The sequence below is a fragment of the Schistocerca americana genome, chromosome 8 (genome assembly GCF_021461395.2).
Source record: "Schistocerca americana isolate TAMUIC-IGC-003095 chromosome 8, iqSchAmer2.1, whole genome shotgun sequence".
In the NCBI taxonomy this organism is placed as follows: domain Eukaryota; kingdom Metazoa; phylum Arthropoda; class Insecta; order Orthoptera; family Acrididae; genus Schistocerca; species Schistocerca americana.
In genome coordinates this window covers 145,714,265-145,858,443 of record NC_060126.1, presented here as the reverse complement: position 1 = coordinate 145,858,443, position 144,179 = coordinate 145,714,265, and the positions used below count along the sequence as shown (strand labels likewise).

General features: G+C 41.5%; 1 protein-coding gene across 2 annotated transcripts; it reads right to left on the bottom strand.

Annotated features, from left to right (window-relative positions):
* Positions 1-30,962: 30,962 nt before the first annotated feature.
* LOC124545138 (aldo-keto reductase family 1 member B1-like) lies at positions 30,963-138,073 on the bottom strand. Of its 2 annotated transcripts, XM_047123963.1 has the most exons (7): positions 137,983-138,073; positions 85,582-85,749; positions 73,567-73,683; positions 66,220-66,411; positions 58,375-58,578; positions 43,266-43,414; positions 30,963-31,210 (listed from the first exon to the last, which is right to left on the bottom strand). In XM_047123963.1, exons 1-7 carry the CDS (start codon positions 138,055-138,057, stop codon positions 31,168-31,170), a joined length of 948 nt encoding a protein of 315 aa, XP_046979919.1. In that variant the 5' UTR covers positions 138,058-138,073; the 3' UTR covers positions 30,963-31,167. The 2 variants fall into 2 exon arrangements, with proteins under 2 accessions (XP_046979919.1, XP_046979920.1); XM_047123964.1 differs by lacking the exon at positions 66,220-66,411.
* Between the last annotated feature and the right edge of the window lie 6,106 nt (positions 138,074-144,179).

The window sequence follows — 144,179 nt, the reverse complement described above, 5'->3', positions numbered from 1 at the left end:
GCGGACGTGCATTGTCCTGTTGGAACAGCAAGTTCCCTTGCCGGTCTAGGAATGGTAGAACGATGGGTTCGATGACGGTTTGGATGTACCGTGCACTATTCAGTGTCCCCTCGACGATCACCAGTGGTGTACGGCCAGTGTAGGAGATCGCTCCCCACACCATGATGCTGGGTGTTGGCCCTGTGTGCCTCGGTCGTATGCAGTCCTGATTGTGGCGCTCACCTGCACGGCGCCAAACGCGCATACGACCATCATTGGCACCAAGGCAGAAGCGACTCTCATCGCTGAAGACGACACGTCTCCATTCGTCCCTCCATTCACGCCTGTCGCGACACCACTGGAGGCGGGCTGCACGATGTTGGGGCGTGAGCGGAAGACGGCCTAACGGTGTGCGGGACCGTAGCCCAGCTTCATGGAGACGGTTGCGAATGGTCCTCGCCGATACCCCAGGAGCAACAGTGTCCCTAATTTGCTGGGAAGTGGCGGTGCGGTCCCCTACGGCACTGCGTAGGATCCTACGGTCTTGGCGTGCATCCGTGCGTCGCTGCGGGCCGGTCCCAGGTCGACGGGCACGTGCACCTTCCGCGGACCACTGGCGACAACATCGATGTACTGTGGAGACCTCACGCCCCACGTGTTGAGCAATTCGGCGGTACGTCCACCCGGCCTCCCGCATGCCCACTATACGCCCTCGCTCAAAGTCCGTCAACTGCACATACGGTTCACGTCCACGCTGTCGCGGCATGCTACCAGTGTTAAAGACTGCGATGGAGCTCCGTATGCCACGGCAAACTGGCTGACACTGACGGCGGCGGTGCACAAATGCTGCGCAGCTAGCGCCATTCGACGGCCAACACTGCGGTTCCTGGTGTGTCCGCTGTGCCGTGCGTGTGATCATTGCTTGTACAGCCCTCTCGCAGTGTCCGGAGCAAGTATGGTGGGTCTGACACACCGGTGTCAATGTGTTCTTTTTTCCATTTCCAGGAGTGTATGTAGATGCCCACAACTGTTTCGAAATACAGGGCTGTTTCTTGATTAGCCTCTTAACTTTCAATAACCAAATCTAAATTGTTAATTTGATTCATTCTATGCTCATCACTGCATGGCCGCTCCTGGCGGATGCTTGGCCATAGGCTTGGCGTAAACACTTTCTGACATATATTCCCTTCCATTCTACACTGAGGTGACAAACGCCATGTGATAACGATACACATATACAGGGTGGTCCACTGATCGTAACCGGGCCAAATATCTCACGAAATAAGCGTCAAACGAAATAACTATAAAGAACGAAACTTTTCTAGCTTGAAGGTGGAAACCAGATGGCGCTATGGTTGGCTCGCTAGATGGCGCTGCCATTGGTCAACTGCGTTTTTTTTAATAGGAACCCCCATTTTTATTACATATTCGTGTAATACGTAAAGAAATATGAATGTTTTAGTTGGACCACTTTTTTCGCTTTGTGATAGATGGCGCTGTAGTAGTCACAAAAGTATAATTACATGGTATCACGTAACATTCCGCCAATGCGGACAGTATTTGCTTCGTGATACATTACCCGTGTTAAAATGGACTGTTTACCAGTTGCGGATAAGGTCGATATCGTGTTGATGTATGGTTATTGTGATCAAAATGCCCAACGGGCGTGTGCTATGTATGCTTCTCGGTATCCTGGACGGCATCGTCCAAGTGTCCGGACCGTTCGCCGGATAGTTCCGTTATTTAAGGAAAAAGGAAGTGTTCAGCGACATGAGAAACGTCAACCACGACCTGCAACAAATGATAATGCCCAAGTAGGTGTTTTAGCTGCTGTCGCGGCTAATCCGCACGTCAGTAGCTGACAGTTTGCGCGAGAATCGGGATACTCAAAAACGTCGGTGTTGAGAATGCTACATCAATATCGATTGCACCCGTACCATATTTCTGTGAACTAGGAATTGCATGGTGACGACTTTGAATGTCGTGTACATTCTGCCACTGGGCACAAGAGAAATTACGGGACGATGACAGATTTTTGTACGCGTTCTATTTACCGACGAAGCGTCATTCACCAACAGTGGTAACGTAAACCGGCATAATATGCACTATTGGGCAACGGAAAATCCACGATGGCTGCGACAAGTGGAACATCAGCGACCTTGGCGGGTTAATGTATGGTGCGGCATTATGGGAGGAAGGATAATTGGCCCCCATTTTATCGATGGCAGTCTAAATGGTGCTGATTTCCTACGTAATGTTCTACCAATGTTACTAAAAGATGTTTCACTGCATGACAGAATGGCGATGTACTTCCAACATAATGGATGTCCGGCACATAGCTCGCGTGCGGTTGAAGCGGTATTGAATAGCCTATTTCATGACAGGTGGATTGGTCGTCGAAGCACCAAACCACGGCCCGCACGTTCACCGGATCTGACGTCCCCGGATTTCTTTCTGTGGGGAAAGTTGAAGGACATTTGCAATCGTGATCCACCGACAACGCCTGACAACATGCGTCAGCGCATTGTCAATGCATGTGCGAACATTACGGAAGTCGAACTACTCGCTGTTGAGAGCAATGTCGTAACACGTATTGCTATTTATGGCATTAATGTGGTATTTACAGGTAATCACGCTGTAACAGCATGCGTTCTCAGAAATGATAAGTTCACAAAGGTACATGTATCACATTGGAACAACCGAAATAAAACGTTCAAACGTACCTACGTTCTGTATTTTAATTTACAAAACTTACCTGTTACCAACTGTTCGCCATATGTTTGTGACTATTACAGCGCCATCTATCACAAAGCGAAAAAAGTGGCCCAACTAAAACATTCATATTTTTTTACGTACTTCACGAATATGTAATAAAAAATGGGGGTTCCTATTTAAAAAAAAACGCAGTTGATACCAGTTTGACCTATGGTAGCACCATCTAGCAAGCCAACCATAGCGCCATCTGGTTTCCCCCTTCAAGCTAGACGAGTTTCGTTCTTTGTGGTTTTTTCGTTTGGCGCTTATTTCGTGAGATATTTGGCCCGGTCACTATCAATGGACCACCCTGTACACAAACGACGACAGTATCGCGCACATGAGGCATAAACGGCCAGTGTACTGGCAGAGCTGTCATTTACACTTATGCAATTCATGTGAAAAGTTTCCCGACGTGATCACCGCCGCACGAGCGGAATTAACGGACTTTGAATAGTATTTGGAGCTAGACGTATTGGACATATGGGAGAAGTTAAGGAATTCAGTAATCCGAGATCCACAATGTCAAGAGTGTGCCGAGAACAGCAAATTTCGAGCATTATCTCTCACCATGGAAAGCGCAGTGGTCGACGGGCTTCGCTTAACGACCGAGAGGAGCTACGTTTGTGTAGGACTGTCAGTGCTAATAGACAAGCAACACCGCGTGAAATAACCACAGAAATCAAAGTGAGACGTACGATGAACATATCCGTTGGGACAGCATGGCGAAATTTGACTATGGCAGCAAACGACCAACGCGCCTCTCCTCAGCTTGTGATCAAAGCGGTTGGGTCCTAGACGACTGAAAAAGTGGGCTGCAAGCTGGCGGTAGCTCCATAATGATGTGGGCTGTGTTTACATGGAATGGACCAACTCCTCTGGTCCAACTGATCTGGCCATCGACGAGAAGTGGTTAATTTCAGCTACCTGGAGAGCATCTGCAGCCACCCATGGACTTCCTGTTCCCAAACAACGATGCAATTTTTATGGATGAAAGTGTGCCATGTCACCAGGCCACAATTGCTCTCAATTGGTTCGAAGAATATTCTGGACGATTTGAGCGAACGGTTTGGCCACCCAAGTCGTCCGATACGAATCCCATTGAACATTTATGGAACATAAGCGAGAGGTCACTTTGTGCACAAAATCGTACACCAGAAACCCTTCCGCAATTATGGACGGCTATAGGTGCTGCACTAAACCTGGCAGAAAGAGACCCCACACGATATTAGGAGGTATCCCATGACTTTTGTCACCTCATTGTATATATTCAGTTAACTGATGTTCGCATCCTATTGCAAACTGATCTTCGACCTGGATGAAGAATGTACAAGGTGTGTTTTTTAAGTAAGTACCGTTTTGAAATTTAAAAGAGACGTGCTAAGATATCTCAATAATTTTATTTTTACATGAAAGCCTGTACCTTAATCTACGCACTGACGCCATTACAGTCTGATTCTTCCTTGTTTACGTTGTGTACTGAGTGTTTGAGATGCCTCCGATAATCGTGACTCCCGCCGACTGTGAAGTACGGGCTGTTATAAGATTTCTTAGTGCTAAACGCCTAAAAGCGATCGATATTCATCGTGAGATCTGTGCAGTTTACGGAGAAAACATTATGAGTGATGGAATGGTAAGAACGTGTATGAGAGCATTTAAAGATGGCCGCACAAATGTGCATGACGAACAACGGAGTGGGCGTCCTTCGGTCGTTAATGAAAGTTTGGTGCAGGAAGTGGACAATAAGGTGAGAGAAAACAGAGGCTTTACGATTTCCTCCTTGCGGGATGACTTTCCTAATGTTTCTCGTAGTGTTTTTATGGCATTGTGACCGATCACTTGAATTACCGAAAATTGTGCGCATATTGGGTACCGAAAATGTTGACGGATGTGCACAAGACCAAACGTTTAGACAATGCATTGACTTTCCTTGAGCGGTACCACAACGACGGTGACGATTTCTTAACCCAAATTGTTACGGGCGATGAAACATGGGTGGCCTACGTCACACCAGAATCAAAGCAATAGTCCATGGAAGTTGAGCAGGGGCATCGTTTTGCTGCAAGACAATGCCCGTCCGCATGTGGCGAATCAGACCAAAGATCTCATCACACTTTTCGATGGGAAACGCTAGATCATCCTCCGTACAGCCCTGATTTGCGCCCAGTGACTACCATATGTTCCTGCGCTGGAAGAAACACCTGGGCGGTCAGCGTCTTCAAGACGATGACGAAGTCAAAACAGTGGTGATGCAGTGGTTAACAAGTCAGGCGACAGACTTCTATGAGGAGGGTGTTCAAAAACTGGAACAACGTTATGACAAGTGCCTCAGTATTGACGGAAATTATGTAGAAATGTAGATTAAGGTACACGCTTTCATGTAAAAGTAAAATTATTGAGATATCTTAGCACGTCTTTTTTTAATTTCAAAACGGTACTTACTTAAAAGACACGCCTCATAAATGATTCGCAGATCTTTACAGCACATGATTTCCAAAGTAACCTTTCATTATTTTAACATAACGAAAGATTTATCTTGGCTCAGTTTTACAAAATTTTCCACTTTTCATACCGTTTCGATGATTACTCATTTCTCCTATTTTATTTTTAATTCCAGAGCTCATTTACCGTCGGGGGCATTACCCACACCGTCCCAACTTAGTCATAGAGTCGCTGTGTAATTTCTTTCATTGAGTGTAAACGACATATGGTGACGTACACAAGTCTAAACAATACAGTGGTCTTTGCAACGGTCCGCGCCGTTGCTTAGCACCAGATCAATACGATCAGACTGGCGAGCAATATGAATGTATCCGTCCCCAGTCAGCAAACTCTTAAGAAAGCCGTGAAATACGGTCAGAGCACAGAACAACGAAAGCACTCAGAAGGTAAGTGAGGAACAGACATCGACTGCACATTTCTGTGAGCCATAACATAAGTTCTCAATGATATGTATATTAAGTGAATACGGAGATCTTTGACCTGTGGTTAAATGCAGCGTAATTTGATTTTCCAGCCTACTCATCCAGACTGTTCGTCGAATTTTGTTGTGGCAGTTTGTGACTGAGGATCATAAATTTTATAAATCTTGAAATTGCCGGAAAATCTGAGTACTACAAATTCTGCTCCGTCCTATGAAGTTTCCATACCAAGTGATCTCTGAAAAGTCTAGCGTGTCACAGTTGCGTCGTGAAACACCCGTTTTCCAAGCATGTGTCATAAGAAATAATACATTTTTATAAAAAATTCGACCGATAAAGACGAATTTCAAACATTAAGCTGTATTTTTGGCAGAAAACTCACTTCCCTTTTACATCATCATTATGTCAGAAACGGAATGAAACTCGATTTGAAATTGTTGTTTCTTCTTAAAGACTTCAATTCGTCTTTTGGTAGCGCCCAAATTTTCTTGTCTTCTGTTCTCCCGGCTATTGGATCAGCAGAGATCCCTGGAATTCGAGCTACTACTACTACGTTGATTCTTCTGACTACCAGCTTTGGAGATCATATGGTGCTGTGCCTAACAGGCCAGACGCTAGATTCGTCATTGTGTAATGCTGTATCTCACCGCGGTGATAAGTAATTTGTAGCAGTATCATTCATACATGATTTCTTACACCACTGTGTTCCACCACAGCTGGCACAAGAAGTGTGAATCGTTTGCTCTGAGAAGACCCTCCGTTGATGGAAGGTGCTGTTTCGGTAAAGCTAGTGTCGCTCGATACTTACTGTGAAGTGATGTCAGAATGACGTGTCTTCCACAAAACTCAGTTCGAACCTGAAACACAACAGCATTCTACAAATAAAGAACTTTGGAGACTCTATATTGGATTTCGTCGTATTTCTGTGTCTTGTGTTATAACTTGCATGTCATGACAGTATGCCATTTCAAGACAACGCCACATTGAATAGTTACAACAAACATGACTCTCTTACTACGATTTGTTATAATTGAATGTCAGTTAACGATAAGACGGCGGCGAAAACGTTCAGGAGACCATAACATGGAAAAATACTGTTGTTAAAAGTTGTATGTGTGTAATGGTCAGAGATGTGGAGCTACAGAGTCACTAGAAGTCTGTTCATCTCCTGTTATAGTCAAACATTATACATCTTTGCATTTGTAAAAGAATCTCGGGCTTTCTAATCAATGTAATAGAAGTATTTTCTACAATTTTCTATGTTATTTACACATAAGAGCATTCTCTCTCAGGAGTGAGTTTGTTCGACTTTGTGGCTTCGACATTTTTAATCTAGTTTATCATAAATATTTAGCTGTTTATTTCCGAATATGTCGCCCTATCCTGTGGATGTGGTTAAGCAGGAACCTAAGAGCGCAGCAATGCTATTTAGGAACCTAAACGCACAGCTTAAATTGCTGCAAGTAAATCAAACAGTAATGACAATTACATTCTTACTTGTCACAAATATCAAGCGCTTGTTTAAGAGTATGTTCCGATTTCAGAGGATCTACTCGCACGTCTCCCTTTCGTAAAATCCATGTGGCCACGATATTCGAAAGCAGTCAAATGTTCAAATGTGTGTGAATTCCTAAGGGACCAAACTGACATGGCGCCTCTAACCACGCGCCTCGAAAGCAGTCGAAATAATTGCTGGACAAGCACAAGTCGTTTTGAAGTTAGTTTCCAGTAAGCTTCGAGAGAAACTAGCTTCTCCTGTGTATGACTTTAGACCCATGTTCAATTGTTTCTGATAGCTACCAATCTTGCCGCCCAATATTTTGTGCAGAGAATACTTTCATTGAACGTATCAATAAATGTAAACCATTTCAAACTCAGTTACATATAACAATTCTGTGATCCATTCCAAATTCAATTACATGTAATAGTTCTGTGATCTTTAATACTGCGTGCTGTGTATGCTTTCATTGAAGAGTAATAGGCACACTGAATACATTGTCTGCTAGCTACAGGTAACTAAATGTTTCGCATATATTTACGTCAGAATGTTTTCGAAAACCAATTTTGATTCTTTAAAATATAGGGAAAGACTTCACTTTGCCTGTGTTTACTAACTTTTTCATTTTAATTTTTCCTTGTTTCTTTTTTCTCGTTTTTTTCTTTCGGGCAAGTCCTCAGTTGCCCCGCCCTAATTATGCGTCTGGAACACATATATCTTTGTTCCAGATACAAGCTACCAGAATAAAGTACAACAGGGATTCTGTAGGATATCTCATTACACAGCGCGCAGCAATGTTCCACTTGACAAAAAAATCTCTCTCTCTCTCTCTCTCTCTCTCTCCCTAACAAACACAACAGTGCTGTCACCCTAATCGAGTCCTCATTTCAACTTGCCTAACTGTTTCGATCAGCATACTTTTGTTCTAGACATTCGTGTGAAAATCCAGGTGCTGAGGCTATTAGAGCGCACAGTAAGATTGGTTACATACATGTAGAGTTAGCTTCCTCTCTATGTATTTGGCACCTGTGTGGCGTCACGAACTCAGCTGCATGACTTTTTGTATTATATCTGATCACATTTATTATTTTATACTTTACCATTTTGAGAGCTGTCGTTCTTGCTGCTTCTTCTAATCTTACTCATTTCCCCTCACTTTCTCTTCTGTTTCTTGCAATTACCAAATCATTCATAAAGGCTGTATGTTGTATTACTTGAGAAAAGGAAGGAAATAGGCAGTGTCTTTTCAAAGGAACCATCGTGGCAGTCACTTTATCCAACAGAGGAAATTAAGAAAAAACTGAATCAAAATTGCCAAACGTAGATATGGATACCACTCCCCCCAACTGCGATTACTTCATGCTAATCACTGCGTCATCTCGTTTGGTATAAAAAATGGTTCAAATGGCTCTGAGCACTATGGGACTTAACATCTCAGGTCATCAGTCCCCTAGAACTTAGAACTACTTAAACCTAACTAACCTAACGACATCACACACATCCATGCCCGAGGCAGGATTCGAACCTGCGACCGTAGCGGTCACGCGGTTCCAGACTGAAGCGCCTAGAACCGCTCAGCCACCAGCAGCCGGCTCGTTTGGTATATTCAAGGAGATTTGAATAAGGGAAGATCGCACTACCTATGCCGAGCACAGCCATTAACCGAAGCCAGGTCACCATGCTGCTGAGACCATGAAGTGAGTCTCGGTTAAAGTAGGCTTCTGTGAAACACTTAGCCTCATAGCTTTCATACGTCTAATAGGCAGTCATTTCTGTGCATTTATTTTGATTCTGTATGAAGTATCATTGCAGTGTAGTAAGAATACACACTTACAACCAAAAGTTATGAACACCAATATGGCGGCAGTGGCTTCACTTCCTCGACGTAAGGGCATATTCCCTTATTCTAACCTCCATTGGCACATTAAATTTGGAGAAGACAATAGAGTATACTTTATGGAGATGACACAGTGGTATGCAATGAGACTGCATCGTTCGAAAAGTAATGTGGTATGCTGGAAAACCGGCATATGATCAACACTAAACATAAAGATGGGCAACAGACCATCAAATTATTCAGATACCAGTACAGCTGGTAGTAAAAGGCTCTAAGACAGACCGGCCCAAAAAAAAAGTACGGTACTGAAATATATTTTTCAGTTATGTATTACACAATTTAAATTATCAGAAAGTATTACAAATATTATCCACACTGATTTAAATACCGATAGTTAATTTTTTTAGAACTGTTGTTATCAAGCAATGTTTTTGAAACAGCCGGACTTAAAACTGCCCCTTTAACGTCCGGTTTGGAGGCGTAAGGCTATGGAGCACAGCTAGTTGAGCCTGTAGTGTAGACATAGATAGAGATACTCCGGATGGAATGAAGCAGACTGTAAATATCAAATATTTACACTATGTATTGTGTAAATTCACAGTATTAATACAACAGGTTAAGTTAATGTTTTTAATATGTTTATGCTCCTCCAAGAACTGACAGAATATCCCATAAAATCTTTTTGTTCCTACCATTGGTAGTTCTATCTTCTGTACTGCAGACATGCTAAGTTTGTAAATTCCTCGCTGGACTGTAATAGAACGCCGTAAGATACGTATTGACATCTAGCATGAACTACACAGACATTAGATGAAACATCGAAGTGACAAATGTGTTGTTACATCCAGGCTTGCCAGCGGCACTACCTTGATAAAGTGTCAGTTGTAAGTTTTTTTTTTACCGTATTTGTATTCTGAAGGTTTTGTAATGTATGCATTCGACAGAACTGCTAAAAATACATATTTTGTGATATACAGCAACTGAGAGGGACAAAAGAGATCAACCACTGGATTCGTTCACAACTGTTAAATATTCAAGATTATCCACGAGGGACAGTTTAAAATGAAACAGCCCAGCATCACGGGATACATACACCGAACTGAAGTTCATTGAAAGAGAGATACGATGTCCACTTCGTCCACAAAGGGTATCGCCTGCAAAACTATTGTGCAACTCATTACTGAGCGTTGTTCAGGTTGCTTAACAACTTTCATTAACGGAAGAAATAGGGGAAATTTATGGGATAAATGCGGATTTCGTCACTAGTGTGCTTAGTCAGCGCCAGAGATTCGTGTAAATGGTGTACAGCTGTAAGACATTGTGCATTCGTTAAAGGCTTGCTATTACGAGAGGTACTCATAAAGTTTTAATTACCATCTCGAAAAAATAGAGCTATATCATTTATTTTTGTTTGTTTCAGGTAGGCAATATACCTTCATTTCTGGTGCATAATGAAATCCTTCCACCTCGGTATCATGGTGCGCTCCTACAGGAGCCAAAAATTTTCTTAGCCCATTAGACTAGATTAGACCACATTAGATTCAGTTTTAGTTCCATAGACTCAAAAATGAGGTGATTCTCGTGGGTGTGGAACATGTCAAAAGGTATAACATAAAACATTGGAATATAATACTTACTAACCTGTTCATTTGTCAGGAGAACATCAAAATAGGTGTGTGGAGCCTCTGTCGTGAAGCGCCATGTCTTTAAACTGATGTTCTTTGACTTTACTTTTAGTTCACTTTCTCTGTCTTGCTGCACACCTCGTTTGACAACTTCTCTTGTATTCGATTTGTTCAGTGTTAAAATAAATGTTCATTCGACTGCAAAAGTGTGTTATTGCGGTTCTGCACCACATAATACCCACAGTGGTGACCCCGATATTGTCATGGTGTGTTCGAGAATAATTTTGTGCTTCTTTTCATCATTAACGAACTTCTTGGGCCAGTCAACATTATCCTTGGAACAATGGTTCCACCATTGTCGTTTTGTGCCATGGTCTCGCACCCTATTAACTATGCTTGCATTTTTACTAGTGTTCCCGATGTACATTTGGTTAAAAGTGAACAATTTCCTGTCCCCGACCATGCCAGTGGCAACTTAATCATTACCAGCCCAACATGGCCACTGTCAAATGCTACTAGGCAGCAACGCCTACACTGCTCACACAGATCTTCGCCTCCCTGTACTGCATAAACAGGTGTTACGCAGCAGATTTTCTACGATGGCTGCGTTTCAAAAAGACAACCCTAAGACTTGGTTCGCATTGGTGGATCATTTACTGGATATTCTCAGGATTTCTGATGACGACACACGTTTTGTCTGCCTGGTGAGCCACCTCCATGCTCATCCAGTCCTCATTAGTGATCTGCTCCTCTCACCAACCACCTCGCCCAAATATCTAATGGCAAAAACATTACTCACTGAACGCCTTTCTTGCCCTCCAGCAGAGGCTATCCACCACATCATTCATGACGAACACCTCGATGACCATTCAACTACACAGCTTTGGCGGCGCCTTCATGCATTAATTGATGACCAAGCTCTACCAGATGCAGTGCTGTGGACCTTGCAGATGGTCAAGCTTCTGCCGAACCTACAACTTCACCTACTATCTCACGTAGCAGACCCTTTCAATGTTCGTCTACGCATGGCCGATGAGGCCCATCCAATCATTCGTCACTGACACCATCTGTCATGGACAACATCGCCTAACCTTTGGTTCCATGGCCTGCCATTAGGGGTCAGCACGCGCATCTCAGCAGCTCGGCGACCTGCCAGGAGCTGCCTCCTGGCGGCCTACAGGAGGTACTGCCTGCGAGCTCCTGACAGCAGTTGACCTCGCCTGAGCAGCAGCCTGAGCGGTCTCAGTCAATGATACAGTCAGCTACATCCCACGGCCTCTCTGCACCACCTCGCCTCCAAACTTACCCGCTATGCTGGTACGATGCAACATACGGGGACACCGCTCACAACTGTTGCATGCCCTATGCATACCCAAACGATTACGGAGGGTGCGTTTAGGCACCACGTCCTGCCATGATCATTGACGGCACCTACCTTCCGATGCCGCACTGCTTGCTCCAGTGGCGCGATGCCTCTACATCATGGACCCATCATCGGTCATGTGCTTTCTCGTCGATGCCAGCGCCAATGTCAGCATTATCCCAGCCAAGTGGTAAACATGCTTTCTCCTGCTAACCTCACTTTGATAGCCACAAATCACTCTCCTATCGCAGTCCTTGGCTCCATCAAGATGTCGCTTCACATGTCACCAGTTGCGACCTTTCCTTGGACCTTCCATGTCGTCAACCTTAGTGATCCTTTGATTGGGTTGGACTTTCTACACCACTACAAACTTTTGCCAGACCTGCAGGCCGCATCGCTCAGCCATGTGTTTCGTTCTACCGTTCTGTGCTCGAATGAGTTTGGCACAACTCCGCTCTCTGCCTCCTTTGCTACGCTTTCCACTTGTACATCTGAGCTTGAAGGTATTACTGCACGCCTCTTCGACTTGGCAGAAGTCCACATGCAGATCGATGGGCTCCACACACATAACAAGGAGTTGTGCACTTGCATTACTGCTGCCACGGCTGATTTGGTTCACATATGAAGTACTATTCACAGTCTGTCTGCAGAGCCAATTCTTTACGATTTGTTCATCCACTTCTACTGCATCTTCATTCTGCATCACTCCTAGGTCGAGCTCACCTTCCCCTGCTGCCTGTTCCACACTGCCGCAGTTGAATCTACAGGATGTGCATGTTCCCACTCTGTGGGATCCCTCACATTGCGTGGTTGCTGCATCATGCCCTCCATCGTGCTCTGCCTCCATCGCCCGGCCCACGTCACTCCAGCCCAGCATCGACGCACATGTTCTCACTTCGTGGGATCCCTCGCATCACGTGGCTGCTGCACCACACCCTCAGTCATCTTCCGCCACCAATGCACCGCCCACGCCATCCTGGCCTGGCAAGGTGAGTGAACTGCCATCATTCATGCCCCCCTCCTGACTCTTTCGCCCCGCCTGCCTCCCTTCACGGGTTTCAGCAATCAGCAATGGCACTCACCACAGAATCCACACCACAGATGGCCCACCTGTACATCATAATGCTCACTGTCTTAATGCTTGCAAATTGCTACGAGCGAAAGAAATTGTTAAGGTTTATTGGCTTTGCGTGTGCTCCAACCATCAGACAGCAACTGGTCCTCACCTATCCACCTTGTACCTAAGAAGGACGGCTCACTACACATGTGCAGGGACTACAGGTCCCTTAATGCTAGGACAATAATCAATAACTATCCCATCCCTCATACCCAGGATTTCACTCAGTTATTGCATGGCTTGTAGTTCTTCTCTGTCTTCAAAGGCATACCACCAAATTCCCATGCACCCAACTGATATTCCAAAGATGGCCATCATCACACCCTTCAGTCTATTTGATTACTCTTACACGCCTTATGGCTTGAAAAATGCTGTGCAGACCTGGCAACACTTCATTGATTCAATTTTCCTACCTCTGCCTTTCGCTTTTCCCTATTTGGACGATATACTTATTCCTTCCTCATCTGCCAAGGAACACACATTTCATCTTGACACAGTTTGTACGGCTCTCGTGATCAACAGTGTGATTATCAATGACGACAATTCCCAACTCTGCTTGGCATCAGTTACATTCCTTGGTCATACGGTCTCAGCCGACGGCCTCCGACCAAAGGATTCTCATGTCGAAACCATTTTCGCACTGCCTCTTCCTGAGGATTACACGCAACTCTGGCACTTTTTGGTTATGGTAAATTTTTATCGACGCCATATCCCCCGGGCTGCCTCTGTCCTGTAGCCCCTTACCAACGCCCTCTCCAGCAAAAATACCACGGAGAATCAAAAGTTGGACTTGTCTCAGCCCATGCTCGATGCTTTCGATAATCTGAAATCGGCCATCGTGAAAGTAGTCACTCTCGCTCATCTCGACCCCCAGGCCAGTATTTCTATCACTACCGATGCTAGAGAGTCAGCTGTGGGTGTTGTCATGCAACAGCACACTGTTGACTCCAAGCAGCCACACCGTTACCTTTCGAAAAAATAACCAGCAGTCAGTGTAAAAGGTCGGCCTTAAACCGCGAGCTTCTTGCGGTTTATGAGGCAGACAACCACTTCAGGAGCGACATGGAGGTGCATCCTTTCACTGTCTATTCGGACCATAAACCCCTCATTGATGCAAAAAGCAACCTGGCGAAGAATCTACCACCGCGCTTCTTCCGACACACGGACTTGCCAACATTCTTTGGACGCTTGTTACATCCACGGTGTGGGAAATGTTGTAGCTGACTATCTGTCTCGTATCTCGGTGATCTCTGCACCCTTGAACCTAGATGAACTGGCGCGACTTCAGACTGAGGACATGGACATCCAGCAACTCGTTTCAGACAACGAGTCTTCGCTCGCAATCAATCCTCTTAACCTGCATGGGTCGTCGACCTCTGTCTTCTGCGACGTCTCTACTGGCTCCCCCAACCCCTTGGTGCCATCTGCTCTTTGACAGGGGATCTTCGACGCTTTACACAATCGGACCCACCCCGGGACGTGGGCAATGACAAGACTAATGACTGAACGTTTCATCAGGCCAGGTGTGCGGCATGATTGCCGCTCCTGGGGACGCGTGTGTGTTCCTTGCAGATGTAGTAAAGTGGGTAGACATGTGCAACTTCCTTTACGACAGTTCAACATCCCCAAGGGCTGCCTGCAGCATAAGCGCATTGACGTGGTTGGTCCTCTTCCCCCTCCCAAGGGGTACAAATAGATTTTGTCTGTGATCGACTGCATTTGAAGTGGTTCCTCTGGTTGCCATTACTGCAGAGACTATAGCTCGCGCTTTCTTATCAGAGTGGGTGGCGAGATTTGGCCCCTTTCACTTACTACGGAACAGGGAAGACAGTTTGAGTCCTTGCTTTTCACTCGACTGTGCGACCTGTGCAGAGTAGCAAAATTTCACATGACGGCCTATGATCTGCAGGCAGCTTGGTTGAGCAATGGCACAGAACCCTTAAAGCTGCACTCGTGTGCCATGGTGGGCTTTGATCTGAAGCTCTTCCTTGGGTCTTACTTGGCATCCGCTCAGCCCACAAGGAAGACCTGAATGCTTTGCTGGCAGAGGTTTTATATGGAGAACCTCTCGTCCTGCCAGCTGCAGCTGATTTCATCGAGGACACCCCCAACTGACGCAACTGACCTTTTGGCCCTCATAGAATGAGTGCATGCACATGTCGCTCACCTTTACCCACCCCTGCCTCGCACTCATTCCACGCCACCAGCGTTTATACACAAAGACCTGGCATCATGTGAATTCATCATACTATGAGACGACTGTGTACAGGTGGCCCTGCAACCACCATACTCCGGTCCACACTGCATCTTACGTCACCATGTTAATACCTTCATGATATCACTCAATGGACGATGGACTATGGTTGCAGTGCACCAATTAAAACTTGTGTGGTCCATTTATGAGGCGCATTCCACCATCCCCGGCTCGCCTACCTTTGCCAGCACCTCGCCCACTGACGCGGCCGATGCTGCGTCCAATGACTCCACACCACCTGCGCAGCTGTCCAACGTAGCTTCTGAGGTGCCCACTTCAAGCACCAGACGCCACCTTCATCCTTCGCACTGGCTCGAGAATTTTGTGTTGACATGAGCTACCTTCGCCCCCATGTTCTGCACTCTGCTGCGGGACGGGGGGGGGGGGGGGGGGGGGGGGAGGCCATGATGCCTGTGGCGTGAATGGCCATGTCTTTGAACCAATGTTCTTTTACTTTACTTTTAGTTCACTTTGTCTCTGTCTTGCTGTGTGCCACGTTTCACAGCTTCTCTTGTATTCGCGTTGTTCAATGTTAAAATAAATGTTCATTCGACTACCAAAGTGTGTTATTAGAGTTCTATGCTATGTAATACCCACAGGTGAATACATTACAACTGCTAATATTTACAGAATTAGTACACTGTCAGAATGAAGCATAGTTATGCACTTTCAATAAATTTATCATACACAAAATATGTATTCTTGACCTTTGCGACCATTTGCTGTCAAAACTGAAATCTAACAGGCATTTTTACTTTAGCTGGTCTAACAGTCCCTGTAATGATATTCATTTATAGAGCAGAAGGATTGCCTATCAAAATGTCTTACAAACACTGTTTAAACTGTGCTTTACCTGAAACCAAGTTTTTAATAATTGCTGGCAATTTGTTAAAAATGTGTATTCCTGAAAATTGAACCCCTTTTTGGGACCAAGGTAACTGATTTTAGGTCTTTATGTAGACTGTTCTTATTCCTAGTATTGATACTATATATTGAGCTACTGACTGGAAACAGAGATATGTTACTTTCAACAAACTTCATTAAGGAATAATTATACTGAGAAGCAGTGGTTAGAATACAAAGTTACTTAAACAGGTTTCTCTATGATGATCTTGAATTTACACTATAAATAATTCTCAGTACATGCTTTTGCATGTTAAAATCTTTTGTTTGCATTGATGAGATACCCCAGAATATGATCCCGTATGACATAGTAGAATGAAAGTAAGCAATGTATGCAAGTTTTTTTATATTTATATCTCCTACATCTGACATCATTCTCACTACAAGTGCAGATTGTTTAGATGATTCAGCAATTCTGTGGTATGCCCTTAACAACTGAATTCATTATGGAGTTGTAATCGCAGAAATTTAACACTGTCATCCTCTTTGATCTGAATGTCTTCATAGGTTATACACATGCTGGAAGGAAATCTCTTACAGGTTCTGAACTGCATATAGTGTGTCTTTACAAGGTTTAATGATAGTGAATTAGCTTTAATCCATTAACTAGTGTCAGTGAAAATTTGATTAGCAGCCATTTCTAAATCTATACTCATTGCAGTGGAGTAACACATTTAACATTAACATATTAATAAAAGGAAAACCTTGGTGCACCCTAGGTGGGATTGATGGAGGACATCGAAAAAGTGCAAAGAAGGGCAGCTTGTTTCATGTTATCGCGCAATAGGGGTTAGAGTGTCACTGATGTGATATGCAAGTTGGGTTGGCAATTACTGAAACAAAGGTGGTTTTCTTTGTGGCGAGATCTATTTATGAAGTTTCAGTCACCAACTTTTTCTTCTGAATGCAAAATTATTTTGTTCGCACCCACCTATGTACGGAGAAATGATCATCACAATAAAATAAGAGAAGTCAGAGCTCAAACGGAAAGATTTAGGTGTTCCTTTTTCCCACATGTCATTTGAGACTTAAATGACAGAGAAGTAGTATGAAAATGCTTCGATGAACCCTCTGCCAGGCACTTAAGTGTGAATTGCAGAGTAACCATGTAGATGTAGATGGAGATGTGTAGAACTAGAGAATCTAAAGAATAAACTACTGCTGTTAAAAGGCCTAAGCAAAGTTAATAATTTTGATGAAAGTAAGATGCTGCAAAAAATTACCAAAAAACTGCACTAGAAAGAGTTATAGTTGGCTAAAGAAAGATCCAACACTAATTTCATAAAAACCAGTTAAAACCAATGCAGAGGAGGTTAGTCAGTAATTAATAATATTAAAGATGTAGTCAAAAATAGTGATAACACAGTTCCAATAACAGCAGATACACTCAACCAATACTTTGGAAGCTGTGCAGAGGAAATCAAAAAGTTAATAATAAAATCTAATGAAAGATGAATGGATTAACTTAAGAACACAAAACTAAATCATGATCAGGATGTGCTTTCATTAAGCAGTTTTAGGGAGATAAATTAAGTGGAAGTTGAAATTTTCAAAGATTTGGAAAATTCATATAGTACAGGTATTTTTTTATGTCAAGTAATGTACTGAAAGAAATAATGTATTACATTGTAGCTCTATTAACATACTTAACAAGCTTATGTCTTACAGAGGGTGTTTTCCTGATCCCCCCAAATTCCCAAGGTGACTCCAGTCTTTAAGGAAGGAACCTGTGAACTACAAGCCAGTTTCACTAATCCCAGTATTAGTTAAAGTCCTTGAATGCATCATTATAAACAAGTTCCTAGAACTGAACAAGATGAGATGTATGTCACAGTTTGGTTACAGGAAAGAAAGATCAAGTATGCAAGCTTTGGAACTATTACTTAGAGATATTTTATAAGCATTTGAGGACCATGCTCATACAAAGATAACCTTCTGTGATCTGAATAAGGTCTTTGGTTGTGTTGACCAGCATGTTTTGCTCTCCAAACTAGAATGCTACAGAACTTGTGGCAGAAGCCTATAACTAATGAAGTCATACCTCAATAAAAGAAAGCAGACAGTGGCTTCAGCAGGTCAGTTATCAAACAAACTTGAGGTTCAATGTGGAGTGCCACAGGAATCAAAATTATGACCTTTTCTATTCCTGGTACAAATAAATGATATACTGGATAATAAAAATGTAAAAACATATATGCATGCTGATGATATTACTTTTTTGTCTGTAAATTATGTATTCAAAGACCTTTCCAAGCAATTAATTTGGTGAAAGGAAATGCGGCATCCTGGTTCAGTGCAAATGGTTTACTATTAAATATAAATAAGACACAGAATGTGTGTTTCAGTCAATCAAGGACTGCAAAAATAAAAAATAAATGTAAAATTTTCGAGCAGTATACTTGACTACAAACTAACATGGAGCACCTGTGTAGAAGAAGTACCAGTAACAGGCTATCAAGACTAATATAATCGCTGAAAAGACTGATGTCATGTGTCACCTTTGAATATATAAGGACAGTGAATCTCACTTTTTTCAGTCTGTTTTTGGATACAGATACAGATTAATACTATGGGTAAAAAGCAAAATATAAATGAAATTCTTGTAAATCATAAGAAATCAAGAGCAGGTAGCACAACACTTTGCAAGCCTTTGTTCACTAAGTATAAGATTTTAGCTGTAATTAATTTATATATTCTATAAAGTGTTCTATAAAGTGTTAATTAGATACTGACTGAATGACCAAATTTAAGTGTGACAAATCAAAGACATGATTATGATACAAGAATGAGTATTACTCTGCTCTTACCAGAAAAACAGAATAGCAAAAACAAAAAATAGTCATATGTACATTGCAGTCAAAATATATAACACACTGTGTAAACAAGTAACAAGCATACTAATCAAATCACTAAAGGAAGAACTGCACAACTTCTTGTTGGAAAACCCATTCAATCGTTAGAAGAATTTTTAGAAATGCCAAATACAGCAATGAAATAATGTCAAAATGCATTTTGTAATATTAATAAGTCAATGTGCTGGCATCATTTTCTGCATGTACAAATGCTGAATGACTAATAAAGAATCTGAATCTGTATCAAGCAGTAACTCATTTTCTGTATTTAAATGGGAACAATGCTGTGACAATACACTCTGAATTGGTGGAAGTGCACACCAATATTTCTGCTTGTGTCTGTATGTGTGGATGGATATGTGCGTGTGTGCGAGTGTATACCTGTCCTTTTTTCCCCCAAAGGTAAGTCTTTCTGCTCCCGGGATTGGAATGACTCCTTACCCTCTCCCTTAAAACCCACTTCCTTTCGTCTTCCCCTCTCCTTCCGTCTTTCCTGATGAGGCAACAGTGTGTTGCGAAAGCTTGAATTTTGTGTGTATGTTTGTGTTTGTTTGTGTGTCTATCGACCTGCCAGCACTATAAATATAGATACATTAAATTAAATGTGTCTGATTATCAAAAGTGTAATGCATGCAACCTTCAACAACCACCATAGAATAAACTTACAGAAAGATCTCTGAAGAAATTCTGTCCATGTGCAAATGCAGTCAGTGGCACCAAAGCTAAAATTCAGACACTTGTGGACAACACAGACTGTTGCCACTGATACCAAAGCAAAAACAGAATGGTTGAAACAACTTTCTAGTCATCATTTACTGTGGAAGATAGAGAACTGGCATACTTTCTTTCCTGCATCACTGCAAAAGGAGTGATATACGCTATCAGATCAAAAGTATCCAGACACTTATTAGTGCACATTAATATGGGGTGTTACATCCTTCGGCTTTACATCAGCTTGAACTCAATTGGGGTCAATTTCAATGTCATGTCTGAATGTTTGTGGAAGAACAGTAGCTCATGCTTCTTCAACAGTTGAAACCAGGGACAGTAGTGATGTTGGGCAGTGGGATCTGGAGTGAAGTTGATGTTATAACTCATCCCCAAGCTGCTCCACTGGTTTCAGTCAGAACTCTGATCAGGGAGTCCATATAAGGAATGTTATTGTCCACAAACCATTGCCTCAAAGATGCTACTTTATGACATAGTGATTTGTCATGCTGATACAGTGATAACCTCCAAACCGTTTCTCCACTGTATGCAGTACACAGTTCTGTAAAATGCGTTTTTTTCTTTCCAAATTTAGGGTATTATTAAGTGCAATAACCATAAAAATATCCCCATACCATAACACTACCTCCTTTGTGCTTCCTTATTGGTACTAAAGCTGATGGCAGATAGCATTCTCCAGACATGCACCAAACACAAACCTTTCCATTGGATTGCCACAGGATATAATGTGATTCATCACTACAAAACACCTGTTTCCAGTCATCCACTGTCTAATGGTGTTGTTCTTCATACCACCTCAAGCTCACTTAACACTGACTACAGAAATGTGTGGCTCATGAGGAGCTGCTCAATCATTTTACCCCATTCTTTTTACCTCCCTACACACAGTCATTGTGCTAGCTGGGTTGCTGGTAGCTCTTTGGTACTAGTAAGTGATTCCTTCTGCTGATTTCATGTGATTTTTTTACAAGCTCCCTCCATAATGCTCGACAGTCTCTGTTCATCAGTACAAAGAAAGCATGTGTGCCTTCATATGTGTGCTGGGGATCTCATCCACATTGTGGAGGAGGCCCTGCCTGTGGCTCTCATGCAAGCAGGATGCAGTCATCTGCAAGTTGTGGCTCACATTGGCACCACTGATGTCTGTCATGCGGGCATCCTCAGTTATCACAGGTGGCTGGTGGGAGTGACGAAGACTGCTGGCTTCACATGTGGGATGCAAGCAGAGCATACAGTTTGCAGCATCATTCCTAGAACTTATTGAGGTCCGTAGATTTGGAGCTGAGTGGTTGGTTCAATCTGAGGCTTCATCAATTCCATGATGCTCTTTGCTGCAGATTTCTAGACCTGTATTGTGAGGTCAAGAATTGTAGCACTCCCCTTGATAGGTCAGGCATGCACCACACCAAGGAAGCAGCTACTTGGGTAACAGAGTACTTGTGGAGTGCACACAGCTGTTTTTCAGGCTAGGCCATAGTTTGAGGGCCTCTGATGAACACTTACCAGTCAATATACAGAGAGAGAGAAAGCAGATCATGTACAAAATAGAAATACTTTGACTGTCAAAATTTTAGCAGTAAACTGTCAAAGTATTTGTAACAAAGTTCTTCAACTTACTGCCATCCAGAAAAGTTGTCACCCTCAAATTGTTCTCAAAACAGAGAGCTGGCTGAAATTTGTAGCAGAAAGCTCCGAAATATTTAGTGAAGCATAGAACGTACCTCAAAAATTAAGGTGTGACATAAAGTCACGTAAGAGGCTAGTGACCATTCTAGTAAATATGCATAGATCTGTAGTTACAGTGGCTAGGTCACATAAAAAGTCATGCATCAGATGAAGAATGACTTCATTGATCAGAAACTATGCATGATGTATTTTGGAATTATTTCCATCTTCACAAACCCAAGTATGAAAGTATATAAAAAGACAGATTAGGCACCAAAAGAGAGGCAGTTTCATTGCTGTCGACACAAATATTGAGCCTATCTCGATCATAACTCAGCCTGACTTTGATGTTATCTGGCCACCAGTAGCAGGCATAGATGAACTCAAGTTAATTATTGGATGTTTTTACCAGTTACCTGATTCAATCATAACAGTTGTAGAACCTTTCGAGAAAAGTCTACTCTCACTAGAGTGGAAATATCCAGATTATGCAATATTAGTTGGAGGCAACTTTAATCTATCAAGAATAGACTGGGACATCTATGGATTCACTAGAGGCGGTACAGACAAACAGCACTATGAAGAAATCTAAGAGGTAAAGCAAACAAACAGTTTTTAGCATCCCACTCAGACACGAATGGACATCATTTGGTTCCAATACCACAGACATAGAGGAACTATGTGTCCTCCCACATGACATCCTGAATACCTTTGAAAAAGACAGTCAGTGGACGCATTTCTGTCTTCCAGAAAGTGTTTGACTCAGTACCACAACAACGCTGATTAACAAAAGTAAGGTTAAATTTGGTATCAACTAAAATTTAAAACCTGATTAAGAATTTATTGGTAAGGATCATTTGTCTTGAATGGAGGGTCAGCAACTGGTAAATGGCAACTTCAGTCTAACCCCTGGTGAAAATTTAATATTTGTGTAATATATTAATGACCTGGCAGACTGCAGTAACCTAAGACATTTTACAAATGATACAGTTATCTATAATGGAAAATCCAAGATATTGTTACAGTTATCTATAATGAAGTTATACCTAAAACAAGCTGCACAAATATTGTCATATCACGATAAAATTTCAGAATGGTTCAGATATTGGTAACATACTTTAAATGATCAGAAATATAAAATTTTGCATGCCACAAAATGCAAAAATCAGTGAGTCACAACCATAACCGGTCATCTCACACAGAGTGTAACAATTTGAGGGGTGTGAAATTTCATTTTCACATAGGCTTGACCATATGCAGAGCTGATGGCTGACTTCCATTCATTGATAGGATACTGGGAGAATGCAATCAGTCTACAAAGGAAACTGTTCACAAATGACTCAAGTTACTGATCCTAGAATATTGCTAAAGCATGTGGGATCATACAAAACAGGACTAAAATAGAATAGTCTATTGAACATGTAAAAAGCAGGAAAACACAAAAAGTCAAAGGTATGTGTGGTTTGCAGGAGAGTATTATGGAATGCTGGAAAACTGGAATTGCCAAACACTTGTAGATAGGAGTCAACAATCACACCAGAACCTGCTTACAGAGTTTCAAGAATAGTGTTAGCCCAGGAATTTAGGAATATACTACAGCCTCCCACCCTACTCCCAAATACACATACTCTCATAGCAACTAATTCCAGAACACACATACCCCCATAGTGACTAATTACAGAACACACACAGGCAGTTAGGCAGTCATTCTTCCCATATTCCGTTAGTGAATGAATTGGGCAAAACCCTAATATGTGATACATTAAGAAATACCTTGAGTGGTTTCTAAATTATATAGATGTAGCTGCAGCAATGAGTATTAAATTTTAACATAGACAACTTACACCTTACAGCAACAGCTGAAGTTCATAGCAACTGTTAAAAGTATTGATTGACAATCTCAGTGCATACTTTACAGCAGGAACCTCTTGTCTCATTGTTGCACCCATTGTTTCCACTTACAGCAGTTATGGCATCTGACTGAATGTGTGGCAAGCATCACAAACAACTTCTATAAGTATGCAGTAGAACAGGGCTGCTCTTATTACAGTGATGTCAATGTTTACCAAAAGAAAATATTCTGCAGAGTGTATATTACAACCTATTATGAAGTGCCAGTCTTATCTCTTTGTATTAGAAGGATATTGAAAACTGCATAGGGCAGCCACAATTAAACATTATCTACTTCACAGAGAATGCATTTTATTAAGGTGATATTGTGGCGTGAGTCCTGCAGTCTACCCAAAAGATGACACTAACCTCACAGTTGCACCTAATGTTCTCCAAAGCACCCATGCTATAGTGGACACAGTGACAAGGTATGTCTTTCCCCCAACTATCACAGTCTGCCTATTGTGGCTTCAACCTGGAGAGACAAGCATTCTTCAGCATGCACTAGTGCTGAACAGTCAATGCAGCATCAGTTTGATACTCCTCTTTTTGTTTGTGAACCAGAGCTTTTGCTTGTGAAGATGTGCTTTCATTTGCAAACAAGCACTTTCAGTTATGAACCTGTGTTTTCAATGAGGACCTGAGGCCCACATGATGACTGAGGACAAATCTGGTGGGACGCTCTTTATCATTGTTTACGGCAGATAGCTTGTGAGCTTTCAGGGTGGCACCAGTCTCAATCCAGCTGTTTATGGCTTGTGCATAGCATACTTATAACTTTCCTGAGTCGGTTTGGAGATTTGCCTTCCAATTTCTGGAGGCCATTAGCTCCATGTGGAGAATTGCAGTAAATGCCCTGTACATTGTATTGCATTGTGCCAATGCTGAGCATCCACATGGATAGTCCCACTCAATTCTTACACAATTATGAATATTGCTTCACTTGTAATGATACCTAGTCACTGTGTCTCTTTTATTTTTATTCATCATTTCCTGTGGCATCTGCAAGTTTAGTGTTTATGTTGAACTTTCAAATCTTAGAGAAAGCTCCCACTTACTATATCAATGTGTGTTTGTTTCTGTGCCGGTACTGATGAATGAAGAACTTTGACTGTGCAAATTGGGGCACCAAATTTGTGTACAGATCATATTTCTCCCCTTATGTTTTTGTTAAATATTGTGTAATAATCTGTCTATCCTAATAAATAGCTTGTGTGGCTGAATATTCTTCCCTTCAACTTTTCATTACCTCACTGGAACCAATGTTCCATTTTGCCTCTCACTTCCTCCTTTTGCTCCCCTTAATTTCCCTTGCTCAATATCTGTGATGTACATTGTAATTGTACAGTGAAACACTTCCAGCACTACCAGCAATCCCACACTGGTGACCCAGGCTTCAAACACCCTTCTATGCAGCATGCTTTCCCTGTTAAGCTACCTTTCATATGCTTCTGTATTTATTCACGAGCTCCGCATAGTGTTTAGTCACTGTTTCTGCCCAGGCCATGAGTACAGTCTCTCTCTCTCTCTCTCTCTCTCTCTCTCTCTCTCTCTCTCTCTCTCTCTCTCTCTCCCCCCCCCCCCCCAGTCGAATTCATCCTGCATTCATGCCCAAGATGCAGCGTACATCGGGAAGCAGTCCCACCGAGCAGACCCTGGCAGACCCTGAAAATATCATTTGCTGTGGAGAATGTTTCATCTGAGCAGACCCCAGCACCCAGTCCATCCATCTCACTGCCACAAGCGACCAGTTTGAATCAGTTCCTCAACCAGTTTGCACAGCTCATAAGCACTGATACATCTCAGGTGCAGATTCCATCACTGACTATCAGTCAAACAGATCTTCCTCCTACCTGCACAAATCTGACAGCCACTGACCCATGCCTATGGTTTTCTTCTGCCAAGGAGATCTCCACCAGGTCTGAAATTAGGAATGGCAAAACAAAGTTCGTCCTTACCATTACTAAACTTGACCCTGCTCTCAGAGCAGAGGCTCATGAGATTATCATCATCTTTCAGCAGTCCAACAGCTACTGTAAATTGAAAGAGCAGCTAATCATCCAAATGATGTCATTGAAAGCTCAGCACTCCTGGACATTATGTTTTTCAGTGCAGTGTTCCGACATGAGGCCCACCAGCTCCTGCAACATCTTCTTGCCTTAGACAACCCTCAAGTCTTGCTGGAATAGCTTTTATTCCACAACTGGAATTCTCACTTGCCTGCCACGATCTTTACAGTTCTCCCCATGCAAGTCCATTCAGACACTGATGCCATCATCATTACAGCAGATCGACAATTTGAGTTCCTTGACTCCTCCACTGGCTGATGCCATCATGTGTTCCCCTTAACTGCCCCTCTCCCCTCTTCAGCCCCCTTCCACCACTGTGGCAACAAATATTCCAGCTGCCTTGAAGCACAATCACCATTGGTACCCCCACAGCCTGCATCTCAGGGTGAAACGGCAGACCCAGTGCAAATCATGGCATGTTTGAGAAGCGACCTGGTAAAATTTAAGCATCACCCTCACCCATTTGCAACCCTGCCCTTCTGCACCCACCTAGCCCCATGTGGCCCAAGGTCACTACACACATGGCTTACGTGACTTTCCCCCACCCCTAGGTTAATGTCGTTGTACATACCTGCACACGCACTTTACTCCCCCCCCCCCCCCCCCCGACCAGTGAGCGGGAGAATCCATGTGATCCCAAGCAATGTATTTGTATCATGAGTGCTTTAGCAGTGAGACCACCAACAGCAGGTTGACATGCTCATGGCACCCAGATGCAGTTGGTAAGTGGCATTAGATGTCCCCTGTTGTTCAGAAATTTCCTAGCACTTGTTCACACTTGACAACCATAACCCCACATCGCCGATTTCTTATCTCATTGAGACCAACTCAAAACTTTCCATGCTCCTGTACAAACATCTGCACTCGTCTATCCCCCCCACCCCACCCCCCACCCCCTCACCCTCCTCACTACTCAAACGGCCCTGTCATCACTACCTACAGTCCTCACACCCATTTTGTTGGTCTCAAGCTCATAAAGAGTTTCTTCAGTGCAGATTTTATCTCCTATTCAGGGATGCCCTTTCACCATCTTTACTGACCAGTGCCTCTTCTGACATGGTTTTATCTGAAAGACACTGCACAAATATTGCCCTGATAGCTCTGTCAGAAGGAGTATGTAGCTTAATTTTCTAGCAATATGTGTCAATAACATAGATGCTACTTGCCTCAGCCGCTCCTGCACCCTCAGCCCTCTGTTAGGTTATGAGGCCCTCACAAAAGCTCAGCCCACTGAACCCACACTAGTTCAGTTATTTTAGGATCATTTCCAGCCCTGTCCTCCAGCTCCACCAGGGCACTGGCACAAACCCATACATTTGGTGCGATATCTTTGCTGACCTCGCTGACACCAGATGGCTCGTAAGACCGTGTCCACTCCTACCCTCTGCCCACTTTCCGCAAACCGGTTTTTGACTGCCTGCCCAGCCTGATACATCTCATACCTGCTTTCATCCAGGAACGTTTCTTCTGGCTGAGCAGCCAATGGGACTGTCACACTTCGGCCCACACCTGAATTCTTTAACTGCACACTAAAATTGGTGCCAGTTCACTTTCCTTTCTGTTTATTCAGAATTCTGTCTGAGACTTGTGGCACCCTCATTCATTTTACTACCAACTAGCACCATACAGCCAATGGCATGGTGGGTCATTTCCACAGCACATTAAAATCTGCCCTTACCTGCTGCAACACAAAATGGTCTGTCATCCTGCTATTGGTCCTGTTAGCTTTGCAGGTGACTGAAAATGTTGACTTGGTGGCATTTACCACTGACCGGGTATATGGGCAAGACCATTTCCCACCAGGCAACATTATCAAGCTGTAGCCTTTCCCCACTACTACCTGTGTCCCAGATTAAAAGCAGAAGCATGGAGATTGTATGGACCAGCTACAACCAATGCCTCCATGGCACCATGACAAATGCAAGACTTTTGGGCAGTGTGATTTTGCATCATGCACTCATATGATGTTGCACATCATATTTGCCAGCCCCAACTCCACCCACAATATTCAATCCTCAGATTGCTTTACAATGGAAGCACAAAACTTTTCTGTGCATCTCAACAGCACACATTATGTAATGTCCATCAATAGGTTAAAGCCAGTGTATTTGCTCACCCTTGACAATATCTGTATGCCACAAACAGTTGAGGTTTCCCTGCCCAATGCTAACACCACTGATACTACCACTGACCCTGCCGCCATTGTTGCCCCAACACAACTGGTGCCACATCTAATGCCACTCCCACCAGCATTGGTAAACCACTAGACAGCACCTGAGACACAGGTGCAGCCCTTTGCTTTCCCTTTCACTACACCTTCTCAGCATGCGCAGCCTGACACCAAGCATGCAATATGCAGTGCCAAGCCTGACACCTTGCCAGTGCCACCTAATGGAGTCAAAAGCTTTGCTGCTCCAGCAGCCTCTGCTACAATGCCTAACACAGCTTCAGCACCCAGAAGTCATTGCCACATCAGCATCTCTCTAGGGCATCTGACAGACTGCAGCAACAACAGCAGCACCACTCTCTGGCTCCTGCAAAGTCTGAATGCTCTATCTTATGCTACCTGGCTGCACATTGTGTCTCTATCCATGTCCCACCCGCCCAAGTGCCCATCCCCACCTCACGCTCAGTGAGACTGCTAGGTCACAGCTCTTCGTGCTACCTGACGCCTCCTCTGTAACCATCACTGTGCCAAGCAGCAACTTCTTTCCCAAGTTGCCACCCCAGCCACATCATAACTCACCAGGCATGCCTTCAGTCACACAGTCCAGTGCACCATCCAGCAGGCCACCCATTGCTGCCACATACCAGCACTCACAGCATGCTGCCCAAACCACCCTCCATCACACACCACCAATCTGGAGGCCACATTAGCTGCCATTCACTGTCATATGCTCCATTGCACACACCCCTGCCTGTCATTAATGGCCAGCTGCTTTCCCCCACTGCAAGCCATGTAGCCATGCCATGCTTTCAACATGGTGGCTATCAGGTGCCACAGACCTTGACCATTGCCTATCTCCCACCATTCAGAAAATGTCTCTGAATGCTGGCACCATTAACAATGCTCACTACCACAGCATTCAGACTAGTTTTTGATGCCATGCAGCAGCATTCAGCATTGTTATCTCAACATCCTACTGTTGCAGCAATGGCAACTATGTGGCGCCTACCTACATACCTAAAATTTCATGAATCCTACAGTCTGTCCTACCAGATAATACTCCCCTCATAGTTGCACCTAGATGTTCCCCAAAGAACTCATGTCGTAGTAGGCTCTCCTTACAGGAGTATCTCCCCCCCCCCCCCCCCCACTACTGTAATCTTCCTACCATGTCTTTCATCCATAAGTGCTGTCAGTGTGTGAGGGAAGCATTCTTCAGTGTCAACAGTCAATGTAGCATGTGCAAAAGTGCTCCTCTTTTCATTTGTGAACCAGACCTTTTGTTTTTGCACCAGTGCTTTCTGCTGAGTCAGCTTTGTGCATAAGGCAGATAGCCTGCAAGCATCATAGCTTCCTGAGCAAGACCACTCACAGTTCAGTGGTTTAGGCTCATCCACTGCATGCTCTTTAACTTTACTGAGTTACTTTGAAGATTTGTCTTCCAATCTCTGAAGACTATTAGTTCCAGATGCAGCAATGCACATAAACAACATGTACATTAGACTGCTTTGTGCCAGTTCCGGTCACCCACATGGACTATCCCATTCAGTTTTCAGACAGTTTTGGATATTCTTTCATTTGTGATATGCCTTGTGTAGTGAAACACTTAAAGTGCTACCAGCATTACCACAATATCATTTTCAGTAACATGAAGAAGAACGAGTTTAAAGTCTGTTTAAAGGCTCCTTTGAGTTGTAAACTCAGATTTTGTGAATTATTTCCCTGCTTGTCTGAGATTGACAAAATTAGCTCATTTAGTTTTTATATGGCCATTCCTTCATGAAAAACTTATTGCAAGCTACAAAAAGTAAATCCTTGATCTTAGACATACGGCAAAATGTTTCATAAGAGAGTGTATGATACTTGAGGCTATTTAAATAACAGTTTTGGTATTATGACATTGTTCTACCTAAATCCTAGACATTGGAGTTAAAAGCTTGGTGTTAAAGATATACATTGTATAAGGAGAAGTTATAGCTCTCCCATGAGATAAAGCTCTGTTGGTAAAATTGCACAACTTTATCACACATTTAATTTAGTACTTATCAAAAAAGGTTGATAGTGAATAATCTTCCTTCACTTTTGCTCAAAATTGAATGAATCGGGACTGACAAAACTGTTACAGTCTTATTCCACAGTGAACATGTAATCAGAATAACTTTGACTGCTAAGAGGTAGGGACATTTTCAAAACTTCGATTTTATGAATACTAGCAGGTATATAGGCAAGGCAGTATCCACATCTGGTGTACTTTTCTGAACTTTTAGCTGCTATGTAAAAAGAACTGCACACTGAGCCCTTTGTGTTGTGATTCATCCATTTTATATGAGAATATCCATAACTAACGCATCCAGAGTGAAAATCATTGCACACTGTTCTTCTGTTGCCAAACAAAAGTCTGGCATGCCACCCACTGAACATGTCTGGAATTTTGTTTTTTAGTTGCAGGAGCTTAGTGGCTAAGTGGTAAAATGTCAGACTGTGGATCTAAAGATATCAGGTTTGATCCAGACTTAAGTTTTGTCTCTCACTTATCCCTTCTTTCACCTCTTTCAATATGTATTAATGTGAAACATGACAAGTTGTACTGTATTACAGAGTCAACATTAAACTGTAAGTACACTATGGTTGTCTAGGTATGTCTGTTCAAAGATCAGAGGAAGGCAACAACTTATCATTTACAGCTGGACCATGCCTAGTAAAGTACTGCACATGATGTTCAAACCAGTCTCTGGATTGATGACAAGTTTACTTGAGTGGCTAACTTCAATTCTCACCCAAAAGCAGCACACACAGCTAAATTTTAGACTCAAAATGTGTCACATGAGAACTATCATTCCTTAGAAGCACATTCTTATTTTTGATTTCGTGAAATGATTTGCAGATAGGCCCTAGTCTTACTAAACCATAAGGTGATTTCGTTAGATATTTATTTATAGTATATAATTGGTTTACTGCTCTGTAAATTCATTCACTCCTTTTTATTAGTTTAGCTTTCATATTATTGTCACTCAGTTCATTGCATTTGGTTCTTCCATAGTGCTGAAAATTTCTCAGTGTCATACTTACAAAATGACAATGAATTAGTTTCATTCTGTGTGAGGGTGTGAGAGTATGTGTGTGTAGGTGTGGCAGGGAGGGGGGGGGGGGGGGAGGGAGGGGGAGAAGGCAGGCATACGCTCATATGTGTCTTCCTAGCCACCACTCAACATCTGCTCTGCATGATGATGGGTTGTCTTTGCTCATTCCATCTTGTGTAACCAGAAGTTTTTCATTGTCTCACTAAAGAGGTAAATATAACCACATTATAATCTTTATTACAAAATACCATAGAAGACTCCTTACATATGTGGAATTGATCATTGACACACTAACAAATATTCACATAATATATGAAAAAAAGTATTTATAGAAATATCACAGTTAGGCAGCATAAGGGGCCTGGTAAATGAAGACAAAAAAAATAAGTCTGTAATGCTGTAGAATTTGTTTGAAATGGAGAGTTGATACTTTCTTCATTATTTTATTAGCTCTTTCTTCTCCATCAGAATTCATCATGGAAAGGATAATATTTTGAATGTTTTGCCCTGCAGGAGAAAGAAATTGTCACGAGTTAATAACCACTTACTGCTTAGTGTACATCATCATAATCCAGTTGCACTAATGCAGAGGGGTGAGCATGGAATCATATGGTAAAACTAAATTTTTACAGTAATGCCTTGCTGATAGTACATTAATGTAATTAAGAAATTGTCATGAGTTAATAACCACTTATTGCTTAGTGTACATCATCATAATCCAGTTGCACTAATGTAGAGGGGTCAGCATGGAATCATATGGTAAAACTAAATTTTTACAGTAATGCCTTGCTGATAGTATATTAATGTAAAAAGCTGACACAATAACAGCAGATTAACAAATGAAAGGAAGATTAGTGTCTAAAAGTTGTTACAAACTGAAGCAGTAAACAGTGTTATAAGATACACCTCCCAGAAAAAAAGAGAGACAATATGATTGTAGCAATAGATATACAAGAGAGTATGAAAGGGAAATCTCAAGTCATGCGTGGTGTTCTGTAGACTACAATATGTAGGGCATTTCTTTTGTTTGTGAAGATAATTATCTGTTTTAAAAAATATGCACAGAAATTTCTGTGTTACTGATAAATAATTGGAGTAAATGTATATATATAACTAGTTGGCAATAATATAAAAAAAATATTTTTCAGTGTATTAATAGGCAAATAAAATAGTTATTTTACTTGGCATGCTCTTATTCTTCACTATCATAGAGAATAATATTCTGGAAAAATGATTGAAGAATTAATGTAACATTTATGAGAACGTAAAGGACTGCAGATTTAGAAATAGTAATAGGATTTACTCTAATGGCTTCTTGAGACACAGGATAGCTATTCAAATGTGTATCTGTATGTGGGAGATTTCTAAATTCCCAATAAAAGCTACTAATATGTTATTACAGAAGAACAGTTGTTCAGCTTTTTAACAATTCTTGGCTATTGTATATGAATAGTAGTGTACATTATAATGATCTAAAGAGATATGCATAGTCAGCCACGTAATCAGTTTTTTTATCTGTTTATCTATGGGTAAATAAAACACTAGTAGGCTTCAGTTTCTACTTGTTGGTTCCCAAGTGATGGTAAACTTTTTACTGATACAAGAGGATACATGACTTTGTGTTAGGCAGATTCTAAAACCAGTTCCACATGATCAGCTGGAAAGATTGCATTTTGCACACCTGTAATGAATCAGACAGTGTCTGTAGCCAGTGCACCACATCCCAGGCACTGACTGCCAGCAGAGCATCCTCAGCAGCAAGCCACTTTCATGCTCTGGCCTACTTCTGCAAGAAAATGACCCAATCCTTAGACACTGATCACCCTTCAAGAAGTTTCTATATGATGCAAGAGTGTGGTAGTGCTACCTCTTCCCCATAATCAGCCTCCTGACAGTTAATAGTCATTGCATAACTAAGCTTTGTTATGATGCCCAGCTTGCCATGAAGACAAAGATGTACCTGTGACACAGTCACCAACAATGTTACTAGGCCATGAACCCTTGACTGCTGCCCGATTGCTCAGGCTCTTGGCAGCCCTGCGCTCTGTTGCCATCATGAGTCTACTCAGCTGGGATCCAGCTGCCTTCCCATATTCAGGGGCTTGAACTAGGCACCTCCATAGTGTCATCTGCCCCTGGGGTTTGACACAGACAACTTTAGCTGTCCATCCACTGGTGTGTAGGTTGGGGCACTGGCTGACACTACAGTCACTTCATCACATGCCGCAGGACCATGGCAAACCCCTCAACCAGGTCTGCAACAGGCTCAGTTACGTGACAGTGGGACCTGACACAGCGTCAGCAGATGCTTAGTATGCACTGTGAGGACACACAGCCAGAATATGATGCAACAGTATATTTGCCACACTCACCAGGGTTCCAGGGATCAAGATCCATGTCCAAAAAGACTGAATGGTCATAAATAATAAACAATAAATGGTATTTTATTCGGCCAAGAAGACTAAATTCTCATAAATAATAAACAATAAATGGCATTTTATTCATGGGCTGCCTTTTTCTCCTGCTCTCACATCCATATTTGGCATAAAATCTTTCACCCACTCCAAACCATGCTGTCACACACCAATCAGTCAAGCTTGAGGGACATTCAGTAAGCAATTCATCACTTTTTTCTGCAGCTGACTTTGGTTGAAAAAATGCAGAATTTGCTGTGGTACATCACAGAATATCCCTCCTTCATCCCCTGATAGGTGGCAGAACTTCATGAAGCATTCTGCATTCCAAGCAGATAGCTGTCACTGAATTTCTTTTGGCAGAAAACCAGAGCATCAAAGATATTTATAGATGCTTGTAGAACACCTATGGAAACCTGGCAGTTAGAAGAAGCATGGTGAGTCATTTAGCAAGGTGTCTTTCATTATTGCAGAAATGTCTTGCAAACCTGTCTGATCTCCCATATCCTGGTTGAGGGCACTCAGCTGTGAGTCCTGCACTTTAGAATGCATCCCCAAGCAAACTAACTGGGCATTTTCATTTGATTGACAGATCACAATGAAGCATCTCGTTGCGTAAGAGGACATCTCTGTTAGTAGTGCTGACACTCTCATCCACCAGCTGAAGTACTCACTGGGTTCCTCGCTGCCTATCAGAAGACCATAAAGAGCAACAAAGGACTGTCTGTGCCAAATTGCTTATGCAGTACAAGGCTGATCATGACAATTTGTTGTAAACATCATCATAGGCAATGAGACATGGATTCATCAGTTCAAACTACACTACTGGCCATTTAAGTTGCTACACCACGAAGATGCCGTGCTACAGGTGCAGAAATTTAGCCAACAGGAAGAAGATGCTGTGATATGCAAATGATTAGCTTTTCAGAGCTTTCGTGCATGGTTGGCGCCGGTGGCAACACCTACAACTTGTTGACATGGGGAAAGTTTCCAACCGATTTCTCACACACAAACAGCAGTTGACCGGTGTTGCCTGGTGAAACATTGTTGTGATGCCTCGTGTAAGGAGGAGAAATGCATACGATCGTGTTTCCGACTTTCATAAAGGTTGGATTGTGGCCTATCGCGATTGCAGTTTATCGTATACTAACAATGCTGCTAGCATTGGTCGAGATCCAATCACTGTTAGCAGAATATGGAATCGGTGGGTTCAGAAGGGTAATACGGAATGCCGTTCTGGATCCCAACAGCCTCGTATCACTAGCAGTCCAGATGACAGGCATCTTATCCGCATGGCTGTAACGGATCGTGCAGCCACGTCTCGATCCCTGAGTTAACAGATAGGACGTTTGCAGGACAACAACCATCTGCACGAACAGTTTCACGATGTTTGCAGCAGCATGGACTATCAGCTCGGAGACCGTGGCTGTGGTTACCCTTGATGCTGCATCACAGACAGGAGTGCCTGCGATGGTGTACTCGACAACAAACCTGGGTGCACGAATGGGAAAACATCATTTTTTCGGATGAATCCAGGTTCTGTTTACAGCATCGTGATGGTCGCATACGTGTTTGGCGACATCTGCGGTGAACGCACATTGGAAGCGTGTGATGGTATGGGATGCCATTGGTTACACGTCTTGGTCACTTCTTGTTCTCATTGATGGCACTTTGAACAGTGGACGTTACATTTCAGATGTGTTACAACCCGTGGCTCTACCCTTCATTCGATCCCTGCGAAACCCTACATTTCAGCAGGATAATATATGACTGCATGTTGCAAGTCCTGTATGGATACAGAAAATGTTCGACTGCTGCCCTGGCCAGCACATTCTCCAGACTCTCACCAATTGAAAACGCCTGGTCAATGGTGGCTGAGCAACTGGCTCATCACAATACGCCAGTCACTACTCTTGATGAACTGTGGTATCATGTTGAAGCTGCATGGACAGCTGTACCTGTACACACCATCCAAGCTCTGTTTGACTCAATGTGCAGGCGTATCAAGGCCATTATTATGGCCAGAGGTTGTTGTTCTGGGTACTGATGTCTCAGGATCTATGCACCCAAACTGCATGAAAATGTGGCCACATGTCAGTTCTAGTATAATATATTTGTCCAATGAATACCCATTTATCATCTGCATTTCTTCATGGTGTAGCAATTTTAGTGGCCAGTAGTGTAGAAACAAAATGGCAATCTATGAAGTGGTGACACACCACCTCTCCCCTGAAGAAAAAGTTCAAAGCCACACTCTTAGCTAGTAAACTCATGTTGATAGTCTTCTGAAAACATAAAGGTATTATTCTGTTTGATGTCCTCCTTCATGGTGCAATGATCACCTCTGAAATGTACTGTGCTACCCTCAGGAAACTGAAGAAACAACTTCAGAGTGTTCATCACCACAAAACAAACTTCTCCTTTTCTATGACAATGTGAGTCCTCACACAAGTCTGTCCACCCAAGAGGAGCTTACAAACTTCAATGGACTGTTCTTCCTCATCAACTGTTCAAATGTTCAACTGTGTGTGAAATCTTATGGGACTTAACTGCTAAGGTCATCAGTCCCTAAGCTTACACACTACTTAACCTAAACTATCCTAAGGACAATCACACACACCCAGGCCCGAGGGAGGACTCGAACCTCTTCCGGAACCTCCTCATCGACTCTACAGCCTGCATCTCACACCTTCTGACTTCTGTATCCAGTAAAGGATGCACTCCATAGGAAACAGTGCATGGATGATGGGGAGCTTACTGATGCAGCAAAATGTTGACTCCAATGTTAACCAATAGAGTGGTACTGTGGGGGCATGCAGGCCCTCACAGTTAGACAACATAATACTGCTGCTTTGAACAGCGATTACATTGAGAAATAGGGTTTTGTAGACAAAAGAAGGGAGAATAATATGGTGTATTAGAATCCTGAATAAAGCCAACCTGATTTCAGAAAACATATTGCATTACTTAATGTCAATCATATACCAGTGCAATGTGATTTTTATATAAGTATGACATGTGTCAAATTCTTTCAAGTTGTTCATAAAATAGAAAGAAAATCTAGTTTTCCATTTGTAAGGCTATTAGAAAAAGCAGAAAACAAGAAATAGCCATAACATGTAGTAGAATTTTTTTTTTAAGGAAAATTGTTTATTGGTAGGCAGAGAAAGTGCTGGTGCCAGTCATAGATTAGAACAGTGCTATCATATGACGTAAAATGAGTGACAACACTTGTATTGTTGGTTGCTCAGGAATGTGAGGTTACATATGAAAAATAATATTCATTCTGAAAGGAATGACAGTCAAAATTTTATAGGTCTGAAAGTGTTAAAGTTACTTGTTTACACTGTTGAGCATGAAGCAAGTCATCCAAAATGTTTTCCATCCAAGAAACATAAGTGGTTGTAATGGTAGTAAATAAAAGCAATTCTGTATGAGTTGTGTTATTCCCTCATATATCAAACGGAGTAACTAGTCATGTGCATATGGTGCTGGGTACATAATTTTTCATATTATAGTCAAAATATGAAGATATTAGGTCATTCACAAAATATCTCCTACATACCAGATATTCTCCAAATATCTGAACAGCAAGACTATTCCGCAATAGTTTTCCCCAGATGTAGAAAACACCTCATGTATCATATCAGCTCCTACTTTCAAAGTTTCCACTGAAAAGAATATGAGAGGAAAATCTTTCCCTCAAGGGGAACATCCAGCACACATTCTAGAAGAATGTCTGTCCCTGAAGCCTTTCCTGGTTTCAAGTTGTGAAGGATGTTATACTTGAATTGTATGCTGCAAAGAAAGCCTCCACAGTGGAGGAGCTACATTTCACTACATTTCAGTAGAGTTTAGTTATCTCAAGATAAGTTGGCTGTCAGTGAGTAGGATTGCATTGTCTTGGGTTTGCAGGTTCCCTCTTAACTCCTGACCCTGTCACATGTTCAAGCTGTGTAGAGCCCTTACACAGTAATGAAGGAGTTACATGTGTAATCAGTTCCCTGGATCATTGCTGATACCACTTGTCCTTAATTTCCCTTATTACAGTGTGACATTTGCTCATCAGGTCTTGGAAATGTTCCTTCTTAACTTCAGAGGATGGATTTTGGGTGAGGTACAGATAGACATCACTTATAGGCAGTGATAAGGCTTAAAATTTCTTCATTATTTTTATCAAACCAGTCCTGTCATTTTCTTTTTGTGGAATGAATTGTTTCTTCTTGGTGGCTATTCAATGATGTTTTGCATTGTGACCCACTGTAGCTTTAATTCTCTTGTGATGACTGGGTGATGAGTCAACTTGTCTCAAATATTGGTCTGAATTTCTGTCACAATGATTGCATTTCAAAGCTGTTATGTGTCATATTTCTTTCTACAGATGTTAATTAAATGGTCAAAAGGTATTTGGTCAATGTAAACCTAAGTCAACTGAAAAGAAGTTTGCAATCTGTACAACAATCATCAAAGTTTGTTACTGTATTTGTGTTGAGGACATAGCTTACTGTGTTGTTTACATGATAGCACAACCAATAAAATGACAGTGTCTGCAGCATTGCAGCATCCATGTAGTCTTGAAGTATTCTGGTAAATGGAATCACTGTTAGTGTAGAGCTGCTCAAACTCTACACACACTCAAAAATAGCAATCTGTTGTCATAGCAGTTTCCCACTTCCTGTTTGTCTATGATATTCTCTCACATCTGATCATCTTTCCCCATTCTAATATTAAAATCACAAAGTAATAAGAATTTATCTCCAAAGAGCATCTTGTTGAAAACAAGTAGGTGTACACACAATTTTTCGAATGTCCATCACAATTTAACATGGGGGCATATGAGGAAATGAGTGTGTGGCATATCAGAAAGATGATGATTTAAGTTGTTAGGCTGGACTTAAATTTGACTTCTGATTATTAGTCTACATTTTCTAAGTTGTTTTCCATGTGGGGTAGGCAGCAGTGCTCCTAAAGAGGCTAGCCAGTATCCAGATGCAGGACTGAAACCCTTGACCTTCAAGAGGACATATTTGTTTTTGCACATCCAGGCATGTGGGATATTAGCAACCCACCTTCTACAACAATTTATAATTTCTTTAGGAATCAGTTACATATTTATGTTTATATGATTCATTACAGATATACATCTTTTATGGCTAATTGTGTCCCTCAGGATATATATATATATATATATATATATATATATATATATAAAAAACAAAGATGAGGTGACTTACCGAACAAAAGCGCTGGCAGGTCGATAGACACACAAACATACACACAAAATTCAAGCTTTCGCAAAAAACTGTTGCCTCATCAGGAAAGAGGGAAGGAGAGGGGAAGACGAAAGGAAGTGGGTTTTAAGGGAGAGGGTAAGGAGTCATTCCAATCCCGGGAGCGGAAAGACTTACCTTAGGGGGAAAAAAGGACAGGTATACACTCGCACACACGCACATATCCATCCACACATACAGACACATGTGGATGGATATGTGTGGATGGATATGTGCGTGTGTGCGAGTGTATACCTGTCCTTTTTTCCCCCTAAGGTAAGTCTTTCCGCTCCCGGGATTGGAATGACTCCTTACCCTCTCCCTTAAAACCCACTTCCTTTCGTCTTCCCCTCTCCTTCCCTCTTTCCTGATGAGGCAACAGTTTGTTGCGAAAGCTTGAATTTTGTGTGTATGCTTGTGTTTGTTTGTGTGTCTATCGACCTGCCAGCGCTTTTGTTCGGTAAGTCACCTCATCTTTGTTTTTTATACATAATTTTTCCCACGTGGAATGTTTCCTTCCATTATATATATATATATATATATATATATATATATATATATATATATATATATATATATATAATAGAGGGAAACATTCCACGTGGGAAAAATATATCTAAAAAGAAAGATGATGAAACTTACCAAACAAAAGCGCTGGCAGGTCGATAGACACACAAACAAACACAAACATACACACAAAATTCTAGCTTTCACAACCTATGGTTGCCTCGTCAGGAAAGAGGGAAGGAGAAGGAAAGACAAAAGGATATGGGTTTTAAGGGAGAGGGTAAGGAGTCATTCCAATCCCGGGAGCGGAAAGACTTACCTTAGGGGGAAAAAAGGACAGGTATACACTCGCACACACACACATATCCATCCACACATACACAGACACAAGCAGACATTTGTAAAGGCAAAGAGTTTCGGCAGAGATGTCAGTCGGGGCGGATGTACAGAGGCAGAGATGAAGTTGAAAGACAGGTGAGGTATGAGCAGCGGCAAATTGAAATTAGAAATTAGCGGAGATTGAGGCCTGGCGGATAGCGAGAAGAAAGGATATGCTGAAGGGCAAGTTCCCATCTCCGGAGTTCTGACAGGTTGGTGTTAGTGGGAAGTATCCAGATAACCCGGACGGTGTAACACTGTGCCAAGATGTGCTGGCTGTGCACCAAGGCATGTTTAGCCACAGGGTGATCCTCATTACCAACAAACACTGTCTGCCTGTGTCCATTCATGCGAATGGACAGTTTGTTGCTGGTCATTCCCACATAGAACGCTTCACAGTGTAGGCAGGTCAGTTGGTAAACCACATGGGTGCTTTCACACGTGGCTCTGCCTTTGATCGTGTACACCTTCCGGGTTACAGGACTGGAATAGGTGGTGGTGGGAGGGTGCATGGGACAGGTTTTACACCGGGGGCGGTTACAGGGGTAGGAGCCAGAGGGTAGGGAAGGTGGTTTGGGGATTTCATAGGGATGAACTAAGAGGTTGCGACGGTTAGGTGGACGGCGGAAAGACACTCTTGGTGGAGTGGGGAGGATTTCATGAAAGATGGATCTCATTTCAGGGCAGGATTTGAGGAAGTCGTATCCCTGCTGGAGAGCACATTCAGAATCTGATCCAGTCCCGGAAAGTATCCTGTCACAAGTGGGGCACTTTTGGGGTTCTTCTGTGGAAGGTTCCGGGTTTGAGGAGATGAGGATGTGGCTCTGGTTATTTGCTTCTGTACCAGGTCGGGAGGGTAGTTACGGGATGCAAAAGCTGTTTTCAGGTTGTTGGTGTAATGGTTCAAGGATTCCGGACTGGAGCAGATTCGTTTGCCACGAAGACCTAGGCTGTAGGGAAGGGACCGTTTGATGTGGAATGGGTGGCAGCTGTCATAATGGAGGTACTGTTGCTTGTTGGTGGGTTTAATGTGGACGGACGTGTGAAGCTGGCCATTGGACAGGTGGAGGTCAACGTCAAGGAAAGTGGCATGGGATTTGGAGTAGGACCAGGTGAATCTGATGGAACCAAAGGAGTTAAGGTTGGAGAGGAAATTCTGGAGTTCTTCTTCACTGTGAGTCCAGATCACGAAAATGTCATCAATAAATCTGTACCAAACTTCGGGTTGGCAGGCCTGGGTAACCAGGAAGGCTTCCTCTAAGCGACCCATGAATAGGTTGGCATATGAGGGGGCCATCCTGGTACCCATGGCTGTTCCCTTTAATTGTTGGTATGTCTGGCCTTCAAAAGTGAAGAAGTTGTGGGTCAGGATGAAGCTGGCTAAGGTAATGAGGAAAGAGGTTTTAGGTAGGGCGGCAGGTGATCGGCGTGAAAGGAAGTGCTCCATTGCAGCGAGGCCCTGGACATGCGGAATATTTGTGTATAAGGAAGTGGCATCAATGGTTACAAGGATGGTTTCCGGGGGTAACAGACTGGGTAGGGATTCCAGGCGTTTGAGAAAGTGGTTGGTGTCTTTGATGAAGGATGGGAGACTGCATGTAATGGGTTGAAGGTGTTGATCTACGTAGGCAGAGATGCGTTCGGTGGGGGCTTGGTAACCAGCTACAATGGGACGGCCGGGATGATTGGGTTTGTGAATTTTGGGAAGAAGGTAGAAGGTAGGGGTGCGGGGTGTTGGTGGGGTCAGGAGGTTGATGGAGTCGGGTGAAAGGTTTTGTAGGGGGCCTAAGGTTCTGAGGATTCCTTGAAGCTCCGCCTGGACATCAGGAATGGGATTGCCTTGGCAAACTTTGTAAGTAGTGTTGTCTGAAAGCTGACGCAGTCCCTCAGCCACATACTCCCGACGATCAAGTACCACAGTTGTGGAACCCTTGTCCGCCGGAAGAATGACGATGGATCGGTCAGCCTTCAGATCACGGATAGCCTGGGCTTCAGCAGTGGTGATGTTGGGAGTAGGATTAAGGTTTTTTAAGAAGGATTGAGAGGCAAGGCTGGAAGTCAGAAATTCCTGGAAGGTTAGGAGAGGGTGATTTTGAGGAAGAGGAGGTGGGTCCCGCTGTGACGGAGGACGGAACTGTTCCAGGCATGGTTCAATTTGGATTGTGTCTTGGGGAGTTGGATCATTAGGAGTAGGATTAGGATCATTTTTCTTCGTGGCAAAGTGATATTTCCAGCAGAGAGTACGGGTGTAGGACAGTAAATCTTTGACGAGGGCTGTTTGGTTAAATCTGGGAGTGGGGCTGAAGGTGAGGCCTTTGGATAGGACAGAGGTTTCGGATTGGGAGAGAGGTTTGGAGGAAAGGTTAACTACTGAATTGGGGTGTTGTGGTTCCAGATTGCGTTGATTGGAATTTTGAGGTTTTGGAGGGAGTGGAGCTGGAAGTGGGAGATTGAGTAGATGGGAGAGACTGGGTTTGTGTGCAATGAGAGGAGGTTGAGGTTTGCTGGAAAGGTTGTGAAGGGTGAGTGAGTTGCCTTTCCGGAGGTGGGAAACCAGGAGATTGGATAGTTTTTTAAGGTGGAGGGTGGCATGCTGTTCTAATTTGCGGTTGGCCTGTAGGAGGATGCTCTGAACAACAGGTGTGGATGTGGGAGAGGAAAGATTGAGGATTTTTATTAAGGATAGGAGTTGATGGGCGTGTTGATTGGCTGAGTGGATGTGTAGGTGAAGGATTAGGTGGGTGAGGGCAATGGATTGTTTGGTTTGGAACTGGTATAGGGACTGATGGAAAGAAGGGTTGCAGCCAGAGATGGGAACTTTAAGTGTGAGGCCTTTGGGGGTGATGCCAAATGTCAGACAAGCCTGAGAAAATAAAATATGGGAGTGTAATCTGGCTAGGGCGAAGGCATGTTTGCGGAGGGAATGTAAATAAAACTTAATGGGGTCGTTGTGAAGGTGTTGTGAGGGTGACATGGTACTAGAAGGTGGAAAGTGGAACACGAGGCTGAAATGAAAATGAAAATAAATATGAAAAAATATATGGGGAAAGATAAAGGTAAAATTAGAAAGCAAATGGAGATCTGGTGTGAAAAAAGGCGAAAAAGGGTTGGTTAGGGCTGGGCTATGTTGATCCTGTGGTGAACTTGTGTAGGTAGATAATGATGTGCACAAAGGTTAGGTGGTTGTGTTGCCGCCAAAACACGTTAAAGGGTGGAGAAATTCGGGAAAATTTCGAAAAAACTACGTGAGGATGTATTAAAAGGAGTGGTTTGGTGGTGGCAGATTATGGAAATGAAGCTCACTTGGAAATGACTTTGCCTCAGTTGATCCACAACTGCTTATTTGGCTCAGTCTGATTTGCAGTTCTCCTGAATATCTACACAGTGTCACCTATTAGGCGCTTGGAAAAACCTCAGTAGAGTTGAAGTCACCCCCAGAGTGTCTCACATAGATTTATGCCCAGCGTTTACTTAATTCAGAACTGCATCCCCAAGCAAACTAACTGGCCATGCAGGCTGTTATATGCAAGAACAGCTCAAAATCAAAATCCTGAGGAGTGTAATATGCAACTGTGAGTGGTATGCTGCTGCAGTGATCAATGACAAAGGAGATGAAAGTATAAGACTGCAAGGAAATAGAATGTGAGTTGTGAGGAATAATTCAATCAGAAGCTTGATGACTCAATAACTAATCTTTAAAATAAAATTTTATACATTCTGTTCCAATTTCTCAAATGTCAATATCTCTTCTTATCTGGAATTTATGTGATGGGTTATCAACAGTTAGTTGAACCTGTTGAAAGCCATTAATGACTTATACACATGCAAATGTTCACCACATTTTAGTCTAGATGTAATCACTTGGATTTCACTTAAGAAAAATTATTTTCTTGTTTGAAATAAAATGTTAGCATTCTCCACTAAGTGCAGAATGCAGTAATTATAGACATATAGTTCATTTCTAATTAACCTGAATTCATGGGGCAGACTTACTGAGCATGTGGGAAAACCCTGTAGTTTTTGTTCAGTTTACTGATGTCTGTTACATCATCATTACTGAGCTCAAAGTCAAAGATACGGATATTTTCCTCAATCCTCTTCTTGGTGAAGGACTTTGGAATTGGTACAGTTCCTAGCTGAAACTGCAACAGAATACAGAATTAAATATTTACCAGCCTATTTTATGGTACTATGAACTAGTATTAAATTCAATTAGTGTTACGTTACTCCTATTGTAGAGACCAAGAAATACTTATTGGAAGCTCGTATGCACCAGAGATGAAAAAAGATCACAGTATGTTATTTCTCACACCATTATCATCTGATTTCCTTCTACTTTTATTCCATAACAGCTCGAATAAAGAGCACATTAGTGAAGTTCACTTTATCCTTACCCTTCATATGTTCACCTTTTATTTCATCTCCATTGACTTCTTTGTAAAATATTGATAATGTCATTACAGATTTGATTAGCATAAATATGTAAATGCCAATCATAGACATTAGTTGATGGTATTAAAAGAAACAACAAAGAGAAAATAACTGAAGAGAAATTCATGTTTGGCACTCAGAAAACAACAGAAGAAAATTAGAAGACATTTTGGCACAGTGCACTTAGTCAGCAATATGTGTGCTGTAGCTGTAAAATGACACTAGCTGTTTAGGCTTTAATATTTCTTTTACAGAATGGTCTATCAGTACTTGGAGGAACACAGACATGTTAGAAACTGAAATACACACCATTAATGTTCCACAATAATATTTGTTTTATAGTTTGTTGTGAACTAGCATCCAGCTTCCTGGGCCGTCATAAGACAAGGCTAAATGGGTAAACCATAAATTATCAGTGAACATTTATAAGTGTTCAAAGATTGTTTTTTCCAAAGATATGTGACCTTTTGTAACTTTATATTGGTAAATGAACTTCTATCAGACTGAAATTCGCAAATAAATTATAAAAAGTAATTCTTAGATTATTTTATACTCAAATATTAAAAAATATAATAATGTACAGGCCAAAAATAGTACACATATGAGTACTGGCACAGACTGGTATGTTATATGCACAAAATAAGTGGTGAATGTGATGAGCAGACAAAAATAGATTGATAGATTGGGGAAGAGGGGGGGGGGGGGGGGGGGGAGTCAGTGGAATGTGAGTGGGGAACATTCATACTATTTATGATAAGGATATTGTCTTAGAGTGAGAAACACATTAACTGGCTGTTGCTGCTGCTGCTTTAGCAAGGATGAATAATGGGACTGTAATTGGCCATTAAGGATTAAATTAAAAGAAATAACCAAATAAATTGTGTAAAGTAATGGTTATAGTCCTATCCCAATTGATAACATACTTGTTAGAGGGAAGAGAGAGAAGATAATAGTACTTCTGTGAACTCTTCAGAAGGCACTAAATCATTCTTACAACAAATAAGGCCCTATATTAAATGTAAATGAGACTTCACACATACTTGCCAGCAAACTAAAATCTAGGAAATATAATCAGTTTTTTATATTAGTAATACTGTTGCCAGCATTCAACAGTAAAAGCAAGATTACACCTTCAGAGTAGACTGGAATTTATAAAATTTGCTATAATTTTTGTGGCAAATTATATGTTGCTCAGCAAGGGAGTGCTATACAGGGTGATTCAAAAAGAAAGAACAGATGTCAATTGTTTCTTACATACAAGCTATAAAAGATAGAAACACATTGCACATGTCACTTGTTAGAGGAAGGTTCAAAGTTTCGACACAGTTGTGTTGTTGTTTGTTTGTAGCAACATAGATTGAAAGAGGTGGACAACAAGATCTTGTTCATTGCTTTTGGCCTCCCAGATCATCAGACCTCACACCTAGTGATTTTTCTCTATCCCAGCTTTGGCAGCTACTCTTCAAGGACTGAGAAATTGAATTGTTGAAGCTGTTGATTAGTTAACAGGAACTTGTTGATTCATGAGTGGAATGAAATGGACTGCAATTTCAATGTTTCTCAGGCAATGAATGGTGTTCATGTTGAGTACATGGAGTAGAGTCTGCGTGAATGTAAAACTTTGAATCTCCTTCTTTCTAGTGACATATCTAATGTGTTTCTATTTTTCATAGTTTGCCTGGAATAAACAACTGAAATTTGTTCTTTCTTTTCAATAATTCTGTAACTATGAGGCTAACTGAACATGAAAAGAGTTGGAGACTGAAAAAGAAAAATTCCATGTTTGCTGAACATGCTCTGAATGAACAGCATTCTTCTGATATTAAATGTAATGTTTCCATGGAGGAACTTTTATTTATTTATTTATTTTATTTTGATCCAACATCAACTGATTACAAAAAGAAAGGTTTTCTTGTTCCAGTCTTCTGGATAAGTCAGAGCCTTACTTATTAGAGTTACATACTATTGGCTGGCACTTTTATCTACACAACTTTTTCTAAATTTAGTTGAGAGAACAGAGTTACATATATGGACTGTACATGAAAAAAATTTGTTATTGCCATACTTAAAATTAAGGAATCTACAGTTTGTGACACAGTATTCTTATCTGACATTCAAATATTTACAGTTTGTGACACAGTCTAAGATCTGAGATTACATATATTTTTAGATAGATGGTCTTCCATCTTATGAGTGTACTAAATCTAAAAACTCATCTATTGAATATACAGGATTGTTTAGGAGCCACAATTTTAATTTCATTTTTAGTTTTGTAATGGGCAATATGGAGATATTAGGATGGAAGCAATTCAGTAGTTTTATGCCTGCATAGTGAGGGCTTTTCTCATAAAGTGTTGTTCTATGAGAGATGATGTGGGGTCTCTCTCTACCTCTAGTGTTGTGATCGTGTATTTCTTTATTAAGTGTTTTGTTACTGTTTACCGCCATAATGATTAAATACTGACATCTGGCTATCAGTGAACACCAGTCACAGAATCCTGACTAAATCCTTAAGAATTAAATTCACTTCCATCATTCACACTCACAGCACAGATCACAGCAGCAGCCAGTTAATGTTTTTCTCACCATACAATAATGTGCTTGATGTAAATATTATAACTGTCCTCCAATCACATTTTGTTGAGTGATTTCTCTCTCTCTCCCAAACTCCCTGCCTTTGTTGCCTGTTTAGCATGATCACCATTTATTTTGTCCATATAACATAGTAGTAGATTAGAGATTAGATTAGATTAGTACTTGTTCCATAGATCATGAGTACGGCACTTTGTAATGATGTGGAATGTGCCAGGTTAATAAAAGGTGTCTATACAGGATATTACATTACACAAAATATAATTTTTTTTTTTTTTTTTTTTGAAGGGGTTGGGGAAATTACCCACTTACTATATTAAAAAATTCATCCAATGAGTAGAAGAGTTGCCATTAAGAAATTCTTTTAATTTCCTTTTAAATGCAATATGGGTATCTGTCAGACTTTTGATGCTAGTAGGTAAGTGACTAAAGACTTTTGTGGCAGCATAATTTACCCCCTTCTGAGCCAAAGTTAGATTTAACCTTGAGTAATGAAGATCATCCTTTCTCATAGTGTTGTAGCCATGTACACTGCTATTACTTTTGAATTTGTTTGGACTGTTAATAACAAATTTCATAAGTGAATATATATATTGTGACGCTACAGTGAAGATATCTAGCTCTTAAAATAAATGTGTGCAGGATGATCTTGGATGAGCTCCAGCAATTATTCTGATTACAAGCTTTTGTGCAATGAGCACTCTTTTACTCAGTCATGAGTTACCCCAGAATATGATGCCATAAGAAAACAGAGAATGAAAATAGGCATGGTAAGCTAATTTATTGAGATGTATATCGCCAAAATTTGCAGTGACCCTAATTGCATAAGTAGCTGAACTCAAAAGTTTCAGCAGATCCTCAGTGTGTTTGTTCCAGTTAAACCCCTCATCATTGCACACACCTATAAATTTCTAATATTCTACCTTAGCTAACAATTTCTGATCGAAGTCTATATTTATTAATGGTGTCATTCCATTTATTGTGTGGAAATGTATATACTGTGTTTTGTCAAAGTTTAATGAGAGCCCATTTGCAGAGAACAACTTAATGATTTTCTGAAAAACATCATTTACAATTTCACCAGTTAATTCTTGTCTGTTGGGTGTGATAGCTGTGCCAGTACTTACTTGAGTACCATTTTTGGCTTGTACATTCTTGTACTTTTAATCTTTGAGCATAAAATAATTTAATATTTATTTGTGCAGGATTTATTTGTAAATTTCATTACACATGTGTTTTTTTATATATAAACATATAGTCATAATATGTAAAACAGCTTTGGAGAAACAACCTTTGTCCAGCTTCAGAATCTCACTATTGTGTGGACTACCTTTTTTTTAGTCTTCTGTTATCTGATGATGGACCAGAAAGCCTAAAACCAGTTCACAACAAACGTTAAAATAAATATTATTACAGAAAATAAATACTATGTATCTTAGTTTTTAACTTTCATATTTTCTCAAATCAAGATAAGAATGAGACATACATTATAAATAATCTTTGATGTCTCATTACCAATGTCCCCAAATGGTTCCCTATCATAGTGCTTGGACATAAAGGGAATATTACCTACCAGTCCACTCTGTAAAGTAATTATACATGTAACTGCCACATACGACTCATCAATAGTGTTACATATTTAATAAATTTTCTTGACTTTCTTATATTCTTTTACTCCATCTTCCTATTCTAACTTTACTTGATGAAACTCTCCTCACACATTTCACCAAATACTTGAGGTGTAGAGTCACTGAAAGGCAGGTAAACAAAACAGATAACTTTGACAAACATCTGTATGACTCCAGTGTCCCAGCTGACTATGTTGTGGTAGCATTGCAGCTCGAATGGGGGAATGGGTGAGGGGAGAGAGAAGGTGGGACCTGGGAGGGGGGTTTCATGAAAGGTGGCTAATAACTGGGAGGGAGAGATGGCAAGTGCAGTGAATAGGACTGGTGAACTGGTAAGCTTGTTCTGGCTGCCAGCAGTGGAAATTAGGTGCAGCAGATGATGACATGAAAAAGTGGATTGCTAGGAAGAAATAGAATAGAGGAAGATGGGGACTGTAGAGCCACTGGTGTGAGTGCAGGGTGAGTGTAATTAAGGTCATGGGGCAAGAGTGGAAGCATGTGTGGGGCAGGAGTTAGCAGAGATTGCGACCAGGAGCATTATGAGACTGATGGATGTTTTGCAGAGACAGTTCCTATCTCTGTAATTCAAAGAAGTTGGTGTGGCAGGCAGAGATTCAAAAGACTCAAGTCATGAAGCAGCTATTTTATTTATTTATTTATTTATCTTACAGCTCGAAACATGTATTTAACATGCATGGGCAATGTTATAATAATTACATTCAGATTATTGATACACAATATAAATAGATTACATGCTACTAAGTAAAATATCATTGAATTATATTTAATATAGCATTCCTGAGGTCAAATCATGTCAGCACCATACTGTATGGGCACTTCAATACAAGCCATTTTTTTAACTCGTTTTTAAAAATTCTACCAGAAAGCTGTTTCAGGTTGTTTGGCAGAGAATTATAAAATATTGCTCCCTTAATGAATGGGGTATTTGTTGTTAGATTCAATCGTCTGCTCACCATATGAAAGTCTGATTTTTGTCTTGTATTGTAATCATGGATTTCCATATTCCTGTTTGAAGTCGAATGTGTTCTATTCACTAATGTGTTCTACCACTGGATGATCCACTTTGCTCTTGGCTACAGTTTGACCCTGGACAGTCATTTGGGCAGGCTGCTACTTGGTGATCATTGCCACGTTAAATGCTGTGGACTAAGACTGATATATGACAGAAGCAAGATGGCAGGTAGTATGAAAATTTGGCATGTGGCTCCACAAGGAAATGTATTTTAGCATTGAAAGATACAGTGTGCTAATTGTAAACACACAATTCCAAATCTGAATGAACATATGTCCAATTTACAGTTTATTATCAGTGTACTAAAGATGGATATCACAAAACTGCAAAAAGAAATTAGTGAACTGAACTCTTCAAAACTGTGTCATGATAATTTGACTCTGACAGAGTAGTGGATGGAAGTAAAGTTAAAAATATGCAAACAGAAAATTGAAAATCTACAAAACTATGAAAGGAAGATAAAGATCCTTCATTTGGTCAGAGTGTGATAGTGTTATGACCAAATCAAGTGAAACAGGTGTAAACACTAAAACATTTGCAAAGTGTGAAGTGAAGAATTCTGCTCAATGGAAAACTGTAGACACAGATAAGATGTCACAACAATATGGTAAACCTACAGAAATGGCTATTCATCTGGACAGTCATGCATGCAATCTTGCAGAAATCTTACAAATTGATTTCAATGTGAAAGCGTGTGAATATGTTAAACCTGATGTCCACATGCATGAAGTTACAAAAAAACATCAAGCAGGACAGTTCAGATAGCAAAAATGGAAATATTGTGTTGTTTGGGGTGCAAATGATATTTACAGAAATGAACTGTTGATTGCAATCCACAATCTTAAGCATTTTCCGCACTATGCAAGTAATAAAATCGTTATTGTAGCAGGAATACCACACAGACATGATCTCATGCCTATTTCCTGTGTTAATTCTGAAATTAAAAAGGCAAACAGGCTGTTTCACAAGATCTGTAACATGTGCACAAATGCCCATTTTCTTAGGGTGGACTTTCTGCGAAGGTGTAATTATACTAAACATGGATTGCATGTGAAAAGAAGTGGCAAAAAGTTACTCAGCAAAAAAATCAGCCAACCATTAGAAAAATACAGCTGGCAAGAAAACAGTCTGTACAAACCTGCCATCCCAGTAAGGTAACCAAAAAGCAATGGTATAGAAAAAGCAACCTCAGGTGTGACCACAGAAACAAAAACAGCAGAAGCAGTAATTCCAAATGAAACGGCGAAGCCTACACAAACTGTAATAACAGAAGAAACATCTGCCTCAGTCTCAACAGAAACAGCTGAACTGCCATCAATTTCAAGAACATCAGAGCAGACACCAACAATAACTACAAAAGCTATAGTTTCAACAATATCTAAAGCAACACCAGCAAAAGGAGAGAAGGTGCACAGAACAGAAGAAACAGGGTCAAACACGGTGCACAGGTGGATAACAGTACCACCTACCCATTCAAATGACTTTTTAGTCAGAGGCAGATAGAAGGGAAAGCAAACAAGATAGTCATGGCACCTCCTGTGATCTGAAAAGGAACAATGGAGAAGCAAAATCTCCACACTGTGTAACAAGTAAGTTTCAAATCCCAAAATTATTTGGAAATTTCTTGATGCTTCAACAAAATGTGCAGTCACTGACAAATAAAGTGACTGAACTTTTGGTTCTTCTAGAGACTGAACCAAAGTTTGTTACTGTACTTTGCATAACAGAACATTGGCATGAAGAAGAAAAACTAAAAGTGTTAAGTCTGCAAAATCTTGTTTTCGGTGGCTATTTCTGTAGAACTATTCATATCCACAGTGGAAGCTGTATGTATATAAAGAGTGGTATAAAATTTGCACCTATTCATTTCCTGAAAGATATACCTAAAGAAAGAATTTTTAGAGATATCTGGAGTTGAATTAGTAGCTGAAAATGTAGCTATTATTTGCTTGTATAGGGCTCCAACGGACAACATGTTACCTTTTCAGCAAGTTTGGAGTCATACCGCCACATCTTAACAAAAAGGACAAAAATACCATTATATATGGAGATTTTAATATTAACTTTCTGAAAGAATCAAAACACAAAATTGATCTTTTGAACCTTCTTTTAACTTTTAATCTAAAACCTAAAATAGAAGCAGCAACACCATTAATAGCAACAACAGTGTCAACAATGGATGCAATATTTCCAAATATGCCAAGTAAATACAACACACCAACTTTCAATGCAGGCGTGGGGGATCACAACACTCGAATAATTTCTGTAGAGCTAAAAAATCATTGTCAACTTTCAAAACAGTCTGTTTCAGCTCTTGTTAAGAGCTACAGTGAACAAAATGTAAACTCCTTTCAGTACTTCCTAACCAGGGAAAAATGGGAAGACGTTTACAACATCGCAGACACAAATGAAAAGTTTGATGCTTTCAGTAACATATTCTACTATTACTCTGAACTATGTCCCCCCTCCCCCCCCCCCCCCAAAGAAAAAAAGAATGAAGATACTACAGACAAAAATAAAAGTCATTGGCTCTTGCCAAGCATACTGATATCACTCAAGAAAAAGAGATTTCTATATGAAGTATCAAAACAAATAAAAAAACACCAGATTTTGATGCTTATTTTAGGAGATATAAGCATATCCTAGATAAAGACATTAAAATGTCTAAGTAACTGACAAATGAGAATCCTGTGAAATGTGCCCCAAACAAAATGAAGACTGTATGGGACATAGTAAGAAAAGAAACAGGAAAACAATGTGATGAACACTACAATATTGACCTACTGGAAAGCTCAACCAAAATATCAGACCCAAAACAATGCAAACAAAATTTAACTCTTACTCTACACAAGTAGATGAAAATGTTATCAAAACTCATCCACCAAATGGTAGGAAAGTCTTTTATTTATATCCATCAGATGAAAAAGAAGTATCAAATGTCATTAGAGGACTAAAATCAAAATTCTCATCTGGCATTGATAACATCCATGATTGTATTTTAAAGAAATGTTCAGCAGTAATAGTAAACTGCTTTTCAGGTGTTTGTAATTCCTCACTGGCTTCTAGGTTTCTGAAAAGTTAAAAATAGTGAAAGTGAGGCATCTGTTTGGAAAGGGGCACAGAACAGAAGTAAAAAATTACAAACCAGTCTCTGTAGCATCTGGCTATTCTTAAATACAGTGTGTCCCAAAAAGAATGACCTTATTTTAACTTGTAATAATTTTGAGACAAATGTCACTAGGTAACTGAAACAGCACTAGATGTAATTGGCATGGTCTAGAGTTTCAGAAAAAGTTTGCTAGATGTCACTATGACCACTGACCTGGAACGTGCAGCCAGTCTTGCACAATATGGTGTCCACACAGCAGAAGGCGTATTGTGTTATCAAATTTAGTCGTACTCAATTAGTGATCACAGTTCAGTAGACATTTCATATTTGATTTTGAGCTAAACCACTATCACCAAAGAACATTCGACAGTGGTGTAAACAGTTTGAAGAAACAGGGTGCCTCTGTAAAGGCAAAAGTCCTGGCTGGCCATGCATTCCTGAACAAACAGTGGAACAAATCCAACAAGCATTTGAGCGGAGTCCCAGCAAGTCTACCTGTTGTGACTGACAATTTCATCTATCAGCAGGATGGAGCATCACCACAGTGGCACAACAACATGCACAGTTTCCTCAGTGCTAACATGCTGCAACGTTGGATAGGGCGTGCAGGACTGCGAGACCACTCTTGGCCTCCTACGCCCTCGGACTTAACACCATGTGATTCCTTCCTGTGGGGATATTTTAAACAATGTGTTTATGTTCCTCCCTTATCTTGTGACATTGATGAACTAAAAACCAGAATATCAGCTGCTGTAGCTTCAGTGACAGAAGACACCTTATGTTCAATTTGGGATGAATTCGGCTATTGGCTAGATGTCGCCCGTGCACCCAATGGCGGACATATTGAACATTGATAATTAAATTGAAACCCTTACCTGCTGAAAGATGTTGTTGATATACGTCAATGGGGACAGCTAAAAATGTGTGCCTCGACCGGGACTTGAACCTGGGATCTCCTGCTTACATGGCAGACACTCTATCCACCTGAGCCACCGTGACAGAAGTTTATAAAAATCCATCATAAATGTTCAATATATGAAGATGGTATCTGTTACCAAAAGAACAGCTACCATTGATGGCCATGCAGTTTCTCTAGAATGAAATGATAATTAAATCGAAACCCTTAGCTGCCAACAGATGTTGTTGATATACATCAATGGGGACAGCTGAAAATGTGTGTCCCTGCAGTTGTACTATCCTCTGTGCCCTCAGTGGTTCAGATGGATAGAGCATCTGCCATGTAAGCAGGAGATCCCGGGTTCAAGTCCCAGACAGGGCACACATTTTCAGCTGTCCTTATTGATGTATATCAACAATGTCTGTTGGCAGCTAAGGTTTTCGATTTAATTATCATTTCATTTTAGAGAAGCTGCAGGGTCATCAAAGGTACCTGTTCTTTTGGGAACAGATACCATCTTCATATACTGAACATTTATGATGGATTTTTATAAACTTCTGTCTTTTCAAAGTTATTTAGTATGCAATTTGTTTGTGTTAAGCCCATCTTCCTAATAAATAATTCTATTTAAAACCGGGTCATTCTTTTCGGGACACCCTGTACTAGAAAAAAATATTTTATAAGAGGCTGATTAATTTTATAGATGATAATAACTTCTCAAAATCACAGCACGGTTTCTATGAGGTTCATTCAAGTTCTAAGGCCTCCGATTTTTTTTATAATTAACTACTCACCCAGAATCGATGAAACTGGCTTTACTTCTCAACGTAATCGCCCTGCAGACGTACACATTTTTCACAGCGCTGACGCCATGATTCCATGGCAGCGGCGAAGGCTTCTTTAGGAGTCTGTATTGACCACTGGAAAATCGCTGAGGCAATAGCAGCACGGCTGGTGAATTTGCGGCCACGGAGAGTGTCTTTCATTGTTGGAAAAAGCCAAAAGTCACTAGGAGCCAGGTCAGGTGAGTAGGGAGCATGAGGAATCACTTCAAAGTTGTTATCACGAAGAAACTGTTGCATAGCGTTAGCTCGATGTGCGGGTGTGTTGTCTTGGTGAAACAGCACACGCGCAGCCCGCAGCCCTTCCCAGACGTTTTTGTTGCAGTGCAGGGAGGAATTTGTTCTTCAAAACATTTTCGTAGGATGCACCTGTTACCGTAGTGCCCATTGGAATGCAATGGGTAAGGATTATGCCCTCGCTGTCCCAGAACATGGACACCATCATTCTTTCAACACTGGCGGTTACCCGAAATTTTTTTGGTGGCGGTGAATCTGTGTGCTTCCATTGAGCTGACTGGTGCTTTGTTTCTGGATTGAAAAATGGCATCCACATCTCATCCATTGCCACAACCGACGAAAAGAAAGTCCCATTCATGCTGTCGTTGCGCATCAACAGTGCTTGGCAACATGCCACACGGGCAGCCATGTGGTCGTCCGTCAGAATTCGTGGCACCCACCTGGATGACACTTTTCGCATTTTCAGGTCGTCCTGCAGGATTGTGTGTACAGAACCCACAGAAATGCCAACTCTGGACGCGATCTGTTCAACAGTCATTCGGTGATTCCCCCAAAACAATTCTCTCCACTTTCTCGATCATGTCATCAGACCGGCTTGTGCGAGCCTGAGGTTGTTTCGGTTTGTTGTCACATGATGTTCTGCCTTCATTAAACTGTCGCACCCACGAACGCACTTTCGACACATCCATAACTCCATCACCACATGTCTCCTTCAACTGGCGATGAATTTCAATTGGTTTCACACCACGCAAATTCAGAAAACGAATGATTGCACACTGTTCAAGTAAGGAAAACGTTGCCATTTTAAGTATTTAAAACAGTTCTCATTCTCGCCGCTGGCGGTAAAATTCCATCTGCCATACAGTGCTGCCATCTCTGGGACGTATTGACAATGAACACGGCCTCATTTTAAAACAATGCGCATGTTTCTATCTCTTTCCAGTCCGGAGAAGAAAAATTGGAGGCCTTAGAACTTGAATGCACCTCGTATAAATGTAGGTTCACAGAAACCATCTTTGATATTATAAATGATGTAGAGTCAACAAACTCTTCCCAGACACATATAAAATTTGCAAATGACATCAACATCTGAAAAAGGGAAGACTGTAGATGAATTGGAGAATGAAATCAAAGTATCCATGTTACACATAACTGATAGGTTCTCCAGAAACAGTCTTACCATAAACGCAGAAAAGGCAGTGAATATGCATTTACATACAACACAAAGAATACACCTCTCAAGCCCTGTCATAATGTTATCTGGTAAAAAATTAGGAAATGTAAGCAGCACTAAATTTCTTGGAATATGGATCCAAGAAAACTTAAGTCGAGCAAACATGTAAGCTTCATCAATAAGAAATTAAGTACCATGAAAATTCCTTCTGGCTGCATGACACAACAAAGATCAAAAAAATATACATTACACACAGGAGTTGAGTTATGGCATAATTTTTTTGGGGCAACTCACCTGCCAGCAGAAATTGCTTTATTGTCCAAAAACGAATTATAAGGACCATAGGAAATGCAACTACTAGAAGATCATGCAGGACACTATTTAAGAAACTACAAATTCTTCCACTACCTTGCTTATACACTTTGGAAGTTACATGTTTCATTAAAAAAATAATGGTCACTGAAGACCAACTAGTACAAAAAATGAAACTTCATAAGTACAATGCATGACAGAAAATGGAACTACATAGTGAATATCCAAAAAACAAAACTTAGACAGGATGGGTTCCTACTAGCAGAGCAAAAAGTTTACAATAAGTTACCACACCAAATTGAGATACACAAAACTTTAAGGAATTTTAAAATGGTTCTAAAAATGTATCTTTTAAATAACCATATTATAGTGTTGATGAATATGTACAGTCTTATACTATATAGCAGCTAGCTGCTTTCTAAAATCTGGATGAGTTCCTGTAGAACCATATTATAGTGTTGATGAATATGTACAGTCTTATACTATATAGCAGTTAGCTGCTTTCTAAAATCTGGATGAGTTCCTGTAGAATACTTCAGTAACATAATCAGTGTTGGTGAATGTCATATAAATTGTAAATATTTTCTAATCTTTAAATCTGTACCATTTGTACAAGTGCAAAAGCTGTAAACAAATCATGAACACCCCACAAAAACTGGAAGTATTACTCTGCTTTTATGATTATTTAGAGTAATTGTTATTAATTCATAAGAAAAGTATCATGATTTAATGTAAATTTGTTCCCTTTTACAAAAAAATTGTAAGCTATAATCAACACAATGATATAAAAATCCTGTTGCTTTTTTAATCAGAAAACTGATAAAAGTTCTTGGGAAGAGCATGAAGACATTAACCTGTGTGTATACATTTGCTCACAGTTTTATGTATGTAAACTTATTCATGTTTAAGTGGATATAGAATTCATAATCTTCACATAAATTCACGTTTCTCATCTGATCATTTCACAAAAATTGATTTGTCCAATATCACTTTATAACTATGTACAAAAATGATGAAACAGACCAATAAATAAATAAATAAAATATGTCATGTTTGAGATTTGCCTGTGGCTGGACAGGAGAAAAATCTGCTAGGTGGGTTTATCAGACCTAGGTCTTCCACCATGATATGACCCATGTAGTATGGGGTTAAGAGTAGGTGTGGCATAATGATGGACTAGGTCATGCATAGACTGGATGAATGGTGGAATATCACTTTGGCATGCAAAAAAATGGTTCAAATGGCTCTGAGCACTATGGGACTTGACTTCTGAGGTCATCAGTCCCCTAGAACTTAGAACTACTTATACCTAACTAACCTAAGGACATCACACACATCCATGCCCGAGGCAGGATTCGAACCTGCAACTGTAGCGGTCGCACGGTTACAGACTGTAGCGCCTAGAGCCGCTCGGCCACCTCGGCCGGCTTTGGCATGCACAGAACAACTCTATTATGTAACACCTGTATTCTGTCCAAATCTACTGTTCTACCCAGCAATTTGTAAATGGGAAAATTATTACATAGTTTATTGGTTTCAGTGATGTATTAGACATGACTCTGGACAGCTGCCTAAGCAAGAATAATTTACTGCTTATTTTTCTACACATAACATTTTCTCATCAAAGATTTACATCAATTAGTTTTTTATCTGTATACAAAATTCCACATACATTATTTATAGACCTGAACTATGACTTTCTTGCTTTGAATGGTTTTAAAATATTTTAGTCACAGCTTAGCACCATGTACTGAAACATGTGTTACCTCCTCATAGTCAGCATAAAATAACAGGGATATGTAATTTGTATAAGTAATTACACAGGCATTACAATATTATACATAAGGTTAAAAGAAAATCTCAGTATTGAGTCTTGCATTATGTATATAATTTTTTTTAAAAAAAAAAAAGAAGAAAAGGTAGGACAGAAACTCAAGCAATGTGTGTCCGATATTGCATGCTTTCAGTTTGTCTGAGAGCAGTGCAGGATTGGCCAGGTCAAATGCCCATGTGAGGTATTAAAATATGCCCATGCTATTCCACCCTTCATCTACACAGAAATAGACTTTGTGTAAGAATTCTATAACAATTGTGTTTTTGCAATATTTTGAATTAAATGTTGTGTTATGCTAGAAGATTGTTTCTGTCAAGAAGGTACTACACTGGGCCGGCACCACTGGCTCAAAGATCTTAGTAAATGTGGAAATAAGTGATTTTTCTCTCTAGTTTCATAGTTCCTCCTTGGTTTTACTTTATGCACTAGCCTCACTAGATCCTTGTCACTGCCCTGAGAAACAGAACAGTTGATGTGATATGTCATCATTGGACCACTATATTTATGCACTTTAATCACTGTTATGGAAAGACTACCCCACCTCTTGAATGTTTGTTTCTTATGATTTATGTATGTAAATGATTAACATACAGTTACAATGTCTCTTTTACATTTGTATCATTTTCCTATTTTTGCATAACCATAAACTGTGCTTGTAGCCATGAGAATTATCTCATCTGTGTGTTTTTACTTCAGTTAATAATACTTTTCCACGTATTTCAGTCCAAAATTTAAGTGAAATGGTGATCAATGAAATGTGAGGAATAAGTTGATACTTGCATGTAGGACTGATAGCTTGTTGAGAATAAACAATCAAATTGTTGGCATGCTAATAACAAACACATATAAGATAAGGGGAACCTCTCTTTCCACAGACAAAATGAATATTGAATAGATGATGTTGGCATTTCAATTATTTGATTTTGAATGTAAATGGCAGCAACAAAATATAGATGATGTTTGTGAATTCTTAGTCTTATATTTAATTCCTTCTGCAGATGTTATTTCTTACCACATATCTAAGAACAACTTGGGCTACTGTCTTCTTGTATTTGGCTGCAAGAAGTTTCAGCTTTGGATTTTGTAAGAGAGGTAACCCCCCTGCTGGCATTGTAATAGATGGATTTGCAAGAGGGCTGTAGGCTGTTACTACTATATCCCTCTGCTTGCAAAACTCTATCAACTTCTTCTGGTTCAGGTAAGGATGGCACTCAATCTGTAACAATGAAAGTAGAATTTGATGTTTTATTTGATTATAGACATTTCAAGTACTCAATATTTCAATGTCAAATTTTAATGAACCAAGATTTGAGGTTTTTAAACAAAATGACTTTTTGAGACAATTCTTTCTTGACCAGAATTAGTTTGAAAATATGCCATACATTGTTTTTGGAGATGAACTAAATACAATAAAGTACTTTAAATCCACTGCAGTTTCTATCAGTTCTTGTTTTTTATCTTTCTAAGAATAATGTTTTTACATTAAAATTTGAAAAACATGAAATCCCAGGAAAATAGTAACCCTGACAATCTGCTATAGTAAAAATAAACCAGAACAGATATTATTTTCAAAAGCACCATAATTTGCCACCTTGTAAGTGACCCAAATAATAACTAAGTGTGAAACTCGGTTATGTAATGATAGTGAATGGTAGACGACACTGTGATGTGGACGTCACATCACATTTTATTTAATAGAAACTCGATACATACAGGGACACATGACATAACACACTCGAGTTACAGAGCAAACTGATCTGCTACTGCCAAGTGTCACAGATAAACTACAAGTCATTTCCTCTGGCGGTGCTAACATTCCCACAGTGTCCCACCCTCCCCAGTAGCATGGTGTGTAGGTGATGACCAAGTGGGAGGCCAAAATGTTGGAAAGGCTGGTGCAGGGTGTAGATATGAGAGTCACAGAAATTGGCAGGTGCTTGAATGTTGTGGACCACATGGGTGAGCTTGGGAAGGGGAGGTGGGGAAGACATATCTGCTGCTGTGTGTATGTGTGTCGGGTTGGTCCTTGAGGAGCTCACTATTCGGAGCGGGAGGGCGAGAGTGGTGATGGCCCGGCGGCTGTTATTGGTGAAATGAGCTGCAGAGTTGTAGGGTTGACATTATCAGGTACAGTGAAAACTTTTAGTACTTTCAACATTGCAGCCCAGTCAGCAATCGTGATAATCTAATATATAAGAAACTATCAGCCTTGATTGCGGCTGATAGTTTCTTATATAAAAGTCAGAACTTCCGGGAAATGATGTACTGTGATCTCAGGTGAGTCCATGCTATCAGCGGGGATCCCTGTAACTACCAGCTCCTTGTCTGTAACCATGAGGCTAAGTTTCTCTAGCCAGAAGCAGGAGACATTGAGTAGAGCCTGGAAAGGATGGAGTCGCAAGGGGAAGAGGGTCAGGGGTAGTAGGGGGGTGGGGGAGGGGGGGGGGAGCCACCATGAGGGTAGAGTCTGTATAAGGTGACTTGTCAATGAGATATTGGTCAATTAATGGAGACTGTGACTGGCTTGTCATTAAGGAGACTATAATAAGTGTTGAGGTCATGTTGGAGAACTGTACATGGGTCCGAGAATGTGGGCTGGAGTGCCGTGTGGACAGCATTGTCACACAGCACAATGTTATCAAGGGATATCAAGGGAGGGCGGAGGATGGGGGACATGAAGGTTGGCAATGTGATGCCAGATGCTGTTAACCAAAGCAGAAAGCAAGGTGGGTGGTCAGAAGAGACAAAATTACAGGGGGGAGATAGTGACTCACCATATAAAATAACAGCTAGTGAGGCACTGACGTCTTGTTTATGCACTGTGCAGATACTGAGCAGCAACCACGAGAGTGCGTCAGACCAGCCCCCCCCCCCCCCTCCAATGGCTTATAGTTTACAGAGTTCAGCAAACAGCAAGGAGTCTGTTTGTCTACCTTGCCCTTGGTTATTGAGGTAGGGTAGCCAAAATACATGATTCAGGTATACACAAGAGCTTTGGAAACTGTTTCAGCACTATGTCTTGGATGGGATAGCCTCTCGCCAGTGTGTTACCCTGTCAACAATGGAGAGGAGGTAGCAGTAGTTGTCAGATGCTCCAAAGGAGCCAACCAGATCCACATGAATGTGTTGGAAGCAATCCTTTGGTATCTGTAAGGTACCTAGTGGAGGGTGAGTGTGCCGGTTGGTTTTACATCACTGACGCAGTACACAAGCCCTGTCCACAACTAGTAGTCTCACTTAATATGGGGCTAAACATATTGCTGAGTTATAAGGTGAGTAGTAGGTTTGAAACCAGGATTGACAAGGTTGTAAAACAGGTTTAAAATAATTCTGCAGAATTCTTGTTGGGCAAGTGGGCATGTGGATCCCTGTGATGTGTTGCAGAGGACAAGGCTAGTTGAACCAGGGATAAACTTTGGCTCAATGATAAGGGTGAAGGAGGCATCATTCAGGAAGTTCTGCAGCTGAGGGTCATCCTGCTGAGCCTGTGTGAGCTTGTCAAAATCAATCATGGCCAAGATGATGCTGATGTGCGACTAGTAGTCAGTGAGTACATCACCTGCACCCCTCACATGGTGGACATCCATTGTGAATTGCACAATGTATTTGAGGTGATAGTAATGGCAGAGGGACTCATTCTTAGGTGGGCAATGAAAGGCATCAGCTAGGGGCTGTTGTCACTTTGAATGACAACGGGTGTTCTTCAATATCTTCTATGAAATACTGCCTCATAAAGGGGCTCAGCTCTTGGTTGTAAGCCAACCATGTGCACTGTGCCTTGGTCAGCTTATGGGAGAAGAACCACAAGGGTTGATTGGAGCCATTGACCTCTTGTTGAAGAATGGCTCCTATTGCTAAATCTCTAGTGTCAACAGTGGTGGACACGGGAGATTCTGGAATTGGGTGAGCTAAATTGGTTGCCCGAACCAGACTGTCCATGATCACTCGAGGGACACATTGCATGTCCTTGATCCATGTGAGCTTCCTGTGACTGTTTGTATCTTTGCCTTGAGGGTCTGTGTTAAGGTTACATGCATGGTGGTGACATGGAGAAAGTGATGGTGATAGAAACTAACTGTCCCAAGGAAACAGTGCAGTTCGTGGTAGTCAGATGTTCGTGGTAGGTTATAAATCAGCCCTGTGCACTCTGGAACTGGGTGGATGCCAGAAGCATTAACAATGTGGACCATGAAGATGACAAGCATCTGATGGAGTTGACATTTATCAGTGTTGATCACTACACCATTAGTTTTGAGGAGCTGAGAACTTGTTCGAGGTGGGAAGAGTGTGAGGCCATGTTTGATGAAAAAATGAGAATATTGTCCAGATATGCATAATAAAAAGAAAATTTAAAAATCAGGCTATCTATAAAGCATTTCCAGGTTTGTGCAGCATTTTTTAGTCTGTGAGGCAAAAAAAGGAACTCAAACAATTTAAGATGTTGTTATGGCAGTCTTTGTATAGGACTGAACACTTTAGGACTGGCAAGGTAGTGTGTGGAGTCTTGGATATTACAGACTGGTTAGTTGTCCATGATGGTGCAAGCATTCAAGGCACAATAGCCCCACAAAGACTGGCTGAGCCGTTCTTCTTAGGGAGGAGGCAGATGGGTGAGGGCCAGTTGCTATCTGATAGACAAACAATGCCTGCTTCTAACAACTCATCCACCACTTCCTTCGCCATCTGGGGGTGGTCAGGGTGTAGATGTCTGGGGTGCTGACTAACCATTGGGCTGAGTGTACTGTTAATGTGGTGCACCAATCCATTGTTGATGGCTGACAAGATAAAAAGATCATACAGGGTAGAGCCATTGATTGAGAGCTTGTCAGCATGGACTGCATGGAGATGGGAGTCCCAAGCAGCAGAAATAATGTCAGACTTCAGCTGTTGACTGGAGCCAGGTTGCCCAAGCAAAACTTGTGCAAGCATGATGTGATCAGTGAGCTGCAGAGGTTCAGGCATGGTGTGTCAGACAGCACCACATGCAGGTACTGGCTCAGCCCAAAAGGGGGCGGCATCAGATGGTAGCTGCAGACTGGAGCTGGACTGCCCAAGCAAGGCCAGTGCATGTGCATGTGCAGCACAGTCAATGAGCTGAGGAGGTTCTGCCACAGCATGGCAGGCAGTGCTGGATGCAGCTGGGCAGTGGCGTACTGCGCAGGCATGGACTCAGTGTGGATGAGGCTGTTCTGCCAGGTGCAGAGAGGCGGGTGGATGCTGCACAGGCATGGATGCAGCACAGCAGGCATCCTCTGGTACAGGCAAGGGGGTGGGGAAGGTGAGTAGTGGCAGTGTGAGCACACTGTGGACGACAGCAGACAGCAAAGGAGTGGGGATGGAATAAGTGGCAGACAATGTACTGACTTGGGTAAACAGTGAGGTGGGTACCACTGCGTCAGGCAACTTGAGGTATCAGGTAGCATTGGCACGTTTGGGTAGTGAGGCATCCAGGATGCATGTGCTGTCAGCAGTCCAGTCAGGAGGCATGTAGGTGAGCTTGTTTGCATGCTGTAAGGGGACAAGGTGAAAGGCCCCAGGACCACTTCCATAACATCAGTGATGATGAATGACCATGTGAAGGGTGAGCAAAGCCAATGTCTATAGTCTATATCTGGATATCCCTAACAGCGATAGTAGAACCATTAGCAGCTATCGAGAAAAGGTGCGAAGCTGCCGACATAGCCATGTGAGGTGCTGTGCTGACCTGCAATCTAGTGCCAACCAGGAAATATAATACTCTAATGTGTTCAAGGATCTGCAGACTGTTGTTCAGAGTGACATAAGAAGCTGGTGGGCAGGTGGTGACTTTGTGTGTGTCAAGGCAGCATACACATTGTCCACAGCTTGGGGAGACTCCCGCAGGCCATGAGGCCAGATTGGATAATTACAAGGTTGATGACAGAGATGTGCCAAAGTGGCCATTGTACCAACAGAGACAAGACTGCATGTGCATGGCTGCTGATGTATCAAGAGTGACATCTGGAGCTAAATTTGTTTTGTAAACACAGGAGGTGATGGCTGCTGTGATGTCAGAGTTGGTGGGGCCGGGAGCGCTCGGTGACTGTTGGTGGCAGCAAGAGGTCACACACATGGCAGTGGAGCATGCATATGTATACCACTGTTAGGAGCTTTGTTGATGCTGTACCTATATCAAGAAATGGTGAAAATGTGGTTAGCCAGGGAAAGGCAGGCATCAGGAGATTGGTTACTAGCGGCAAGTAAAGTCATCTGCACCTGGGATGGGAGTATGATGATCCACGTCATCCACAGTGCTTTATCAGGCTTGATGCACAGGTCTAATTTACTGTGAAGAACACTACCACAGTTTGAGGAGGTCCCCTCCTGTAAATGTTGGTTGTAAAGTATCTGATGTAGCTGCTCATCAGGAATACAGCAGAGGCCTCACTACAGCATTGAGTTGGTGGTCCCATACTTGTCCATACACAGTGACATAGTTCATGTTGTCTGGTGTTGGTGGTGAATATGCTTTCAATGAACGCAAACCACAGGTGTTGGTTATCTATCAAATGATGGTAGATTGAGCCACGAAGCAGTCAACTGTATGGTTTGATATTGTGGTTGGAATATGACCACACATCACAGGTAGAACTGCAAGTGTATGGTGGCTGGTAATGCAGGCAGCTGCATGGATTAGAGAGCGGATGGCATGTCGGGGGCAGGGACGAGACAGAATGCGTACCGGGCAGACACATGTCTGGTACATGCAATAACAGCTGTTATGTGGTCAGTATGGCTCAATAGTCCAGGTCATGAAAATTTTGAGAGACTGCAGGAGTAGATATTACGCTGGTAGAGTTCGTAACAAAGTCAAGAGGCAGATTGTCAGTTGCATTGCATTGTTGTGCACCTGCAATTTGCAATGAGGCTGCAATGTGAAGAAGTGTCATTGTCTCTTTTAATCACTTGGGCAACATACGGAGCACTGTTCATGTCTTTTAATAGTGAGAGATGCAAGAGAGCGATGAAATTTCATTGTCTGCATAACACAATCAATGTGTGAGGGCCACATTGTCGAGAAATTTGCACTAGTTTAGCGTTCACTCAAAGTTCAGGGTCACCAGTGTGGAACTCCAGTACTTAGTGATAGTAAATGATAGAAGATACAGTAATACAGAGTACACAACACTCTTTATTTTACAGCAAGTTGAAACGTATGAGGATACATGACGTAACACACTCGAGTCACAGAGCGAACTGAACTGGTACCATCAACCATCAGAGATAAAACTGCAATGCTAACAGCTTCACATAACGATACCACATGCAAGGCAGAAATTTGGTTCCTAATTTACATTCCACAGAGACACATGGGTTTCTATTTCAGCTGTGCAAAATACAGATTGCAGTTTACATTTTGGTCCGATGTCTTTGGTTAAGTAAGTCCCAGAAACCCACATGGGATAGTCCTACGGAGCTAGTCACACAGTTCAGTTCTCATACAGTACTATGTTGTGCAGATAAGTTATTATATTTCTTTATCTTCACAAGCAGGTTATTTGTTCTTGGTTTTTCTAAAAAATGCATGTGAGTTACTACTCTCTTGTAGCAGCTTATTTTGAGTCAATCTGGATATATCATGGTGTGATGGTTAGATCCTGTATGATGGAAAAATATATAGTCACTTTGAAGGTAACCTAGTTAATATGAAAATGTACAACTAATGGTGAATGTGACATGGAGACAATACATGAAAGGATGTACTTATACATTTCATCTTAATTGTGTTCTTTTCTAAAAAAATCAGCTTTATGTACCCTCTAGGCAACAATCAAGATTTCAAGATTGATAGACAAACAGATGAGAAATTTTTAAATACATTGATCTATCAGTCTCACCCATGCATTCTAGTTGCACTAGATTATCAATCTGTGCAACAAAAATTAAAAACAAATTTCCTACATTTTTGTATCTGTGAATTATTGGGGAGAGCATGGTTACAAAATGACAGAAATTATTACGTTACAGGTGGAATTTAAAGGCAAATATCCGTATTACATTCAGGCCAAATGTGCTCTGTTTATGTCAGGTATTAAATTTATTTACAGTTTGGCCAGTTTCCAAGAAATGTTCTGTAACTTTGTTTTATAACTCTCAAACAAATCATAATAATTAATTGAAAACTTCTCACAGAATAAGATGACATGTTCTGTCCCAATATGCATTGTATTCAAACTGATAACTTCTTGGTTACTATTAGTGATATTACTTATAGTTGAATTTGGGAAACTTCTGCCATTATTATAACATCTTTTCCCATGACAGCAAATTTGATTACTGGTATTCCTTATCTGTAATAAATAACAAAAGAAACTTTACACATACATACATTATATCTAGCTCTGGGGGATAGATTTAATTATTGCATTGCTGTAGTATCAGCAACAATAGTATCAAAGCTGAAGCTGATGTATTTTGAAAGCTAAGAAACCATCAACCTAAGTATTATCATGCAAATGTTATTTCATTTGTTCCTTAAACCAGTATCAGGCTGCAGCAGAGTATGCATTCTATTAACACATGAATGAATTCAATGCATAAGCCTGGAAGCCAAATCTTATTTACTTTTCAGAAAATTCTATATTGTGTTGAGTAGTAACATATTCTTCACAGTGGCCTAAAGTAAAAAAAAAGTGTAAATATCATAAATAATCATTTATTATATTTTTTCACAGCTTTATCCATTCCTGCAATATTATCAAAAGTATTATTTGTAGCCATGGACTGCTCAACATCATGAAGAATTATTGTCTAAGAGGACAAGTTCTGTAAACAAGCAATATATCTTTTTCTGTATGGAACTGTGCAGAAGATGCAAGAAATGCTATAATACTATTACCTGATTTATAACAGGCTTGATAGTAGCTGCTTCAAGTAATCTGCTGAGTTGCTTGCTATTGAAGTTGGATACACCAATGCTTTTCGCCAGACCTAAGTTGACACACTCTTCCATTTGTTTCCACGTATCCAAATAATCAATATCAGTAGTAATTGCAATGCCATTCTCTGCAGGATAAAACTCATCCCCTTCCTGTTAAATCAGTAGCATTTGGATATGAAAGTTAAATGGCAAGGCATATTATATTTGGTTTGAATAACTCATTTTTTAACATATGCCTGTCCGCCATACACCACACACAGACAAAACAAAAAGATGAAAGAAAGAAACAGTACCACAATATGCAATGAGTATATATCATCTGTTATGTAGGAAATTGATTCAAAACTTATGAACTAATGAAATTTATGAAACAACTCGATTAATCACAAAAGTGGCTTGTATATTAAATACATACAGATGAAAACTACAGCCATGGGGAATCCGTGTGGCTTTTTCCTTTATTATGATTTTTGTATAATGGTTTGTTAGAGCAGGCTGTCATGTAAATAAGTCATTGTTGAACCCAGTTCTGACAATAGGTACATTGATGAAATTTTTTCCATGTTTAATCACAGGAAAGAAATCAAATGTATTTCCTGGAACAGAGAGTCCCTTTCCTTATCATTGATTTGTTAATTACGCTCTCTAAATCTTTAATATCCAGGGTTACCACAGGTTCTGGAAATCAGGTAATATTCAGGGAATTTCAAACATATCAGGGAAATCAGGGAAATTTGGGAAAAACACTGGAAAAATCTCATTTTGTCTCAGTAAATAAAATGGTTTGTTTATCAAGGTGTCATGCATCATCACTGGCTGGTTGCAGCTGAATACATGCATGCACCACTTCCCTACTCCCTCATTCCTGTTGCTTCTCCCCTTCATACCATTCCCCCTAGCTTGCAGTCAGTGCTGCCACCAATTCTTGCAGTTAGCCTAACAGCTACCGACAAGAGGCAGGGAGGCATGAGAGGTCATTTGTTTGGATCTGATTCTCAGAGACTGTAGACACAGTGGCTGGAGACAGTGGTCATACTTCCATGAGTTGTGTCTGAGTGATTACGTGTGTGCTTTCATTTTCTGACAAAAGCTGTGGCTGAAAATTTAGTTGTGAGAGTGTGATTGACTTTTCTACATGCTTGTCTGTGGTTCAACAATCATGTTTATGGTGAGTTGCTACCTACCCTCAGTATTATTGATTCTCAGAGTATCAAGTTTTCTGTTGCATGGACTGATCACCGTGCTCTCATTTCATCAACATGCTGTCTATGACTCATGAATAGCTGGCCACATTAGTGGATTTCCCCAACAGGTCAAAACCGGAGGCCATTTCTGAGTGTATATGTATTGAGTCAGGCCTGCCAATCTGAAGCCATTCAGCTCCCACTACGTGCAGGCGCTGCCCGTTGGATCTAGTCTCACCAATCTGCCCACAGGCCAGGTCTGTTTGTGTGTGGCATAATGCACTGGATTTGCATGGTTTATCCACACAGTGCTCCTCAGCAATCCACAGACCATCAGCATTGGATTTCAGGAATTGCGACTGTCTCACCATAAGTACGTTATACAGTGTGGCGTTTTATAGACATTTTATTTGTTCTATTAAATTTTGGCAGTTTAAAAGTAGTTCCTATGTTAGAAAGTATGGACAATAAGAAGAAGAAAATTTTGTCAGTTGCTGGCAGTTTGTATGCTATGTATCACATATTTCAAAAAATAAAAACTACACAACACTTGTAAAATAGTAGATATAACACAGTGGGTAATAACCAAAAACAACGAACATAGTAGAACCAACATCTTATTGGCTGTCATCTACAGTGTTGGTGTACACAATTCTTCCCTGTCTTACACACTTCTTTCAAGAGGCCTACTTTTTTCTGTAGATATTTCTTAAATCAGTGAAGGGATTTTAAATCTGTCTTGCAATTCCAAGGAAATGAATATTTTTGTCAGCAAATGTGTTTTGTTTATTGTAATAAAATAATATCAGTGGTCTTAATGAAACGCATATCCCATCATACAATGGAAAATTCAGAATGGAATGTAACCATTTTGTGACAATTAAAGTTGCTGCTCACCATATAGTGGAGATGCTGAGTCGCAGATAGGCACAACAAAAAGATTGTCACAAATAAAGCTTTCCACACTGCAGAGTGTTGCCTGAGACTGCAGTTGTGTGTGTGTGTGTTGTGTGTGTGTGTGTGTGTGTGTGTGTGTGTGTGTGTGTGTGTGTGTGTGTGTGTGTGTGTGTTGTCCATTGTTGATGCAGGCCTTACTGGCCGAAAGCTTTATCTGTGACAGTCTTTTTGTTGTGCCTATTTGTGACTCATCATCTCCGCTATATAGTGAGTAGCAACTTCCCTTTTCATAATATTGTCACAAATCCCATCAGGCTTGCTTTCTCCATCTAAAAACAGTTCATTACAAAAGATGTTGATGTTAGTATTAAGGTCATTGCTCACATCAGGAAATGCCATATACTTGCAAGTTATTTTTAGATATTTCCTTGTTTACACTATTGTTTCTTGTATCATAGGTGCTAAGATAGATATATTGTCAACTTAGAACTTAACTTACCCTTGAGATCTCAAAATATGTCAGGGAAAAATGCTAAAACTTGTCTGGAAATCATGGAAATATCAGACAATTACACTTAGGAAAACATGTGGCAACCCTGATATCTCAAGTTTTCTGAAATGTTATGCTGGCATTTAACTGCTGATCTCCATTTTTCTGTGCTGTCATACAGTTATGCCCATGTTAGTCCTGGTCCTGGGTGACTTCCCTACTTAATTTTGTTCCTAATTAGCCATTTTCTCTAAAGCATATTGAGTTCATTTACACCTTTAATTTCCTGTGGCAGCCTTTTGTACAGTTTTAGGTCTTCGTATAGCATACTATTCTAGTGTTTCTGACTTGTTTTTCCTGTTCAGGTACAAGTAGTGGCTGGATCTAGTTTCATATTATGTATTTAATTTCTTCTTGTGTACATTGTAGTGAGGAGGTTGTATTCACTTGAGACAGTCAGAATTTCTAGCCTCTTGAATAAATTAGTACAAACAGGCCCTATTGCTACCATTTGTTATTCTTCATACATGCCTTTTCTGTCCCTTTAAGACAGTTTGTATGTTACCAGCGCTTGTTCCCCATATGTCATCCCAAAACTGAGGACTAAATGCATATATGAAAAATAGCTCACTTTGAGGCATGAAATATTGCACACTGGTGAAAGGATCTGCAGAGCATAACATACTATGGATAATGTTTGCCAAAACCCTCACATGTTCTGTCCATTTCTACTTGCATTTTACACTCAACCCCAAGAATTTGATATTACTCATTCTGATACATTATCTTTAATTTTTAATATAGGATCACTGTGTTTCTTATTCAATGAGAAGTATATACAGTTATTTTAGTTGATTCAACTGTGGTTTCTTGGTGAAATGTTGTACATTGTATTAACTGAATTAAACACTTTTTTCACCTTGTTTCACAAACTTCATTATTACTGTATGATCTAGGTTTCAGATAATTTTCTACTACGTAACTGATCACAGAGACAAGTGTCTAACAAAGATGAGCTTGTTATTCAGGAGACAACTCACCCAAAGGCAGAAGTGTTGTGTCATCGATAGGTATGCAAACAAAAGGTACAGAGCTCGGCTATCTTTTGGAATGGACTTCCTTTCTCAATTTTATCAGAAAAACATGCACACAAACACACACACACTCACTCGCTCACATTCCCCACACAATAGAGAGTGTGTGTGTGTGTGTGTGTGTGTGTGTGTGTGTGTGTGTGGGTGGGTGGGTGGGTGGGTGGGTGGGTGTATGGGTGTGTGTGTGTGTGTGTGTGTGTGTGTGTGTGTGTGTGTGTGTGTGTGTGTGTGTGTGTGTGTGTGTGTGTGCGCGCGCATGTGCGCGCACGCATGTGCACATAATTCGCTGCTCCTGTATGCCCATCCAATTTGTGTCCCCACATCAGCTAGTTGTGTGCTGTTATCTCATGTCCTAGTCTATGAACTCACATTCTCTCCCATCTGTTTGCCACCTGCCGCCTCTAACTGCACTCCCAGCTAAATTGTTCCCCATGAGCCACTAGACACTTCCTCCCAACCCCTCACTGGCTCTCGCCTCTCTTCATCTCTCGCCCCACCCCACCCCACACCCACACCTCATCCCAGTACACTCACTGTAAGCCAGGAAAGAGCTGGCAGTTGACTAAGCACAATGTAAGGAAACAAGCATGTGCATGTGAGTGAGTGTGTTCATGTTTTTCCCAAAAGCTTGAAAAACTTTTTAGCCGTTGACTGAGCACAATGTAGGAAGACAGACCTGTACATGTGAGTGAGTTTGTGTGTGTTTGTGTGCATGTTTTTTCTACAAGCTTGAATGAGGAAGTGCATTCCAAAAGCTATCCAAGCTCTGTACCTTTTGTTTGTATACCTAATGACAATGCAACACTTAAACATATGCTTGGAATAAAGCTATGCACAGGAATGGAATTTTTTGTTACATGTATGAGGTCACCAAGGTTATTGTTCTATGTAGGCATTGAATTTGTCTGAAAGGGGTGAATATGTGTTCTTTCAGTAATAAATGTGAGCATACACACAACTGTTCCTTAATTTCTAAAATTTCTAACTGAGTGAGCTTTGCACCTTCTCCCTCTATGTGCAGGACTTCTACATCTATTATGTATTTGTGGTTTTCATTGGGCAATGTTCAGCAAAGGATGGATCTGGCTTCTTTAATCTCCAAATTATATGGTTTTCTCTAAGCCTAGTGCAGATTGATCTCCCAGTTTGTCTAATGTAGGGAAACTGCACTGTCGACTAACGACATTTTTCTAGATTGTAGAACTAAATGGAAGTTGACACATGCCTTCTACAATGGGTTTGTTTTTGGTTAAGCCTTCTGAAACTATTTTCATAGAACTTTCTGCTGTTGAATGTAATGTTTCTGGGCTGGATTCAGTGAGAAACATGCCAAGTCATTGAGAAATAGGAAAGTTAAGCTAACAATGTGAGGTAAACAGCAACTATTTAAAGACTAAGAAGACAGCTACTTTATTCAGAGTAATATCACTCCCGTGTTTAATTTGTATTGGTCAATCACAAATAGTTTCCAGCAGTTTCAAAATAGTTAGTTATTACTACAGTTTATGATAACTGCCCACTGTGTTAATGTGTAAGTTCTACATCCCTAAAGTTTCTCCTCCTTGACAGGATCTACACCACATTATGAATGAGCCAATGGATACAATATGAACAGAGGTAGCCCTATTTTTTTAATCACAATGTAGAAATTACCAATTTTAGTCACTTTCACAAATAAGAATTCATGTCAAAAAAATTTGCTCATTTACCTAAAAGAAATTTTTATTTCATACTTTGACGAAGTTGTCATGACATATAGCACACATTTGCTTCCAACTGACTACAGACTGTGTGTGTGTGTGTGTGTGTGTGTGTGTGTGTGTGTGTGTGTGTATATATATATATATATATATATATATATATATATATATATATATATAAAAACAAAGATGAGGTGACTTACCGAACAAAAGCGCTGGCAGGTCGATAGACACACAAACAAACACAAACATACACACAAAATCCAAGCTTTCGCAACAAACTGTTGCCTCATCAGGAAAGAGGGAAGGAGAGGGGAAGACGAAAGGAAGTGGGTTTTAAGGGAGAGGGTCAGGAGTCATTCCAATCCCGGGAGCGGAAAGACTTACCTTAGGGGGAAAAAAGGACAGGTATACACTCGCACACACGCACATATCCATCCACACATACAGACACAAGCAGACATAGGTCTTTAAATATATATGTATATATATAATAGAGGGAAACATTCCACGTGGGAAAAATATGTCTATGAAATCCCCAAACCACCTTCCCTACCCTCTGGCTCCTACCCCTGTAACCGCCCCCGGTGTAAAACCTGTCCCATGCACCCTCCCACCACCACCTATTCCAGTCCTGTAACCCGGAAGGTGTACACGATCAAAGGCAGAGCCACGTGTGAAAGCACCCACGTGATTTACCAACTGACCTGCCTACACTGTGAAGCGTTCTATGTGGGAATGACCAGCAACAAACTGTCCATTCGCATGAATGGACACAGGCAGACAGTGTTTGTTGGTAATGAGGATCACCCTGTGGCTAAACATGCCTTGGTGCACGGCCAGCACATCTTGGCACAGTGTTACACCGTCCGGGTTATCTGGATACTTCCCACTAACACCAACCTGTCAGAACTCCGGAGATGGGAACTTGCCCTTCAGCATATCCTTTCTTCTCGCTATCCGCCAGGCCTCAATCTCCGCTAATTTCTAATTTCAATTTGCCGCCGCTCATACCTCACCTGTCTTTCAACTTCATCTTTGTCTCTGTACATCTGCCCCGACTGACATCTCTGCCCAAACTCTTTGCCTTTACAAATGTCTGCTTGTGTCTGTGTATGTGTGGATGGATATGTGTGTGTGTGCGAGTGTATACCTGTCCTTTTTTCCCCCTAAGGTAAGTCTTTCCGCTCCCGGGATTGGAATGACTCCTTACCCTCTCCCTTAAAACCCATATCCTTTTGTCTTTCCTTCTCCTTCCCTCTTTCCTGACGAGGCAACCATTGGTTGCGAAAGCTAGAATTTTGTGTGTATGTTTGTGTTTGTTTGTGTGTCTATCGACCTGCCAGCGCTTTTGTTTGGTAAGTTTCATCACCTTAGACATATATATATATATATATATATATATATATATATATATATATATATATATATATATATATATATATATATAATAGAAAGAAACATTCCACGTGGGGAAAATATATATATAAAAAACAATGATGCTGTGACTTACCAAACGAGAAAGCGCTGGTGGATAGACACAATAAAAAACACACAAACACACACACAAATTTCAAGCTTTCGCAACCCAAGGTTGCTTCATCAGGAAAGAGGGAAGGAGAGGGAAAGACGAAAGGATGTGAGTTTTAAGGGAGAGGGTAAGGAGTCATTCCAATCACGGGAGTGTAAAGACTTACTCCCGGGATTGGAATGACTACTTACCCTCTCCCTTAAAACCCACATCCTTTCATCTTTCCCTCTCCTTCCCTCTTTCCTGATGAAGCAACCTTGGGTTGTGAAAGCTTGAAATTTGTGTGTATCTTTGTGTGTTTTCTATTGTGTCTATCTACCAGTGCTTTCTCGTTTGGTAAGTCACAGCATCTTTGTCAATGTTATTAATTACAATATTTGGTTAGGTATTGCATCAATAGTTGACTCACCTTATATGCAAATGGCCAATGAACAAGATAGAGGTCAACATAATCCAGTTTAAGATCTGCTAGTGTCTTCTTGCATGTTGGCACAACCAGTTCCGGTCTATGACAAGTGTTCCACAACTGGAACAATAATATTAGTTTCTATATTTTTCTGCTGCAGAAAGCAGTCACCTATGTGGCATTTTCCAGATGTTTAGGAAACTAGCCAACAAATTTTCTGAACATTCACTTTGTGCATTATGACTATGTCAGGTAAATTGCAATAGTCAAGGCTGCATCAGAAAACAAATCCACAATAATTTTAAAAAGGATTAAAATTAAAACCTGGAAGTAAAGATCATGTTTCATAAGTAAAAGAATATTTCCATATTGAAAACAATATAAAAACTCATGTAATATTAATCAGACAATGGAAACTTCAGGTATGAGTATCAACAATGTAATATTGATGACTGAAATGTATTTCAGACACTCAAATACTGGAACTTTCACAGGCAATTCGTCTACCAACTGAGCTACCTAAGCATAACCCATGACCCATTATTTATGTCAATAGCCCCTCTCCTACCTTCCAAACTCCACAGATGTTCTCCTGGATATGTTTGTTACAGGAGTTTTTGTCCCATAAGGTATGCAGGAGAACTTATGTAAAGTTTGGAAGGTAGGAGATGAGGTACTGGGGACATCTTCCAGGAGCCTCTTTAAGGATCTTGGAATTCTTACACTCGCATCCATTACATTTACTCCTGAATGGTTTTTATTGCTGATAGAAAATCATTTTCAGTTAAAACATGATTTACTCAGTCACAAAACAAGATACAAAAATAATTTTCATGTAGTCTTTGTTTCTTTGTACAGAGTTCCTATTGAAGTTTTGTACTTGGGTGAGGTGACATTCAAGTCTCATCTTACATAAAGCAAGAATCACAGAATACCGATGAATTCAAAAGAAAGTCAGAAATATGCCTCATTAGCAACTCTTTCTAAAAATTATCAGGATACCTGGATCCAAGTATTGAAAAGTTGCAGTGTTTGTTATAAAGTTGCCAGATAAAGAGTTACTCAGTTAAATTTAAATCACATAAGAATGAATAGCATTAACCAGTATAGAGATAGTTTATTGTTAATCCAGTAAAAAGATAATTTTATTTAATTTCCTTGTCTTTGACTCGTTCCATATCTCTGAAGATTCTTCATCTTTATGGGATCTACAGAACATGGTGAATGAAGAGTCAATATCATTAAAGTCATGTACAGAATAAGAAGAATATCTATCTCTACAGTTGAAAACATAATATTCAAAAAATAAAGTTTAGCCCTTGAAAAACTAAAAGAAAAAACGCATTCACAGGAAAGACAAAAGCTATTTCATTGGACTGCAGAGAATTAAGGGCAGAAAGGTTTACACAGGCATTTCTCTACTGGCAAATATCTGATTTTAGGAATTCCAGAAATTATCTTACTAATCTGTCATGTAAATATCTTGCACAGATATGCAAAATGAGTTTTCTTACCCACTGTTTTGACTCTCATGATCTCACAGGAAGCACCCTATAACTGTTCAGTGGCACTACACTTTGTGCCAGACAAAATTCACAATGAGATTTTAACTCTGCAGTGGAGTGTGTGCTGATATGAAACTTCCTGGCAGATTAAAACTGTGTGCCCGATCAAGACTCGAACTCGGGACCTTTGCCTTTTGCGGGCATATGTGCTACCATCTGAGCTACCGAAGCACGACTCATGCCCGGTCCTCACAGTGGAGATACTGGCAGAAGTAAAGCTGTGAGGAACGAGCGTGAGTCGTGCTTCAGTAGCTCAGATGGTAGAGCATATGCCCGCGAAAGGCAAAGGTCCCGAGTTCGAGTCTCGGTAGGGCACACAGTTTTAATCTGCCAGGAAGTTTAAAAATTCACAATACAGGAAATTCTCTTTGAGCCCTTCTATAACAGCACACCTACTGTTGCCCTTTTCAAAGGTTGTACACATACTGCTAACAGTGGGTTGGACCTCTTTCTGACGCTTTAAATGTTCACACATATATTTCCACTCATCTGTGATATGTTAAAAATGTAACTTGTCTTCATTCTTCCTGGGGTATGATCACTGGATGTAGCTGGATCTATTATCAAAGTACTAGCACAGATACTCCAATTAATCTCAAAGATGTTTGGTTAAGTCAAGCTTTCATTGGAAAGTTACATTTGGCATATGTACTTTCTTGCTGCTTCCAGTTCACATTAACAATGTTAATAGTGAACATGGACACATTTATTTCTGTGAAATCCCTGACTGGACGTTCAGACTTAAGACTTGTGGATCCCTTCAGTTGGTTGGTTTGTTGATTTAGGGAGGGAACCAAACAGCGAGGTCATTGGTCCCATTGGATTAGGCAAGGAAGTTGGCCATGCGCTTTCAGAGACACCATCCCGGTATTTGCCTCAAGCTATTTGGAGAAATCATGGAAAACCTAAATCTGAATGACTGGACATGGATTTGAACTCTCTCTGTCTTCTCCTTTGATTCATTCTGATGGACAATATTATAATATTGATGCACTGTGCTTGCAGTTTCACACTCTAGGATGTACAGTCGGTCACTCACTAACATTCATTTTTTTAATTACATGATCTTGTTGCATTTCACTGTTTTACTTTATTTCTTAATAACTGCAATTTTCCCTTCGAGCCATTCTCAAGAGGTAATGAAATGTTTTGGTACATGTCAAAATAAATGGCCGTTTTGATATTAGCTGACACACTTCATTCCCGCTTAACAATGACTGGAAAGCAAAAATTGCAGTTGTGAATAAATAAAACAGTACAGTCATAGCTGACAACATTTCAAAAATTCAATATGACTGTGTACTCAAAATAAGAGATGGTACCCAATCAACTGTGGTTTCTGATGACTTTTGGTTATATCTGGTATTTGGTAATTGTGAGCCTTATGTTGTCGCAATCATAACAGAATTTTATATAACAGTGATGGATACTCTCATCACATTTAGGAAGAACAATTTCATATTTATGTATGAAAAGCAAACAAATTACATTAATATTTGTTGCACTAACATTTGCTTACTACTGACTCAACCCAGTATTTAACTTATAAGGCCATCATCAGGTAATAACTCCCTAGAATCCACATAAGACTACTGTGTAGGAAACCAAACACTCAATTTCAAGCTTCTCCTAGTGGAAATGATGAGGCATACTTGGTGTGTAGACCTCAATGTTGAGATTGGTTTCAGCCTAGCATGTAAACTCTACAAGGGGATACCCAAGGAAACTAAACTAATTTTTTGATGGGCAATGTTTTTTTAGTAGTGCATTCTGTCACTAGGAGCACATAAAATGAACATTCCAGAATCAGTTGGCTAAGTGTCTTTACTGAAGAAAGTCGTGACTAGTTGAACAGGGATTATAGTGACAGATATTTCATGTGATTGTTGTTTTTGCAATGGCTAATTTGTATGAACAGCATTAGATGGTAAAATTCTGATTTTTGATCAGAAATAGTGGAACAGAAACTCTTGAAATGTTAAAACTGAAGTGCAAGGATGAGACTGTTGGGAAAATTCAACTGTCTGAATTGTATTCCCATTCCAAAAATTGTGGAATGTGAATTGATGGCAAACCTCATACTAGTCATCCTTCCATGGCCCAAACACATGAAAACGTTGAAAATATTCATGCAGTCATCTGTGAAGATCAACAACAGACACTGAAGAAATTTTAGATCTGTCAGGAGTGACTTGGAGCTCACTACAGCAAACTGTGACAGACTATTTGGGAATGAAAAGGGTGGTTGCCAAATTCATGCCATGTCTGCTGAATGCTGAACAAAAACAAGGTCTCATGGAAGCATACTGTGCTTTGAAACAAGAATCCCAAAATGATCCAAACTATTTTTCAAAAATTATCATTGGCCACAAAACTTGGTGCTATGCTTACAACCCAGAACCTAAGCAACAGCAAAGCCAATGGAAGACTTCAAGTTCACCTCACCCCAAGAAAGCTCATCAGGTGAATCAAACATTAAAACAGCGCTGATTCATTTTTTAGATGTGAGAGGAATTGTCTATTCAGAGTTTGTTCCACAGACTCAGACAGTTAATGAGGCTTTCTAATTGGAAGTTTTGAAAAGATAAGCATCAATGTGTGGCAGAAGGGGCCTGATTTGTGGTTGTCGGGTGAGTGATTTTTCCACCATGACAATATCACTGCTCATACAGTCCTATCTGTACAATCATTCTTTACCAAAAATGGTATGACACCTGTTCCTCACCGACCCATACTCATCTGGCCTTGCCCCGTGTGGCATTTTTGTTTCATAGAATGGAAAGAGATGTGAAAGGAGTATGTTTTGCTGATACTGCTGAGATGAAGAAAAAGTAATGGAGGCTCTGTCAAGCATCACAAAAGCTGAATTTAAATAATCTTTTGCAAAATGAAATAAAATATTAGAGGTGCAAGTGTATTAGTGCAAGTGGAGCTTGAAGGGCTGTGCCTGAAACGTAAATAAAAAGGTTTAAAAATATAAGTTTGGTTTCTTTTTTGATACAGCCTCATAGAGGCTGCATGTAGCATGTATAAGACTGCAATGAGTGTTTGTGAAGTGGAGTGTTGTAACTGTAATATTAAAATAATCTCATACACGAAAGGGAAGTTAAAGTGATAGTTCTCTCCATGGAACTTAATGTCTCCATCCTACTAATACTCAATATACATGTGCAAAGATAAAAATACTGTTATATTAATAACAGGTTGAAAGTTGGAATAAGCATGGAAAACCAAACTTTGACACCGAATGATGTATCTTCAATTCTGTATTAAGAACTAAAAATTTGTTTTTACTGCCAGGAAGAGCTAAATTCTGATTTTATTCACAAGGTTGCAGTTCACTTTTTAAGCTGGAAAAATATGACAGTTGATGGCTTCAATGAGGAATGCCCAGGATTATTCTGTAATGATGTTACAAACATTGAGAGTAACAGAGAAGGGTAAATGCATCAATTTGAGGAATTGGATACTAGTCCTAAAGCAAATGAGATGAAATGTGCAAGTGAAAATTGTTCGTATACCTCTCACTGTGAACCTCTTCTACTGCAGGCTTCTTGCATTCCATATTTTTGGAAAGTATAGCATAGATGAAAACAAGAAAAATATGTTCAGTAAACATGGGCTCTAAAGTGAGCACTTGCTTATCTTTACTACACTGAAACACATCTCTTCTACTGAAAAAAGTGCTCAGAGGTCTTAAGGACTTTAGAGCCCGCGTTTCCTGAATATTTGTTTTCTTATTGTGGCACAACTTGACAAGAAGAAGGGATCAGTTGGTAGGACATGCTCTGAGGCATCAAGGGATCACCAATTTAGTATTGGAGGGCAGTGTGGAGAGTAAAAATCGTAGAGGGAGACCAAGAGAATACACTAAACAGATTCAGAAGGATGTAGGCTGCAGTACGTATTGGGAGATGAAGAAGCTTGCACAGGATAGAGTAGCATGGAGAGCTGCATCAAACCAGTCTCATGACTGAAGACCACAACAACAACATTTTGGTCTATACTACCTCCTTCCAAAATGTGAAAAGGAAGGAGATTGCAGTAGAACCAATCTACTGTCATAGGGAGTCACAACAGTTTTCATTTATAACCTTTACCCCATCATTTCCAGACAACGGTCCCTTACCTCACATTGATATATTTACCATTGTCATGAAATCACAGTGTATAATATTTCCATTCAAAGTGTGGATGTTAAGAAAATGAAGTTTCTAGTTGCAAAAACCTTGTATAAAACATTCAAAGTGTTCTTCCTCATCAGATAGAGTAAAGACTTGAATTTATGACAGTCATTTTGATTGTCTTTTTCAGGACAAACTGACTGTCATTGGCACTGTTATGTTGATGTTTTATAACCCATATACAGCTCGTGATTGGTTGATGTATATGATCATCATATCATGCTGCCAAAGATTTTGTGAATGCCTGCACTAGTGGTGCCACGGCTCTAAAAGGAGCAATTTGAAGAATTTGTTTGTTTCTTTTCAGAGTCAAGAGCTCCCTACCATGCACCACTAAGAGTATTGCCACTGTGCTGGCTGAAATTATTCTCACTTATTCTGATTTCTGCAGCCTCTTAATAACAGAATCTCAGTAAGAATAGGCTGGGACAATATTTTATTTTCGTCAAACATTATTCTGTGTTTACTTGTTAAACTGTGCTCGCCAACTGTCATTATCTCAAATTAATGATTGTTAATGTGACATTGGTGGTCTGCACAACTACCCTGAGACTGAGTCTTTCATTAACTGGGTATAGCAGCTCTATTATCTTTTTAGGTGACTGGAAAACAGGTCTTATGCCTAGTATTCCAAAAAGCCTACATATTTTGGTAGATGTAATGTTGCAGAGAGAAAGAAGCACAATAGGTGATGATCCATGCTGACCAATCACAAGCCATCTATGAGCTAAAAAAGGCTCCCATAGCACAACCATGACAGTCTATTGTTTCTGATGAAGCACTAGGAGGTAAATGTCGAAAGCTGGAGTTTTCATTCTGATCTCATATGGCTTGAAAGCTGAGAATTATTTAAACACCTTAGGTGCTATAATAATTTTACTGCTGTCTGAATCATCACAAATTGTTGTAATTGCAACCAGTAATTACTACTACTATTAAATCTATGGGATTACTGGTTTATCTCAAAATAATGATAGCTTAGTCTTTTCTTCAATAAGAGGTCCTGTACAACACAATCTGCATTTCCTAGTCTTTAATTGCTGGCCTCATGTTCTTCTTTCTCCTTTCCTTTTCTCCTTCATCTCTAATCATTTTCTATCTTCAGTCTCTTCTTAAGTCTTCACTATCTATCACAGAGATTATAGTGTACAGAGTACACAAAATAAAACTGGTCCATAAAACAGGTACAGAATTGGCCTTTGTTAATGAACATCAGACAAGGTGCTTGACTGGTCCTCACTGACATCAATGCTGTGCACAATTTCACAAACTGCGAGATGGGCTTTCAATGTTCTGCCGCAGCTTTTCCAGTGTGTAAGTATTATTTGAATATACCTAACATTTCAATATGCCTCACAGGCCAAAATCACAGAGAGAGAGATATGTTAATAAAAGTGGTCAGGAGACTGCATAGCCTTTGTTGATTGTCTTGTCCTCTCCAAACACATCATGCACTCATGATAAGGTTTTCACTACCTTGTCATGTCCTCATCAGAAACGACAGACTGTAGTGTGTGCCTTACTGAAAATACTGATACAGTCACTAATTTTTCGAGAGTTGAGTAACATAGAGTTAAAGAGTTCCTGGATATATTAGTTAACATTACCAGTCAAATGGGAGGATAGTGTTATGATGAGAGCACAAAATGCTGCATGCCAAACACCAATTTTTGAAATACTGCTAGGATTTTTCTGATGCGTAATGGCACATGTTCTGTGAATTTGTATATCCTGACAGGCTGAATGAGAAAGAAGAAATGAAAACTGAGGATCCAGAAATCCAGATTCCCCTTCACTCACAAACCACTGGCAGAACTCGGCATGCAAACATTCAGCTGAGTGCTTTAACTCATGCATAGTAGTAAATTATTAAGTATACAGATGAAATACTTTTCTTTATATTTCCACATGACTCTAAAATTCTGCATTTCTCTTTATTAAAATTTCTTGGAAGATATGCTAAAGTGACATAGAACTAGTGCATTATTACTTGACCTGAGCACAGAAATGCTGGGGGGGGGGGGGGGGGTAGAGCTGCGTGTCTCTGTTACCTGTCACCTACTGAACTCTGGATTACTTTCACTTATAAATGAAACATTCTCTTCCCATCTTGGCTACACTGCAGGAAAAGAGATGTGCACATGCCGGGTGCACTGCAACCTTTCTCAAACGACAGTAAAAAAAATGATTCTCACATATCTCATAGCCTGGTTTGTCAGCTTCATGATGAACTACTTATCACTTCATTAATGATTATGCCTAGTTATTATGATATTTTTATATTAAGTAAGATACTGCGTGAAATTCGAATAGTCTGCAATGAAAAATAGAGGTGTTTGATACATGTTAGATTATATATTTCTGTACACGAAAAAGCGCTAAGATATTCAATTTTTCTTTAAACGTGAGACGAGATCTACACTGAAGTGACAAAAGTTCTTTAACCCAGCAGCTTAACATAGCACGGACTCAACAAGTCGTTAGAGGCCCCTGCAGAAGTACTGAGCCTTATTGCCTGTATAGCTATCCATAATTACGAAAGTGTTTCAGCTCAGGATTTTACGCACAAACTGACTCCTTGATAATGCTCCAGAAATGTTCGATGTTTGGTGATCTAGGTGGCCAAACCCTTCACTCAAATTATCCAGAATGTTCCGCAAACCAATCACGAACATCTGTGGCTTTTGATATGGTGTATTATCATCCACAAAAATTCCATCATTGTTTGGGAGGATGACATCTGTGAACGGCTGTAAATGGTCTCCAAGTAGCCAAACATCCAGAAGAACAAGTCCATTCCAGGTAAACACAGCCCCCACCATTATGGAGCTACCAGCACCTTGCACAGTGCCTCTTTGGCTGCTTGGGTTTATGGCTTCACGGGGTCTGTACCACGCTGTTCTTACCAACTGAAATTGGGACTCATGTGACCAGGCCACTGTTTCCCAGTTGTCTAGGGTCCAACTGATATGGTCACAATACCAGGAGATGTGCTGCAGGCGATGTCGTGCTTTTACCAAAGGCACTTTCGTCGGTCGTCTGCTGTCGTAGTCCAGAACGGCAAATTTCGGCACACTGTCCTAACGGATACAATCCTCGTGTGTCCCACATCGATTTCTGCTGTTTTCTCACGCAATTTTGCATGCCTGTTAGTACTGACAATTCTATCCAAACTCCGCATAAAGTGAAGGCCGTCAGGGACTGTGTTGTCCGTTGTGAGAAGTAATGCCTGAAATGTGATGTTCCCATCACACTCTTGACACACTGGATCTCGGAATATTGGGTTCCCGAACGATTTTCGAACTGGAATGTCCCATGCGTCTAGCTCCAACTACCATTCCGCGTTCCAAATCTGTTAATACCTGTCGTGCGGGCATAATCACGCGGGAAACTTTTGCACAAGAATCACCCAAATACAAATGACAGCTCTGTCAATGCACTACCCTTTTATACCTCGTGCACGCGGTACGACCGCTGTCTTTACATGTGCATCTCGCTATCCCATCACTTTTGTCACATCGGTACTTATCTATCTCCAGTCTCAAGAAAATAGACTGTATGTAGTGCACTCACTTTCGATCGTGTGGCAAACGGTAGAGTAGAAGTGAGATATTCCTAACATCTCTCGCATCTCATAAACAGTCCCAGATTACCAAAGGAATTTTTGGAAAATGACAGAGTTCAAAATGGAGAATATTTTTTCATACAGCTAACCTGCGAAACTTCCTTATCTACTGCGACAGATTTTTTCAAGGAAAATATGTAATTACGTTAAGGGCTATAGATAGCTGGTGAAATGAGCGTTAGTATACGTTTGCAACAACCCAAGTGAAGGAATCACAGTCTCATTTTTACCACAGAACGATCTTTTCATAAGCTGTTGATCGTACTTGTCGTCAGTTGTTTGTTTAAGTAGACTGTTTCTAGATTCTGCCGCAGTTGCAGCTGCATTAGCATGTTAGTGAGGTGAAATAGTGTAAACTCCGCTGTGTTTTGGGAAAATAAAAAAATTTTAACATGGCAACAAGAGAAAGAAGAAAGGTGTACAGAACAGGCGAAAATAAATCGTTCCCTGTGTTGCAATTTCAGTGTAATTGTGTACCCACTGTGTTTTTAATAATAAACGGTTGACTTCTCAAACAATTGGTGATACTGGCATAACCAGTTAATATGATCGTTTGCAGACTCGCTAGCGGTGGCTTGTAAGTTGTGCTTTGATAGGCGTCTGTGTGAAGGCTTAAGCGAAGGATGTCCAACCCGTGGCCAGTGGGCCGCATGCGAGCCGAAGCAAGAATCAGTGCAGTCCAAGAAATAAGCGACTGTCACAGGATCGGAAAAAAATACTGTTTATGTAAAGCTATGATAAACTGAATATTTTCAATTTGAAACTCCCGCGGCACGATGATGTGAGCTAATTATATACACCTCCAACTGTCTTTTTTACAAGATGTACAACTTTGCTTCCGCCGTTTTTTTCCCCAACATTTGAGGCTTTAATGAAACAAATTGATTACACATGTACCATTCAAAGTATTTTCCATCGCTGGCCACTACTTTTTCCCATCTTTTGGGCAGTGTACGAATCCGGCGTCGAAAAAATTGTTAACCGTTTGAAGTGATCCACGAATCGGAAGTGTTGGTCAGCCAGACCATGCGCCATTGTTCCAGACAGGTGATGGTCAGAGGGAGCAATGTCTGGAGAATATGGTGGTTGGGGTAGGACTTCTCATTTTAACGTTTCCAAGAACTTTTTGACCTCTTTTGCAACGTGGGGTCGAGTGTTGTCGTGCTGCAAAATGACTTTATCGTGCCTCTCGGTGTATTGCAGCCGTTTGTCTTTTAATGCTCTGCTCAAACGCATTAATTGCATTCGATAACGAGCACCTGTGATTGTTTCACTTGATTTTAACACCTCATAGTGCATGACACCAAGCTGGTCCCACCAAATGCAGAGCATGATTTTCGAGCCGTGAATATTCGGTTTGGCCGTCGACGTGGAAGCATGGCCGGGATATCTCCATGATTTTTTGCGTTTAAGGTTATTGTAATGAGCCCATTTGTCGTCCCCGGTCACAATGCGATGGAAAAGTCCCTTCCTTTTCTGCCTCGACTGTTCACAAAGACACAAACGCCGTTCATTGTCTCTTGGTTCCAGCTCACACGGGACGTAAGTTCCTTTTTTCTGAATCATGCCCATAGTCGTGAGACGTTTTTAAATGGCTTGCTGTATCACTCCCACTAATTGTGCCAATCCTTCTTGAGTTTGACGCAAGTCTTCACTCGGTAATGTCTCCAATTCTGCATCTTCGAAAACATTATCTCTTCCACCATTATGCCGGTCTACGACGTTAAAATCACCGTTCTCGAAGCGTTGAAACCACTCACGACACGTTCTTTCACCAATAGTGTCCTTATCATACGTACTTGAGAGCTTTCGATGTTACTCAGCCGCTGTTTTCTTCATATTGAAAGACAACAGTAACAACACCTGCAAATGACGAGAATTAGGCTCGTAAACTGATATTTTCAATCAATAACAGCTTTATGATGCAGACACAAATCGACTAATGTTTGAATGACGTTATGTTGACCGAGGTCCAATCTAACTCCCTTTGATGCGGACACAAATCGACTAATGTTTGAATGACGTTATGTTGACCGAGGTCCAATCTAACTGCCTGACGCCTGCGATCTGTTTCTTTCGACCGCTACTTTCCGCTGTCGCCACCTATCGGCAAACAGCGGAAACATAGTTGTACACCTTATATTTTCTTTTTTTTCCCCCTTTTATTTTTCTCAGCATTTATGTTTAGTTTTATGTGCAGTATGGGCGCCCAAAAATACTAGTCTTCTTCCTTATGTGGCCCAGGTTAGTAAAGGTTGGACACGCCTGGCTTAAGCTGTAGAACTACACCACTCCTAGACGCTATCCCTTCTGCTAAGGAGCTTCCGCCATTAGCGTTGTTCCCTCCCTTATCGCGCCCTGTCCGCAGCCATGGGCTAAGTGATATTGTACTCACTCTGCTAAGTTTTAATGTAAACAAATTATTATTTATGTAAACAAATAATTACTGTATGAAAATATTTTACCCGTTTTATTGTATTCGATGTTTGTAACACATTAAAAGTGCTGACAGCTAGATTCTTTTTGAGGGGAGTGGGGGGGGGGGCTGTAATGAACTGTGGACCCCCCCGCCACCGCAATATCGAATTCTAGATCCATGCCTGCATCTCACATTATATATATTTTTTTCTGCGGAGGTCCTTACCTTGCTGGTGACAAACACCTCTTCCCGCTTGACTGCCCCTTCCTTAAATTTCTCCTGCAGTGCTTCGCCCACTTCTGACTCGTTGCGGTACACAGCAGCGGTGTCGATATGGCGATAACCGGCGTCGATTGCGTGTTTAACTGCCTCCCTGACTTCTCCTGGAGTTGCCTGTAACATAAAAAAATTGTAACGTTAACCTGTTAATTACGATATGAGGCACTTTTTACTACTCTCTCACATTCGACTTGGGCCCATACTCAAATGCCTACAACTTGGGTTTTTCCCAAAGGGTAGTATCAGCTTCGGATCGTTGCTCCACATTAGATGTTTCTGTAGGAGGGACAGATACGAGAGGTCAGAAGCTGTGTTTCTCGACCTGCAGACACGTTCAGTACAATGTGGCGTCTATCTTGTTGTACGAGGTTGAGTCAAATGAAAACCTTAAATATTTTTTAAATATTATATATTGTGCAGAAGTGGTACAAAGCTGTATCACTTTTCAACATAATCTCCACCACGCTCAATGCAAGTCCTCCAGCGCATACAAAGTGCAAAAATTCCTTTAGAAAAAAATTCTTTTGGTAGTCCACAGAACCACTCATGTACCGCGTGGCGTACCTCTTCACCAGAATGGAACTTCTTTCCTCCCATTGCGTCTTTGAGTGGTCCAAACATATGGAAATCACTTGGGGCAAGAGGTCTGGTGAGTGTGGTGGATGATGAAGACACTCAGAATGCAGGTCTGTGTTTGTTGCAACTGTTGTACGGGCAGTGTGGGGCCTTGCATTGTCATGTTGCAAAAGGACACCTGTGACAGAAATCCACGTCGCTTTGATTTGATTGCAGGCCACAGATGATTTTTTAGGAGATCTGTGTATGATGCACTGGTGACAGTGGTCCCTCTAGGTATGTAATGCTCCAAAATGACGCCTTTTTCGTCCCAAAAGAGAGTCAGCATAACCTTCCCTGCTGATGGTTCGATTCAAAACTTCTTTGGTTTTGGTGTTGAGGAATGCTCACTCTCTTCGTTTCCGGTTGATGGAAGTGAAACCAAGTTTCGTCTCCAGGTAACGATCCTTGCAAGGAACCTTCTCGTTCAAAGCGCCGAAGAAGTTCTTCACAAGCATCAACACGTCGTTCTCTCATTTCAGGAGTCAGCTGCCGTGGCACCCATCTCGCAGACACTTTGTGAAACTGGAGCACATCATGCACAATGTGGTGTGCTGACCCATGACTAATCTGTAAGCATGCTGCAATGTCATTCAGTGTCACTCGACGGTTTTCCATCTCTATGGTTTCAACTGCTGCAGTGTTCTGTGGAGTCACAAATCGTTGTGCCTGACCTGGACGAGGAGCATCTTCCACTGAAGTCACGCCATTTGCGAACTTCCTACTCCATTCGTAGACTTGCTGCTGTGACAAACATGCATCACCGTACTGAACCTTCATTCGTCGATGAATTTCGATAGGTTTCACACCTTCACTATGCAAAAAACAAATAACAGAACGTTGTTCTTCCCTGGTGCAAGTCGTAAGTGGGGCGGCCATCTTCATACTGATACTGCGACGGTATGTGTGCATCTGTACTATGCTGCCACCTACAAACCATTCTGCACGCTGTTTGTAGCACGCTTACCAACTTACAGGACAACGGCGCGAAATTTCGATTTGTTATTACAAATTTAAGGTTTTCATTTGACTCACCCTCGAATAAACTACTTTACTCCGACTTTTCTTTGAACAAAATTCTCCCTTTAAACACTCTGCCGACAAGGAACCAATTCTCTGTAGAAAAAGGGCTCCTACTGCTGCTGATATTTTCCCACAAACCTCGAGTTCATTAATTTCAGGACTAAAAAGATACACTCCAAAAAAACCAGCACACCATGAAGTAATTATCAGAATGGGACGGAAATCAGTAGATGTGATGTACATGATGTGGATATGTAAAGGCAAATAAATTATTATAATTTCACAATAATTGGATGATATATTCAAGATAAAGAGGTTCACCAATTGATTTAGTCAGTAACGCAATGGCTCAACCTCTGCCCCTTCACAGTTGGTTCTTCGGTTTGGCTCTAATTGATGCAGTTGCTTGATGTCCTTCTGAGGAATATCGTGCAAAATTCTGTCCAACTGGCGCGTTAGATCGTTAAAACCCGTAGTTGCTTGGGGGGTCCTGCTCATAATGCTCCAAACATTCTCAATTGAGGAGAGATCCCGCTACGTTGCTGGCCTAGATAGGGTTGGCAAGCACGAAGAGAAGCTGTAGAAACTTTCATCCTATGCAGACTGGCATTATCTTGCTGAAGTGTAAGCCAGGATGGTTTACCATCAAGGGAAACAAAACGGGGCGCAGAATATCGTTGACGCATTGCTGTGAAGTAAGGTGCTTCCAATGATAACCAAATGGTTCCTGCTAGAATAAAAATGGCTTCCCAGACCATCATTCCTGGTTTTCGGGCAGTGTGGTACGTAGCATTCAGGTTGGTATCTCGCTGGTGTCCAAGTCGTTTCCAGATATCTTCGCTGTTCATCAGGGCTCAGTTGGAAGCAGCACATAACCGAAAATAACTCTACTCCAGTCGACGACATTACACGTAGAACACGTCTCTGGTCTCTGGAGACCCCCTGGGCAGTGGTGGGATATCAACCTGTCTGTCGGCCTCCGTACAGACCGACAACCAGCGTTTATCGTCTGCGTCCCATTTCTATTCATAGCAGGACCCCTTTCGTAGCCATCCACGGCAGTCTTATACCGCAGCAGTACGTCGACGGTATTCTACCGTGGGCGTTTGAAAAGTCTATGCAAAAATTAAAACTACTTATGTGTTTGGGGTAAACCTTTTTTATTTTTCGACATAGTCTCCTTTTAGACTTATACACTTCGTCCAACGCTGTTCTAATTTGTTGATCCATTCCGAATAATAGAAATTGTCCAAGTCTGCAAAATAGCTATTAGTTGCTGCAGTCACCTCCTCCTTTGAATAAAATCTTTGTCCCACCAGCCATTTCTTCAAATTAGGGAATAAATAGTAGTCTGAGGGAGCAAGTCTGGAGAATAGGGGGCATGTGAAAGGAGTTAATATCCTATTTCCATTAATTTTGCGACCACAACTGCTGAGGTGTGGGCTGGTGCATTGTCGTGATGGAAAAGGACTTTTTTGCGGTCCAATCGTCGGCGTTTTTCTTGCAGCTCGGTTTTCAAGCGGTCCAATAACGATGAATAATATGTACCTGTAATACTTTTACCATTTTCCAAATAATCGATGAGGATTATCTCTTGCGAATCCCAAAAGACAATCGCCATAACCTTTCCGGCCGAAGGACTGGTCTTCGCCTTTTTTTGGTGCAGATTTTCCCTTGGTAAACCATTGTTTAGATTGCTGTTTGATCTCAGTTGTATAGTAATGTATCCATGTTTCATCCACAGTGACGAAACGGTGCTTAAAGTCCTGCGGATTCTTCCTGAACAGCTGCAAACCATCCTTGTAACGCTTCACACGATTCCGTTTTTGGTCAAGCGTGAGCAATCGCGGAAACCATCTTGCGGATAGCTTTCTCGTGTCCAAACGTTTATGCAAAATATTATGTACCCGTTCATTCGAATTCCCACAGCACTAGCAATTTCACGCACCTTAACTCTTCTGTAATCCATCACCATATCATGGATTTTATCGATGATTTCTGGAGTAGTATCCTCCACAGGGCGTCCAGAACGATCAACATCACTTGCGCCCATATGGCCACTCCGAAAATTTTGAAACCACTTATAAACTGTTCTAATCGAAGGTGCAGAGTCACCGTAATGTTTATCAAGCATCTCTTTAGTCTCCTGAGGCGTTTTGCCTTTCATAAAGTAATGTTTAATCACCACACGAAATTCTTCTCCATCGATTTTTTGACAATCCTATTTGTTCTACACAGATACCACATGTTATCCCTCTTGCGTTCCGTTTTGGAAGTTTTGACTCTTGAATTTCTTCGTTGTAACATAGTTCACACCCGTTTTTTTTTTTTCTTGTTTTCGTTTCTGTGGGAGGTCTATGTGGCATCTCGCCTGCTCTCGCTGTTCATCACATTTACTTGCACAGCAACTGGGGATGTTGCGATAGTCTTACCAGAGAATAACGAAAGACAAACTTAACCTTTTCCTTCACGAAATTGAACGGTGCCAACTTTTGAAGGACAGGTATGTGAAGCGACGATATTGTTTTGGAATTTTGATGCCCGAGGCCTCTGAAAATGGAACAGTCGATACGGGTTGGATCTGGTTTAGTGATGAAGCACATTTCCATCTCTATGGGTACGTCAACAAACAGTACTGGCACCACTGGACTACTCAGAATGTTCTAGCTGCGCTCCACCTTATCAAGTAAAAGTCACTGTTTGGTGCACAATACATTATTGGGCCCATTTTTGTTGAGAGAGCTGTCACAACAGGCAAATAGACAGGTACTGAGACATGAATTTGCACCAAGCGGCCGAATATTCCGAAATTGCTGGTTCATACACTATGGAACACGTTCACATCAGACTGCCGACGTCTTCGATTTCTTTCACGAGACGTCCAGAGATCAAATCGTTGCACTGGGCACCTCAACATTCGCTGCAAATCGCGTGGAATGGTCTCCTTAGAGTCCCGATCTCAAACCGTGTGGTTATTTCTTAAGGGGTTATCTGCAGGACATAGTCTTGAAACATGCATCTACAACACTCCAGGATGTTGGTACTGAAAGTTCCAGAGAGATCCGTGCAGTCTAAAATGGTGTTCTTCAGAAAGCCGTCACGGGATTAAGTTCAAGGCTCTACACACTCATTTCTCCAGAAGAAAAGCACTTTGAAAGCCATCTGCATTAAATTTTAACTTGGATACTACAGCAACTATATGCTAGCAAGAATCTATCACCTGATATTATGTCGTAGTAGACAAAAACTTTATCACACCTATTTTTTACCACTCTGTACTAAGGGGAAACCATCAATCATTTGAGATACAGCAAAAGTTTCTTATTTCGTCTCAAATTTAGTTCCTGAGGGACTACGTATTTTTCAAACGAAGAGGATCGATTATATCAAAAGTAACATTTTTATAATCTTGCGAACAGCCGTGTGCTAGCCTTTCCACTGTAATAGTTGCGCTTATAGTTCCACAACTGTGGTGAAGGAGCACCTAATCCAGTCAAACTTGCCAAATCAGGCGAAGGATCCAAGAGATGCTGCAAGTGTTCCAGCTTTAGTGTCGGCGTTTCCAATACCTTCACTTTTCTGGAGGCTATCGATGATAGTGTGAAGACAATCCATGGAGTAGGGAACACCCTGACAAAACAGCAAAAAAATATGAGTGCGGGCTTGTAGCAGTGAGAGGGTTAAAAAGATCAAGAAGGTCCTACTGCTAGAGAACTGTCATGGGGGGGGGGGGGGGGGGGGACTGTCTGAACTAATACAGGGTAGTGAATACTGGGTAACTATGAGAGTCATACCAAAAATGCTACACACTGTAAAGTTATAATTCAATTATCTTTTAATTTCACACAAGGACTTTATTCAGATATTCAAGGAAACCTCCATTCTCCTCAATAACAGTGGCCCAGCATATCAATTGTAACTCAAAATCTGGAATTCATGTTTCATCCACAACAACAATTCCTGTTTATAATCTGAGCTTCCTCTGTTTCGTAGCATTGAAGCAACTGTTGTGTGATTCTCTTGCGAACTGTTTTACGTTCTCAACTTGGATGATTACAAATCCATTTTGCAGTGACTCTTCTGTTCTGTAATTTCTCTGTTATGATTCTGAAGATCGAAGAGGCAGTGATGTTCACTTCATCTGCAATTTCTTCGTACGTTTTGCGTCGATCGTCTTCCAAAATGCTGTGAATAATGGCAGCGGAAGTGTAGTCTGATGCACAGACTGCCCTCTCCTTGGGTGGTCTATGGAAGCGCACCGTGGCACTGTGTTACGAACCGGTACATTAATCTCGCAAACTTCAACTAGAGCATTGTGAATTTCGTTAACATTTTTCCCCGCAAATTTTTAATTTTGCTGCTAGATTGCTGTGCACGACGTGAGATTTGACTTGAGTCATTTCCCCCTCCATTTCAGATCAGAATATCTCACTTAAAACAAAATTATCATAACACTGAAAACACCTGATGATAGCTGAAAGTACGGTTCACAAATTCCACTTCGCGCGGCGGTCGTTCCACTGGTACGGACGCACATGCGCTCTGAAATGGTCCTCGTAGTAGACTTAATCCAAGATCAGCGTTCTGCGACGTTACTGTCATTTAATCTCTCTGAGGATGCTGGTAAAGATCACGTGATCATTATCGGGAGGAAAGGGAGGGTGGGGGACAGTTTAGACAGTAACGACAACTACACAGGTGAGGAAGACGTAAGGCACTTTGCTTGAAATGATCGTTAACACGCACGTGAAAATTATGTCACCGAGCGATCGAGAAGCCGTGAATGAATGCAGAGCTTCATGAGTCGATCAAATGAGTAGAGCCATCACACAAGGCGGATGTGGCTCATATGTCGCCTCTCTCAGGGCCGCAACATACTTGGCGCGATGTGCATCTGAATATTTCTAGTAAAAGTTTAGTTGCGTAACTAATTTCTAAAAGCATTCATTGTAACTACAGCACCGAGTGTCCAATGCCTGTGATTTCGAATTTTTTCAACAGGGTATATTTTCAAAACACAGAGCGGGGGAAACTATAGACACGGTTCGAATCTTAAGTGGAATGGTACAAAGGGTAACAATCGTAATACATTTTAACTCAGGCATAAAAATATAAGACGTCTTTGTAGAATAATGGAACTCCTATATTAAGGCTTTTTTGTAGACTAATATTCTCATCTGTAGGAAGTGAAGGACGATAAGGATTTAACCAGAACTATATGTAGGATCTATAGACTCAATGGCTGAATCCGCCTCTACCAGAGCAAGTTTTGTGATAATTAATAGGCAAAAATAGCATTTTAAGTAGTTTTTGAGCCAAGGCAGCGTTTGAGGTTTTTTATTAAATTCCATAAATTTTTACTGTACAATTTATTACTCAGTGAACTGATGAGATTAAAGAAATGAAAAAAGTTTCTATTTGGCTCGTCTGCTTTAAAATCCTCTTTTTTTATGGCTATTAATTTGTACTTTATGGCTATCAGTAATTATATACACTGCCTGGCAAAAAAAAAAAAAGGAATCACCCAGAAAGCAAAAAGGAAACAAAATGAAACTTCGAGAGGTTGTATGACTTCATATAGCGATCACAAAATCGAGCCAAATCTATGACGAACTTGGCGCTATGAACCCATTTGTAAGTATGAGGCTCCACCCCTCTGACGTGGGTGTGTGCACTGATCTGGTTGGGAAGGCTGTCTAAAATCGTTGTGTCCTCTTCTGAGGCAAGCTGACCCACAACAGTGGTAACTGGTCCTTGATATCTTGGATATTGACAGTGGAATGGAGTTGATATCTGCATTGGTCCCTCATATGTCCCATCGAGGGCAGTTTTCAGCACCTTGCTGGCCACAGGAATACTATAACATCACACAGAAACAAGTGACACGTGTCGACGAGCATTGTCCTTTTGAAAACTGGCACCATGATAGGATCGTATGAGGTTTAACACGTGAGAACTCAGGGTATCCGTGATCTACCGCTACATCGTCAGAGTTCCCTCCGTCATTGCCAGCCTTGATGTGATGTCGTACCTGGTGGTTTCCCACACCATCATGCGAGGTATTATCACCGCTGTGCCTCTCCAGAACGTTGAAGAATGGGATCTTTCCTCAGGCAGCTGCCATACTCGCCAACAATGGTCATCCATGGTAGCGCAGAACGGCAGTATCATTGTGCATAATGCGATACCATTCAAAAGCAGACCATGTTCCCCACTCGCCGTACCACTTCACAAGCACCCGTTTGTGTTGTGGTGTTCACGGCAGCCTATGCATGGTATGGTAATTCTCTAGTTTGGCTGCTCTGATCTCCAACCAGTGGTGCAGGATGATACAGAATGTTGCAGAAAGTCCATCACTTGTTCTCAGGTGACAGGTGCAGAAGTCAGATGGTTACTGTGTGTGCTTCGTGCATAGTACGGTGGTCCTCCCTTCTGGTGGTCACACATGGCCAACTGAAATCTTGACAATAAGTATGCCTGCCCTCACGTTCCACAAAATCCAACGTGGGGCCACTGTCAGATTTGAATGCCTCACAAATCTGGATATTGTGCAGTTCCACCAACCGGTCAAATGGAGGCCAAAATGAGGCTCTTTCGAACCAGGTCCTGATAATGCTATCTAACACGTGTATATGACATCTTGGTGTCCTTCATGGTAATCACTCAACATCTGATGTTGTTCATGTTCCTTATATACCTTGTCAGAACTGCTAACAAACTACTGTGTGTGTATTGAACCAGGGACCTAGAAACGATAGAGAGGCTTTTTCCCCGCCGTACCTCTCAGTGCTTCACAACAGCCTACAGCAGTCCACTCACCCCACTGCCGCCCCACACCGAACGCAGGGTTATTGTGCGGTTCGCTCCCCCCCCCCCCCCCCCCCTCCGCCTCCCCCTCCCCCTCCCCCTCTCCCCTCTCGGGAACGTATCATACCAGACGAGTGTAAGCCCACATGTTTGCGTGGTAAGGCGGAATAATGGGAACCAGCCCTCATTCGCCGAGGCACGTGGAAAACCGCCTTAAAAATCATCCACAGGCTGCCCAGCACACCGGACCTCGGCACCAGGTGGATTCGTGCTGGGGACCGGCACGCCTTCCAGCTCGGGAAGCAGCGCGTTAGAGTGAGCGGCTAGCCGGGCGGCAACAAGTCTATACACAAACAACACTAATACTCTACACTCATCATTGCGTCGCAGAGAATTGCAACTCTAATCATTTACATAGCCGCTGATGGCGTATATTTGTATGAAGCTACATTGACATTCGACCATGTCTTCTGGATGCTTCAACATATTGTCAGGCAATGTATGATACGGGAAAAAATTCTGTAATAGCTCTAATTTGCTTTTACAGTGCCATTCACTTACAATGAAGGTATAGCCAAAGGGCATTTCTCTGTATTGTGCTGTTACCATCATAGAGTCTCAATAAGGACGTTTAAAAATTTTTGATGTTGTTTCTAACTCTCAGCAGTACAATTAGCACCACCAAATTTTTTCTATAAAAATACAGGATCCTATAGAACGAGTACTCGGATATAAGAAGGACAGAACTTCGAAACATATTGGCAAATTTATCGAAACAAACATAGAAAACAAAGAAAAATATTTGTCATTACATATCACAAACGCCCTTTACATGGTTTTCCAATGTAACACTATACAATACGTTGTTTCGAACCTGCGAGTCGGCTGCTGAAAGTTCCTGGAGCGCAAGGCGTATGTTAGTCGGGTATCTTTAACTTGTTTGTTAGTTTCTGTGCGACCTGCATTTTGTTTGGAGTCAAATGCAAACAATCATGCCGACATTGTTACAGCCAGGGTACGTCTTTCAGTAGAACGGCAAGGAGTTCGGATGAGTGCTACATGCGCTTCATTCACTTGCTGTGCAGTCAGTCCGTTGTGTCCTTCGCCGTCCTGGACTTTTCTTCTTTGCACAAGATCCGGTAGTCCTCAACTGATGCATACACAGTACTATCATCCGATGACCCCAGGCTTTATCATGTCGTTTCGCCTCGAAATGGCGACGAAAGAGTCGCTGAAATGTGGTGGGAGACACCTTATTGTAAAAAATTGTTAAAATAATGCTCGATGCTCCGAATTCCACAAGGCCATAATTACAAATGACAGTCCTTCCTCAATGCAACGCGCACATGCTCCTCGCAGATGTGACCTTTCTACGGTACTCGGAGCCTACTATTTATTCTGCCGGACCATGCACATTAGAGTAAACTTATTTGTTTGCTTCACATTTGAATTTTCCGCTAAAGTGCTCATAGAGGCCACGTGACCTTGATATGACGTCACGAGTCACTAAGAACTGTCGGATTCTACGGGTCGTAGGACACCTTGTACGTTTCCCGCAATAGCTCCAAAACAAATAAGGTTATCTCAAAATAGTTTCCCCAGCTTCAAGAGCTCAAGAATCCGTGTAGGTCGACAGGAAGTAAACATTTTTATGTGTTCTGGTTTTGATGAAATGAGGCACAGAAGAAATTCTGTTTCCGCAAACTCGAATTAACTACGAGGATTGGAACTGTAATAGTGATAATTATTTGTTTACAGCTCGTACAATATAGATACGTGTTTCAAACTTTTACTGACCTTCAGAGAAGTCACCAGTATTGTGTATAGTTCGTTGCCAGTGATGTGGAAGTCGTGGGATACTCTTGGCAGCGTCAGTTGTGTTGACAGTTCGAGCGGCTTGGTCTATTGCCCGACGAATTTGTAGCAGTTCTGAAGCGAATGCGGTGAAGTGTTTCCTTCAGTTTAGAAATCGAGTTGAACTCACGAGCGCTTAATTCAGGGGAGTGCAGTAGGTGGTATAGCACTTAGCAGCCCCATCAGTCAAACAAATCAGTAACAGCTTGCACTGTACGTGCTTGAGCATTGTCCTGCAAAATGATGGTTAGGTCCTGCAGAAAGTGTCATCACTTTTGTCTCTAAGCTGGTCGTAGGTTGTGTTCCAAAAATAAACAGCATAGAGACATACCACTCCTCTGACTTAAGCCCTCGTAAGTTCAGTTCGATTTCTAAGCTGAAGGAAACACTTCACGGCATTCGCTTCAGAACTGCTACAAATTTGTCGGGCAATAGAGCACGCCGCTCGAACTGTCAACACAACTGGCACCGCTAAGATTATCCTATGACGTCCACACCGCTGGCAACGGGTTATACACAATGCTGGGAACTACTTTGAAGGTCAGTAAAACCTTGTAACACGTATCCATTTTGCAAGACCTGTAAAGAAACAATTGCCACTAATAAAGTTCCAACCCTCGCACAAACCGCCAATGTTCCATTAACCATTTCCTTAAATGTCTTATTGGTTTTTGCCAATTCGAGTGCCACGTATCTGAACGGAAGCCATTGGGAATTGAACGCGACGTTTAAGAGGTGAATGCTGACTTAATTTATACCACCTGTCCACTGACACAGCTCAAATAGTCCATACAAAATAATTACGTCTATGACTTTTGTGATTATAAGAAGTTTCCCGCACCACTGTATTAAAGCAAGAACGTATTCTGTTAAACGTTTGTGGTGCAACAGCAACCAGTCAACAGTGAAATCATTTGAGACAGCACACAGGCTAGTACGGCACAACGATAGGGAAGGATAATAGCCATGTCATTTTTAAAGGAACTAACCCGGCGTTCAGATTTAGCATTTTAAGGAAACGCCGGAAAATTTAGATCTCAATGGATGGTGATATGAACTACACCCCTTGTGAATGCAGTTCTGATGTCTTAATCTATGCGCAGCCGTGCTTCGCATGTATTGTAGAAATAAATACAATTTCAATAAGCACTGGTATTTTCCAAATCATTCTGGTCGCTTGTCTGTGGGATGCAGAAGGCAGCAGATAATAGTATCCCTGTTGACGCAATGTTCCTTGATTTCCAGAAGGGCTCCGACAGAATTCTGCACTGCTACCCGTTAAACAAAATACGTTACGTGGGGAATAGCAGACCAGATTAGTGATTGAAGTCTCTCTAGCAAACAGAACCCATTAGAAATTGTCTGCTGTATATCTTCGGTTGTACCCCATGGGAGCAGACCAGATTAGCGATTAAAGTCTCTCTAGCAAACAGAACCCATTAGAAATTGTCTGCTGTATATCTTCGGTTGTACCCCATGGAAGTTCCAGGTGATCCCTTAAAGTTCCCTGTGTTCAGGTTGTTCCAAACCTTCAGGGTAAAAATCAAACAGTTGGTAGAGGACCGTAAACTTAACACTGAGATGAGACCCTAATAGTCGGAAGTGAATACTTAGCTTTTTTCATTGATGTAACTTCAACTTTTCGCAACATTCAAGTCCAAGCCACAGCCTGAGTGCATGCATCACAACATACTCTCAAGTGAAACACATGTTTATTGTTACCAGTCACTGTTTACTTATTTCCAGAAGGAGTCATGGTCTTTATGTGGGTTAATATGGCATTCATGTGTTGTGGTACAAATTTGGAGTTACCTGTGACACTGTCTAATAGAGAAAAGCGAAACATTATTTCAAAACATGGTTCATAGTTTTGTCGAGGTCTTTGACTAAAGTATGTACGAAAATGTAGAAGTGAAGGCAAGGTAACTGAAATAAAAAACCTCCGATGGTCATAAGTTCTTTCTTCTGCCGTGAAACATCACGTAGTCCATCCCCCTTTGTAAACATTGACGGAACAAAGACGGCGTCTAGAAATGAATAATTGCAAAGAACATATAGCAAAACAAACGTACTATTTTGGACACTGAGGTGTAGTAAGGAGATTCATGAGGTTACACGAGTGAAGCAACGTCTACCATGTTACTTACCTAAACATTAGCTTCTGGTGGAAGTGTTTTTATCATAAATACCAGCTTGCATCTTTTACAGGTGTACTTATCTTTCTGATTCTAGTTTAAAGCGTATAAGAATCATTCGTAAGTGGACTCGTTCAGGTGATATTTTCTTTTTTATATACGTAAATTTTAGTTGTGCTGTTTACTTTTATTTTAGCAGTTCTATTTCTGTAATTTGTGTTTAAATTTCCTATCAGTCCAACTTGAAAAGCTCTCTGGGTGCACGCTGTAAGAAGGAAAGATTGGAAACCTACGAAATATAGCAAAAAAGTTTTCACCACTATTGGGATGAGGACATGGACTGAACATCAGTTTCGCCAGTCTGTATTAAGGAAAATGCTGGGTTACAAAAGCAGTCTTTTTATATCAAGTACTTGGTTGTTCGAAATAAATAACGAAAACAAAGGTACATTAACGAGGAGAAACACGTCGCATTACTGGATAAATAAGCACTTACGAGGAGAAAAATGTCTGGAAATGCTATCCTGTCATTGTGTTATTCACAAAAGCATTGTAACATTCCCTATTTAAAACAACTGTTGCATGCACATTACAGAAATTAAGAACAAGATGCACTTGTAAACAGCTGATTACTAATGTCCAGGGGCGTCTAAAAAGCTTCAAAGCAACGTAGAGCGTAAGTCTGCAGCGCTTTCTCCCCATATTATACCTCCATGATTTTGAAGCAACCATTGTGGAGATCTTTGGTTACTCAGGTGAATAGAATGCAAGTGTAAATATCTCTAATTGTTACAGAATCTTTTCTGTCAAGTTTACATAACTTAATAGTTTGTATACATTTATGTAATCAGTGTGATATGTTAGAAACATTAACTGTATTACTTACGTTGGCTACAGTGGCAAAATTTGTAGGTCAGCAACACTTTACTTATTATTACTATGTTACATTGGTTGTATGTGTATGCTTGTGTGCCTGTGCACGCATGTTTTTGTTTGTTTGTGTGTGTGAAGAAGGATGGGATTCAGAGATAAGAGGGTGAAAGGAGTGATAGAACGAGAGAAAAGCCTTGGTTATGCCAGAGCTTTTGATTCTTAAGATTACATCTGTCATACATCGTAATTAATTAAAGGTAGAAGTATCACATCTATTTTGATTTAAAATAATATATACAGCTAGATATACTCTTAATAACACGAAGAGATAAATATTTCGTTAAGGTAAGTGGGGGTAGAAAGAGCTGGGAAGTCAGTGGATCTGTCAGGTTTTATTAAGTCAGGCCAGTCAATCATTCATTCAGGAAAAATATCATGGAAACATGCGAGTAACTAATTAATTCATGGTAAATACGATGGATAGGATTGAAGCAATATATATATATATATATATATATATATATATATATATGTGTGTGTGTGTGTGTGTGTGTGTGTGTGTGTGTGTGTGTGTGTAAATTTAATAATGGAGGCTGCTGTTAGAAACAGAAACTCTTTTGCAAAAGTCATTTTTGTCTTCCAGAGTGGAATGTGGTTACTTTCTTTGGTGTTTGTTTATGTGTAGTGTTTCAATGATGTCTAGTTTTTTGTGGTTAAGTTGGGCATGCAGAATACTGATACTTGTGTTATTTAAACATTGTGTTTAGTTTCATGTGAGATGGTAGTTATTGTTGATTGGTGGTACTGTTTGTTTCTTAGTGTGTCTATGTGTTACTTGAACCTAACCTCAAATAATGTGAATCAGAAATTCTCCAAATTCATGTTGGAGTTTAAGATAATATTCGAAGAAGCCTTCCCCAAAGCACTAAGTTCTACTGGAACATCCACCAAAAATAAGTGGATTACCACAGGAATTAGAAAATCTGCCCAAACTTTTAAATACCTAAACTCTATAAAAAACAACAACAGTGATCCAGATTTTCTTCATTACTACAGAAACTACAAAAAAATCTATAGGAAGGTGCTCAATGTTGCAAAAAAAAAGGCCAATGATAGACTAATAAATCTAGCTAAAAATAAAAGTAAAGCTACATGGACTATAGTGAAACAAGAGACAGGAACAGCAACACAAAGGCAAATAAACACCCAAATCAGGAACAAAGAAAACCTAACAAGTACCCCAAAAGAACTAGCAAACTTTGTTAATTCTTACTTTAGTAGTATAGCTACAAAGTTACAGGAAAATTTTTCAAAATCTCATAATCCACGAACACGGGAATATACATCAAATTCAATGGTATTGCTACCCACTACTGAGGAAGAAGTGTGTAATGTGGTAAGGAAATTAAAGAGCAAAAATTCAGCAGGTTTAGATGAAATTCCAATGTCTGTGCTGAAAAAATGCATAAATAGTATCAAAGCCCCCCTAACCAATATCATAAATGAATCTTTCAAAGCCGGTTGTTTCCCTGATTATCTGAAACATGCAAAAATTTTACCTCTACACAAAAAAGATGATGTAGAAAACATTGAGAACTACAGGCCAATTGCCCTACTGTCATCATTTTCCAAAATAATAGAGTCCATAATGAAGAACAGACTTATGAGCTATCTAAACAAATACAACCTTCTTTCAAATGACCAATTTGGTTTCAGACCAGGCAGAGATACAGAAATGGCAATAGCACATTTCACTAAAGTGGTTCTAGAAGCACTGGATGAAGGCAACTATGTATCTGGCATATTCCTTGACCTGTCAAAGGCCTTTGATACAGTTGACCACCAGAATCTATTACTTAAGTTAGAAGCACTAGGTGTAAGAGGGGTAATCAACAAATGGTTCCATTCATACCTTAAAAATAGAGTACAGTGGGTAGAGATCTCGCATGTCTCCAGTAGATCAAAGTTCATAGAAAAACACCTGTCAGATCCACAGCATATTAATATTGGGGTCCCTCAGGGAAGTGTGCTGGGTCCGGTGTTGTTCTTGATTTATATAAATGACTTTCCACAATATATCCGACATGGAGAGAAGATATTGTTTGCCGATGACAGCAATATTATAATCACCAGTGAGACATCAGCACAAATGTTGGAAAATTGTAATGAATCACTGAAAGATGTCTACAAATGGTCTACAGAGAATAAAGTGACCTTAAATATTAAGAAAACAAATAGCATACGCTTTAGAATAAACAGAAAAAACAGTCCCCTAAAGTTAAAGCTACATAACACCTCTGTAGACGAAGTGCCCACCACAAAATTCCTAGGGTTGCATATTGACAGCCAGCTTAGGTGGAGTGAACATGTTAAAAAACTCACAAAAAAGATATCTACAACGTGTTATGCACTTAGAGTTCTCTCCTCAGTATGCAGCGATGAATGTCTAAGAACTGTATATTTTAGCTATGTACATTCAGTCATAAGCTATGGGATAATTTTCTGGGGAAATAATGTACTCAACTTACAAACAGTTTTTAAAGTGCAGAAGAGAGCAGTGAGAATTATAACTAAAAGCAGTAAGTGGGCTCACTGCAGAGAACTATTCAAAATACTTGGTATTCTAACTGTTCCCTGTTTATTTATGTTCCACACTATAGTATATATAAAGAAAAATATAGTGAATTATAGTACAAACAGCATTTTACACAGCTATAGCACAAGAACAAGCCACTGCCTTCATCTAGATAGGAGAAACAAGCATAAGACCCAAAAAAGTTTCTTGTATCAGGGTGTAAAATTGTATAACAAGCTGCCACAGGAAATCAAAGAAATTAACAGCATGTACTGTTTCAGAAAAACTCTTAAACTGTATTTTCAGGAACACTGTTTTTACACAGTAAGTGAATATTTAAATGTTTGAATGTAATTTAAGTGACATAATGACATTGTATTGTATATTCTGTAAATGTATAACAAGCTGCACAGGACATCAAAGAAATTAACAACATGTACTGTTACAGAAAACCCTTAAACTATATTTTCAGGAACACTGTTTCTAAACAATAAGTGAATATTTAATTGTTTGAATGTAATTTAAGTGATAAATGTCATTGTATTTGTATACTCTGTAAATGCATATAAAAGTGTCAATGTATCTGCAAAAATCACTGTATCCAAACTGACAACATCCATACATTGCAAAATGTCTACGGATGGCTAATCAAATAAATAAATAAATAAATAAACCTGTCTGACCTATGTAAGAAGAACAGTCACAGTCAAAACATTCAATTCTTTATACACCTGTATTGTGTAATGGGTTTCTTGTGTTGCTGTTATCAGGGAATTTCCTCCCAGCCTTGTTGTTAATGGTGAAAAATATATTTATGGCTTTTCATTTGAAGACATTGGCAATCTGATATTAAATACTACCCAGAAAGAGAATTGTGCAGGTGACCTTATTTTCATAGTGTGATTGTTGTGCTACTATTGACTGTTTCAGTGTGCCTACTGTGGAGCTCCTATGGTCTTTGTATTTAACTTCAAAGTGTGGAAGTTTAACTGCTCTGTTGACCGTATGCCATAATGCCACCATTTTCTGTGTTGTTGGGTGACAAGAAATGTTGTAGATGGTAGAGTTTCATGCTGTGGGTTTCTGATAAATTTCAGATTCATGTATATTATTCATTATTCTAATGGTCAGGTCTAAAAAGTTTCTATCATGCACTTGATGTCAGCTGTGAAGTTTTTCATTTTCATGGAAGCCGTTGCACAATTCGTTTAAATCATTGATATCCTCTTCCGTGTCACTGATGAAAATGATGGCGTCATGTACAGATCAGTAGTAGTAATTAACGTTTTGAGGTTGTGGTGGTTGAAATTCAGAATCTTGTCTTTTAAGTTGGTTATAAAAATTGCAGCTAACAATCCAGACAGGTTTGATCTCATTGGCAAGTCACTTGTTTGCTTGTAGAGTTTGTTGTTGAATCTGAAATAGATGTGTGACAGTGTAAATTGCAGTGGGTCCCTTAGTTCAGTAACGTGAGTGGAGCGGAATTTTTGGTGTTTTTTTATGATGGCGTTAATTGCCTGAATGTGATATCTGTTGATACGGAAGAATAAAGTTTTTGTATGTCAAATGAAACAAGTGTGCCTCTGTTAGGGATTTTATGTTTTGGACATGTTGTGTAAACTCTCCTGTGATTCTAAGTGTTCTTTTACTATTGAGTATATATGTTCTTTAAGAATTTTAAAAACCTTTTTGTTGAGTTTGAATGTAAGACTTTTCTTACAGTTCTCCAGTTCATTACAGTTCTGATCAGGATTCAATTTTTCTGTTTTTTTTTTTTTTTTTTTTTTTTTTTTTTATAGCATTGAGGCAGGTTGCTTGCGGGCTTATCGCTACGACGTTTCTTGCTTTCTGAGCTGTTGGTGACGTGGTGGAGTGGGCGGATGGGAAGAAGAGAAATCGTGTTAGTTTCGCGGTGGATGACGAAATGGTTTTCATATTTCACATCAAATCAAAGATTTTTTTTTTCTAATTGGGGTGGTGTGGGAGGAGGGGGGGGGGTGAGGGGTGCCCGTTACTGAATACGCCTTTGTTTATTTTTTTAACTAGAATGTTGAGATTTCCGAACGATATTGTTTCAACATTGTACTAAGAGAACACTGTCGTGCACCTAGCTCATTACAGGCCCCCTCCTCTGCGACACTATACTGTTCGTTTGCTCTTGTGGTGCTTACTTTGGGAATGAATTTTGTTACATTGTTGCACGCTATCAGTTAACTGTTCCTACAGGCTTTTCTTCTCGTGACACATTTCAGTATCTTTATCAGGCAATAACATCCTCCTTATGAGCATTCCCCGACAGTGAGATACGTTATCAGCGAGTGCAATCTTATCAAAACGAGAAGTATTGTCAAATTCGACATTTAAGATATCAGGAAGTTCAGATGGTGAAGAAAGTGACATTTCAGTGACATGTGATAACTAAATTACTCTGCGATCGGCCTTTGAAAACAAGGCGATGCCGACCGTGTACATCCTGTGGCAATTGCGCCATTCTGATGTAGTATAGAACGGATTGTGGTCACAATACCGCCCTCCTGACCGTAATCAGCTTTCTGAACCTCGGAGAAGTTCCCTTTTCAACCACTTAGTTCCCTAAGTGGTCTCAAGACTGAGTGCAACCCTTTCCAGTACTCCTAGCGAGGAAAAATCGCCGACAGTACCGGGAATTGAAATAGGAGCATCACATGCCAATGAAACACGCTGACACTTCTTTTACAGAAGTGGGCTCAGTGACGTGCCGAAATTCAGATCCTCTAAATAAGCAGTGCTGAGGTGACAAAAGTCGTAGGATAACTTCGAATATCGCGTCGGACTTCCTTCTGTACGGCGAGTGCAGCAACTCGAAGTGGTATGGATTCAACAAGCCGTTGGAAGTCCCCTGCAGAAATATTGAGCCACGCTGCTTCTCTTGCTGTCAATACTTGTGAAGTGTTGCAAGTGCAGGATTTTGTGCACGAACTGACCACTCGTTTATGTCCCGTAGATGTTTGATGAGATTCATCTCGGACAATCTGGATGACCATATCGATCTCTCGAGTTGTCCAGAATGTTCTTCAAACCAGTAGCGAGCAACTGTGGCCTAGTGACATGACACATTGTCATCCATAAGAATTCCGTCGTTGCTTGGGAACATGAAGTGCGTGAATGACGGCAAATGGTCTCCAAGTAGCCGAACATAACCGTTTACAGTCAACGATCGGTCCAGTTGGACCAGAGGACCCAGTCCATTCCATATAAACACAGATCACATTGTTATGGAAGCACCACCAGCTCGCGCAGTGGACAACTTGAGTCCAAGGCTTTGTGAGGTCTGCGCCACACTCTAACTCTACCATCAGCTCCCACCATTTTAAATCGGGGTTCATCTGACCGGGCCACGGTTTTCACGTCGTTTAGGGTCCAGTAGATATCGTCCAGTCGCTGCAAGTGATATGGCGCTGTCAGCAAAGGCACTTGCATCGGTCGTCTGCTGCCAAGCCCGATAACGTCAAATTTCCCAATCTCTGTCCTAACCGATACGTTCGGTTTATGTCCCGCATTGATTTCTGCCATTATTTAACGCAGTGTTGCTCCTGTGTTAGCACTGAAAACTCTATGCAAACACTGCTCTCTTAGTCGTTAAGTGAAGACCATCGGCCACTGCATTCTCTGTGACAAGAGGAAATGATGGAGCCGGCTGCTGTGGCCTAGCGGTTCTAGGCGCTTCAGTCTGGAACCGCGCGGCCGTTACGCTCGCAGGTTCGAATCCTGCCTCGGGCATGGATGTGTGTGATATCCTTAGGTTAGTTAGGTTTAAGTAGTTCTAAGTCTAGGGGAGTGATGACCTCAGATGTTAAGTCCCATAGCGGTTAGAGCCTCATTTTTTTTTTTTTTTTTTTTTTTAATGCCGGAGATTTGGTTTTCTAGGCGCAATCGTGACATTGTGAATCTCGAAATTTTGAATTCCCTAACGATTTCCGAAATGGAATGTTCCATCCGCCTAGCTCCTACTACTATTCCGCGTTCAAAGTCTGTTAATTTCCACCATGCAGCCATAATCGTGTCGGAAACCATTTCTCATGAATCACTTAAAGTACAAATGACAGCACCCCCAATGCATTGCCCTTTTATACCTTGTGTGCGCATAGCACAGCTAGGACTTTTGCCACTTAGTGTATAATGCAAGCTGCTTTCACCGAAACAGGAAGCAGAGGAATCGGGATACCATAACCAACATAAAAACACAAAAAAATGGTTCAAATGGCTCTGAGCAATATGAGACTTAACATCTGAGGTCATCAGTCCCCTAGAACTTAGAATTACTTAAACCTAACTAACCTAAGGACATCACACACATCCATGCCCGAGGCAGGATTCGAACCTGCGACCGTAGCGGTCTCGCGGTTCCAAACTGACGCGCCTAGAACCGCTTGGCCACACCGGCCGGCCATAAAAACACATTTCATAAGAAAGTTTATGTCGAAAGACATGTAGCACAGAACAGTGTTCAAAGAGAGTAATTAAAAAACAGATAAAGCAGAATAGTTTTTTTCATGTTAACAAAACCGAAGAAAATCACACACCTAGAAACAGTTATGCCGAGATACACTGATTAAAAGTACTCGGACACTGTTGTGTAATGTGGAATTGATCACTAGATGTAATGAGAGGTGGACACGCCAGTATAGGAGGAGGCGGAGTTAGAGCCAGTAGAGAAGCAGTAACAGCGTTTAGGAGAGCTGAGTGGTTCAAAATGATTCAAATGGCTCTGAGCACTATGGGACTTAACATCTGTGGTCAACAGTCCCCTAGAACTTAGAACCACTTAAACCTAACTAACCTAAGGACATCACACACATCCATGCCCGAGGCATGATCCGAACCTGCGACCGTAGCGGTTCCGGATCGAAGCGCCTAGAACCGCGCTGCCACCGCCGCCGACAGAGATGAGTGACTTCGAACGTGGACTAGTCGTTAGATGTCATCTGACTAACAAATCCATCAGCGATGTTTCAACCATTCTAAAGCTGCCCAAGTCTATGGTTGATATAACTGTGAAATGGAAACGCGAGGCAACAACCACCACTAAACAGAGACCAGGCAGACATCCAGTGCTGACGGAAGTGGACCTTCGAGAACTGCAGAGAGTGGCCGGCCGTTGTGACCGAGCGGTTCTAGGCGCTTCAGTCAGAAACCGCGCTGCTGCTACGGTAGCAGGTTCGAATCCTGCCTCGGGCATGGATGTGTGTGATGTCCTTAGGTGAGTTAGGTTTAAGTAGTTCTAAATCTATGGGACTGAGGACCTCAGACGTTAAGTCCCATAGTGCTTGGAGCCATTCGAACCATTTTGCAGAGAGTGGTTGTAGAAAAGAGAGTGAAATCTTTCGGTATGCTGACGTTTTTCATGATTAGGCTGTGGTCTTTTCATTGCGCTTAACGAAACGCTAAATGCGTAAGAATTTGAACACCTTTTAGAGTGCTATGTATTACGGTAGAGGAGCAGCTCGGAGACTATGTTGTTGTTGTTCTTGTTGTTGTAATACTCAGTCCGAAGATTGGCTTGATACAGCTCTCCATGCAATTCTATCCTGGCCGAACCTATTAATCTCCGGGTATCTACTGCATCCTACTGAATCTGCTTACTGTATTCATCTCTAGGTCTTCCTCCACCATATTTTTACCCCCTCCCCCCCCCCCCCCCACTTCCCTACAATACTCAACTGCTGATCCATTCATTTGTTAGAATGCGTCCTTCTTTGGTCAAGTTGTGTCACTGGTTTCACATCTCACCAGTTCTGTTCAGTAACCCCTCATTAGTTACGTGATCTATCCATCTAGGGTGGCCGGGGTGGCCGAGCGGATCTAGGCGCTACGGTTTGTAACCGCGCGACCGCTACGGTCGCAGGTTCGAATCCTACCTCGGGCATGGATGTGTGTGATGTCCTTAGGTTAGTTAGGTTTAATTAGTTCTAAGTTCTAGGGGACTGATGACCTCAGATGTTAAGTCCCATAGTGCTCAGTGCCATACCCATCTAATCTTCAACATACGTCTGTAGCACCACATTTCGAAAGTCTCTATTCTCTTTCTGTATAAACTGTTTGACGTCCATGTTTCACTCCCATACACGGCTACACTCCACACAAATACTTTCAGAAAAGACTTCCTGACACTTAAATGTACACTCGATGTTAACAAATTTCTCTTCTTCGGAAGAGCTTTTCTTGCCATTGCCTTGCTGTACATTTTATATCCTCCCTACTTCGGCCATCATGAGTTATCTTTCTGCCCAAATGTCAAAACTCATCTACTACTTTCAGTGTCTCGTTTCATCATCTAATTCCTTTATCATCACCTGATTTAATTCGACTACATCCCATTATCCTTGTTTTGCTTTTGCTGATGTTCATCTTATATCATCCTTTCAAGAAGATGTCCATTCCATTCAACTGCTCTTCCAAGTCCTTTGCTGTCTCTGTCAGAATTACAATGTCATCGGCAAACCTTTAAGTTTTTGTTTATTTTCCTTTAACTTTAGCTCCCACTCCAAATTTTTCTTTGGTGTCCTTTACTGCTTGTTCAATATAAAGGTTGAATAACATCGGGGACAGTCTAAAACCCTGTCTCACTCCCTTCTCAACCACTGTTCCCTTTCATTCCCTAGACCCCTGTAACTGCCATCTTGTTTCCGGACAAGTTGTAAACAGCCTTTCACTCCCTGTGTTTTGCCCCTTCTGCCTTCAGAATTTCAAAGAAAGTATTCTATAATATTGCCTTCAAAATTATTGTATAGACCATATACTCCCTTATATACTCCTTCCACCTTTCAGCTTTCCTTTCTTTGTTTAGGACTGGTTTTCCATCTGAGCTCTTGATATTTAAACAGCTGCTTCTCTTTTCCCCAAAGGCCTCTTTAATTTTCATGTAGGCGGTATTCATCTTTCCCCTTGTGAAATACGCTTCTGAATCCTTTCATTTGTTCTCTAGCCATTCCGGCTTGGCCCTTTTGCTCTTCCTGTCAATCTCATTTTTAAAAAGTTTGTATACCCTTTCGCCTGCGAAATTTGCTACATTTTTATATTTTCTCCTTCCATCGATTAAATTCAGTATTTCATGTGTTATCTAAGGACTTCTACCAAGTCTTGTCTTCATACCTATTGATTTTCTACTGCCTCTTAAAGCTACCAATTTGTCTACTACTGTAATCCTTTCCTCTACTGCCTTCAGTATTTCATCTCTTAAAGCTGCCCATTCATCTTCTACTGTTATCTTTTCCCCTGTTCTAGTCAACCGCTGCCCAATTGTCGCCTAATGCTCTCTCTGAAACTCTCAACCACCTCTCGTTCTTCCAAAATATCCGGGTCACTTCTCCTTAATTTCCTACCTTTTTCCAATTTCGGAGACGATAACTAATAGTATGTGAATGACAATGCTCCGTGTCATAACTGAGTATATGTGAGGCAATGGTTTGTAGATAATAACAGCCCTGAAATGGACTAACCAGCCCAGAGTCCCGACATAGACCAAATGGAACACATTTGGGATGAATTGGAACGTCTACTTCGCTCCAGACCCTAGTGTCCGTCATTACAACCTTCTCTGGGTTCGATTCTTGAGGAAGTATGGGCTGCCATTTCTCAACAGACATTCAGATACCTCACTAAATAAGTTCACAGCAGAGTTAAAGCCGTCATAAAGGTGAAGGGTGGATGCACCACCATCAATGTCCACTAATAGGTGTCGCACTTTTGATCAAACAGTGTATGTGATTACTCCTTGAAGTTACATATGGTTCGTTGTGAGCAGGAGGGCACTTCGTGTGGCTGTAAAGTCATATCTATTTCTACATTTATAATCCGAAAGCCACCGCACAGCGTGTGACGGAGAATACTTCTGCTACAGCTATCATTTTCCCCTTTCTATTAACAGTAGCAAAAGCTGAGTGGGAACAATGTCTGTCAGTAGGCCAGGATGAGAGCTCTAATATGTCTGACATTCACGCCGTGATCATTTCGCGAAACCTATGCAGGTGGACGTAGTATGTTACCCGACTCTTCTTGGAACATGCGCTCTAGTAATCTCTACATTAAGCCTCCCCGTGGTACGAAACAACTCTCTTGTAGGTTCTTCCAATGGATTTTGCTGAAAAACTCCGTTATGTTCTGACGCGTCCTAAACGATCCCGTAACGAAACGTGCCGCTCTTCGTTGGCTCTTTTCTCTCCCTCTGTCCGCCTTTTTATTAGTTCAACGTGGTACGGGTTCCAGACTGATAAGCTGTACACAAGAATCGTTCGAGCGAGTTTTTTTGCCAGCCACTTATTTCGTGGAAGAATTACATTTCCTTAACCCTCGAGCGGCAGCGCTGGGGCAAATATGCTACCAGTTTTTTAAGTGCTCATTGTTGTCACAATAAGGGAGGTATACTTCCACTGTAGATATTCCTCTGTTTAGCTTTGACGTAGTTATCAGTGAAGTTTCTGACTTTCTAGCGTATATCTATGTCCATGTAAACAAAGTTTTATTAGAAAGTGCATCATTGGTGCAGATTTTCACCACGCTGTCTGTCATGTAAGTAGAGTCAAACAGACGTGATATAAAACTATCACGTCTAGTTTTCCTTGAAAATCAATTTTATTGCTCTATTTAGTGATTCCTCTAAGTACAAAAATTTAATTATAGGATGGTCCAAAAATTAACTTTATTTCGTAAACATGAGTCTAACTCTCGCTAAGTTTCTTACACAATGTGAAAATGAATATTACTCTGCTATTTAATTTCTTCTTCAGGTCTCATAGGAATGGTACAGGTCTAACAGATGAGTAAATAGAAAAACTGCTTCCGACAACTAATGAAGATCTTAGTGAAATTTATCTGGACTCCCAATCAGTTGACGAAGATGAAATTGTAATTCAAGGTGACGTAATTGATAATTCTGATTCTGAGCAGGATTTCAGTGGCAATGAATCTGATGTAGAAGACCGTGCCAATCTCTATATGGGGAAAAGATCGCACTGCTGTGAAGTAAAACTCCATACAAGCATCAGTCCAATCTACTAAAAAAGAATAACATAAAAATCTTCCTTGGTGCAGAATGGAACGCAAGGGGTGTGAGGTGAGAGACGCAAGCTCTCTTATTCAGGACAGATGATAATATGATTGATGAAGTAATTACATGTACTAACTTATATACAGGGTGGGTCACCTAAAAGTTGCACCGCAAATATTGCGGAAATTAAAAGTGCTGTTGGTGTGCGGGTATCACAGATTGGATGGTAGTCAGGGACTCGTATTGTTTGCCAATAAATAATACTTATGAAGTGTATTTTTTGTGTGGAAATTCACGAGACAGTGCGGAGAGGTTGAAGTTTAACATAGGTCATTGACGCAATGACTGGTGATCAGAAACTTTCAAATGGAACAACGTAGTAGTTAACAAACTAAAAGTACGGTAAATTACAATGTCAATCGTGTTAGTTGCAGGATTCCAGTGTAAGTCATTTACGGAATATCGTATTTTGAAAAGTTCCCGCACGCCCACTTGCAAAATAGCTGTGGTAGCACACGAACAACACAAGTACGCACACTATTTATGTGGATTCTGACCAGTAACGAGGCAACTGACCATGACAGATGGTGTTCAAAATGACCACTCGCAGTGGCGATATACGCTTCCACTCTGTTTTGGGACGACTGTTGCAGTAATATGCCGTTGCATATCGTTGGGTGTAGTTGGTATGTGCTTGTAGACAACGTCTTTCAGATTTCCCCACAGAAAAATGCCTATAGGCGTCAAATCCGGGATATGGGCTGGCTAAGGTATAGGTCCCCTGCGACTAATCCAAAGATTTGGAAACAATTCGTGAAGACACGCTGTAGTACTTAGTGCACTATGGGCCATCATGTTGGTACCACAGGTTCCTCCTAGTCTCCAGAGACACGTCTTCCAGAATCTGTGGAAGATGATCTGTTAGGAGGCTGTGACACTCGTGTCCTGTCTGTGAAACAAGGGCCTATTAGGTGACGGTTCACTATGCCACACTACACGGAGGCTGTCATACTTGTGTCCCGTCTGTGAAACAAGGGCCTATGAGCTGACGGTTCACTATGCCACACTACACATTTACACTACATGGATGCCGAAGTTCCACTTGACGAAGTCAAAGGGCATTGTCAACAGATCGATTGTGCATGTTTCGGCCGTTTACGTGGCCATGATTGCTAAATGTGGTTACGTCACTAAGCAAGACACATAATACATTTGGAGTATCCTGTCTTAATGCTCATGTACAGAATTTAAAACGATTCTCATAATCGTTCCCAAGCAGATGGAGAGGTATGTGGTTGGTATGAACCTATGTCAATGGAGAATGCGTAGGACACTTGCCTGACTCATGCCGCTTCCTCGTGCTATTGCGCGGGCGCTAACGTGAGAATCAGTTGCAATAGCAGCAACAACATTAATTTCCCCCTCTTCCATCGTCAGTTGTTTCCTTCTGTTACGTTGTCTAGGTATTACACTACCATTTTCACGTAACTGGTTGAAGAGGTTGATAAGTAATTGCCGAGATGGGATATATTGCCGCATACACTGTACAAATACGAACTGCCTTCTTCCTACACTTCCCATACACCGTGAGCATTTGTGCATTGGTAAATCCCATCGTCCACTCACGACCTACTGCTTGGATTATCACACACTAAATGACTAGCAAGTCGCAGTGCATTCAAGGAACACACAAGCACAATGTAAGCAAACAAAACAACATCGTACCTTGCAACTATGCAGGTTGAATGGCACAAACATGTGTAGGAGTGGAAACGGTATCTCGTAAACGACTCGTACTGGAATCCTGCACCGAACACCACTGATATTCTAATTTACCCAACTTTTAGTCTGTTAATGTCAATTGGTGCGGTTCTATTCAAAAATATGTATATTTGCACAAAAAATACACTTTCTAAGTATTATTACAGTGTGTTTATTGGCTAACAATGCGCGCACCTGACTACCAATCTATTCTGTGGAAACCACACATCAATAGCACTTTCCATTTCCGCAATACTTCAGGAGCAAGTTTTAGGCGATTCACCCTGTACAACACAGAAGAAAGCTGGCACAAATTATTGAAGAGGTAGGAACTATAGAGAAGAAACGAAATAGGAAATGATAACACTGATGGGTTTACTCTGTTTGGCAGGAACGAAGAAATGAAATCATACAAATGTGCAGGAAATGTGGACCTCAGATGGGATGGGAATACAGATTTTACAAGCATATTTGAACTATGAAAGATTTTTACAAATTTTGAGATCCGTGAAGTTCAATGATAAAAAAGAGCTAGTACCCATAAGAAAAATCCTTGATTTATTTACACAAAATTGTCAAAGGTGCTACAACCCTAGCAAATACGTAGGTAGCAATTAATGAAAAGCTAGAACCATTTCCATGCAGACGCAGCTTCAATAAACCTGCTAATTATGGCATGAAAATTTATACTCTATGCTAAAATTTTCTTTACTTCCAGTTTAGAATTTTGCTGTGGGAAACAACCAAATGGGCCTTCCCGCCTATCAAATAAGCCTACTGATGTTGTAAACAGACTAATAGAGCCAAGTTCAGTGTCGAACAGAAATCTGACTATTGATAACTGGTACATCGATTACCCATTAGCATTATCTCTGCTACAAAAAGGCGTCACTACTATAGATACACCACGTAAAAATAAAAATGAAGTGCCTGTACAATTTGTACCTCACAAAGAACGTCCGGACGCGTCTAACATTTTAATTTCAAAGAGCCATAACTCTTGTCTCGTACGTTCCTGAAAATAACAAATCTCTATTCATACTTTCAACAATGCATGATGATGGAGCTGCGGATTAAGAGACGAGGAAGCCGACGATGATTTTAGAATATAATATGACGAAAGGGGGAGTAGACCCAGTAGACCAGTTATGTGGCACATGCGGCGTTTCCCAAGTGACAAGAAGACAGCAATTGGCTTTGTTTTATGCATTACACATCATAGCAGCAATAAACGCTTTCACAATTTACAAAGCCAGTCATCAAAATGAACCAGTCAATAGAAGAACATTTTTGAAGAATTTGGCTCTTCTGATGATGAAACCATACCTAATTGCTAGATTAACTATTGTGTCTCTGCCACTAGAGGTGAAGGCATATTTGATGAGGTTAAGCTGCAAGACAAAGAACTACAAGAAACTTCGTCAACAAGGAAGAGAGGAAGATGTGCGATCTGTGGAAGAGCTAAGTACAAATTTAAACCTATAAATTGTAATATTTGTCATTGTTTCCGGCGTGCAAATCAACTTTAACACCACAACTCTATGTCAAAATTGTGAAGATGGCACTGATACCTTGTGTGGTGTGCGTACTGTAAGACCTTCGGTACACACCCCGTCAGATTATTCGACTTGTCGCTCTACCAAGTAGGCGAGTGTCAGCAATATGTCTCGTGGTCTTATTGTGGCGTGTTTATCTTCGGCTGTTGGGTCAGACGATAGAAATGCCACTTGCACGCTTATAGTAGCAGATAGATGGTGACCAACTTTAAACAGAACTTGATTAATTTTCGCACACATTTATTAAAATAATAAAAAGCATAGAAATTACTTAACTTGATTCTGGATGCTGTTTACAATTGACAATCTGAAGTTCCTTTGGTCTTGGTACGTTAATCTTATTCTCACATATCTCTGATACTTGACAAAGTGTCTATACATTTCTCTTCATGGCTATGTGCAGGAATATGATAATTTTATTAGGCGCAGACCGAAACTGGACTATAGACTGATGCAGACTAATGCAGACTGACTAATCGGAGGTCTGTACACTTGTTATAATACCTTGCGCATTCAGGTGCCATTGTGCGAGTGTGATCCGCAAGGAGAAAAGTTTCTACGTTAGCAGAAATCTCATTGGCTGCGTTACATATTAATACGGCGGAAGCAGAATTTGGTCCGTCTCTGTGACAGCGCCATCTCATAGTGCGGAGACGGATGAGCGCTACGCCTGCGCTGTTGTGCTTAGTGGGGCGCGCTCTAGTGCGAAAGTTGTGTACGTGCTGACTATATGGAACTATGTACACATCATCTTGAGTCTGAATAAAATCACTGTACGTGATAAAATATGTAACAAGTAAATGAAATAACTCTGTTCTCTTCATGGACAAGATGATTTTCCTCCCACATATTGGACTAATGAAAATTATAATAATTCTGTTTTTCTTATTAGTAAATGTTACATCGTTATGTATTACTGTAGTTTTCCACTGTCTTTAGGAAACTCCCGTCGCTCCACTATCTTTGTTTCCCTTGATCTCCAGAACGCCTATGACCGTGTCTGGCATCCCGGGCTCCTCTTTAAACTCCAGACCTATGCTCTCCCCATCAACTTCGTCCATCTCGTTGCTTCCTTCCTCTCCCATCGTCCCTCCTATGTGACTATCCACAATTCCAACTCCCGTACTTTCTACCGCTCTGCTGGCGTGCCCCAAGGTTCTGTCCTTTCCCCTCTCCTCTATCTCCTGTACACTGCTGATATGCCCTAACCTCCCCCTCCTGTTCATCTTCTCCAGTTCACTGATGACGCCGCCTTCCTAGCCCTTTATCCTACCCTTCAACGGTCCCAACGTACCCTCCAAACCCACCTTGACCAATTCACCACTTGGTGCAACCAGTGGTTCCTCCATGTTAATCCCTCCAAGACCCAGGCGATCACATAGGCCGCACCACCTGCTCATTCTGCCTCCATGATTTCTACCTCACCATTTATGGCCATCCTATCCACCTCACATCTACCCTCAAATACCTTGGCCTCACAGTCGACCGCCACCTTACCTGGACTCCCCATCTCCTTACCATCCAAAACAAACCTCACAACTGCCTCTGCCTCTTGAAACTCCTGTCCAGCCGGACGTGGGGTCTGCATCTTTCCACCATCCTTCACGCCTACAAATCCTTGATCCGCCCAATCCTTTGTTATGCCAGCGTCGCTTGAATTTCCGCCCCTCCCCGGTTCTATAAAGCCCTCCAAATCCTCGAACATCATGCGCTCTGCCTTGCCTTCCGCATCCGCCTTCTGTCCCCCACACGCATCCTCTACGACCTCATCCCCTTCCCCCACCTTCTCCTTTTCATTGAACACATCCGCACACTATATATTGTCTGCCGCCTTGATCCCCCTCACCACCTGGTGTCTCCCTTCCTCTCCACCCCCAACCAGTTGCCACGCCTTTACTGTTGTGTCCCACCCTCTCTCCATCTCCACACCCTCCATCTCCTTTCCCAACCCAACTTCCACCGTCTACCCCTCCCGGATGATGAGCTTCACCCTGACATCTACCCTTCCTACCAACTCTAACACCATCTTCCTGCTTCCACCTCAGGGCTCCCTCTCCTCCCCCTCCCTCCTCCTGAGTGGCTTCCCCTCCTACTCCCCCTCCATCTCTTGTGCCTCCTTTCAGTGTCTCTGCGCTCCCTCCTGCCCTGTCTTCCCTCTTCCTCTCCCACCCCGCATGTCTCCTGCCTCTTCGTGAACCCCCTGATGCCCCTCTTCTCTTCATCCTGCCGCTTCCCCAGCTGCCCCATGCTCTCCCCTCCTTTTCCGTCCTCTCTGACCTTTCCCTCGGCAGGTCCCACCTGGCAGTTTTATTCTTCGTCGTGTGTGCTCCAAGTGGGTTTTACGTGTGTTGTTCTGAAGTGTTTTTGATACTATGGCCGACCTTTAACCTGTGCATGCGCATTCAGTGTCTTCTCTGTATTTTAAGAATCGCCAACTGTGTTTTTTAACTTTCTGGTGACTTTTTAAACTGTCCCCCATGAACGTCTCCATGTCAATGTATTTTTACCTCCATTTTCTCCCCTTACTCTGTTTTATGTTCCCCTTTTGTATCTCCTTATGTATGTATCATTTTATTCTTGTTTTAGTTGTCATGCCACTCGGTTGAAGAGCGGCGGATTGTGCCGCTGACAGCCCTCCCCTGCCCATATGGGGTAGGGAATGAAATCACAATAAAGAAAAAAAAATGTCTTTAGGATGAATAGAGACTGGAATCGCTGTGTGCAGATGCAAGCTGGGTGACACTTTGCTTGCAGCTCCAGGCTGTGTTGGCTTCATTTGCACAGTTTGAGTCTGCAGTGGGTGGGTGTCACTGTTGTGGGCCGGCCTTGGGGCTGAAACAGATGTCCACTGATCAGTCTGCACTGGTGGCCAGCCTAGTTACTGCTTGCACTGAGCTTGTTCCCTAACCCGTGGTCGAGTGGGAAGCCATTCCAAGGTGTGGCCGGCAGCGAAAGACTTCCTGGGGCACCAAACGTAAGGCCTCCCTGATTAGTCTGCCATACAGGTCCCAAGTGCTGTCTGTGGCTTAGACTGTCCATCAGCCGGGTGCAGTCGCTTGTCCAGTTTCGGAGGAAACCTCCCAGCCTGCAAGATCCGGGCAGTCACAAAGGGTGGGATTATTGGTAGTTGGGAGATTCACTGTTAGACGTGTTATGCGGCCCTTGAGGGATATGGCTGCCAATGAGGGGCATAATGTCATTGTATACTTCATGTGCATATCAGGTGCAGTCATTCCAGGCATGGAATTGGTCCTTCCAGATGGCATAAAGAGCACAGAGTGCAGCCAACTGTGGGTGCTAGCTTGCGTCGGTACCAATTATGTGTGTCACTTTGGATCAGAAATTCTCTCTGGTTTTGAGCAGCTATCAAAAGTGGTAAAGGCTGCTAGTCTCACTTATGAGATGAAAGCAGAGATCACCATTTGCAGTGTAGTCGACAGGATCAATTGTAGATCCCTGGTATGGAGCCAAGTTGAGAGTCTGAATCAGAAGCTCAAAGAGTGCTGTGTCTGTGTAGGCTGCAGACTCCTCTACTTGCGCCTTAGGGTGGGGGTATTCGTGTTGCGCTAAAAAGGTGAGGAGTCCATTACACGCAGGAGGCGACTACACAGGTCTGTTTGGCGTGGACTGGGCAGTTTTTTAGGATGGACAGTCTCAGGAAAACAAAAAAGGGCTACAGTCTCAAATGGTGCAGGTTGAACACAGGAAGAACGTACAGCTAGGAACCATCGGTATAACTGTTGTAAACTGTCGTAGCCGTGTTGGGAAAATACCAGAGCTTCAAACACTGATGCACAAATCGTTATGGGCACTAAGAGCTGTCTAAAGCCAGAGATAATTCTAGCTGAAATTTTTGAGAAGGACCAAACGGTGTTCAGATAGGCTAGGCTAAATGTAGTTGGCGGTAAGAAGTGTGTTGCTATTTGAGGTAGTTTGCCTTGTAGCGATATTGAAGTACACACTGGCCATTAAAATTGCTACACCACGAAGATGACGTGCTACTGACATGAAATTTAACTGACAGGAAGAAGATGCTGTGGTATGCAAATGATTAGCTTTTCAGAGCATTCACACAAGGTTGGCGCCAGTGGCGACACCTACAACGTGCTGACATGAGGAAGGTTTCCATCCCATTTCTCATACACAAACAGCAGTTGACCGGCGTTGCCTGGTGAAATGTTGTTGTGATGCCTCGTGTAAGGAGGAGAAATGCGTACCATCACGTATCCGACTTTGATAAAGGTTGGATTGTAGCCTTTCGCGATTGCGGTTTATCGTATCGCAACATTGCTGCTCGCGTTGCTCAAAATCCAATGACTGTTAGCAGAATATGGAATCGGTGGGTTCAGGAGGGTAATACGAAACGCCGTGCTGGATCCCAATGGCCTCGTACCACTAGCAGTCTAGATGACAGGCACCTTATCCGCATGGCTGTCACGGATCATGCAGCCACATCTTGATCCCTGAGTCAACAGATGGGGACGGACGTTTGCAACACAACAACCATCTGCATCAACAGTTCGGCGACGTTTGCAGCAGCATGGACTATCAGCTCGGAGACCATGGCTGTGGCTACACTTGACGCTGCATCACAGACAGGAGCGTCTGCGAAGGTGGAGTCAACGACGAACTTGTGTGCACGAATGGCAGAACGTCATTTTTTCGGATGAATCCTGGTTCTGTTTACAGCATCATGATGGTCGCATTCGTGTTTGGCGACATCGCGGTGAACGCACATTGGAAGCGTGTAAAATGTTCAAATGTGCGTGAAATCTTATGGGACTTAACTGCTAAAGTCATCAGTCCATAAACTTACACACTACTTAACCTAAATTATCCTAAGGGCAAACACACACACCCATGCCCGAGAGAGGACTCGAACCTCCGCCAGGACCAGCCGCATAGTCCATGACTGCAGCGCCTTAGACCGCTCAGCTAATCCCGCGTGGCAGAAGCGTGTATTCGTCATCGTCATACTGGCGTATCACCCGGCATGATGGCATGGGGTGCCATTGGTTACATGTCTCGGTCACCTCTTGTTTGCATTGACGGCACTTTGAACAGTGGACGTTACATTTCAGATGTGTTACGACCTGTGGCTCTACCCTTCATTCGATCCCTGCGAAACCCTACATTTCAGCATGATAATGCATGACCGCATGTTGCACGTCCTGTACGGGCCTTTCTGAATACAGAAAACGTTCGATTGCTGCCTTGGCCAGCACATTCTTCAGATCTCTCACCAATTGAAAACGTCTGGCCAATGGTGGCCTAGCAATTGGCTCATCACAATATGCCAGTCACTACTCTTGATTAACTGTGGTATCGTGTTGAAGATGCATGGGCAACTGTACCTGTACATGCCATCCAAGCTCTGTTTGACTCAATGCCCAGGAATATCAAGGCCGTTATTAAGGTCAGAGGTGGTTATTCTGGGTACTGATTTCTCAGGATCTATGCACCCAAATTGGGTGAAAATGTATTCACATGTCAATTCTAATTAGGGTTGCCATAATCTCGGAATCCAAAACCAGGACAAAACTTACGGTCACCGTAGCCGATCGAAGGAAATAAGAGGAATAAGGAGTCCTCATGCCCATAAGCTAAGGGAAATGTACATTTAATTAATGATCCAGAGTTTAGGAAGGCCTGCTTCATTAAGAAAGCATTTATTATAAAAAATAAGAACATGCATTACATTATTCAGTACACGAAGTTCTATTGTCATCATTTGAGCTTTTCTTATACCAATCGTATTTCTCAGAACCTTGAATAGATTAAAGGAACTTAATCTGGTTCTCAATCAGTTTATGGAATTCACTGCTACTTACATTTTTCATATTTTACTGTATTTGCATCATTGCATTAACTGATTTTACTGTTAACCTATTCCTTTCTTCTGTCCACTCTGAATTCATGAGGGAAAATACTCTCTATGCATTGGCATTATGACTGGGAATGGAAAAATAAAATTCCACAATTTTCAGCAACTCTGAATACTGCTCACTAGAAATACAATTATGAATGAAGAACACCCGTTTCTTATGTGACATCATATTCTCAAAACTTTCATCTTTGACCTCCCCCAAAACACACTTTAATTTCAGTACTTAGTCAAAGAGAAGGGACTCATTCAATTTACAGCTTGTATTTTCGTGCATCCACTTGAATGTCTTTTCAACATTTTCCCATGAAGGTATAGTCTTTAGCAAAATCCAGTCAAAATGTTTAATATCAGACAAGGGCTTACTCCATTTTATCAAGTAATCAATAACAGTTTGATAGAAAAGAGAGTCTTCCCCTAGAAATGTAGACTGCTGATATTGTGTGAGGTCAGACATTAATTCTTTAACTTTAGGCGTAACGAAAATACACTGTTTTCTCTCTCCTAAAATTTGCAGTTTTTTTTCTAGCGCCAGTCTTACCTCATTCACTGATATGTCTTCCCTCTCAATGCTGCTAACTGCCCTCTGGAAAGGATTCATTTGTGCATACAAGAAGAGCAGATACATTTCACCAACAGAATCAGAAAAGAATTTCTTGAGAAGGGAAGGACACGTATCAAGTGAAAGAAAGTAAGACTTAAGTGCCTTGAACATGTGGATGAACCTCTCTATAGCAGGAAACATGGTGAGCCAGCTGGTTGTTACATGTCTAAGTAGGTCCTTATGTGTCACATCAACAAATTCTGAAAATTCTTTTAGTGATGCTACACGAACAGTATGTATGGGGAAATAATTAAAAACCTTTATGATAATGCTCTCAATATCATAAGAGAGGACATCTGCACCAGTATGAATTGCATTATGCAAAATATGAGCTGGACAACCTACTCCTAAAATTTCCCTATTCAGTTTCTTCTGAAATTTCTTGTACACGTTGTTTTCTCCTTTTCTCGCAACACCCCCAAAGTATTTGTGTTTTCTCTACCAAAAGCAGATACCTTATCACTAAGCCCATGTTGTAAAATGGCACTGTATACACACTCAGTTATTGTACTAGAATCCTCACTGTCACATTCATTTAAATTTAACAATCTACTTTGGACACCTTCGTCATAATCAAAGTACAGCACAAGAACAGGAAATATTTTCAAATACTTGTGGTTGCTAGCATCAGTGCTAATACTAACATAATTGGCCTTCGATAGACTGCTCAAATGGCTCTGAGCACTATGGGACATAACATCTGTGGTCATCAGTCCCCTAGAACTTAGAACTACTTAAACCTAACTAACCTAAGGACATCACACACATCCATGCCCGAGGCAGGATTCGAACCTGAGCGCCTAGAACCGCTAGACCAACGCGGCCGGCGACTGTTCCTTGTTCTGCCTTCAATGAACGGTGATATCACTTTATTAACGATGGCTTCTGTTTTAGTTTTGCCGCTGGAGAAGTTTACTGCAACTTTTGAGTCGCTAAAAACGTGAGAGATAATTTTTGATGTGCAAGAACTTCAGTTGTATGAATGATGGTGCTTGACACAGTGAAATGCAAATGCAGCTTCTGCTGCAGCCGCTTTATTACCATCTGTCTGTGTTTTGAAAAAGCTGGTGAGCTGTTTGGAAGATGATGAACCCACTGCCGTCTTATGCTTTTTCGATTGCATGTGGTCGTTAATATCACGTCTTCCCCCATTACTGATTGAAATGTAGGAACTGTGAAGAGGAAAAACGTATAATAGAATAATTTTTCTAGGAAAACAACAATTTCAATGGGTCTGTGTATAATCGTAAATGTTACTCACCCGCAAATTTTGCAGAAAGCTTCGTATTCAGTTCTTCCTCGCTTTATATTTGGAAACTGTTCAGTATATTCCCCCCTGTACTTAACCTTCCGTCTAGCTGACATTATTAAACCACCAGGCAAATAATAACAACTATTTAATACAATATAACACAACGAAATCGCAAGCACAACAAACCATGCGAACATTCAACAAGCTAATCAAAGAGGTTAATACTCTTCATTGCCAGCGATGACTGACCACCCACTGTATCGACAACTCGCAATATCGCAAATCGAAGAGGATGTACCGTACGTCTGAGCCTGACTGCCCATTGTTTCCATATCTCGAAAGCTGTTCTGTTCTGTTTGGATTTTATATAATGTGAAGGCAAAGAGATAACGTATTGATGCTTCATTGACAGCAATTTTTGAAATTACCGGAAGTTGACTTCAAATCCAGCAAATATTGCGGAAATTTGCCTTTTCGGTCCGGACGTTTTCATTTACCCTAAAATCGCGGACTGTCCGTGAAATCCGTGGCGTATGGCAACCCAAGTTCTAGTATAATATATTTGTCCAATGTATACCCGTTTATCATCTGCGTTTCTGCTTGGTGTCGCAATTTTAATGGCGAGTAGTGTAAATGCTTTCTGTGAGTTAGTATGAGTAGAGGTTATTCTTGGCAAGTGGAATTAAAAAATAATTGGATCCTTTTAACGACCTTCCAACTCAAATGATACAATTGCTGAAATATTCTAAGAAAATGTGAGTCTAATTACAAACACATGCCCGAGTCATACTATTGTAGTTGATGGTGACTTCAATTTACCTTCGCCGACCGCAGTGGTCGAGCGGTTCTAGAACCGAGCGACCGCTACGACCGCAAGCTCGAATCCTTTCCCATAGCGTCCCATAGTGATCAGAGTCATTTGAACCGTTTCAATTTACCCTCAACATGTTGGCGAAAATACACTTTTAAATCCGGAGGTATGCATAAACCATCATCAGAAATTGTGTTAATTGTAGTAGTGAGACTGAATATCAAAACTCACAAATCCATTAAAAACCATCGGAAAATACATATATTCGTAAAAGCATTCGGTTAACGTCTTCCTGAGATACAGTCTACTAACAAATTAGCAATGTAAATATATACCAGATGTGACTTGACTACAGAGATATAGTATCGATAGCAATTGAGAGATTTACACCAAATAAATTAACAAACGACGAAGCTGGTCCCCCGTGGTACACAAATCAGGTCAGAGCACTGTTGAAGAAAAAACGAACAAAGCGAATATAAACGGACGCAAAATCCCTAAGATTGGCCATCTGTTACAGAAGCTCGAAAATTGTAATACTTTACACAACGAAACTTTATCTCGAAACCTGGCGAAAATTCAAAGATATTCTGGTCGTATGTACAGTATGCTAGCGGCAAGGCACAGTCAATGCCTTCTCTGGACTATAGCAATGGAAATACTGTCGGCAAGATCGCTGCTAGAGTCGAGTTACTAAACACAGTCTTCCGAAAATCCTTCCCCAAAGAAAACGAAGTAAATGTTTCAGAATTTGAATCGAGAACAGCTGCCAACATGAGTAACTTAGAAGTAGATATCCTCGGAATAGTGAAGCAACTTAAATCGTTTAATAAAAGCAAGTCTTCCAATCCAGATTGTATACCAATTAGGTTCCTTTAAGAGTATGCTGATGCAGTAACTTCATACATAACAATCATATCAGCCACTCGCTCGACGAAAGATCCATACCCAAAGACTGGACAGTTGCACAGGTCACATCAATATTCAAGAAAAGCAATAGAGGTAATCCATTAAATTGCTGGTACATATCGTTAGCTGATAAGCAGCAGGATTTTGGAGCATATATTGTGTTAGAAGATTATGGACTGCCTCGAAGAGAACGGTCCATTGACACACAGTCAACATGCTTTTCGAAAACATCATTCTTGTGAAACACAACTACCTCTCACTCACACGAAGTGTTGAGTGCTTTCGGCAAGGTATTTCAAATCAATTTCGTATTTCTAGATTTTCGAAGGCTTTTGACACCCTTCCTCACAAGCAGCTTGTAACCAAATTGCGTGCTTATTGAATATCGTCTCAGTTATGAAACTGGATTCGTAATTTCCTGTCGGAAAGGTCAGTTCGTAGTAAGTGACGGAAAGTCGTCGAGTGAAACAGCAGTGATTTTTGGCGTTCTCCAAGGTCCCTTATCTGAATAAACGGTTTAGGAGGCAATCTGAGCATCCGTCTTAGGCTGTCTGCAGATGATACTGTCATTTATCGTCTAGTAAAGTCATCGGAAGATCAAAAGCAATTGCAAAACGTTTTAGAAAAGATATCTGTATGGTGCGAAAATGGGAAACTGACCCTAAATAATGAAAAGTATGAGATCATCCATATGAGTGCTAAAAGGAATCCGTTAAATTTCCGTTACACGATAACCAAACAAAGCTAAAGGTCGTAAATTCAACTAAGTACCTAGGAATTGCAATTGCGAACAACTTATATTGGAAAGAACACATAGAAAATGTTGTGGGAAAGGCGAACAAAAGACTGCGTTTTATTGGCAGAACGCTTAGAAGATCTATTAGCTCTACTAAAGAGACTGCCAGCACTACGATTGTCTGTCCTCAGTGCAGTGTGGGATCCTCACCAGATAGGGTTAACGGAGTACATTGAGAAATTTCAAAGAAGAAATAGGTAAGAGACTGTCACGGACACGATACAGGATCTGGGATGACGTACATAGGGAAAAACGACCATCACTTAAAATAAGGGGAATCAGATCTCGCACATAAAGATAAAGATGTTCGTTCTTTCTGCGGGCTGTTCGAAAGGGGAATAATAGAGAATTATTGTAAAGGTGGTTCGACGAACCCACTGCCAGGCACTTAAGTGTGATTTGCAGAGTACCTGTGTAGAAGTAGATGTGTGACCTTCAATTATTTTCTGCTTTATTGTGTTTTTAAATTCGCTTAAATACCTTATATACACAGGGCTATTACAAATGATTGATGCGATTTCATAAATTCACTGTAGCTCCATTCATTGACATATCGTCACGACACACTACAGATACGTAGAAAAACTCATAAAGTTTTGTTCGGCTGAAGCCGCACTTCAGGTTTCTGCCACCAGACCGCTCGAGAGCGCAGTGAGACAAAATGGCGACAGTAGCCGAGAAAGCGTATGTCGTGCTTGAAATGCACTCACATCACTCAGTCATAACAGTGCAACGACGCTTCAGGACGAAGATCAACAAAGATCCACCAACTCCTAACTCCATTCGGCGATGGTATGCGCAGTTTGAAGCTTCTGGATGCCTTTGTAAGGGGAAATCAACGGGTCGGCCTGCAGTGAGCGAAGAAACGGTTGAACGCGTGCGGGCAAGTTTCACGCGTAGCCCGCGGAAGTCGACGAATGAAGCAAGCAGGGAGCTAAACGTACCACAGCCGACGGTTTGGAAAATCTTACGGAAAAGGCTAAAGCAGAAGCCTTACCGTTTACAATTGCTACAAGCCCTGACACCCGATGACAAAGTCAAACGCTTTGAATTTTCGGCGCGGTTGCAACATCTCATGGAAGAGGATGCGTTCAGTGCGAAACGTGTTTTCAGTGAAGCAACATTTTTTCTTAATGGTGAAGTGAACAGACACAATGTGCGAATCTGGGCGGTAGAGAATCCTCACGCATTCGTGCAGCAAATTCGCAGTTCACCAAAAGTTAACGTTTTTTGTGCAATCTCACGGTTTAAAGTTTATGGCCCCTTTTTCTTCTGCGAAAAAAACGTTACAGGACACGTGTATCTGGACATGCTGGAAAATTGGCTCATGCCACAACTGGAGACCGACAGCGCCGCCGACTTCATCTTTCAACAGGATGGTGCTCCACCGCACTTCCATCACGATGTTCGGCATTTCTTAAACAGGAGACTGGAAAACCGATGGATCGGTCGTGGTGGAGATCACGATCAGCAATTCGTGACACGGCCTCCACGCTCTCCCGACTTAACTCCATGCGATTTCTTTGTGTGGGATTATGTGAAAGATTCAGTGTTTAAACCTCCTCTACCAAGAAACGTGCCAGAACTGCGAGCTCGCATCAACGATGCTTTCGAACTCATTGATGGAGACATGCTGTGCCGAGTGTGGGAGGAACTTGATTATCGGCTTGATGTCTGCCGAAGCACTAAAGGGGCACATATCGAACATTTGTGAATGCCTAAAAAAACTTTTTGAGTTTTTGTATGTGTGTGCAAAGCATTGTGAAAATCTCAAATAATAAAGTTACTGTAGAGATGTGAAATCGCTTCAATCATTTGTAATAACCCTGTACACATCAAAAAAAGTTTTTGCATCACCTCGGTTCCGAAAGTTCCGGAACCTGTACAGGAAACTGGAATAGAGATCAATATAAACATTAATTCAGCCGGCCGCAGTGGCCGAGCGGTTCTAGGCGCTTCAGTCTGGAACCGCGCGACTGCAACGGTTGCAGGTTCGAATCCTGCCTCAGGCATGGATGTGTGTGATGTCCTTAGGTTAATTAGATTTAAGTAGTTCTATGTTCTAGGGGACTGATGACCTCAGATGTTAAGTCCCATAGTGCTCAGAGCCATTTGAACCATTTGAAACATCACTTCCGCCCTTTTTATTGCTCATGAAAACCACCCTACAGCGAGACCTTCATAGGTGGTGGTCCAGATTGTTGTACACACCGGTACCCCTAATACCCAGTAGCACGTCCTCTTGCATTGATGCATGCCTGTATTAGTCGTGGCATACTATCCACAAGTCCATCCAGGCACTGTTGGTCCAGATTGTCCCACTCCACAACGGCGGTTCGGCGTAGATCCCCCAGAGTGGTTGGTGGATCACATCGTCCATAAACAGCTCTTTTCCATATATCCCAGGCATATTCGATAGGGTTTATGTCTAGGGAACATGATGGCCACTCTAGTCGAGCGATGTCGTTATCCTGAAGGATATCATTCACAAGATGTGCACGATGGGGGCGCGAATTGTCGTCCATGAAGACGAATGCCTCGTCAATACGCTGCCGATATGGTTGCACTGTCTGTCGGAAGATGGCATTCAGGTATCGTACAGCCGTTACGGCGCCTTCCATGACCACCAGCGGCGTATGTCGGCCCCACATAATACAACCCCAAAACAGGAGGGAACCTCCACCTTGCTGCACTCGCTGGACAGTGAGCCTAAGGCGTTCAGCCTGACTGGGTTGCCTCCAAACACGTCTCCAACAGTTATCTGGTTGAAACCATATGTGACACTCATCGGTGAAGAGAACGTGACGTCAATCAAAAAAATGGTTCACATGGCTCTGAGCACTATGGGACTTAACATCTGTGGTCATCAGTCCCCTAGAAGTTAGAACTACTTAAACCTAACTAACCTAAGGACATCACACACATCCATGCCCGAGGGAGGACTCGAACCTCCGCCGGGACCAGCAGCACCGTGACGTCAGTCCTGAACGGTCCATTCGGCGTGTTGTTGGGCCCATTTGTACCGCGCTGCATGGTGTCGTTGTTGCAAAGATGGACCTCGCCATGGACGTCGGGAGTGAAGTTGTGCATCATGTAGCCTACTGCGCACAGTTTGAGTCGAGAGACATGACGTCCTTTGGCTGTACGAAAAGCATTATTCAACATGGTGGCATTGCTGTCAGGGTTCCTCCGAGCCATAATCCGTAGGTAGCGGTCATCCACTGCAGTAGTAGCCCTCGGGCGACCTGAGCGAGGCATGTCATCGACATGTATCTCCTCCATATGCCAACGACATGGCTTTGGTTCACTCCGAGACGCCCGGACACTTCGCTTGTTGAGAGGCCTTCCTCGCACAAAATAACAATGCGGACGGAATAGAACCACGGTATTGGCCGTCTAGGCGTGGTTGAAGTACAGGCAACACGAGCCGTGTACGTTCTTAGTGGTGAAATGACTGTCGGATCCCCTGCGTTTAATAGGAGCTGACCATGCATAGTTGTTTACATCTTTGGGCGGGTTTAGTGACATCTCTGAACAATCATACGGTACATTTCTATTATTTAAAGGCCTGTGATACAATATCCACAGTCAACGTCCATCTTCAGGAGTCCTGGGAACTGGGATGATACAAAACTTTTTTTGATGTGTGTTTAAAGACTATTGTCCAATTTCGAAATAACGGTACATTTCTCTTACTTAAAGGCCTAAAATAATTTTTGTATCCATTCAGAGACTACTAAATGTTATAGGTCGATCTTTATTTAAACTGTTTTTATGATCACTTTCGCTTTGTAGCTGTAGCATAGGTTTGTACCTAGCAAAACAAAGTAGTAGCAAATCTGCAACGCACTGCTCTGAAGTGATAATAATTGGAGCTGCTGCGCGAGGATTAAGATTCTTGTAAAGTAATATTCCTTTCATGTGATTTTCGTGACAACGTATTATATGTGGTCATTTCGTTTTAGATCGCTCCTTGTGGTTAGTCCCAGGTATGTTGTATTTGTTTCCAGTAATTTATCGGTAATGGTGTAATCGAACAGTTATGGATCTCTTCGCCTATTTATGAGCAATACCTTTACATTAATTCACATTCAAGGTTACCTGTCATTGCCTGCACCAGTCGTGCTTCTCTGCAAGTCTCCCCCTGTTATACCCTTCCTCCAGAGAAGAACATTGTCTGCGTCACATGTTGACCATTAAATCATTTATACAATAGGACTACTAGACTGAAGGAAAAAAATCGCAACACCGAGAAGGAATTATGCGGCGTAAAAGAAAGTTGGTAGGAGTGTTACTGCATCTGAGAGATGATGTTTATTCCAATTTCGCGCATGTCGCATAAGGGTAGCGCCACTATGAGGATTTAAATCAGGTGTGATTTAAATACACGTTATAACAGTCGTGAGCGTTAGTTGCCTTTAAGGTGACACGACGCCGTTAACAGCACAACGGTCTGAAAGGGGTCGTGTAATAAGGTTGCGAGAAGCTGGATGTTCCTTCTGTGATAGTACATAAAGACCTGTAAGGAATATAGGCACTGTAAATAATTACTAGCAGTGATGGTAACGAGAATGTGCGTTCGCAAGAAGATGGGCCTCCAGGCGGCCACGTGGCACTATTGAAAGGAAAGACCACCATTTTGGTGTATGTCTCTCTCGCATCGTACTGCACCTGCAGTAGCAATTTGAGCAGCAGCTGGCGCCACAGTGACACAACGAACTGTTACAAATCGGTTACTTCAAGGACACCTCCGAGCCGAGCCAGAAGTTCTGTAGCGTGAGTTCCACTGTCTCCAAACCACCGCCATTTGCGGCTTCAGTGGAGTCAAGCGAGAGCTCGTTGGAGGGCATGGTGGAGATCTGTTGTGTTTTCTGATGAAAGCTGGTTCTGCTTCGGTGCCAGTGATGGCCGTGTCTTGGTTCAAAGGAGGCCAGCTGAGGTCCTGCAACCAATCTGTGTGCATGCTAGACACACCTGGAGTGATCGTCTGCGGTGAGATTTTGTATGACAGCAGGAGCGGAGCGTTCTACTGGTTATCCAACGCACCCTGGCTGCAATTTTGTATGTCAGTCTGATGATTCGAGCTGCTGTGTTGCGATTCACAAACAGCATTCCATGGGGTATTTTCCAACAAGATAACGCTACCGCTGTTGTAATCCAACAGGCTCTACACAGTGTCGATATGTTGCTTTGGCCTGCACGATCACCAGATCTGTTTCCAGGCGAGTACAATGGGACGGATGGCAATTCCAGCGTCATCCACAAACAGCATTAACCATCCCTGTATTGATGGACCAGTGCAAAAGGCAGACATCTGACACCCGTACTAACAGTGCATGCACGTCTGCAAGCTTGTAATTAACATTCTGGCTGTTACACCAGTTATTAATGTACCAGAATTTCACATATGCAATGGCTTATCACGCATTTACATTAACCTGTGACCTTGCAGTGTTATTCACTTAAATGTGTTGCCTAGCAAGTGTATTCCCGAAATTTCATTACTCTACATTAATACATCAAAATTTTTTTTAGTGTTGCCTTCTTTTCCTTAGTGTATAAATTATTTATTCGTTTTCAGGGCTCTGTGGTTTTCAAAGTGTTCTTGTACAAATAGGATTGATGGAATAATAGAATCGTAAACTCACCAAATTTGTATACTGCAGATTAAAACTGTGTGCCGGGCCGAGAATCAAACTCGAGACCTTTCGCGGGCAACTGCTTTACCATCTGAGCTACCCAAGCACGACTCACGCCCCGTCCTCACAGCTTCAGTTCTGCCAGTACCTCGTCTCCTACCTTCCAAACTTTACAGAAGCTCTCCTGCGAACCTTGCAGAACTAGCACTCCTGAAACAAAGGATATTGCGGAGACATGGCTTAGCCACAGCCTGGGGGATGTTTCCAGAATGAGATTTTCACTCTGCAGCGTAGTGTGCGCTGGTATGAAACTTCCTGGCAGATTAAAACTGTGTGCCGGACCGAGACACGAACTCGGGACCTTTGCCTTTCGCAGGCTACCCAAGAATGACTCACGCCCCGTCCTCACAGTTTCACTTCTGCCAGTACCTCGCCTCCTACCTTCCAAACTTTACAGCAGCTCTCCTGCGAACCTTGCAGGGTCCTGCAAAGGTCCCGCGTTCGAGTCTCGGTCCGGCACACAGTTTTAATCTGCCAGGAAGTGTCATATCAGAGCACACTCTGCTGCAGAGGGAAAATCTCATTCTCGTATACTGCACTCTGCAAATGTCCAATGAGCGCACCTCTGGTCATTTGACGGTAATCAACTTTGTTCCATGTCTTACGCAGCAACATTCTGTTAGTGATCATCACAGTATTTCTGAGCTGTTCGTGTTCTTGATAGTGGAGGTACATAAACATGGTCCTTTATGTACCCCTAAAAGGAAAAGTCACAAGGCGTTAGGTCAGGCGACTTGGAGGACTATGGGAACACACATCCTCACCACTACAGACAATCCAGCGATGTGGAAGTTTGTCTTTTAGGCAGGACGGACAAAGATGCTCCAACAAGGATGTCCCATGTGTTGCTGGAAGATGAAGTTTTCGGAATCAGCAATGAAGTTGTGAAAATAACCACACAGCTTCGTCTGTGATACTGCTCTGAAAACATTAAGCTTCGGCGAATCTCGTTCATACGCCATAATTTTATGAGGATTTTCGGTGCCCCACAGTTTCATGTTGTGGCTATTGCCCTTTCCAGATAAATGGAAGATTTCGCCATCACTTACTATCAGCTTGGAGGCAAAATGTTCATCCTCAAGTGCTTCTGCATTGTTATGCAAAATTGAATGCGCCGGCCATAAGACTGCGGTTTTAATTGTTGCACGAGCTGCAAACAGTACGGTTGGAAATGTAACCGCCGTCGCAAAATCTCCCACACAGAACGCTGCGGTATTCCAAGTTCGTGGCTTGCGCTGGCAGTTGATTTGTTTAGACTGCGTACGTCCTCGGGCTTTCCACGGTTGCATTCGCACACTTGGTCAATCGGTACTTTTCCGTTTACAGAGACAACCATTGACCCTAAACTGTCGATACCAATGCACAATCCTCTGCTTGCTTGACAGCTCTTTTCCGTAATTCCCTCTAAATGCAGGCTACACTGGTCTAACAGATAAGCATCTCGCATATTCCAACGCCCAAAAACTCTTTTCTTTTTTTGTCACCGTTTTGTCAAGGTACTACACTCGTAACGTCAAGTGGTAGACTCAATAAAATTTCGGCGATTTTACAGCTCTATTCATGCATCAATTATATTTATACATGAACTACTTCGGAAATATAAAACTCTGAAAACGAGCAATTCATTTACACTAGCCTTGTACTGTAAACAGAAGTGGTCATGCAACAGACTCTTGAGGTCCCCTGCGCCTGTCTATTTCGTACCTTTACCAGGTGTAGAAGTATGAAACCGGAATTTGGTTGCAATAATTACACGTCTGTGGTTTGAAACTGATAAACAATATTTTATTCAAAATAATCTCCATTGCTGTTTACCCATTTCTCCCACATCTCCGACAGGCTATGAATGCCACGCCAAAAAAGCAGTTCTTCTTTTGAAGCGAACCTGTCAGCGAGCCATTTTCGTACATTTTCATTCGAACTGAAGCACTGTTCAGCGAGAGCGTGTCCCAGTGATGCAAACAGATGATACTCTGAAGAATAAGCCGCATAGCCTAGTATTCCCAACTGAACGTCTCGATAGTTTCACTGACCCGTTTTGCTATGTGTGATGGGGCGTTATCATGGAGAAATATGACTTTATGTTGCCTTTTTCACTATTCCGGTCGTTTTTCACGTAATGCTTGATTTAAATCGATCATTTGCTGTTGGTACCGATCAGTGTTAACGGTTTCACTACGTTTTAGCAGCTCATAATAGATGACACCCTTCTGATCCCACCGAACACAGAACATGGTCTTCTTTCCACAGTGATTTGGTCTTGCAGGGGATGTCGATGGTTTGCCCGAATTCACCCATGATTTACGACGCTTAGGAGTCTCAAAATATATCCATTTTTCGTCACCTGTTACTATTTGATGGAGAAACGACCTCCTTTTGTATCTGGCGAGCAGCATTTCACAAGTAGTCTTCCGATATGCTTGCTGTCTTTCATTCAGTGCATGCGGAACCCATTTTCCCACTTTCTGCACCTTTCCCATAGCTTTCGGCCGAAGAGAAACGGCTTTCTGCGTTACATTCACATTCAGTTGTTGTTCCGCGAGTTCCTGTTGAGTTTGAGTATCATCTTTATCCAACAAGGCCTGCAATTTGTTGTCTTCGAACTTTTTCGGTGGTTTCCCGCGCTCATCGTTTCTCACGTCAAAATAATCAGTTTTGAATTTCTCCAACCACTCGAAACACTGTGTTTTCCCAAGAGCATATTCGCCGAAAGGTACGACAATCATTAAATGCCATTCTGCAACAGTTTCCTTCAAATGATAACAGAAAACCAATGCTGTTCCCAAATCGTAGCTCGTAGGCATAAGACTCGACATGTTTACTGGTTTGAAACAAAGACCGATGTATGGAACTTGGGTTACTGTGTGCTGACATTCGTCGTCAGCCGTTACAGGAAACAAATGTCGCTGCAGACGCGGTCTCACTGACAATACACTGACGGCTAGCGCCATCTATAGAGAAATTCCGGTTTCACACTTCTACACCTGGTAAGAACGCCGTGTTTTCATCTCCAAGTAAGCCCTGAAACCTGTCACAAATCTCTCTCGATACTGAATAATCTCGTATTTTGTTCACTAAGCGAAAGCACGGAACAGCATCGAATGGCCTTCGAGAGTCAAGCAACAGAGCATCAACCTGGATGTCGTCGTCTATGGTGGTTTGCCTGTCATGAACGAACAGAGCGAACTAAGTTCGGAAAGATTGCAATCAGCAGAATCCTTGTTGATTTTCACAGATGAGATGTTCGTTCTCCAAATGTGTCATATTGGCGTATCCCATTTCTGAGGAGAGCGGCGCAGAGTTCATCTGCGAGTGAATCTCAGACATGGGCGGTAGGTCATGTCTAATGACGTTTTAATATTTTATTTTATTTTATTTTATTTTGGAAAATCGCTTTTGGAGACTCCCTTTTTGTGGATGCATAGTATCTACATTCGATAAATGAATTTTTTGGTTGTATTTATCAAGCTGGAGAGTTTTTCTCTTTTTTCCCTTCTTTCACCTCTTTTTTTTCTGTATATATTTTAAAACTGATTGCTGTGTACAAAGATATTGTGCATAGCACACAAACTTGTTGAACTTCCTTGATATTAAAAAAAAAACTATTCATGCCCACAAGAACAGCTAATACTGTTTCGCGGTAATGTGTTTTATGTCGTCCACTGCTTTTCTGTGAGCCATTTATCCACTCTTGTTTAGCAAGTGAAATGCACGAGCATTGCCTGCTCACTAAAACATTTGTTTTATTTACGAGCCAAACATTTGTAATGTCATGAACAGAGTTATACCGTACATTAGCGTGGGATTCCTGATGTAGCATCTATGTTACTATATCTTTTTAGACTATGCTTCCTGCATATCACTGTTCTAACATTTGATACTTTATAATTATGGTTGTTGTGTTGCTGACGTGTGGCAGTGATGCTGTGATGTCCAATGTCGTTTTTATCCCATTGTTCTCTTTTTGTTGTGGTTTATTGCTGGCTCCCGTCTGGCAGGCATGTTGCATGTGCGCATTGTCCACTTTTGATAATGCTTTCATCAGCGAGCTGTAACTCTTTCTGTAATTAAATTGTTTCGATTGTGTACAGAGACTATGTGATCTTATAAAATCCGTGTTTGTTTTATTAAAGCCTCCTTTCCCCTTCAATTTATTACACGAACAATCATTTCCGTTTTATTTTCTACATTTCCCAATGCGAACTAGGTTTTTATATACTTCTTTGAAATGTACTTCTTAGAAATCATGTGAACTCTTTTATAGTTGTCTACTGCTTTACATTTGTATAGTTTGGAGTGTTTTGTAAATTAGGCTACCCCTAGGTGCTTATATTTTCTAGGTCTCAAGATGGTCATTACTGATCGAAATTAATAACGTGACTACAAAAACTCATTGTGATCCAAATCTGGATATATACTACAGTACATAGCCGATAGGATTCATATCCCAAGACCTCAGTGGCCAGTCCATGAGGTGAGTATCTTCAAGTGTGAAATTGTGAAATTTCTGTCACACATTACTATATCAGTTCATTTCGTGGCCAGCATTTTTTTCCACGCTTACGTTGACGGTCTGTTGGACTGTGTGTGGGGAGAGAAAAGCTTCGTATCCAGCCGGCATTCACAGGGTGGCTGGAGTCTCGTAGTAGTGACAGAAGGCTAGTCAGTAAATCTCACTGCTTCATCGACACCCCCTCTGCGCGTGGTCCAGCCTCGGTGTCAGTTTGAAAACCTCTGTGTTGCGAGTGGGGTATGTGGGCTGCGACGTCGCTTCGGCCTCGTCACCCGCTGGAGGTACGACAATATGACGATTGTGTGTGCCGTACTTACGACTCGACACTCCGGCGCCAGAACTTGTTTTGGAGCGGCGTCTCTGTCGCCGCTCCAAAAATTAGATTCAGTCAATGAGTTTATCTTCGATTCTCGTAAGTTCTGGATGTGCAACCTGAACTGATGACTTAACTCAAATTTATATTTGACTTCTTTAATCTTGTTCAGCGAGCTGTACAGATAAGGATTTCTTGGTGCTATAGCCTCCATCCAGTCATCCGTCCATGGTGTTCCTCCAACAGTGTTAGTCTCACCCTATTTTGTTAACCATGTCCCTGTATAAGCTGGATACTGGGACTGACTGGTGGTGGCTGTAATTATGCTGGGAGATGGGGCCCCACATTCTTACAATTAAAAAGAATGAAATTCATTAATTATATTAATTGCAATTAAATAGACTGTACTCACCAATATTACAGCAGGTGCTGGAAATGTTTTCCTCTTTCTATACGTTTACATTCATTTGCGTACCCCTTTACCAATGTTTCAAGTGTAAATGAATACTGATAATCAATTGTCTATTGTTCATCTACTGTCTTTGCATTACTTTGATACGCAGATGTTTTAGCCGCACCCCAAAGGAAATAGTCGGGCGGAGATTCGGTAGCGTAGGGGCCAGAGACTTTTCGCAGTTACTCTGTCTTCTAAGATTTCATTTAATAGCCGCGGGAACTGGTGTGCTGTACGAGCAGTAGGGTTGTCTTGTTGGAAAAATGAATGACAGTCCTCACTTTCATTCAGCAGGGTAATAAATGGATAAATTATCTGGGAGCAATAGACATCGGAAGTGACAGTAGTATCGAAAAAAGATCGGCCCTATAGTTAGCGCTCGCGTTATGGCAACCCACACTCCGATTTTTCCTGAGTGCAATGGCATTTCTCTTAAGGTGTGTGCATTTTCAGATGAACAAATTCGTGAATTTTGGGAATTAATGTAGCCAGACAAGAGAAACCAAGCTTCATTAGTGAAAAACGTGCGATCTCAAACACCAACTCCGTGTTGGTTAACAAATCGCTGAAACCATTCGCAACAGGCTATTCATTTCGCACGGTACGTACAATGCAACTGTTGCACAACAGTATTTTTATATCGATACACCCCCAGGTCTTTGGTTACGGCCTTAAGTGCTATCCTACGAGAGTCTTTGACCTCTTGCGACAATCTCCTCGCTAACATTGTTGAACTCCACAACATGATGCCCAAAAAGTCGTCATGATTCCGTTCTGTTAAAATTGTGGGCCTACCATTTCGTGATGCATTATGAACTAAACCTGTCGTCTGGAATTTGCAAATTAAATCACGTATAGTGTCACGATGTAGACACCTCGAGCAGGAAAACGCACTTTAAACTCCTGCCTCTCATGCTCCGTAAGGATTTCTCCTACACGGAAAACCTCTTCCACTAAAAACGCTCTCTCTGCAATAGTTAGCATTCTCACTACACTCAGCTTACACAGGAACTACTCAATAACACAAGTAATAGCCGCAACGCCTACGCAACTCTGCTATCCCCACCCTAGCACTGCAGGTCCGTGGAACACGTGCAGGCGAAACCTGAACTGTGCTGCCAAACCTACCCGCCCCGCAAGCCGAGACACGAGAGGCTGGCCGCTGCGGAGAGGCTTGGCGGATGCAAGCTGATACAGCAACCTCCAGTTATTGTAATCTGCCTTTGTCACTCACTGCTGGAAACATGATTGTTCGTCCTGTTGTGCTGTCACAGTCAAGATATACGTTTCAGTTAAGTACTGGATGGCGCACGAAATGTGCTACCAATTGTTTCTTTCACAATTTACGTCGCACATTAGATATCCCGCTGGGATCTCTACAGCATTACCAGCAGAGCTTGGGGAAACAAATGAGTTACTAAATGACGTGTAATTCACGATACTGCCGCTAGGAGACTAGTAAGCAGCAATGGCTGACAATGGAAGACTAACGACACAGCAACGATCGGCAATTGTGTTACTTTTTCATGAAACGAAAAGCCTTGTTGTGTCTCAGAGGCGTTTTCGACAACAGTTTAACACACGATGGGTCCCTTGCAAGAAGACCATCCACAGGTTGTACGATAAATTTGTACAGGAAGGAACAATATTGGAAACGAAGCGACCTCGACCTAAGCCCGTTTGTTCGCCGGAGAATATTGAAGCGGTACGAGTTGCTGTACAGAGAAGTCCCGGGAAATCGTGTAGAAAGCCAGCAGCGCAACTGCGAATATCCAGACGCTCCGTTCAACGCATTCTTAAAAGTGACCTCCATATGTACCCATACAAGATGACCTGTGCACAGAAGCTCACTAAAGAACACAAGCAGCAGAGGCTACCGTTTGCTCAGCGGCGGAGGATAGGGTAGAAACTTTCAACAACGTTTGGTTTTCAGACGAGGCGCATTTTCATTTAAACGGTGTGGTTAACAAACAAAATGTACGCTTTTGGGCCACTGAAAACCCACAAGTGCTTCATGAACGACAACATTATGCTCCGAGGATTACAGTGTGGGCAGCAATTTCCAGTCACGGACTTATTGGACCCTTTTTCTTTGAAGAAACTGTGAACAGCGAGCGTTATTTGAGCATGCTTCGCAACAGCTTCATTCCACAGCTTCTTGCTACTGCCTTGCCCTTCAACACGCAGTGGTTCATGCAAGATGGAGCAAGGCCACATACTGCAAACACTGTGTGGGAGTTTTTACACGACCATTTCGACATGTGGATCACTTCACTCAGGTTTCCAGGTCGCTTCAATGACGGATAAAATTGGCCCCCCAATAGCCCAGACCTCAATCCATGTGACTTTTTTTTTCTTTGGGGGTACCTAAAGGAAAATATTTTCCCGAAACGTCCACGTCATTTAATGGAGCTCAGAAGACTTATTCTTCAAGCTTGCAGTGAAATTACGGAAGACATATGCCGTAGGGTAATCACTAACTTCAGTGTTCGTTTGAAGGAAGTTAGGAAACGAAATGGTTTACATATTGAGCATGTGCTGAGTTAGAACAAATCTCCATGGACGGCTCTTCATTATAGTATATTTTCCTTTCAGACTGTATTGACGATAAAGTTTATATTCAAAAACAAAATGGTAACACATTTCGTGCGCCACCCTGTATAACATCAGCCTTGAAGCTTGAACTTTACAATTTGTTTACAAGCAGAACAAATAATTTTTTTTTTACATCTCTAATGGGGTACAGAGTAGCAGTACATAATTGAAAATGTCTCGAAAAACACATAAAGAAAGGTGCTTGACGAGTTTTAGGAGGAACACCTAGCTGTACAGCAAACACAGTTACGATTTTTCTAATACTTTCAGAACACTTTCCCGTGTATGTTTACCTGCCATGTGCCGAGACCGAGGGCCGGTATGTCCCTCCCGTTGTTGAGCTTCACAGTGGGTGCGAGCGGAGGCATGGCTGGCTGCGGCGGAACTACTGAGTCGTAACTGACCAAGAACAGCTGATAGCTGCGAAACTGTGCCCTCCACTTCTAGCGGATTCGAGAGATGTGAAAGGAGTAGGGAGGGAACAAGATAGGAACAGATAACACACCCAACTTCAGTACACGCTCAGCACAATGAGAGAGTTTAGATTAGAAATCGTTCAGTCATCTTTCAGTACACGCTCAGCACAAGGAGAGAGTTTAGATTAGAAATCGTTCAGTCATCTTTACATGCTGCACTTGTAGTATCGAGTAACAAATCTCAGCGGATAAATACTCCTACCGGAGCACAAAAATACGATTATATTCCTGTCTGACCGAAAAGTGGGATACCAGCTGCCTCACTCTACTTTCCTCACTACCTTTAAAAACGTTCCCAAAAAATTTGGTATGCCGACATATTCGTCCTTTTTTAAATATACAGTTCACCTCAAACTTCCACAAGCTGCCCTAACTGTAACTCACAGCTAATAGTCTAGTCCATCACTGTAAGTCGTTCATACCCATCCACTACCAATTGCCCTGTCTTATTTTATTTTATTAATAAGTCTAGTTCCGTAGGACCAAACTGAGGAGCAAATCTCCAAGGTCATAGCACGTGTCAGTACATGAAATTACAACATGAAAGTAATAACACATAAAATGAAATGTTTATGAACCCAAAAATTCGAGCCATAAGTTTGAGTAAACGCAATCAACAATCTAACATAGGGATCAGCTTAATTTTTCATGTTAATCCTCAACAGAATAGGAGTGACCCATGAGGAATCTCTTCAGTTTTGATTTGAAAGCACGCTGATTACTCCAAAGTTTTTTTAATTCTTGTGGTAGCTTATTGAAAAATGAATGCAGCACTATTCTGAGCGCCTAGCTGCACAAGAGTCAAGCAAATGCGATCCAAATGCAGGGGCGCTGATGACCTCGATGTTGAGCGCCCATAAACCCCAACTCACATACTCCAAATGCAGATTGGATTTCTGCCTACTATTAGCTAAGTGAAAGCTGCTATTTTTTGGGAATAAGCTGATATTGTTAACAAGATACGTCAGTATATATATATATGGGTGTGACTTTTTTTCTTTGGGGGTACCTAAAGGAAAATATTTTCCCGAAACGTCCACGTCATTTAATGGAGCTCAGAAGACTTATTCTTCAAGCTTGCAGTGAAATTACGGAAGACCTCGACGTTGAGCGCCCATAAACCCCAACACACACACTCCAAATGCAGATTGGATTTCTGCCTACTATTAGCTAAGTGAAAGCTGCTATTTTTTGGGAATAAGCTGATATTGTTAACAATAACACACCCAAGTTCAGTACACGCTCAGCATAAGGAGAGAGTTTAGATTAGAAATCGTTCAGTCATCTTTACATGTGTGTTATAACAATATATATGTATATATACAGGGTGTCCCAGCTATCTTGTCCACCCAAAATATCTCTGGAACAATAACAGCTATTGGAAAACGACTTTCACCGGTATCAATATAGGGCTGGGGCCCATGAATGTACATATTTGGAAACATTCTAAAACGAAAACATATTTGTTTTTTAACACAAACTTATGTTTTTTTAAATGGACATCCTGTATTTTTTCTTCAGCAATCCATAGTATGACAAAGCACATACACAATGGCGTTGATTGCATCGCAATATTGCCATTACATCCCGAGATATTGAGACGCGAAGTTGACGCTTGAAACACCCGACATGCGCTGCTAGCGCACGTCCTGAGGCTCAGGCGTGAACCCCATGCTGCCCGAAATCGCAGCAGGATGGCAGCAGACCGTATTATTCGTTTCGGATCTCTTGATAAGTATGGAAGTGTGATCACGCATGTCAATCACATCGCGATTTCGGGCAGCATGGGGTTCACGCCTGAGCCTCAGGACGTGCGCTAGCAGCGCATGTCGGGTGTTTCAAGCGTCAACTTCGCGTATTAATATCTCGGGATGTAATGGGAATATTGCGATACAATCAACGCCATTGTGTATGTGCTTTCTCATGCTATGGATTGCTGAAGAAAAAATATAGGAGGTCCATTTAAAAAAACATAAGTTTGTGTTAAAAAACACATATGCTTTCGTTTTAGAATGTTTCCAAATATGTACATTCATGGGCCCCAGCCCTACATTGATATCGGTGAAAGTCGTTTTCCAATAGCTGTTATTGTTCCAGAGATATTTTGGGTGGACAAGATAGCTGGGACACCCTATATATATATATATATATATATATATATATATATATATATATATATATATATTGAGAGGCCAATACCCATACTAATGAACAGGGGTCGACGAGACGTTCGTGAACTTGCATCACTTATTATCCGAACAGCCCGTTTCTGAGCCAAAAATATCATTTGAGAATGGGGAGAGTTACCCCAAAATATAATACCATACATCACAAGAGAATAAGCAAAGTAGAATACTATTCATGTCGAGGTATCACTTACTTCAGATACCATTTGAATAGCAAAAATTGCAACATTAAGTCTTTGAACAAGATCCTGAACATGGGCTTTCCACAACAGTTTACTATCTACCTAAACACCTAGAAATTTTAAGTGTTTAGTTTCACTAACCGTATGACTACCGTGTGAAATTAAAACGTTGGGTTTTGTTGAATTGTGCGTTAGAAACTGTAAAAACTGAATCTTACTGTGATTTAGCGTTAGTTTATTTTTCACAAGCCATGAGTTTATATCATGAGCTGCGCTATTTGAAAGAGAGTCAATGTTGCACATAACATCCTTTACTACCTAGTTTGTGTCATCAGCAAACAGAAATATTTTAGAGTTACCTGTAATATTAGAAGGCTTATCATTTATACAAATAAGGAACAGGAGCGGTCCCAACACAGATCCCAGGGACACCCTCCATTTGCCTGTACCCCACTCAGACCCCACATCACAGTCATTCTCAGCACTGCAAATAATGACCTTTTGCTGTCTGTTGTTAAAGTAAGAGGCGAACCAGTTGTGAGCTACTCCCCGTATTCCATAATGGTCCAACTTCTGGAGCAATATTTTGTGATCAACACAATCAAAAAATATGGCTAGCGTTCGAAATCTTTTGTTTAATCCATGGAGTACCTTACAGAGAAAAGAGAATATAGCTTTTTCCGCTGTTAGACGACTTCTAAAGCCGAAGTGTAAATTTGATAGCAAATTATGTGATATAAGATAATCAATTATACACACAGCCTCTTCAACAACTTTAGCAAACACTGACAGCATACAAGTAGATCTACAATTATCTACATCATCCTTTTCTCTCTTTTGACAAAGCGACTTTACTACTGGGTACTTTAATCGTTCAGAAAACTGACCATTCTTAGAGAAAAAATAGCAAATATGGCTAAGTACAGGGCTAACATGTGCAGTGCAGTACTTTAATATTCTGCTAGGCACTCCATCATGTCCATGAGAGTCCTTAGTCTTCAGCGATTTAATTATTGACTGAGTGTCTCCTTTGTCAGTATCACAGACGAGTATTTCAGACATCAATCTCGGGAATGCATTTTTCAAGAGAGTTATATGATTCCCTGTAGAAACTAAGTTTTTATTTAATTAACCAGCAATGCTCAGAAAATGATTGTTAGATATTGTACATGTATCTGACTTATCAGTAACAGAAATATTTTTATTACGATCTGCCTTTATATCGTCACCTTTTGCTGCTGACCAGACACTTCCTTCACAGCTGACCAAATGGTTTTGATTTTATCTTGTGAATTAGCTGTTCTAGTTGCGTACCACGTACTCTTTGCCTTCCTAATAACCTTTTTAAGCACCTTACAATACTGTTTACGATACTGTTTGTAATGGGCTACTGTAGCTTGATTGTCACCCCCAGGCTGCCTTTTACTGACAGTGCCACGTTTAGAGCGTTCTATTGAAAAGCTACTCTCAAAGAGCATGAGAAATGTGTTAAGACAAAGCATTATTTTAATCATCTATGTTATTGACACTATAAATATCCTGCTACTTTTGTTCCTTAACGAGGTTTAAAAAACTCTTTATTGCCGTTGGATTAACTTTCCTACATAGTTTGTAATTATATGTGATATTTGTTTGAGTACAAAAGCCTTTTAGTGTTGCATAATGGTCTGAAAGACCATTCACCCTTTTACTAACAGAATACCCATCTAGTGATGAAGAATGAATAAAAATATTGTGTATGCCTCACCGACTCATTCAGCCCAACTCGTTGTCATCATCTCTTTGCGTCTCTCTGCCATTGTATCCTATGCCACAGCCACAATCCTCTTCTTTGTACACTACTACTACAGTCTCGTCTCGCTGTCTCTCCCTCATACTCTCTCTTCCTGCTAATATCTCATTTCTTCCTTCCTATTGCAGCTGTCTCTTCTCTCTGTCCCTACCTCTCCCTTCCTCATTATCATTGTAATACACTCTGACTCATTATCACTGACTCTCACCCACTTTCGCTTTCTCCTTTTCTTTATTCCTCCCTGCTGGCACTGTCTCCTTCACTCTTTTCTTAGCGCTGTTTTGTCACTGTCAACTATTTTCCCCTGCCACTCTGTCCCTCTCTTTCTCTCACACTGCCACTGTATCCTTCGCTCTTTCAGTACCACAACCACTGTCTACAATCTCCAGTATTTATTACTTTTCCATCTCTTTGCCACTGCCACGTTCTTCTTCTCTGTCAGCACAAGAAAACGCTAATATGTTCGCATGCTAATATGTTTGGAATTTTTTTTAAAAGTACTGAGGAAGATATGAGGAGCTGGTACCCTACTTTTCAGTCAGAACATGTTCGCATTTTCTGTGCTCTGATAGGGGCATTTTTCCGCTGGTTCCCTTCTTTTCCCTGTTACAGCAGGGAATCTAACACACATGAAAAGATATGTATTGGTCAGTAAAATCTAGGTAGTGCGCTTATGTGAAACTGGAATAACGCAAAACTATTTTACTCCTCAGACCGAACTTTATGTGCAAAACTTTTTGCTTGTACTTCACTACTACAAGATGGTATTCCCAGATGATAAGGGAGGCACTTTACAACATATTTCTCCTTGCTGCATCACTTTATAAACAACGTTTTCACCTCACACCGGATTTTACGTGTACAAGTGGGTTAATTTCAACCCTTGAATCTCGGACACTCGTAAAGATACGAAGAAAATATCCAAGGCTCTTCGAGATCGGGTCTTAGGAATATACGGTAAAAATTTCAGCCATTTTCTATCCACAGCCGTCTTGGAAAGCTCGACTGGGCTTTGGTCCGCTGGTGACGGCGAAAATATAGTAAAAAAAAAAACTTCTTTGCGGTTTCCCGAGGAACTACCCTTGAACTAATGGCGCCTCCGTAACTCTCATCAATCCCACAGTAGACCACATAAAATGCAAATAGAACTAACCGATTTGCTCCATTTGCCTGACCCTGTGCTGTAGATAGAGGCACTAAGACGATCCTTCTATTGGGTGTACAAATGGCTCCTACCGAAAGAGCTATCCAAAACACTTAACCTTGTATTTTTATCATCAATAGAACACCTGGAGCCGGCGGAAGTGGACGTGCGGTTAAAGGCGCTGCAGTCTGGAACCGCAAGACCGCTACGGTCGCAGGTTCGAATCCTGCCTCGGGCATGGATGTTTGTGATGTCCTTAGGTTAGTTAGGTTTAACTAGTTCTAAGTTCTAGGGGACTAATGACCTCAGCAGTTAAGTCCCATAGTGCTCAGAGCCATTTGAACCATTTTTGAACACCTGGAATGAGCACGGGAAATCACGTTCTTATCCGCGACGTACCGATTAGTTCGCAACCAGCGTCACTATGTCGACATTTTTTGACATTTGCCTCTGTTGTGCAGCAGGCTTAAGTAGTACACTACAAATACCAGCTCATGGGGGCGCACTTGGTCAGACTTGGAGAAAGCAAGTACGAAGGCGAAAACCAACCCCTGCAATTTAAGATGTCGCCCCAAGCTTTTCCAGAATTCGATCGGTAAGTTGAGGCCTTGAAGAAACGCGTACAGCGTCTAGAGGTACACTGCGTGACGCCATCAGATACACTATATGATCAAAAGTATCCGGACACCCCCCAAAACATACGTTTTTCA

What these genes read in the sequence shown, in the direction of transcription:
- LOC124545138 (XM_047123963.1), bottom strand. Translation starts at nt 138,057, where the DNA reads ATGCCTCCGCTCGCACCCACTGTGAAGCTCAACAACGGGAGGGACATA. An exon ending in TCGGTCTCGGCACATGGCAG is followed by an intron (nt 85,750 to 137,982) that starts GTAAACATACAC and finishes TTTATGTTACAG; the next exon opens with GCAACTCCAGGAGAAGTCAG. An exon ending in AAGTTGTTCTTAGATATGTG is followed by an intron (nt 43,415 to 58,374) that starts GTAAGAAATAAC and finishes ATTCTGTTGCAG; the next exon opens with TTTCAGCTAGGAACTGTACC.